Source organism: Oryza brachyantha, chromosome 8, assembly GCF_000231095.2.
Source record: "Oryza brachyantha chromosome 8, ObraRS2, whole genome shotgun sequence".
Classification (NCBI taxonomy): domain Eukaryota; kingdom Viridiplantae; phylum Streptophyta; class Magnoliopsida; order Poales; family Poaceae; genus Oryza; species Oryza brachyantha.
Window position 1 is genome coordinate 16737654 of NC_023170.2, and position 139075 is coordinate 16876728.

Genomic DNA, 139075 nt, shown 5'->3' on the forward strand with positions numbered 1-139075 from the left:
TTATTTGCATCGATAAATGATTGTCTGATTTTAAATAATTACTCCTCCAATACCATAAATATGGAATTAAATGCTCTAAATTTGAAAATTCAAAGACGAGTTAATGATAAAGTATATCATTTAATAATTTAAAAATGTGGTTGTGGTTATAAAAACCGATAAACAACCTGATAAAAGAGCGTAGTATGAGTCACGCAATTATTGAGTCATCGTGTCAGTGTGTGGTCCAATAGTAGCACTGGAGGTATGCATATGGCCTGGAGTACGTATGTACGTGTTTTTAGGCTGTAATCCAAAATCGATCTGCGTCATCTCTTGTGATGGATGGTGGTGTCGTTTTTCGTTCCATGCATGCATGTTCACATGCTAGATTAATTATATTTTCTTGACAGAGAAAATTAATTTTGACGATTTGTTTGCCTATTTTTTCGTAGATTCTAATAATCACCGGCCGGTTGTAATTAGGGCATTCCTAACCCATAACACTAGATATAGGTTCCATAAACTCTCCATCATCAAAAAACTAGTACTAGACACTACTCTTCCAATGCAAACACCATTATTTCATACTTCAATTTAATGCTACTTATCTCACATGATATTTTGGATGTTGTGTAGAAATCATGTCTCATGCAGGACATGATTTCATTCTCTTTACTCATTTATTCACTTGCCACATTTTCATCCTAGACGACAACTTATTTAATGTTATGGACACCGTCCTAGTCATTGGTTGGAAATGCCCTTAGTACGTACTGTTTTTAAAGTAATACCAACTCTTCTTCAAAATATAAAAATATAAGACACATTGTAATTCCGTTAGGATAATATTTCATGATTACTCTATTAGACGATTTTTTACTTAAAATTATCTTTATACGATGCCAAATAAATGTGATGTGATTTATATTAATTAAAAATAGTTATCGTCATGTTTCTATAAAAACATTATTTTTAAATCTTTTTTATTTTTAATGGATGGAGCATCTAGCAGGAGGAAACTTGCATATAATTTCAATCCAACCACTACAGAGACCATATAACTTGTAAATTTATTAGGTCTTTTACCATTACCATACCCTAACGTGTGGTAATCGAAGGCAATGAAATCTTATCACGCATGTCCAAAGATTAATTGTCCTTTAGTTTTCCCCCTTGAATTCTCCGTATGTCAGAAAAGCTAGAGGAACAGTAGTAGTTATCTTTTTTTTTTCAAGTCAAGGGACACAACTGAAAATGTACTATCTAGTGCGTGGCAAACAGGATCCATCAATTCTGCTAGCTAGCACTGTTGCCTTTCTCCCTCAATGGGACATCAACGAGATAATGATATACTCTCTCCTTCCCTACATAATTATTAATTATTTTTATATCATTTTATTTATTGATAAATATACTTTTATGCATATATATATAGCTTTATATATTTGATAAAAAATTTGAATAAGATGAATAGTCAAATGTTTATAAAAAAGTTAACGGCGTTAAACATTTAGAAACGGAGGTGGAGGTAGTACTTAATTAGCCATTAATTCATCGTAACCAGAATTATTCTCTCTATTCCGTATTATAAGACTTTATATGTTTTACCAGATTTGTATGTGTACTAATGAATTAATCTAGACACATATACAAAATATATATATTAATTAATATATGGATGAATATAAGTAAACACAGAAAATCTTATAATATAAAACTTCACCTAGCTAGTACCTTATTTCAACCAATTATAACCATATATATCTTATGTACGTAATTGGTCTACCCACTATCTCATTTTAACAAATAATCACACCCCATGCATCATCCATTTAATTTCATCTTTCATCTTAATTCATGTGAAAAAAAAATCGTTGCAACAAGCCTAAAACCTAAAGTTGTATCGGAACGACAAGTAATCACGTGTCGCTAGTGTTAGAGATGGATCTAGAAATATATTATAACGGGGCTGAACAAACTAGACCATAAGTCAAAACATTTCTCGATGCATCTATTCATGGTAGATTTTTTTTTCAGAGGCTTAGAAGGGTCTCCATGGTCCAAGGATGGATGGATTGTTGGGGCTCAAGAACCCATAGCCTCTCATATAAATCCATCGCTACAATAATGTGTTTTACCACAGCTAATCACCTGTCCGTTTTAATTCATCCATTCTGCGCAATCATTGCGTCGACCATGATCATAGGGCCGTAGCGATCTAGTGATTGAATTCTAGCAGGGTCGACGTCATCAGTTTGTCGTATTGGAAAGACGAATCAATATAGTCGCAAACAAAATACAACTTGTAAATAAATTTTTTTTACGTGTTCTTATCAATATAAAAACAAATGCTGAAAAAAAACAATGATGAAAAAAAACTAAAATAAAGTCTAATTTAAGATTGAAAATTTAGGTTTTAGCTTATAAAATAAGAAAAAAAGCGAAAAGATTATGACATAGTACTAGCTATATGACGATTAAATTCCTATTATATATGCGATTCACGCCGGGGCCTCCAATTCCTAGCTAGGGCCCTGGACGGAGTGTAGCTAGCTCTAGCCTCTAGCTAGCTAGAAGTATTTATTTTCGTTATCCATAACCCAAGTTAATTAAGTACATAATGTAATTAACACGCACACCACTAATGAACACCCCCTCGATCGGTCCCTCCTCTCTATAATTTGTTGGCATTCGACATGGATCGATCTCGACCCATCACATTAATTAATGGAAGCTTGGGCAGTACCCCTCCGTTTCGTAACGTAAGATGTTTGATCTTTTTACTTGCAATGTTTAGTTATTTGTTTTATTCAAAAAATTATGAAAGTATCATTTATTTTGTTTGTGACTTACTTTCTTCTTATCAAAAGAACTTTAAACACGACTTGTTATTTTTTATATTTTACTAAAGTTTTGAATAAGATAAATGATCAAACATTATAAAAAATCAAATATATTATATTATAAAACGGAACGGAGGTAGCAGGATAGCAGCAAATGGGGCTAGCTTGTGCATACGCCGTTCTGGGAGTGAGGTGAGTACACTGTACACTAGTCTCGAAAGCGACCGAGTGAAGCATCGTTTTCCCGGCACAGTAGCCCTACCATGCTAGCCCCCTCGCCTAGCTCTATCCCTCGTCGATCCGTCCAGCGATATCGATCGAGATCGATCGGTCCATCGATCCATGGAGGCGGGCACGCAACAGGAACAGTGGGGCAGTTAATGGCGACGACAGCGATCGACAACGGCGGCTGGTGGTGGCCGTGGTGCATGCACGAGCTAGCCAGTACAGTACAGCAGCAGTGGTGGTACGAGAGCTTTTGCTGATCGATCGATTGCATGCCTGGGATCGAGAGGATCGAGTATTCATCAGTCGCATTAAAGCTCTCTGTCGATCGAGAGATCGATCGGATTGTAGATTAATTCTGCGTGTAATGATCGGCCGGTCAGAGATCGTATTAGATCGATCGACGACGCTCCAGAGCGGCGGCGGCACGGGTATATATATATATATATATATATATATTTACTCGTCTTCTCCGGCGACGGCGACACCCGGTTCTGTCTGAGCCGACGGCGGCGACGGCTGGCTAGCTAGCTTCTATAAACCGGTTTATAGTAGATAGATTATGTTAATTAGAAGCCGTGTGTAGATGTAATCATCGTGTTGATATCTCGGCTTTCACTCATCGAATCCCCGGCCGGCTGGCTCAATGAAACAGTAGCTAGCTAGTAGGTAGGTATAGCTCTTGTCGTGGTCCACGCATCGTCATTGATGAGCGAGCAGCAGCAAAGCGAAGGAAATCGTCGCGCGATCTCCCGCGGCCGGGGGCGCGCAGAGCCATCAAAGCCGCCGCCGTCGATCGATCAGATTGCTTTATCCGCGATCTCATCTGATGCATATGCCGGCCGGCGCGGCCCACTTCCGTGTTGAATAGTCGCCGCCGCGCGCCGCCGTGATAGAGAGAGAGAGAGAGAGATCGGTTGGGTGGGGCATGTGCTGGCCGCCATGTATCAACGTCGTAAGAGATATATAGATCTATCGCCGTCGTCGTCGTCGACGACCACCTTGTGGTGTTCTTGTGGGGATGCGTCGATCCAAACGTTCGCCGGCCACCACCACCGCCGCCGCGCAAGGCGACACGCGCCGGCCGGGCTTTCATATACGCGATGGATGGCTTGCTCACCTGTCGCTCTGTCAGGTAGCTGAGCTAGCTAGAAGCTAGCTACAAGACAAGCTGATCGACTGTCCCTTTTCAGAAAGATTCATCTCTCTTCCGTTTCCCAATTTCTGGTCACTCATTATTAGTGTTTGGCGTGTAACTTTTAGTTATGCGTTCGTATTATTTACTTGTTTTGTAAATATGTAAAACTATAAGTTATTTTGAAAGACCTTTAAAAATAAAATAAATAATAATTAAGTAATTATTTCAAATAAAATCAACAAATAATAAAATAAATAATAATTAAGTAATTATTTCAAATAAGATTGATAAATAATAGTCAACTTAGCGGTAAAAATCAATGGCACCCAGTATGATAAAGTGATGTAAACGGCAATAAGAATTTATCCCTAAGATTTATGCCTACATAGAGGAAGGAGGGTAAGTGGGAGAAGTAAAAAGTATGCAACAAATTTTGTACAAACAGGGCACGCCATGTATTAATATTGTAGCGTGAATCTATACTTTAATTATTATATAAAACGATTAGTTCTGGATATGTCAATTTTAAAGTTAAAAAGTTGACTTGTACTATTCACCTTACTGCAAAGACATCGAGTGCACTACTGGGTAGCGAGCTAGCTAGCGTGTTTGTCGTACTCATGGATGCATGAGTGAGTGACTGAACCTTTTTCCATCTCCTCTTGTTGGGTTGTTGTGGTTAATTGACCTGACACGAATGCATGAATGCAGGCATCTTCCATCAGCAATTGTTGGATCATTCATTCATGCATATATGCAGTTATAGCTAGATCCTAACTTCCTAAGCACTAGTGAATAGTGACCATGGTTTGATGCATGGTCTCTAGCTACTTAGTGTGTAGCTCATTATCTAAAGAGAAAACCTAGTTAGTAGTAGCTGGGATCTCTGATCACTACGGAGTAGTAATAGTACGTACTAGCTTATTGGCATCTCTTGCGCATGAATGGCCGGACGATAGCTGCATGCAGGACAAATTAATTAATTAAGTGCACAGACGAGCAAATGCGTAGTAATTACATGCATATGCATGGATTGTCCTCAGCGAATTAAAAACTAGGTTAATAAGAGATTGAGTGATTATTATTAGTACGTACTGATCAGTTACTCGATTCTCCTGTAGCATGCAATTAGTACGTAATAGTGTACTATTCTGTTGGCTCAGAGATCACATATAATGCTCAATTGCACTCAGCTTACTTAATTAATTAGCTAGCACACCAAACGAATTGAACTCTGTTTGATTTTTTGCCTGCAGCCGGCCGGCCTAGCTAGCTTGTCACGGTTTTAATTTCTGGAATCTCTCCCTCTCCAAAACAGGCTAGATTTTTCGGATTATAAGAAAGTTTAGATTTCAGGTTATAAGATATACTTATAGTATATAGAAAATGGAATAGAAGTCAAAAGCTTAAAAGCTTAAGTTTTCTGGATTCCAAGTAGATGGTTTCTAACCTGCTGCTTTTTATAGAATTTTAAACTCCCCAACAAGACCCTAAAAAGGTAGATTAATTCTCATCTCAGACATAATTCGTTAACTAGAGGCTAATTAAACAACTGTACATATAAAATACCTTTTTAATCGATGGCTAAGATAATTAATTCTATTGTTAGTATTAAACTAACAGTAGAATGCACCAGAGAGACTTTTTAACTATGTTGAACTTTCTTTTTCTACCGCAACCTTTTACAGTACTGTTGGGGTAGTAATAATCACTGATACGTGGCTAAGGCTTGGATCCATGTATTAGCGTCAGTTAATGCATCATCAGTATTGCGGACAATATCCGTTGAAATATGTACGGAGGTAGCTGCTGCTTGCCCTACCAGCATGAAGCAATGCAGTGGTATGTAGGAGCGGTGTACATACAACGGCAAAATAGATGGTGTGCCTACACTTGTGGTGTGCCACTCAGCTGGTTTTTTTGGAGAAAAAAAAGCTAGACAACTGATTTGTAAATAAAAGATAATTGTAAATAAAACTTTTATATATGTGTTTTTAGCGATATAAAAATCAAAACTAGAAAATAAACTATAAAAAACAGAATCAACCCTATATTTAAGGTTGAAAATTTAAATTTTAGCTTATAAACATAAACATAAGCGAAAGACGAGGACGTATCTCTCTCTAGACACTCTTCTCCTATCTCATATCTCTATGGATCTTGGGCGGTTGCGGTGGCAAAGGAAAGAGTAGCGGTAGGGAAAAGCTAGATCCTGTGGTGGATCAACGAGAGGACGACCTTTAGAGATGGTGGATTGATGGAAACATCGACCCTTGCAGGTGGTGCTGGATCCGGTATTATAATAGCTATTTAATGTTGCAAAAATAGAATTAGTTACGTACAAAATTAAAATTCTATTTTAGAAAGATAATATAACAAACTACTATTTAGAACTTTTTTTATAAAAGATGTACCGTTTAGGAGTTCGGGAAACATACGCATAAAAGCCGAGAAAAAGACTAAGAATAATTAGGGAAAAAGAACACAAACGTACTAGCGTAAAGAAACATTCATTATACTTCTTGGTTGGGCTAATTAAATAGCCGTACATAAAACGAGATGTAAGTTATTAGTATATAATTAAGTAATTATTATAAACTTAAAAATATATTTATTTTTTAAACAAATGCTACATAGAAGGAATTTATTGAAAATATGGTAAGCGTTGTAAAAAAAAAAAAGGGCGTACTAGAAATCCAAAATGTACATGAACACGGCCTAAGGCTTCATTTTTATACGTGACAACGTTCCTACCTATGTTGAGCTCCTACAAGACGTTAACCTTTTATTTTCAACTGTGACCTTTTACCGTACTGCTGTAGTTAGTAGTACTTAACAATCACTAATCTATAAGACTAGGTTTGTATCATCGTCGACTGCTAATACGTCAGCAGTACTGCGGACCATCTCCGTCGAAACACGTACGTACGTACGTACGTACTTAGGGTACGTTGCTGCATGCAGCTACCCTAGCTACCATCAGCCATCTTTTGATTTTTTTTCTTCCATAAAAACAACATATATGTTCAAAAAATAATTTATAAATAAAACTTTTATAAACTAGAGGTAAAAAAAATAAACTAGGATAAGAAAACTTTAAAAATCAACTATAAATTTAAATATTAAAAATTCAAAATCTTATTTTATTGTTATAAGTATAAGCGAAAAAAATAAGAGTGTCGCAGGAGCGTAGAGTATGTAGGAGTGGTGTACATAGAACAGCAAAATAGCTGGTGTGCCTGCACTTTGGTGTACCGCACACACGTACACTCTCCCTCCCGCCTTGGACACTTTTTAACGTACGTGCGTACGACGTCCTAGCTGGTCGATGATGTGCAAGATCCAAAGCAGCAGCAGCAGCTGAGAGCTAGCTACTTCTGTCCCATAATAATTTTATTTTTCGTTTTGCTGTGTCTAATGTTTAATCATTCGTCTTATTTGAAAAATTTATAAAAACCTAAAAAATTTGTCACGCATAAAATATTATTCGTGTAAATATTAATGACAAAAATTTTTTAAATAAAATAAAGAGTCAAAATATTGTATCAAAAAACTAAAAAATAATTTTATTTCGGAGCGAAGGTAGTAGCTACTAAACGTGCACGGAAGTTGACGAAATAACCTTGTCGTCGTTGGATCGATCGATCGATCGAAAGCAAGAAAAAAGCTATGGCGACTGGACCAACAAGGCCAGCAGCATTCAGACAACGATACGCAACAGTGTTACTACACTACCCTGGCTAGCTAGTAATATGGACTATATAGCTCTTTTTTTTCTTTTTTTCTTTTCTCGGTTTTACCTCAGATTTTCTCTCGCGGTTTTTACTGTTACAATTCCTGCGAAAGGCTAAATGATATGTGGATATATACGCACGCTTTTTTAGATAGATTTTTAACTACATATTAGCTAATTCGATTGAATTTATAATTAAATAGCTATCAAAAAGATTATTGCATACAAGGTAGCTTGTCACTCACTCTCTCTTTGTTCTAATGTGCTATCGCTGTCAAAAAACGTGTATTTTTTTATTGTTTAGGTTGACCGTCGTTTTATTTAAAAAATTATATGATTAATATTTTTAATATTATTATATGATAAAATTTGAATAACGTTTTATATATGGCTATTTTTTAATCTTTCATAATTTTTTAAAATAAAATAAACAGTAAATCCACGTATTGAGACGAAAGTAGTTTGCAGGAATTGAAATTGGCGTGGCCGTGGATGGCAGGATCGACGGCTGGGATGTGACGGGATCCGCACGGCGCTCATCGCGGTGGGGGTGGGGGGCCCCACCTCTCCCGTTTTGGCGCGACGCGCGGGGGGCGACGGATGGATGCGCCGTGGATGACGTCACCCGGTTACGTGTACGGGAGCTCTCCGCCGTGCGTGCTGACGGGTGGTGGCTGTCACCGGAGACAGAGCTCCTGCTCCGCGACGGCCGGCCGCCGGTGACGCCACGCGGGGGGACACACGTACGTGCGTGCACGGTACCACCGCCTCCGTGGGGGTGACGTCATGCTGACACGCACCCATGCCATCCTCCTACCCGTACGTCGCACAAGTACTAAACTACTAATCCTGTTGTATAGTACTCGGAGTATATAGCACAGGAGGACGTCGCACATACATCTTTTTTTTTATCCGAGACTTTTTAACGTTTAGTCTTGAAAAACATTATATAATTTTTAATGATTTTGTTTTTTTGGATTTTTTATTATATAATAAAAATACTCTAAGCATGGTTATAGTTTAATATGTTTTCATAAAATTTTTGAATAGGTCAATTGGTCAAATATGGACAAAGAAAATCAACCATGCCTAATAAAAATGTTGGAGGAAGTATTAGGTATTGTGGTGTGTGTGGTGTCTTGCACTCTTGCTTGGACGATAGTGTCTTGTTGCAGTGAGGATCTATTGGTGATCCATCACTCGGTGATCCTGGATGGTAACCTGGACTCATCCATTGGAAGGTTCATGCTAAAATAGAACTTTTATATAAAATTTAGCTCTAGTTAATTTTGTCAATTATATAGAATTTTTTTTGAATCTGTATAGTAAGTCTGTAACTAGACTCAAAGTGCATGTCATATAAAATATTTATAGATAATAGTGATGGTTGTGAGTGGTGAATTTGTCACCATCTCATTATCACGTTCTAGAGTTGTTAACCATGATCATCCATACATGCTAACATTAAGTGGTGCTTATTTGTATAGGAGTGTAAACTTGATAAGAAAAGCATCTAATTAACTCGTAATTCAAACTAGGTGCCTTCGTTGCAATGTGTCAATATGAATTTTTAGTTCCCTACTAACAACGGGCACGCAGTAGTTCGAGCGCAAACACCAGTTTTAGTGAGGCTGCATGCCCCATCGATCTCAAGCAAATTGACTTCTTAATTTCCCTATATATGTGTGTTTTTGTCCGAAACAATTCAATATTTTCCATTAAAGTATGCTCCAATCATCAAATTGTTACTGGATTTTGCCCAATTGTTCTAATTAATACCACTGGACTCAAGTTTGCGAATTACAAAATGCCACTACGTTGTTATAATTATCGCTCAGCAAATTAGAGGCGTGCTAAAAGATGTCTAAATCACCGGTTATCTTTTCTCTCTCTCCTCTCTAGATTTCATTTTCATATATCGTTATAGCGGGGCGTAGATAAACAACGAAATCACAAAACAAATGATTGGACTTCTAGGGCTTAATTCCTATAGCAACCGATCATTCGGATGTATAAATGAAGTATGAAAAACTAAAATTAATTTTCCTACAAGTTGCAACGAGAAAACAACAATGAAAAATTAATTTCCATCCACTCAAACTTTTTTTTAAAATATCCTATAAATTAATATGGACATGCATTCTTATTCATCCACTTTTCTATTTCTATAGTTTTAAATTCCTCTAAACCAAATAGGCACTTAGACTTGTAGAAAAGTTACTTTTTTTCTATTTATTTTTTTAATATTTTTGAGAGGGTACGGTCATAGAAACTCCATCGAGCCATCAGTGTTAGGGGAAACTAACGATATAGTGGCATTTCAATAGCTTCAAGTGAAAACTAATTCCATATCTGCAATTAGCAAAAAATACGAAAGGGTAAATATAGTGCAAATCCTAGAGACAACTATGTAATTAGCCATACCTCAGTCCCATAATATAAAAGATTTTTTTAAAAGGAAAACTATTAATTGGTCTCCCAAGGTCCAAAGATTTAATTTACTTCATTCGTCTTAAATTATAACTAACTTTAGTTATAAATCTCAACATTTTTTAGGACGAAGCTAGTAACCGGTAAAAAAATATATTACCAGTGAAAAGCATAAAGAACATTCGGTTTTTACCAAGAGTATTTTCTTGATAGCTGGGGAAAGTTGGAGAGCAGCATGCAAGCAAATCCAAAGAGAAAAAATAAAGGAGCCTAGCAGCAGGAAAGACGAACTTCACATGGCCAATCATCCTCGCATGACTGACTGACTGATGACTGTTTGTAAATCACAGGCCAGTGCAATGTCAGCCATTATCGCCTAGTATTCTGAAATATGAGAAAAAAAAAGCTGCAAGGAGGCCTAAAAAGAGCAAACAAACAACCCCCATGTCACTCAAAGGTCTTGTTTCCTGCCTCCCATCCAAACCACCACAACCTCTCCGGCCCCTCAGCACCCCCTTCTCCTCTAACTTACGTTATCGTGGCTGAAATGAGGGCCCATGAATAACAGGGTCTACTGTCAGTCACCTACGTCCCGCACCCCCTTCTCCTCTAACTTACGTCATCGTGGCTGAAATGAGGGCCCATGAATAACGGGGTCTACTGTCAGTCACCTACGTCCCTTTGAGTAAGTCGAGGAGACGCGTCTCTCTGCCCCACCCCAAACTAAATCAAACTCATCAATCATTCTTTCTTTCGCCCTTTTTAAATATTTATAAACCAAAATTTATTTGATTGGTAAGTTTAGTTATAATTTATTTTACATGATTTTCTTTTAAATAGGTATGGAATTGTATATAAACCCACTTTCTCTCCCTCACACGAAACCGCATCTTTCGTTTACGATAATAAGCCAAATTTAATTTTATGTTTTTTTATTGTAACTTACTTAGAGTGTTTACTTTTAAATTGTTATGCAACTGTATGTGAAGATTTTACTTATAAATTATTTTTATTAATAAAAAATGTATAAATAAGCATAATCATAAGAGACATGAAGGGACTGGTTGTAACATCCTCAAATTAGTTCCTCTTGTTTTAAGTGAATTTTCTATCTTTTTTTCTCTGTTTAGAATAACTGAAAGTACTAACAGTCTATGTTCATATCTATAAGTTATAAGTTGTAGTAAACAACAACGATAATTTAAAGTTTAGAACCTTGGCTTTAATTTGGACCAATAAGAATAAAAGTACAAAAGCTTGCCTAAAAATATTTTTTAATTACCTTCTTGGTTTATAAAACGAAGCTCATTCAATAACTTTTGGGGTAAACCGAATTCATGTAACTCATCCTACTTGAAGAATATATGACTAAGGCTGCATACTTTTAGTGCAGATTATTTATCGGCTTTTACACGTATGTTTTCCAAATAGTTAAATGATACATTTTTTAAAAAAAGTCTATATAGAAATTGATCATCTTATATTTTTAGAGTAGATTTTTAACTTTATAGTAGTTAATTCCATTATTCATACCACAAAATAGTTATCAACAAAATAAGATAATCTTTTAACTTTTATTTTCATCTAATAAAAAATACAGCCTAACTCAATATCAGCTTTTGCCCTGTGAAGATCTATTTTACCCGGCTGCAAAAAAAAGAAAAAAAAACGATTTCTTAGTCGCCACCTTCCAACTCATAGTTTAAGCAAAGAAAAAACTCACTAGCTAGACTAGGAGCAAGTCTTTTGTATATCTTTTAGTGTCCTTTTCGGATAATGGGTGCAAGTGCAAACGTTTCTATATTGGACTTGGAAAAAAATAATGGGTGCAAGTGCAAAGGCAAGTTTAGCAATTAAGAAAGCTGATATTTTTTAATTAGAGGGAGGCAGAAGGTGTGGTTCAGGCATGACCAAACTTGGAAACAATCTGTCGGCTTTGATTTGCTTTAGTTGATGTGTGGATTATTTTAAGCTTTCTCAGGCAGAAAGGTGGTTAGGCTGCTGAGTTAACAACAACAACTGATGTTTGGTGATAATTAAACCTGTTCTGTTCATACAACACTCACAAACAGCTTCCTACACATCTATATCCACCCAACAGATACGAAAGGGCCTATAGCCCAGTGGTTACATAAAGTCTTAGTAACACCTTAGCTCTTGGGTATAAGGTTCTGGGTTCGACTTCTCGTTAGAGCGAATATTTTAGGATTCTAACAGCTCTGTGCGGTGCTCATAGGGGGTTTACGCGAGTGTGTTCTTAGGGGAGTAAAAAACAAGGATAAAAATAGTCTCCTACCACTATTCATACAAGTAATAAAGAGGAGTAAAATTATTGATAATGGAATGGATGGCATTGCCTTGAGCTTTAAAAACACAACCTTTCACCTCAATAATTGTAGCACAAAGCACCACACAACACCCCTTCCATGGCAGTGCAAAAAGATCAGCCAGCAGCCATGCCATGCCATGCATGGTCCCTCCCAGCAGGGCCCGGCCACAGGCCTCCTTTTCTTCACCATTTACTTACTGCTCATCCTTCAAAAATGCCTGTCAGGGATTGAATGGCTGCAAGGTAACCCCAGCAAATAATAGCACTGTACAATACATGCATACTACATACACTGATGATACACACAGTTGCACACACTCACTCTATCTATCTATCCTTCACTTCAGCCACCAGTCTCCCCAGTACTGTGTACTGACTACACCCCCCCCCCCCCCAGTTCCTTGCCTCCTGGGATAGCAATTTCTTGGTTTTTGTTGCTCCAAGATCTTTGCCACCACTGCTACTACTTAGAGATGCATGTATGCTTCTTTTCTCACTCTACATAATTTTTCTTTCTCTAGAGTCCACTAATCATGTATGGATAGATAGATCCATCTTTGACAAGCCTAAACACGGTTTTAAAAGTCAAACGCTCTATTTCGAGAATTTATAATAATAGCTATATACTACTCATAAAATCTTCATCTTGTTCGAGTAGTCCTAAATTTTAATCTCGGTTAGTGGCAACAGAATTCATAAACAGGATACTAATTAGATATCGGGTTACCTGACCTCTCTAAAATCTCACTAACTCGATACTCACCAGTTACTTGTCAGAATCAACCATTGCCAAATAAGGACTAATAATTGTGTGATTAGGGCAGGGTGGGGTGGCAATTAAGCCGTAGAGAGAGGCAGCAAGTGTACTAGGCAGGTGGTGATCTGCTTGCAAAAGAGACACCCGCGGAATGAGAGGGACAGCGAGAGGGAGAGGGAGAGGGAGAGGGGAGAGGAGGCAAGACGGACGCGTTAGCCCAGAAAAAAAGCGACACGAGGGAGTGAAGAGCTGAGGCAAGTGGGAGCAACTAGCTAGCTAGCCACCTACGCGGGAGCTAGCTAGGCAGGCAGGCTAAGCTACAGCGGCGCGCGGCGGCCATGGAGTGGGATCTCAAGATGCCGCCGGCGAGCTGGGAGCTGGCTGACGAGCTGGAGAACGGCGCGGGGGCGGCCGAGACGGGGGCGGCCGTCGTGGCGGGAGGTGGCGACGGGACGGCGGCGGCGGCGTCGTCGTCGTCCGCGGTGGTGCCTGGTGGTGGTGGCGTCAATGCGGGCGGTGGTGGTGGTAGGCAGGAGTGCTCGGTCGACCTCAAGCTCGGCGGGCTGGGGGAGTTCGGCGGCGGCGGTGGCGCGCAGACGCGGGTGGTGGCTGGGGCGGGCTGTGGCGGCGGCGGCAGCAGGGGTGTGGAGGCCAAGGGGAAGGGCCCTGCGGCGGCCTCGGCGCCGGCGAAGCGGGCGCGCGCGTCGGGCGGTGGCGGCGGCGCCGGGCAGCAGCAGCAGCAGCAGTGCCCGTCGTGCGCGGTGGACGGGTGCAAGGAGGACCTGAGCAAGCACCGCGACTACCACCGCCGGCACAAGGTGTGCGAGGGCCACTCCAAGACCCCCCTCGTCGTCGTCGCCGGCCGCGAGATGCGCTTCTGCCAGCAGTGCAGCAGGTAAACCACCCTCTCTCCTTCCTCTCCCCACCGCGCGCGCCCACCTCCAAACCCGCCAAATTCATCTCCCGCCAAACACCGACAAAAAAATCGCTGCCAAACACCGCAATTCGCATCAACAACCGATCAATTTCCCAGTTCTTTTCAACGTCACAGCCTGGTCATTCTCTTTGCTGAAGAAAAGAAACTATCGTTTCTTTTCTTCTTCCTCATCATCTTTTGCTGTGCCCAATCGGCTGCTTCCATTTGCATCTGACCATTGTGCCATTGATGCATCATCGATCAGTATCAACACTGTTTCGGATCAGAATTCAGTACAAGCAGCAGCGTTCATCTCTTCCATTTCCATCGGGAGCATACCATCTGGCTGTCTCGTTTCAGGGACGCACAACCTTTGCCTTTAATGGCATGCCTTTTCAGCCTTTTTCTCCTCATCCTCCTCCTGTTATCCTTTAGCTCGGCAACTCGTATTTACCCAAATTATTGCATCTTCGCCTTTAATCTCTTTTCTACTGCTACTTCACTACTAGCTGCACTGTTTTTGCACTGCTCAAGAGCAAAGCAGCTGCTGTGGTGTTCAGAGTTTGTTGCTTGGGTAACAAATGAAAAAAAAATAAAGTGACAGAGACAGGAAAAAAAACAAGAAAATGCAGAACTGACGACTGCATCCCATCAGGCAGAGATCACATTAGGCAACTACCATTCGATCAGAGACTGTTATGATATTATTTTCAGTGTCCCTCCTGTCTGAATATGACCGTCTGTTTCCTCTCACATGAACAATTAATCAGTAACTTTCCTAACTGAATAATTGTATCACTGTGATTAGTAGAGCCTGCTAATGATAGGTTCTTGCGCTTTTCCCTGTTGATGTTTTTTTTCTTTCTTTTTTTGGGTGGGCCTGTCGATTGATTGATTCCTCAAAGATGGCGTCGAAACTGAAAGAACATATGCAGACTGGGACACACACCCCTCCTGCATCTGGCTTTCTGAATTCTGATTTCTCCTCAAGGCAACATGCACCTGGCCTACCACATATACCTGAATCCTGAGCTGTGTTAGCCTCTGGCCATGAGAGCTAGTAGCTAGTAGCTGCTACTCCTACTTGCTACGCCGTCTGTTTTGGAAGGGAAAGGCAGATGTGGATGCCCAAACCTAGAAAGATGGCTGTACCACTGAAAGAGAGTTTGTGGATGTGATCTGCACTAAAGCACTCTGTAGGAGTCGTTGCCCTGTGCAGGGAAAGGACCATGTAGCCCTACTACAAGTTCACAATTACACCTCTGTTCCTAAGGTTGGGCCACATATATATGTAGCTTTCAATGTCTCAGTTTCTTGGAAAGGTTTGCATTACAAGCCAGCACAGTGGATACAGTCATACTAGTGCTGGGTGCTGTGCTCTGTTGGAGGAAAAAAAAAAGTGGAGTCTTGGACACCCAGATTGAATCTCACTATTGCATGAAAAATTGATGAGAGAGTTTATTGTCATATGTTTTTTCAAGATGTTATTTTTTTTCTAACATCTCCGGGAGCCTTAGCTAGTTACTTTTATTTGTTATATACCGTTTTCAGACTCGCTGACACTAAGTTCTGTGAGATCTATTTCTTTTTACATCATTTGAGCATCATAGTGTGATTCAGTACCCCTTGACCCTGTTTTCAGAGATATGAACTTCTAACATCACTTCTGTCTTTTGATCTAGCCTTCTAGCCCTGCTTACCATGCCCTGGCAGTCAAATGCTGTTCTCTGAACAGATTTTTAATACTCAAGATTGGTTATAGATGGAGCTATCCTCTGAACAGAACTAATATAGTAGTGCCAAATTAGTCAAACATGCTCTTTTCAAATTAAATTACCTCGGAGACTGTTGCACCTCCATGAACTAGTACCATAGTATGTTATTGTACGTCTTACAGCCTTTCAACTTGAGAATTTCCTAATTATCTGTTAGTTATGTTGTGAGACATAACTTACATATTTTCAGAGGGATTGCATATCTTATTTCAATTTGCACAAGTTTCTAAGTAATATATGGCACAACACCAGGCTCTTCTCTTCTTTTATTTTGCTGAGACATAGCAACAGCTAACTTTTATTGTGTTGCTCCTTTGCACAATACGACTTAATAGGATGCTTATGTGATTGCCTCATCAATTATTCTCTTTATCTTTTAAAAGAGAATGATACAAATACTCTCTTTATCTGGGAATACATTACCCAGTGGGGACAATTTTCAATGATTGACTACTTCGTCAGTGTTTGTAAACTTAGGAAGATCATTATGCTGCTGCATGCAGACTTTATAAATTAAGTGATCTTCAGAGTCAGAACAAGATGTAAGCTTTCTATACCTATGGATCCACATCCACTGTATTGTGGTCCAAGTACTAGTGGGGCTACAAATTTTTTTTTTCTGTCATTGACAGAACTTCAGTATTTAAGATGAAGTATCCAAGCACGGAAAGAGTTAACTAACTGATGAAAATCAAGTGGTCCCTTGAGTTGGTATATGAGTATTCTAAGACTATGGACACAGTATATTAAAATATTCTGAGAATACTTATCTTGATGTTTTTTAGTGAGGGCTGTGGTTGCATCTCTATAAAACTTCAGATCATATCTCAGGAGTATTTTATAATGCAAGAATTAAAAAAAGTCAACTCAGCAGTATTTTATCACTTAGGAATTTAAAAGGCAAGTATGTCCTAGGTACAGTCATTTCTTAAGGTCTCGTGGTACTGATGGATTAAGTTACTTCTTCTGGATTGAGTTTCAATCATCATTTGAGTAATCTTATGCAGTTAGGTAATCATAAGCTTTTGTTTCTTCAGGTTTCACTTGCTTGCAGAGTTTGATGAGACGAAGCGCAGCTGTAGAAAGCGCCTAGACGGGCACAACCGTCGCCGCAGGAAGCCACAGCCAGACCCCATGAGTAATGCAGGCTATATTGCAAGTCCACAAGGTTTTTTTTTTCCTTGTTTACCTCTGCTCTATAATATGATTAATTGGGATATTTAGTCAGGCTTTCTAACTTTTGTTATACAATGAAAAAACTATATGAAACAATCTGATTGGAAACATAAGCCATGGTGACATTTGTAATATGTAATGCATTCTACATGTAATAATCTTATTATAATATGTAGTGAATTCTACATTTGTAACTTAATACAAATTTATAAAACCTAATATGCTTATGATATTAGGATAGTGTTTTTCAAGGAGAATCTATGTAATAATTAATTGTCGGAGTTTTATAAATTTGACCAAATCTTATCCTAAACGATAAATATTTTTGACCGAAGAGAGTATGCCCACTAATTTGTGCTTCTAAATCAAACATTGCATCAAAATTCAGGGGCAAGATTCTCACCATTTGTGACGCCGAGACCGGAGGCGAGCTGGACAGGGATGATGAAAACCGAGGAGAGCCCATACTACACACACCACCACCAGATCCCTCTTGGCATCAGCAGCAGCAGGCAGCAGCATTTCGTCGGCTCCACCTCGGATGGCGGCCGGCGCTTCCCTTTCCTCCAGGAAGGCGAGATCAGCTTCGGCGCCGGCGCCGGCTGCGTGCCGATGGATGCTGCTGCCGCCGCCTCGGTGTGCCAGCCACTCCTGAAGACGGTGGCTCCTCCTCCTCCTCATCATCATCATCAGCAGCATCACGACGGTGGCAGAAGCAGCAGCAGCGGCGCCAGCAAGATGTTCTCCGATGGGCTGACTCAGGTGCTCGACTCCGATTGTGCTCTCTCTCTTCTGTCAGCTCCGGCGAACTCCTCGGCCATCGACGTCGGCGGCCGGATGGTCGTCCAGCCGACCGAACACATCCCCATGGCACAGCCTCTCATCTCCGGCCTGCAGTTCGGCGGCGGCGGCGGCGGCTCGGTCTGGTTCGCGCAGCCGCATCAGGCGGCCACCGCCGGCGGCGGCGCCGTCGTCGTCTCGACGGCCGGCTTCTCCTGCCCGGTGGTGGAGAGTGAGCAGCTGAACACCGTGCTGAGCTCGAACGACAATGAGATGAACTACAATGGGATGTTTCACGTCGGCGGCGAAGGCTCCTCCGACGGCACCTCGTCGTCTCAGCCTTTCTCATGGCAGTAGTTTACACTTTTCAGTAATTGTTGCTGCTGCATGCATAGTTTCAGTAGAGCTGTTCTTTCTCTCCAGCGATCAACCATTGTTTCGGTCGGTTCTTCCGGCGATGTTCCATTTTTCTTTCCTTCATTTGAGTTACAACATTTGTGAGAACAAATTCGACATAAATTAATCAGTTCCTCTCGAGATCATCGATCTCAAAATGATGGTGCCGGTTGCCAATGGTGCAGTTTTCAGGTTTGCAGAATTGCAGTATTGTGCAGAGAGATTCAGTTTCTGGACGAGATCTTGGGCCTCATTTGGAACAAGAAAAATTTAAAGGATTTAAGAATGATTTTAATTGAGTATGGAGTGCAAGTATAAAAAAACATGAATAGAAAAAACACGTGATTGAGATTTCATGGTTTACCAAAGAAATAAACGCCGCCCATGATAATAGGAAAAATGAAGAACGTGGCAAAAACTTGGGCTCCCATCATTTTAATTTTTAGAACAAAAGGCCAACAACTTATTGGCAAATGAAAAATACTTTATTGGTAAAACTTATAGGTGTTCGTATCAACTTAAAAGCAAAACAATACGAGAAAAAAAATCACAAAATCAGCTTCAAAATTTAGTTGTAAAATTCAAATTTAGCTTGTAAGCAAATGAAAAGGCGGAACAATAACCTTGGAGTCTAGCAGGAGCCAAAAACTTACAGGGTTCATACCAGGTGAACTTTTTCTTTTCTATCCATTTATGCAAAGAAATTTTATAAATAGACCCCTTAAAAACATTATTAAAAAATAAACCCGTTTCACGTATGACGCCGAGATATAACTGCTCGGTGCCACGAAGCGTGGCTGAGGTAGAATTGATTGGGATCAAGTATGCACCAAGGTGGGATTGACATGGAGTTAGACCAGTCAACCCTAACTTGGTGCCATGTACATGGCACCGTAAAACGGGTCTATTTTTAGATAATGTTTCTACAAAGATATATTTGTAATTTTTTTTTGTGAAAATGGGTGAAAGATGGGGTAAAGTTGTAGCCTTTCGTTCTTATTCCACTTCCTGTTGTGGGCCTTGTTGCCGTCCGTCAGTGAGGCCCCGGGATCGTGGGCCTACGATTTTGGGCCGAGAAAACGCGCCCAAACAAACTTCCAGCCCAGACCACGCGAGCCGACGCCATACGGCCCATCCATCCCGGCCCAAAATCTCACAACGCGCAAGCTGGTCTCCGAATTCCGAGCAAGGAACCAGATACAGCCCAGCCCAAACACACGCGTTCGGGCTGGGCCCCGACGCCGGCCCACGAGGCGGAGGTCAGGGGAGGAGGTGGTCGACGACGACGACGACGATGACGACGACGCACAGGGCGGAGGCATGTCACATGGTGCCTGGTGGCGCTGCCATTGTGGAGGCCACCTAGGGGCTAGGGTAGCGTAGGGTTGGGTAGGGTTGGGCAGCGAGAGCGAAAAAGCGGAGTCGGGGATGGGATGGGCGAGACGACGACGCGACCCATCCTGGCTTCCCGAAACGCGCTACGGTGCTGGGCGTCTAGGGTTTCCCACCCCGTACGACCTTGCCCGAAATGGCTACCACCGGTTCTTGATTCCTCCCCCCTTCCCACTCCTCACCATCTCGTCGTCTCCATCCTTTTAATCCCCACCCACCCACCCACCTCGCTTTGCTTGCTTTGCTTTGGTTTGCTAGGAGTTGTGGTGGTGGTGGTGGTGAGATCTAGGTGGGCGGCCGGCGAGGAGGTTGGGAGATGGGGAGGGGGAGGGTGGAGCTGAAGAGGATCGAGAACAAGATCAACCGGCAGGTGACGTTCGCGAAGCGCCGGAATGGGCTGCTCAAGAAGGCCTACGAGCTCTCCGTCCTCTGCGACGCCGAGGTCGCCCTCATCATCTTCTCCAACCGCGGCAAGCTCTACGAGTTCTGCAGCACCCAGAGGTATGAACCGCGCGCGCCCATCGATCACATCGCTCAAATCGATCGATCTGCCTCCCCCAGATCTGCGCGTCAAAAGCTGCACACAATCCCGCGATTTCCTGAGCTACCACCAGCTATTGCATCAAGCTCGCTAGCTAGGAGCAGCTACGATTTCTTGACAAGCCCGCGACGCGATCTGCGGCGTTCAAGCGCACGCAACGCTACCTAGGTTGCTCGATCGATCTCCCCGTGGATGCTCGAGCCGGGATCTGGGCGGTATCCTCGTGGTTTAGGGTTTTGTTTTCTGGTCCGCAAGGTGCTAGATCGATCGATGCATGCGCATGCCCATCTTTAATTACTTTGCGTGGGTTCGTTCTTCGATCTGTCGGTCTTACGATCACATCGTGCAATTTCATGATGTGTCGTCTCGGAACTCGAAAAGGAACCCGGAGAAGATGGCTTATTTGCAGCTGTTTCTTCTGGATCTGCAAGGTCCTCTCACTTACCTTGAAAGTATTAGTCCAATATTTCCATCATCTTGCAAAATAAATTACAAACCGACAATGCAATGGAATCCTGTTCGAACGGATTAAATTAGAAACTACCGGTTGATATCAATTAACTGGTATCATCACCACGAGTTAGCACGAAGGATGTGAGAGTGTGGAGGAGAGCGTGAGTGGCAAAGGAGCATAGCGTAGCGACGCTGCACATGTGGAGAAGCAGTGTTGGAGCCGGCATAAAAAGACTCTCATCTAGGATGGGAGTCCGTTGTGTAGTTTTTTAAAATAAATTATGGCCTAGGTCTCTCAAACCAAAATTAATTAAAAAAAAGCGCAAGGAAATTTTGTAGACACGAGCTACAAAATGAGAATAATTTGATCAAATATGATGTGATAAATCATTAGTTGTCCATATAGAGAATAGCTTCATTTTATTTTCAACCTATGGAACAAAGAAAATTAATTTTTTTTTTGGGGGGGGGGGGGGGCTAGCTTTCAAGAATCTTTCATTTCTGCATGTACTGTGTAAGAGCTAAGACACAAAAAGGGCATTATACCATTGTATATATTAATCATTATTAATCTCTCCTTGTCCCACTTATTTTAATATCTCATGTCTTTAACTTTGTAGCATGACTAAAACACTTGAGAAGTATCAGAAATGCAGTTACGCAGGGCCCGAAACAACTCTACAAAATAGAGAAAGCGAGGTAATGAGAATTGTGTTCTTTACCCATTATCTGGAAATTAGTTTTGAGTTGACCACATCCATGTAATCACTGTTTTCTTTCCTACTAGAATCATATATAGCATGTGTATTTTGTTTCTTTCAGCAATTGAAGGCTAGCCGCAATGAATACCTTAAACTGAAGGCACGGGTTGAAAATTTACAACGGACTCAAAGGCAAGTTATCATGCGTTATCACTGATAAACTTCGCGCTTGATGATACTCTTAATTAGATTTTTTTCCTTTGGAAAATTTGATACAAGAGCTATTTTGTAACAAGAATTATGATTTCACTTTTGCTATTAATCAATCGTTTGATTTTTTTCTTCTGTTAAATACGCGCGCAATAAATGGGGGTTGGAGAGGGTATGTATGGGTTTTTTGACTTACATGCACGTCTTCAAATTATCATCCAAGATTGATGAAATTAAAATTTTTAAATATTTGATCACTAGGCAGACCCTTATGATTTTGTATGTCATATCAGAAAGATCGGATGCGATCAACAATTAATCTATACATCTTTTTGTAACAATATTTATACAACAAAAGAACAAATTAACAATAACTTAAAAGTTGATTCCAACTAATTATTGGACGTTATCAGACTAGAAAACCTAAATGCCATATTTAAAAAATCAATAAAAGAGAGAAATCCTTCTAGCACGACTACTATTTAACAAGTAGGGCGCGCGCTCGGGGGCTACATATGCTTCTTTTATCAGCGCAAAGCACAAATGAAATATACAAGATAAAACACAAGCTCAGAATAAATCAATCCAACTAGTAAAACGCACACTATTACGTACTCTGGAATCTACTTTTTCCTTCAAAATATTAGTTGTAGACATATACAAACACAGTGTGTTAATATCATCAATATTCCCTAGTACTTAAAGACTGCTGGTAAGAGATTTATATAGAACATGATGTATACATGTCATTACTAAAAAAAGATATATTTTAGATTTAAATATTGGGTCAAATGTAATCATTTCTATCACTATACACAATACACACATTAATCACTTCCTATTTATTTTTTTTCTCATTTATCCATACCTACACTCACCTATTTTTTTCATTTATTATAGTTTTTCTTCTTAACTTTAATCTAAGCTAAACAATATATAGATACTAATATTCTAAAACGAGTGTAGCAGCTAGTAGTTGTTTAGACATGTAATAATACACCATTTAGAACACACGCTATAACTTTAATTAGTTTTTATCATGAACACATAATCAACCAGTTTAACGTCATGTTTACTTCATTGTACTACTTTTTAATAAGTAATTATTAAAACTGCTAGTCTAACTTAATCTGTGCGTACCTACTTTTGTGCCCTTTGTGGACCATTAAAGGAATTTGCTCGGTGAAGATCTTGATTCATTAGGCATAAAAGACCTCGAGGGCCTTGAGAAGCAGCTTGATTCGTCCTTGAAGCACGTCAGAACTACAAGGGTACTGAATTTTTTTTATATTAGATCATGAAAACAATTGCTGTATATATATAGTTTCCTTTTTAAGTAAGGGGCAATTTACTCAGTGATGAATCTAAAATAGAAATTACCGGGGATCCAATACATACTAATTATCTAATTTTTATACTTATACACTAATTAATATGATATAATTTAGTAGGAATCGGATAATTTACCCGGGGTCAGAGAACTCAGACCTTGGAATAATGACTATAGGTTTGCCCCTGAGTGTACTCGGACATACGTAGACCGTATAGTAGGTTGCATGCATGCATGGTCTGCATCAGAAGGCATTTGACTTAAATGCATGGCGCTGCACGCCAGTCCTTCCTGTTAACTACATGCAGTCATTAACTTTCTGCGTCAAAATTTGTAGGAACCTATGCATGCATGCATGGCGTGCTTATATATTTAATTTCTATATTTTTTTCTTGATAATGTTTTGTATCCTGCATGTTGTAGACAAAGCTTATGTTTGATCAACTGACGGAACTTCAGAGAAAGGTAATCCTTTTTGAGAACTCGTAAACACGAAATTTGATTGATCACATTTCCTTCATTAATTATTAAACGACCCTTTCTCTCTATTCAACTTGCAGGAACAAATGGTTTCTGAGGCAAACAGGTGCCTTAGGAGAAAAGTAAGTTATATAGAACTTCTCCATCATGATGAAAATACTTTCCCTTCCATCATATCTTAAAAAAAATGGTTCACTCTCTCTATCCCAATATATTGCCATATAGTATTGGATGTGATATCACTTGGTACTAGTAATCTTGATAGATTAGATTCATTTTACAAGTTTATGTCCCATCCAATAATAGGTAACTATATTTGGGAACAGTGGGAGTAGTAACATATTTTTGAAAAAATCTAAAAAATACCATTGACAAACGTCTAAGTCTAAGAAATGCCACTGACGAATACGAGTTCTAATAAATACTATCGTACAAACGAATTTGTTTAAGAAATGTCAGTGCCATTAGGTTTCCATCTATTTTTTGTCGTTAAATACACTGTTCATACTATAGCACTTAAAAGAAAAAGTTGACGGAACCCTAACGGCGATAACATTTTTTAGACAAATTCGTTTGTATGATGGTATTTTGTAGAACTCACGTTCGTCGATGACATTTCTCAAAATTAAGTGTTTGCCAATGACATTTGTTAGATTTTCTCCGTATTTTTCATACATGACTATACTGACCTCCAACTAAACCGTACTCTCTCCTAGCTGCTGGTAGCTGGTAGTTAGTTTCTTGTAGTTCATGTTATGGTGCTACTTTAACGTTTGTGTATTCTCATGATCAATGCATATATATATATAGCATCATGTCCCTGATTAGAGTACGTAGTGAATGAGGCAGAGAAAATATAACTGAGATTTTTATTCTATAACTGTAGCTAGAGGAAAGCAACCAGATTCGCGGGCAGCAAGCGTGGGAGCAGGGCTGTAACTTAATTGGTTATGAACGGCAGCCCGAAGTGCAGGCTCCTCTGCACGGCGGCAATGGCTTCTTCCACCCTCTCGATGCTGCTGGTGAACCAACTCTTCAGATAGGGTACGTCCTATGCTGCTGATAGATGCATGATCTCCTCATATATACACTTGAAACTAATTTGACATATCTGATCTAGGACAATTCTTTGTGCAATGTTTTCAAACTCCAAGTCTCCAATGCACTAGCTAGCTAGGTAGAAGTAGTTTCTAGATGCACACTGCTATACTATGGATTATTAGTATTATCCCTGTCCAATAATAACTGTAGCCTGCATTTTAAAATTAAACTATATGACTGTAGATAATATGAGACGAAGGTAATATATTTTTTTCTAATGCCTCTGGATGTGATGTGATATATATCTGTTTTAATTGCAGATACCCTGCAGATCACGAGACGATGAATGTCCCGTGCATGAACACCTACATGCCACCATGGCTACCATGATGACGACGATGACAGTTAATGAATTCTGAACTAATAAGATTGCATGCGTGCATGCATATGTACCGTTGCTACTTGGAGTGATCGATGGGTTTGAGCTAGTTTAAGATTGTTAGTACGTGTGCTTTGCGTGTAACTTGTGTGAGAACCTTAAAACTGCCTGTCTCTGTTTGACATATTCTGTGATATCAAACTTTAAGCTATCATTTTCATTCACTAATCACTATACATATATGCTGTTGCATGTATCTTTCCATCCATCCTATTTAGTTTGTTCTCATTCTGGACATCGCTCTCAGGTATTAACATCATTGTTTCTGTAGAGAATATTGAGAGCATCTCCAAAAACTACGACATATACTGGCATACATCTCTGAACTAGAATTTTTTTAAATTTTGAATTTTATTTATTAAATAATTTACAAATTTAATTTTGTATTTCAAAAAATCACAAAACTAACTTCCTCCCGCCCTCTAGGAGGGCAAAAAGGTGATGTGGCAAACGGCCACACGGTCCCGAGGGACGGCCGGAAATGGTGGCTCGACAAATTTTACATTTAGAACCTTTCCGCCCTCTGTAAGGGCGGCAAGGGCCTAAATACAAAATTTGCCATGCCGCCTGAAAATTTTACGATTTAACCATGGTTCGATAGAGATATGTATAATGTATGAAATTGTTTAACGAATAGTATTATTTGGCTTAGTGGTCACCATCCCTCTCTTCTATCTAAAAGACCGAAAGTCGAATCTCTGGAAACCGTGGATCAAACAAAAAAAATTCTCGGTTCGGCACGGCGAAATTGCATTTAGGCCCTTTCCGCCCTTTGTAAGGGCGGAAAGGGCCAAAATGCAAATTTTGCCGTGCGCCGTTTCGAGCCGTCACTCCCAACCGACTGGCTGTTTGCCACGTCACCTTTCCGCCCTCCTAGAGGGCGGGAGGAGGTTAGTTTTATGATTTTTTGAAATACAAAATTAAATTTGTAAATCATTTAATAAATAAAATTAAAAATTCATAAAATTCTTCTGAAATAAATAGCAGAAAGAAAGACACGACGGATTGGGGACGGCCCACGGCCCGTTTCGGCCCATGGAATCCATGCAGGGGGATTCTCCTTAATAATTCGGGCGTCGTAGCGCGTAGGCCGGCCCACCCTCCTTGGAGGCCAGAGTCACTTGCACACAATGAATTCCTGTGCTCCATCTTCATGCATTTTATTCCAATATTTTTTTTCCGCTAAAGCATGGGACTTGTACATTAGAGATATATTTTTTTTGGAAAAAGGACATGCGTACTATTATTTTTCTTATTAAATTTTTGTTAGAAACAGTGATGTGAGTATATTTAGACTCTATGTAACTTATATCTAGGTTAGATTAAGTGGTTGAGATCATCGTTAATAAGTGTTTGATAGAAAACAAATTAGTACGTGCAGCAATATTCTTTTCTTTTACTGATTTGTTCTTTTACCTTATTTTCTCTTCCGCTTGGATTAATTGATTAAAGATGCACGTACACACACATAAGAGTACGCTGCACGCGTTTTGTTTAAGACTGAGTACAATACAATGATATAGTACACAAAGGCTGCATTCTTTTGCTAAATTTTTCTCGGAATTTTTCTCGACTTTCACATCCACGCTTTTCAAACAGTTAAACGATATGTTTTTTCAAAGTTTCTATATAAAAGTTTATCATCTCATCTTTTTAGGTAGATTTTTAATTTTTTTGGTGATTAATTTTATCCTTTAAACAACTAAATAGCTATCACAAAAATCAGATAATCTTTCAATAACAAAAGAACACAAACAAGAGATACGAGAGCATTCCTAACAACTTATCTATTCCATACTCTATCCTAGAAATAACATATGTGGTAAAAAAAGGGCTTCAACGAATACTCTATCCCAAAAATATTATATCATCTATATTACAGAGAGAAACACCAAATATAACGTATATCTCTCGTCACGCCATATTCCAACAGCTGACGCTCCCTCCCATTATGTATATTCTGTATTAGATCGAGTGAATCTAGTGTGTTGTTCATGTTCCTCATCGTTATTGTCGAGTGCAAAAGAGATATCGAGGGGAGATTTTTTTATGGTCATCCATGTGGTCATATGGAGGCAGCTGAGAATACTCTAATTATCATATTAGATGTTGTGTATATTAGATATGGAATACATATTAACAATGTAGTATATATCCACGTATGACTATTATATCGGTATGCTAGATTGGTTTTAGATGATATGTTAATTTTTAAGCTATTAGTTAACTATATTAGTAAACTTGTTGTAAGTATGCTATATAAATTATCATATCAGATATATGCTTAGCCGAAGAATAGAAAAGAGTACAAAAATAAGCAATACATGTGTTCTAGCTAGGTGTAACATAGACTCTAACTAACAAATCCTATGAGAAGTATTAATGAGAAATTATATATCTATAGCTGATTTTCATAAGAACAGACTATAATTAGATTAGCTCTAGACAATATGTTAATTTTTAGAGTCCGTATTTGGTTATTAGTATTGATCGCGTTCTTAACAAAATCACAAGATAAATATACTTACCTCATTAGTTAAAATCCTATGAAAAGCTCACTAACACACGAGTGACTGTATGCAAATAAAGAAGTTTTTTTCCCCTCATAATTCTCCAGGTGAGATGGTGGCAAAAGTGACCCCTCCTAGGTGTGTTTGTTTCTAGGGGCTAAACTTTAGTTTCTAGTCATATCGGATATTTAAACACTTATTATAAATAGTAAACGTAGTTTATAAATAAAACCCATGTATAATCTTGGACTAATTTACGAGACGAATCTAATGAGCCTAATTAATCTATGATTAGCTTATGTAATGCTACATTAAACATTTGCTAATTATGAATTAATTAGACTCAAAAAAATTGTCTCACGGATTAGCTCTCATTTATGAAATTAGTTTTTTGATTAGTCTATATTTAATACTTCAAATTAATGTCCACATATCCGATGTGACATGGGGCTAAAAACTTTACCCCATCTAAGTTATCCAGTAGCAGTAGTAGTACTTCTTGTCCAGCAGCAGCAGGCGCTGTTATTTGGTTGGTTAAGTAACACATAAAAAGGTAATAATAAGTTAATATATAATTAATTACATAAAAGTATAAAAGTGGATTGGTTTGATTTTTAAAATTTACTATATTATATAAAATTTTAGTAAAAATATATAGTTTAGTATTTTGAAAAACGTATGTGTGATGAGAGAATCCGAAAGAACTCGACCGTGGTTTACTAGTGGTGCACGAAAAGGATGAAAATCAGATGCAGCATGTCAAGCATGCTGCGTTATTTTGTACTGCTTATGTTTGTATTATTTTTCAGTTTTTATACGTATATTTTTGAATGATTAAAGATTTATTTTATATAATTTTTTTCTATATAAAAGTTTATTATCTTATAATTTTGAAGTAGGTTTTTAATTTTATAATAGTTAGTTCTATTGCTTATATCATTAAATAGATTTAAAAAAATCTAGTACTTTTTTGTTACGGGGTCACATCGGCGTGTACGGTAACACATTTAAAGTATTAAACATGGTATAATTATAAAACAAATTTCAGATTCCACCAATCTTTTGAGTCCAATGGATCTGTCATTAGCATATGTTGGTTACTGTAGCACTTATGGCTAATCATGTACTGATTAGACTTAAAAGATTTGTCTCAAGATTTTCTCCATAACTATGTAATTAGTTTTAATTTTCACTGATATTTAATGCTTCGTTTAAATGTTTAAATATTTGATGTGATATTTTTGAGAAATGATTTTAGCAACTAAAGCGGGCCTACTATACCCCTCATAATTCTCCTGGTGAGATGGTGGCAGGAGTGATAGCTCTTCCTTATCCAGTAGTACTACTCTAGCATGCAAAAGGCTGATAATATGAAACATGGACCATGTGAAACATCAGCATAGCAGGGTTGCTTTCTTTAACGTTGATTTTTTTCAGTTTTTTTCTCATAATTGGATGGACCATGTGAAACACCAGCATAGCAGGGTTGCTTTCTTTAACGTTGTTTCTTTTTCTTTACACGCACATTTTTTGAACTACGTGCTAAATAATGTATTTATTTTTTAAAAATTATATATATTATTTACCTTAATAAATAGATAGCATAACAAGAAAACAACTCAGCCCAATGAAACAGCCAGTGCGTGTACTGCCAGCGACACGATGGTAAGCTTTAGGTGCGGTGTCGTGCTCCAGTCCCAAAATAAGTTTAGTTTATTTATTTCTAATAACTAAGAAATTTAATATCTTTATTTTATAAACGTCTAGTAATTTTATTATAATTTATTTGCAATATATTTTACATGCTCCAATACAACAGTTGGTTCGTAAACTCCAATGCAATAAGTAATTAAAGATAAATTTACTTTAAAATAAACAAAGGGGTTGTTTAGTTTCAAAATTTTCACCCAAAAACATCAGATCGAATCTTTGGACACATAAATAGCGTATTAGACATAGATAAAATAAAAAACTAATTGCACAGTTACGTGAGAAATCGTGAGACGAGTCTTTTGAGCATAATTAGTATGTGATTAGCCATAAGTACTATAGTAACTCACATGTGCTAATGATGGATTAATTGGCTCAAAAGATTCGTCTCGCGGTTTACAGGCCAGGCGTGAAATTCGTTTTTTTCATTCGTATCCGAAAACTTTTAACATCCGGTCAAAAGTCTAATATGACATGCAAAAATTTTCATTTCACCAATTAAACACCCCCTAAGAGGATAATTGCTTCTTTGGAACAAAAGGGTTTTGAAGGATTAAATTCCTATAAAAATCTTATATGGTACGTCATTGACTTTTTCTAATGTATGTTTGACCATTTGTTTTTATTCAAAAAATTTACATAATTATTAATTATTTTTATATCATTTATTTATTGTTAAGTATATTTTTATGCATATATAGCTTTACATATTTTATAAAAAAATAAATAAGACGAAGGACTAAATGTATATAAAAATGTAAATGACGTTAATCATTTAGGTACGGAGGAGAGAGTACTTCGGGACAAATGAGGCCTGGTTAGTTATCAATTTTTTTTCTAAAAACATCACATCGAATTTTTGGACACCTAAATAAAGCATTAAATATAGATGAAATAAAAAACTAATTGCACAGTTACGGAAGAAATCTTGAGATGAATCTTTTGAGCCTAATTAGTCCATGATTAACCATAAGTATTACAGTAACCAACATGTGCTAATGACGGATTAATTAGGCTCAAAAGATTCGTTTCGCAGTTTCCAGGCTAGCCGTGAAATTTATTTTTTCATTCGTATCTAAAAGCCCATTTCAACATCCGATCAAACATTTAACGTGACATCTCTCTTAAAAAATTTTATCAATCTAAACACCGAAAACACCGCCGTCTGAAAGGAGGAGAGGATGCAACGAAGAAGCACACGTCAGCCCAGCCTCGCGAGTCTTCCGGGCCCAGGCAAAGGGCGCATCCAATCGGAGCCGCGGCACGTGCTCTCAAACGCAAAATAAAAAACAATATCTTTCGCGCATTCAATCCAAATCCAACTCCAAGACGGACGGGAAGGATAGAGAGCATGGACGTCGTCGTCCTCGCCGGCCGGCCTGTCCCCCACGCACGCAGCTGCCGCTTGCACGGAGAGATGGAGATGGAGATGGAGACGATGGAGTGAAGACCCCCTCCTCCACACCTTTCCTTTGCCAAGAATGGGTGCCCTCACCACCACATTTTCTTCCCCCTTTTAATCATCAATCCACCCCCACCCCACCTCTCCACCACTGCTAGGGGGAGGAGACGAGGACGTTGCTGTCGTCGCCGGCGGCGGGGGAGGGGGGAGCGGGAGGAGTGAGGAGGAAGAAGAAGCGGGGGCGGGTGGAGCTGCGGCGGATAGAGGACCGGACGAGCCGGCAGGTGCGCTTCTCCAAGCGCCGGAGCGGCCTCTTCAAGAAGGCCCACGAGCTCGCCGTGCTCTGCGACGCCGAGGTCGCGCTCGTCGTCTTCTCCCCCGCCGGCCGCCTCTACGAGTTCGCCTCCTCCGCCTCCAGGTAAAACTCCCACTGCACCGCACCCGCTCTAGCTACTCCTACTGCTGCAGTTTCGTCTTGAGCACTATTTTTTTTTCTCGCCTCAAATATCTGGTGGTACTCGAGCTTGCCGTGCAGCGATGAACTGATGATCCAGTGCTAGCTACTACCTTCTGCTCAGCTTTTGTTTGCTGTTTTGCTTGCCTCCGTCTAGCTACTTTTCTTTGGCGTTTCTCGATCTAGCTAGATTGTACACTGATGCAGAATGGACTGGAAATTTCTTCTTCTATGCTTACACTGGTTAGTAAAAAAGACTTCATTTTTTTAGTCTACCTATACAAAGCTAAACAGCCTAAACTCTTTATTTTTTTCAAAGCCAAATTATTGTCCATTATTTTTTTAATGTTAATACATTTATCTATTTTTAAAATATAATACAGTAATTATTAAAAATAAAAGCTTTTATGGGACGAGCAAGAGTAGATAAAAACGAGACCTTTGAGTAGTATTTGTTGGGCTAACTGAAAACACGATAAATCGCTGCTGGTACTACTAATTTTATGTCGCATTTCAAGATTTTCATTTTGGGGGTTTCTCACTTGCACAATCTTTCATGCATCCAGTTTCTGCACGTTTGCACCCCCCTCGCTTCTCACCCGAGGATTTTTCTTTTTACACCCCGAGGATTTTTCTTTTTACACCCTAAAATCTGTGATATGAATGTGCATGCATTCGTGTGAAACCGTTGTGGCGTGAGTTCGTGTGTATCCGAGTTATACTCTTAAAAAAATATAATACTGTAATGCACGTGGGTGCCGAGTAAAGCGCAATTTTAACGTGCATATCCTCGTCACTAGCACATTATTTATTTATATTTTGGAACTTGTACTTTCAGTAACCATATAAGTAAGATATTTGTATCATTATCTGGAGACGTACTGAAAGTCTAGCGTCAAAAGATGATCGCACAAGTCTGCAGCTGCGCTTGTGACGATCTACCAATAATATATGCGAACTAATTATGACATGACATCAATGCATGTGTGCATGCCAAGCTCATTTATATTATCTTTGTTACACGTTATAGAGTGTTTTAGTTTTGTCTTAAATCAATTTTTCATTTAAGTTTATAAAAACACGCAAACATATCAACACCAAATTAGCACCATAAAATATGTATTGATAATGCATTTATTATATGCTAGGTTTTAAATAAAACGTTCAAGGCTTTTCACATAGGACAAAACTACAACTTCTTAAATATGGAACAAAGAAGGTATTGGTTCAAATACTTGCATAAAATATCCTAATATGAATTTGCAAAACAAGACCTTCAAAATCTGTTTTTTTTTGTTATTCAAACACATAGAAGCGAAAATTACATCATATCTATATGTACCTTTTGTTGGTTAATTCATTTCTAGAAAGCACCAGCTGACTATCTATCTCTCTCATACTACTCCGTCCCAAAAAAAAAAAAAGATTTCTGAGTTTTGTGTACGGAGTGTTTGACCATCCGTCTTATTTAAAAAAAATTATTAAAAAATTGAAAAAAATTAGTCACATGTAAAGTACTATTCATAATTTATCGTATAATAACAATAAAAACACTAATCGTAAAAAAATTTAAATAAGACGAATAGTCAAAAATTTTATCCAAAAACTCTAAAATTCGTTTATTTTGGGACAAAGGTTGCACTTTCTTAAAGCACAAAAGTCAAAAGATAGTACACTGTCATATCTACTCATATCTAGTAGCTTGTACTCCCTCCGTCTTAGAATAAGACAGCTTTTCGGTTCCTGTGTCCAGTGTTTGATTATTCGTTTTATTTAAAAAATTTTCAAGAAATTTAAAAAAAATTAGTCACACATAAAGTAGTATTCATGATTAATCATCCAATAAAAACAAAAATATTAATCAGTTTTTTAAATAAGATGAAAAGTTAAAAAATATAGGTAAAAGTGAAAGATTGATTTATTTTGGGACGGAGGGAGTATTAGCTTGCAATAGCTAGTAAATATTAGAATATTCAGTGTATCATGAATCTTCCTCCCATGTCGGTTTGACAGCCTATGGCCTCGTTCGAAACCAACCAACCAGCGACACTTTTCTCTTTTTTTCCGCGCGCACGCTTCCCAAGCGGTTAAATGGTGTATTATTTGGAAAAAAGTTTTATATGAAAGTTGTTTAAAAAACTTAGATTAATCCATTTTTTAAGTTTACAAAAACTAATATTCAATTAATCATGTGTTAATGACTTTCTTCGTTTTACGTGCGCTGCGCTGATCAACCACGCTGACTTAGTCAACTTCGAACGCTGCCTATAAATAGGCAAGTTGTGCATGTGTATGAGCGTGTGAGGTGAAGAAAGCTGATGCAACCAAGCCCTGTAAAGTGAAGCAACAAAGAAGCAAAGATAGCTGCACATTGCAAGTATACTCACGAGCTCCCTCTATCTCTTTCACAACACATCTAGTCCCTTACTCCACAAATAATAAAAGACCAACACCTTTTGGTCCAAAGCATCCAAATATTTATTTGGTTAAATAGTGTGAATAATTAATTGATGTCTCGGAGAAACAAACACTTTCACTAATCTTTCAAAACTAATCATTTTGTAATGACAGGTATATTAGTATGTAAGCCATTACAACCCTGTAACCACAATCTTGCCATCTTACCGCTTTCGGTTTAACTTGCTGATTTGAAATTCTTTCGTGCAGCATTGAGGAAATTTTTGGTCGATATTGGGACCTTCTGGACAGATCAATTGATCTCAATACTGAAGCACGAGACTCTCAAGTTGATTGCGCTATACAGGTTTAGCACACAATCGTCGAGTTAATTATAGTAATGCAGCATTTTTTTACTTATGACCATGATAATAAATCTTCTATTTAAGTTCACATATCTAGAGTGTTGTTCCTAATTTGGCATCTTGTTTAGTTGTGCTAAAATTGAACATCAATGTTAGTATCCATTTATCAAATCCTTAAATGTTAGTATCTAATGTTAGGCTATGTTTGATTCAACTTGAGATTATTACCATCTGGCTTATTAGGAGTAAGTTAAAACAAAGAGATAGATTATTCTAACAGATTATTTTAATCTAAAGCCTAGATTACTATAATATGATATGCCCACCCAAAGGTGTCTTTTTTTTATTATTGCATGGTTAAAGACCACTATCATCGGATACTTTAAAATAGTTACACATATTTGCTATTTATTTCCACTTAAGCTTATAATAATCTAGTTTACAGTAATCTGACTCCATAATCCAGATTACAATAATCCCTAGCTGAAACAAACAAGACCTTAGTATCCTGATGTAGCTCATCGAGAGCCTGTTCCGTTGAAAAACTACTTCTAAGGGCGGTGATACACCAAAACTGTGTTGATTTGTCAAGAATATATTACAAAGATCCCAAGGCGTAACTATTTGTACCCTCGGGTTGATACAAGTCCATATCAGACATGAGATAAAACTATCCTAACAGAAAAAGGATCCTGCCTAATTACAAAGAATAACACTATCATGCCGTGGTCTTCACAATTCATCCTTGAATTCGTCCTTTCCATATATCGATTGACTTCTTTTTTAACTAAATCTACTAAATGCCGTACCAAATTTTAGTGTTAAAATATGCATATATGGCCCACCTCATCTTGTCGAGCAGAGTAATATGGATTTTGTAGGCAGTGTGTTTCACTACCACTACACTAACACAGAAGAAAACAACTAAGCTCATCGTGCAGAGTGGACTAATCAAATTTTAGAGGCAAGGTGTTACACTATCACTACACTAACACAGAGGGAAAACAACTATGATTAAATGACATCCACGATTTCACCTAATTTTGGTTAGCACAACAACAAATTTTGCATAGATCAAGAAACAATGATCATGTTTAGGCTAGGCTTCAGATAGATCATGTAACTCATAGACAGACCTCTCGTCAATATTTCTCCTCATACATTACTTATCAATTATTATCATTAACTAGTCCAGATTTTATGTTTACTCAGCCTTTGCAAGTAACTAGCACAACTCCACCTTAAACAACCCTGGAGCTAAAGCGGCCACATATATACTAGATTCTTATTTTTAAGCCTAGAATATACCTAATTGACACCAATGGTATTTCTAAAATTTTTCAGTGTGACATGTTCCATCTTATCTACCAGGAATCAATGTAATCATTCCTACTTTAATGATTGAATAGTTTATATATACAAACTGGTAAGGGAACATTTCCCTACACTTGCCATAGAGATCTTTCATCAAACTTCACCCTCGTGAAACATATGTGGAAGCAACGACCAAAATCTAAATCCATTTATAGAAAGTACTGGTCGAATAATGACATGTACAACATTTGAATCACATTCCAACACTTTTGAGCATGCAACCCTAATTTCTTCAAATATGAAGTATGCATCATGGAGAATTGAGGTTGACTACCATTGGAGCTGTTGTTAAGCTTGATCCCCACATGGGTCATCCTTAATCTTACTGCTTGCACATCCTTGAGACTTGCGATGCCAATGGTGACGAGGAGCTTCGCATTAAGGGGAGGCGGGTGGTGGCATTGTAGATATGACAACCTGGTTAGGGGTGATGGATGTGTAGTCCCCATGGAGCATGATGTCGTTGCTGGGGAGTACAAGGAAGTATGTGTGATGACGACCTATAATAGGCCCATGCAATTGGGTATTAATTATTTTAAACTTGAGAATGGATTTATATGATTTTTTAAAGAAACTTTTTATATTTTTTTTAAAAAAAACATAACGTTTAGTAGTTCGAGAAGCATGCTCACAGTTGACGAAGGAGTAGCCTAATCGAAACGCTGGTTCAAATTTAGCCCAAAGGTGCTTCCTCAATAGCTAGATTTTATGTTTTTTTTCCCTCTCCACTTGTATATTCAATCCATTCACACATCTAGGCATATATATTGAAAACAATTTTATATATTGTCAATTTGGGTTATAGCTGAATATTCTTGACATTTTCAGGATTAAGTATTTATATATATATATATATATATATATTGATATGAGCCTGAGTGATCGACACTACAAAACAGTATGCATTTAAAATATGTAACTGGATTATTTCGGTTCCTGCAGTTTATGCTAATCACATTTACCTTCTTTTTCTTGACCTTCCAATCTTCTTTAATTGAACAGCTTGGCCAGAAAGAGCATTCAGTTCTAGATTCCGTGCCTAAGATAAATGACGTTACTGAATGGTAATGAAAATATTACTGATGATCAAGTGAGAAACCATTGTTTTTCTATTGAGGATGCTATTGCTATGTTTGATGTTGCTGTCTGATTGTCCAAGTAACTTTCAGTTTTTTGGAACCAAAGATCAACGAGCTCAGCATAGCTGAGCTTAGAGGTTTGGAGGAAGCTCTGAGTAACGCTTTGACAGATATTAAGGTCATACATTAACAACTTGTCTCCATCACATTCTAGCATGCGTACAGCTACTGCATTTCACTGCAACTGTTCATTTAAAGATATTTCATTGTAACTGTTAAACGTAATATACACGACAAGTTTGAGAGCAGCTTAATTTTGTTTCCATGCAGAACAAGCTGATGATGAAGGTGGTTGATGTGCTGCCCAAAAGCGAGGTTAGTTAACAGAAATTAGCTAAGCTCAGCTGAATTTTGAATCTTCCCAGTTACACAGTTCTATGTGCCGCTATATGAAGATGACTAAGCAATTGATCCCCTCTAAGATGAATTAAAAATTAATCAGTAAGTACTGAGAGAGAAAATAATTTCATGAGCAAATACTCATAAAGGCATATGATACGTGTAGAGCTTCATGGTGTTTAAACTGGCTAATATCCTTATGCTGTCTTTCTGCTCTTGCCTAAACTACAGAAATGCCAACTGAGGAAGAACTGCTGGATTTCAGAGCCGGAGGAGTGATCTCATCTTAAATTAAACTGAAGACGGAGGCTACACCTTTTTGCAGGCTTGCAGCAGTAAACCCTGCAAGTTCTGGCAAACGTTCATAAATTCAGTTTGCGGTGTTTACTTGCTTGATCACCCTAACTTTCTGCCCTGCTTGTGTATGAAAAAATCCTGACAAATTATGGCACAGTACATGGCCGACCGTTTCAGGAGTTACCGTGTAATTTACTAGAAGTTCCTTTGGAGCATGTGGAACAGTAATTCCTCTGGATTACTGTCGGAAATGAACAGCTAGCTAGCTGAAAAATTCATGTGATGTTCTTGTATTGCAAAAAGAGAAGACATTCAAGTCTGATTTTTTTTTTTTTGAATTGTGAAGTCTGATTCTTGCATGATTGTATCCTTCTCAGGTTCAGTTTCAACCTGATCCCAGCAGATCAGATCATCAGATCAGCATTGCACAACACTGACCACACAAACACACCGATCGAGTAGGATGGCTCGCCGGAGAACTTAACGGCGGGTGGCTAAGATGCCGCCGGCGGCGAGGCGGAGCAACCAACAGCAGCGTTCATGGCGGCTGCGACAGTCATAGGGAGCCTGGACCAACGGATGGTGGGCCGGGCCGCGTCGGTGGTCTGATAGGTGCTCTGCGAAGGCCCAATTAGAGTTCGATCTGGACTTGATTAATAATATCAAATAAGTCAAGGGACCATAGCGAAAAATGTACCTGACGTAGCAAACTCAGTATCGGCCGCAGATCTCACATCGAACGTCTGACGACGATCCAAAACGGGTTTCCCAACTACGGTGGCTGCAGGGCCTCGTCGGTTGGCCTAAAACGCCATAGTCCGTTCTCAAAATTTAAATTTCAAATTTACTTTTTTTTTATCGTAGTCCTTTTATTATTGACGTTTAGATCCCTATGAATATAAATATAAGAGTTTGAACTATATTATCTTATTACTAATATGTCGTTTGATGTTTTCTTTTAACTTGGGCAAACCGATGGAACGCTCCGGTAACTTGAGATGTTTTTGGGTCATCGACGGTTGAATGTAAAAATATTAGAGCAAGTTTAATGATAAATCTAATTATTGGCTATAAGATTGTATTAGAGCTAATGTGTGCAATAGGTTAATAGCAAGGTTGGCTCTAATATTCTGTTTCTGCCTTTTTCTTTCACTTATATAGTTAATACATCCATCTTCTAGCATGTGTAGATCTAGCTCTTATATAAGAGTCAATAACCATCAATTTTTTTTCTCCTTCACGTAAGACTAGACCAAGTTTAATGGTACTACATTTCAACAACAGATGAAAGTTCATCCATGGGAATCCTTCCTGATTCTTGTCGGGAAAACTAATGAGCTGAACATGTCAAATTCGTGCGACATTCCTGCATTACGAATTAAAGATCATCTCTACGGTGCTAGTAGCTGTAAAATCCATAAGAACTAAAAGGCATAGCATGATATGCAACACTGACCATACAACGATCGAATAGGATGGCTCGCCGGAGAACATACCGGTGGGTAGACGCCGGCGACCATGCATGGCGGCGGACGGGCAGACAGACCAGCTGATGGGCCAGGCCGGGCCGGGCCGGGCCGCCCTGGTGGTCAGGTAAGTGCTCTGCAGAGGCCCAATTAAATTGTAAGATGCGCTTAATTAATAGTAATATCGCATAATGCAAGGGACCGTTGAAACAAACTCAATCTCTGCCGCACATCTTGTACCGGACGTCTCACGATGACCAATTCCGGAACGGGAAACCGGATGACGTGTCTGACATGTGGGGCCCGACCATCAGAGTGATTCTGTGAAGAAGGGAATCAAGACTGCAAATCTGCATCATTTGCTAAAACTGACACAGTGATAAAGACGAACATAGAGCAGAGAGATTTCATCACAGTATGGCACAGCATTTGGCAATTGACAACTGAACTCATTCGAAAAGTAATTTTATTGGCACTGCAAAAACACCATGGATGCTAACTCACAAATATGATGGGTGTGGTGGGGCTACAGGAAATGTACTGCTGCTGCTGCACAACACAGATGTTTTCAGTGGCTCAGAAACTAACAGTGTACAACACAAATGAAAACCGCAAGAGCTTCAGTAGCTTAGCTTCAAGTGTTCAATCCTCTATATCCGGCGAAGAACTTTCTCAGCTGCCTCCACGGTCTTCTCGATGTCCTGCGAGGTGTGTGCCAAGCTGGTAAAGCCTGCTTCAAACTGGGATGGGGCTAGGTATACGCCTTCTTCCAGCATGCCCCGGTGGAACCTCCCAAACTTGGCGGTGTCACTCTTCTTGGCATCAGCAAAGTTGTGAACTGGGCCACCGGTGAAGAAGAACCCGAACATCCCCCTGATGTGTCCTCCACACATCTCGTGTCCGGTTTTCGCACCCGCATCCAATATCCCGTGAACAAGATCGCCGGTGATCTTGTCCAAGTAATCATAGGTGCCAGGCTCCGTCAGACGCTTGAGAGTGTGGATCCCAGCAGTCATAGCTAGAGGGTTTCCACTGAGGGTTCCTGCCTGGTACATTGGCCCTGCGGGAGCAACCGTCTCCATGATGTCCTTGCGTCCACCATAAGCACCAACTGGAAGACCGCCACCGATAATTTTCCCCATGGTTGTCACATCAGGGGTGATCCCAAAGTACTCTTGAGCTCCACCATAAGCTAAACGGAAACCAGTCATCACTTCGTCGAAGACCAAAAGTGCACCATCTTGTTTCGTCAAGTCACGGAGAGCATTCAGAAAACCGGGTTGTGGAGGAATGAAGCCAGCATTGCCAACAACGGGCTCAAGGAAGACAGCAGCAATCTGCCCTTTGTTCTCCTCAAACACTTTCTTTACTGCCTCGACATCATTGTATGGTGCCGTTAGAGTCTCAGATGTGGCTCCCTTGGGAACTCCAGGGGAGTCTGGGAGGCCTAGCGTGGCAACACCACTGCCAGCTTTAACAAGGAATGAATCTGCATGGCCATGGTAACAACCTTCAAACTTGAGAATCTTTTCCCTCCCAGTGAACGCACGCACAAGGCGGAGCGCTCCCATGCAGGCCTCTGTCCCTGAATTGACAAAACGGACCATTTCAACACTTGGTACAGCAGAGATGACCATCTCAGCCAACACATTCTCCAACACGCATGGAGCACCAAAGCTAGTTCCTTTCTTCAGAGTTTCAATCAATGCTGCATTCACCTGAATGAAACAATAAGGTTTCAGTATGGTGGTTTGGATCCAGTTAACACAAAAGTTTAGGTTTGGATTCAGTTAACACAAGGCCATACGGTATCATCTGCATGACCGATGATTGCAGGACCCCAGGAACCAACATAATCAATATATTCATTTCCATCCACATCCCACATACGAGAACCCTTCACAGAATCAAACACTATAGGCGGCCCACCAACTGATTTGAAGGCACGAACTGGTGAATTAACACCACCAGGCATCATCTCCTGCAATGCAGTGGAACGTCAGTCAGTACAAATATCCAAATCTGACTAAGGAAGAATCAAACATCAAACATAAAATGAGTATAAATTTGTTTTTAGTTTGCATAGGCTGCACCATCTCATGGCAGTTGAATATCGAAACATGGATGCTCTAAATTACAATATCAGTTAATATTATTGACCAAACTAAAGATCCAAGATGTAAACCAATTTGCATACCATGCAGTGGAACCAGGGCCTTTTCCCATTCAAAAAAAGAGAGAAAAATACACAACATGAATCGAAGGTATCGTTAAGTGCAAAATAAGGCTAGAAAATTAGAACTTCACATTCTTCAGATTAATTAATTATGAGAACTGTTCTGCTAATGACCATATTCCTGTCCTCGGGGGTAAGACCCTCATCCAAATTGGGGGTAAAAATAAAGGGATTCATCTTTTCACTTTTCTAGAAAAAAGTTAAATGGTATATTTGCAAACGAGATAATTTGTGAATAAAAATTCATCAACTCTAAATTTAAGGTTAAAAATTCAAATTTTAGCACCATAAGATGTGACATGGTACTCTCTCTAGGCACCATGTACCTTGGAACTAGTTTTGCTCTTCACTAATCACCTACATAATTGCAGCAATGTCTATGCTACAGCCTACATGTATGTCTGAATCTAACAACCTGCGGTATTAGCACAGTTGACCTTTCAAAAAGCTCACATTGCCCAATTCCGGCAGCCCCCATTTCCTCATTTCCACCTAATTCACCTCCTCACACCGCATCTTTTCACATGGACGAAGAAATAACGCACAAAATCCCCACAATTCCTACCCAGGCACATCTCCAGCATAGCGCAGGTAAACGTCATCACACAATTGCAATAAAGGAGAAGGGAAAAAAAGAGAAGAAAGCTCGGCGAGCAACCAACCAAACCAACCCCGCGCGCAGAAACCGAAGGGGGGGAGGTAAAAGACGCGTCACCTTGGCGGCGTTGAAGATCTCCTCGGACTTGTGCACCGTGTACGCCTTCTCCCCCTTCTCGACGGAGATGGCGGCCCGCACGACGGAGCGCGCGGCCCGGGCGTGGGAGGGCCTCGGGGCCATCGGCCGGGCCGAGATCCCCGAGGCTACGGCGGCGGCGGCGGCTGCTCCGGCCATGATTCCTTCCTGGCTCCTTCCTTGCGCGCGTGGAGAGGATGAGGGAGGGGATAAGAAAATTCCGGTGGGTTTGGTGCGATTGGGTCTTAAAGGTGCGGTCTGGGCCCACTTGTCAGAGAGTTTTTGATTTCTTTTGGGAGGAAAAGAAAATGATACGGTTGATTTTTAGCCGTACGATCTTCATCTAACGGTTGCAGTGAACACACGGCGTTGCTGGCTTATAGAGAGGCTTGTTGGTATGGTGGGCTTGTTGACAAATATATCCTTCCCTCCGATTTATGAATCTAGCCATAAATTAGACATAAAGTATAATAAATTGTATATGTTCATCGATAAATTTAGATAAAGTTAAAAAGTTTTACAATATGAAATGGATATAATATACTTATATATATATATGTTTAGATTTATCAGTACCATATAAATATAAATATAGTAAATACTACAAAATAACTAATAAGCATGACTAAATTTTCTTAAAAAATTATACATAACTAATAAGTATAACTAAATTTTCTTTAAAAAATTATACATATGTTTTTAATGGCATTATATGGTCTGAGACTTCAAATGTTGAATGTGACATTCCCAAAACTTACATATGTGGTTTTGATATACTAGGTTTACTTTCTTTTTACCAGATTTTTTTCTTGAATTTTATACACACGCTATTCAAATTGTTAAACAGCGTTTTTTTTAAAAAAAATATTTATAGAAGTTTGGTGTGGGTTTTTTTGCAAAACGTTTATGTATAGAAGTTCATCATAATTTCACCATTTATACTACTAAATATAAAAATTTGAGCATTTTTTATCTTTTAGTAACCAAATAACGCATCCATTCACAGTTACGGACTACCGTGAACCTGCAGAAGAGATAGGATCACGTAACGTTGTATGGGCCGTAAACTAAGGATGGGCTAGCAGTGTTGTCACTCCAATTTCAAAATGACTACCGACTCCAATTTCAAAATGACAGAGACATACCGATTTGGCTGGATTCTTTTTAAAAGGTAGAACACTATCTAATTTTTAATAGCTACTTAATAGAACAAATGATAAAATTAACTAATATAAAATTAAAAATCTACGCTAAGGTAATATTATAAACTTATATATATATATACATACACTCCATTTAGCAATCTAGATAGCTTACGAAAATCGAGAAATAATGACACGGCCATTGTGTTGGTCGAGAGATGAGATAAACTGAGATATAAAAAGAAATTTTGATTCACACCGCAATACTTAACGACAGCACAGATTTAAACAGTCGGTCACAAATGTGAAAGGAGCATCAGAGAAAACTGCATGACCGTTTTGAAATTATAAGATGTTCTGAGAATTGAATGATAATAAATTTAGAGACATATAAAACATTTATTGATCCAACCTAGATAGGACCAAAACATCTATAATATGTAACATCCCAATCAACTTGGATTCAACAACGCACGCCAACTCAAAAGGATGGGGCAAATGAGGTATTCTGGCGCCCAAAGATGAAATCCAGAGAGCAAAAACAGGACAAAAATGCAGACATGATAAAATCTTTTAGACTGTCTACACATTCCACATAAATGGTACCTCCAAGAAACCACAGTTCATGGGAGAAACATAGAAGAACAAATCCAGCAAGATGCATAAAGTCTTTAACACCACCATTTCTTGCAATAATTTGCACCAGTCCATAAAAAAAATCAAAAGAGCAACAGCATCTCACAAATTAACATAAAACACTTGAACAAAGTTTGTTGCTGGATGACTTCCTGGTTTTCCTTAACCATAGTTCAGACGGAACATGTCGTTCTGGACATAGAAGTTCCCTCCACCTTGAAGCAACTGGAACATCTGCAGGAACATTGGAAATCGCAAGCTTAGTAGACATGAGGAGTCATACTGGGCATTAATTGAAGATGCATCAAGCAACGAAATCATCAGCAGCATGAGGTTATGTTTCACCAAAGTAAGGGCAAGTATAGCCATAATGCTTCCAGAGATAGCATGTATGAGCATTATGGCACTACTAATTCTGAACTAGTAGTGCGAGGCCATAGAAAAGATGCATTTGACTGTTATTATTCATTTCAACTAAGATTTACCAATCAACTTCTAATATTATGGAAATGGCTTACTAACTATGTATCGGAAGCACTTATATCATACAAATATTGCAGTCAAGGTATCTGTTAAGTTGAATCAAGCAAAACTTGGGATAGAAAACCACTGGCACATTTTCAGTGCACACACCATTACAATGCAAGACTCCCAAAGTTGCCATCAATTTTTTTCCTACGCAAACTAAAAACTGCAACTTTACTTACTGTTGCCTCCGACCAATTGCGTAAAATACTGAAATAACAAAATTATGGAAACTCGGAATCTACACCTAACAAAGGAGGAACAAGAACAGGATCTTGTAAATCAGTTAATAAATTTCACAAAAGGCACCATCATGCCCACAATAATATTAACAATTGTTATAGAAATCTACCCTTAGTATATGTGTTACATAAATCATTCAGCCATTGTTATATATGTACCTCTGGCCTCTGCATCCAATATTGCAATATGCATAGTTGCACAAAGCAAAACCACATCTATATTTGATCCTCTAGCTTAATAATCATGCAAGAGGACATACATGATCAATGGGAAAACCACGAAATCATCATATTAGACATGAACAAGTTGCAAGACAGAAGGGAATTCTGCAATAAATACTAAAGAGGATAAACAATCTTGAAGTCCAAGAAGTTGCTGACGTAGGAACCAACGCTAACATATTGCAGAACAATCTATAATTAGTTGCAATAAAGAAGGAAGAGGTTAAACAGTCCATTAAGTTGCTGGGTTAGGAAACAAACGCTAGAATATTGAAGAACAATCTATAATATATACTAGTAACATGAGGTCAATCATTGTTGAGAAACAGCGCTAGAGCGGAAGCGGCAAAAGGATGGATTTATAGGGAGTGCACCGGTAACTAAGGAGATCCAAACACTCCTACCCACATGTACAAAAATATCTTTACGGATCGTAATCAATCAATCTACGCCTGTCGTGGCCAAACCCACTCATCAGAACAGTAATCACACACGAATCGAACTTGTCTAAGTCAACCTACGAATCACCAGAGCAACCCGCAGATCGGATCAGATCAGAGCAGATCTGCGCGTAGCAGCATCAAACAAGGCGGGCCTCGAGCGAGGAGGGGGGGACGAACGAACACAAACCTGCGAGAACTTGAGGGGGTGGTCCTCGGGGCCGGTGCGGAGGGATCCGGAGACGAAGACGAGCATGCCGCCGGACGGGCCCGACGGCTGGCAGTCGACGGTGTTGATGTCGTGATGGCACTGCGCGAAGGGGAGGGAGCTGAGCTTGCCGGCGATGGCGGCGGGGCCGAGGAACTGCTGCCCCTCGAAGGTGAGCATGGAGCCGTCCTGGTAGAGAGACACCAGCGCCGGGCGGTTGGTGTCGAACGTCCGGTAGTAGTGCTCCACGAACGCCTTCGCCACCGCGTCCGCGTCCATGGCCGCTCTCTCTCGCTCTCGCTCTCGCCTAGGGTTTGGAGCTTCGGGTTCGTCGTCGGAGGAGGAGGAGACGACGGCGTCTCGCGGAGGGGGATTTCAATCGATCGATCGCTCGCTCGCTCGAGGGGTTCGCGTGGGACGGACGCTACGCTGCCCGGGCCCATTCGGCGGAAGCATCTAGAATTCCTGGCCCAAAGGCCCAAACAGATAAAGCCCAGTTCGAATCGAGGCCCATGAGGGGGAAGCCTCGTCATCAAGAGATAAGTATCATTAGTGGGCCCACCGAATGACGGGGAAACGAAACGACAGGGCGGCGCCGGAATTTTTTAGAGATAACATTATTTTAATAAAAAATCGCAAGATTAGAGTTCATCCGTAGACAATCATAATTTTAAAACCATGTCGAACCGTGGATGTTCGATTTGGGCCATGTCGAACTGCTGCTGTTCGATAAGGGACTGTATCAAACACCCACTGTTCGACAGGGCCCACCACCTGGCGTTGAGGGGACCTGTCGAACTGCCAAAAGTTGACAGTCCCTATCGAACTGCCAAAAGTTGACAGTCCCTATCGAACTGTCAAAGGTTGACAGCCCCCTACCGTCTTAGTCGAGCGATGTGGTGGAGCACCACTGGATATCTGGAGGGCCTGTCGAACTGCCCCTGTTTGATAGAGGGTCTATCGAACTATGGCAGTTCGACGGACCCCTAAAATCGGTTTGCGTGCATGCGTTCTCTTGGGAGTGTACGTGTGTTGCGTTGTGAGCGTATGCGTTGTAATGTGTTTAAAAAAATTGCGATTTTTTATGCATGGCCTTTAATCTTACGATTTTTCATTAAAATAACGTTATTTCTTTAAAAAAATTCGCGGCACCGCTTAAAAACGCTCGGAGACGGACGTTTCCTCGGGTCCCATGGACGCCACGTGTCGTTCGTCGGACTGTATGATCCCGCATCGGACGGTGGGCACGCGACCGCGCCGCCGCCAGGCTGGCTTGGGGTGGTCTCTTTCACGGTTTCACCTCCCCGGCGCGGAGGCGGCGACGCCGTCCTGCATCGGTCGCGGGGTGGGCGAGCTGCGCTGCCGCCGAGCTCGTCTCGTCCATAGAAAACGCCATCGATTTTTCGCCGGATTTTCTCCTCCTCCTCCTCCTCCTCCTCTGCCTCCGTGCTTCAAGCAGACCCTGCTCTGCTTGGCCGCACAACAACAGTGACGCTGACGCGGCACGTCCGTAGCGTGGTTACCATCCGCAATCATTGTTGGGATCGCTGCTGCTGTCGTGCCGCGTCGGCGAACCAATCCGCGCGGTGCTGCGCTTCTTCTGCGGCGTCTACAGGTTCGTTTTCTTCTCCTCGCTCTGCCCCCAATTCGGCGTCGCGGGTTGAGATACTGAGTTTTGGTGCTGCGGCAATGGCGGAGGTGGGGGGAAGGGTGCGGGGGTTCCTGCGGAACCGGTGGCTGGTGTTCGTGGCGGCGATGTGGATGCAGGCGTTCGCCGGGGTGGGCTACCTGTTCGGGAGCATCTCGCCGGTGATCAAGAGCTCGCTGGGGTACAACCAGAGACAGTTGGCGAGCCTCGGAGTCGCCAAGGACCTCGGCGACAGCGTCGGCTTCCTCGCCGGTACGCTCTGCGCCGTGCTCCCACTCTGGGCAGCGGTCCTCGTCGGCGCCGCGCAGAACCTCGTCGGCTACGGCTGGGTCTGGCTCGCCGTCGCCCACCGCGCCCCCGTGCCCCCGCTCTGGGCGGTCAGTCAGATCCCTTCCCTCCCCTTTCCGTTTCACATGCTATGTGCTACAGTCTGTGTCATGTTTTCCCAATGCTTATCAGTTAATCGCTAACTTCTCTAACATTTTTTCTCTGCCTGCGACTTTTTTTTTTTTGGGGGGGGGGGGGGGGGGGGGGGGAGGGGGGTTGATTGAAGCGTGCACGTTGGTTAGTCTGGAAATCATATAAGGAAAAATTTACAGACTCGTTTAACAATGTGGGCAGTAGACTAGTGGTTCATGAATTTTTTGTTTACTTCTACTGGGTTTTGTACGGTTGAAGTTTCTAGAATTGGTATTGTGCAGTACACTAGTTTCGTTTAAATAGGGGATTAATGTCCTGTTCAATTCCCCACCAAAAAAAGGAGTTCTGTTCAATTGGAAACAAATGCTGGGTTAATGTTGAAGACTAGTTTGATTTACTGTTAAAATACAGTGCGTCTGTCAGTGAGGATGGAAAGTTGCAGTCGTGCATTTTGACTATATGATGATATAGAGAAAATAACAAACACCTTGTTTGGAGTTGGACTCCAGTACGGTCTTCAATCATGTAAATGAAACTTTGTTAGCCTTAGACGTTCAAAGTTCAAACACTCTAAAAGTGGAAATCTGGTCTTCTAAATATTAAATTTATATTCGGAAATCACTATCAGAATTTCATTGGCTCAAACATTTTTTTCTCCTAATGTACAACATGTGCAAAGAATACTTCAACATATGACATGTTGAGCGCTCGAAGAAGCCTTCTTGCCTGTAGAAAGAGTTAGTGGTCGCTTTCTTGCTTCCCATGTGCCATTAGTTATAGTACCTTCATTGTCTTATCTCATAAATTTTTATTGAGCAATATTCAGCCTAGAACTTTTTCATCAGTCATTAGTATGGCAGCTACACCTGTAACAGTATCACCTAAACCTGTTATGAATAAAGTGAATTCGCATCCTATGATAGTAATTGTTAAGAATGCATTTTATGTCCTAAATGTTAAATCTCCATACACGGGGCAATATTCTGTTACATGTTGCTAATAGCTACTGAATTCAAAAAAGGTTGAAGTTACTAAGATTGGGATCAGGAAATAGTAGCTTTCCATGCCAAATGTAAGTGGACTTAGTATTAGATATATGTCCGTATGGTTAGAAGAATGTACTAGGGCCGTGTTTGGCGTTTAGATAGTTAGCCGGCGCGAAAAACATAGTGATAGATTAGTATATGATTAATTAATTTTAAGGTATAAAAATTTTAAAAATAGATTATTATGATTTTTTAAAACAAATTTTCTATAAAAAAATTTCACAAAAAATACACCGTTTAGCGGTTTAGGAAACATGCGCACGGAAAAAGAGGTAATTTGGCTTCCTAAGGGGCTGTTTGGATCCAAGGACTTTTTTATAGTCCCTTATCACATCGAATGTTTGGACGTTAATTAGGAGTATTAAATATAGACTGATAACAAAACTAATTGCATAAATAAAGGCTATTTCATTAGACAAATTTTTTAAGCCTAATTAATCCATAATTAGCAAATGTTTACTGTAGCATTACATTCGCTAATTATGGACTAATTAGGCTTAATAGATTCGTTCGCGAAATAGTCCAGAGTATGGGGTGAGTTTTATTAATAGTCTATATTTAATACTTCTAGTTAGTGCCTAAACATTTGACGTGACAGTGACTATAAAAAGTTGAGGGTAACCAAACATGCACTAAGCCTGGGGACGAACACGTCCTAGGTAGTATTTTGTAATGTTTTCAAAAAGACAATATTTCCTGTTGAATACTTGAAGACTAAACATGGTCTTTGGTTATCTTCGGAGCTGAAATTCTATCGATCTGAAATACTGATAAGTTCGGTATACACTTGTACTACATGTTACCCAAAAAAAGATATACTAAAACCTGAAATTATATTCACACTTCACAAACCATTCTCTATGTTCATTGTTTTAAAAAGTAGATTTATCGGGGGGAATTTTGGGTCTTCCACTGCATGCATAGGATTTGTTGCTCAAAGCATCACTAAATGTTGGTAAAAAACTTGAAAATTCTTGATTTTTCTCTTAATACATTTTTTAGTCGTATGATGTATTCTAATATTTATTGATATATACCTATGAAGCTTTTGGAATGTTAGTGGCCACATTCGTTTTTTTTGGTGAAAGAAATAGTGTCCACCTCGCTACTTCCCACTCGGTTTGTCTTAAGTCCATGCATTCAGCTTCTAATTCCAATATATCAGGTGCCAAGATGTTGACCCAAATATGCATTTCAAGCTACATTTCACTGTGTATCATTGTTGATCCTTGCAACCTGGTTGGTAACCCAGTGCAGGAATATGGTTTGCACAATTCTTCCATAATACACCTCATTGGCTCAGAGCTGGTTCAGGAAAACGGGAAACAGACTATTAAGTAGCCAGTTTACACTACATTTGGGTGATCTTGAGCGTTTTTAGATTAATTTTGGATTTTGCACTGAACTCAATTGAACAAGTTGGATAGTTTCATCATAAACAAAAAAAAAAGAAATTCAGATTGAGATCAGCAGGCCACCAACTTATAACAAAACTCATGTTCTATCTAAGTTAGGATTCGACTGTGCATCTGAACAATAAACCTAGTGAATCTTTGTTCCATGTCCCCATTTCAGTTAATGGCATTGGTAATCTCACATGATTTCCATATATGATTAAACATATTTTTATTTACCTTTCACATTCCTTCAATTGTATCCTTGTTAATTATTGTGCTGAAAGCTTCTCATCTCTCGGCAGATGTGCATTCTTATCTTTATTGGTACTAATGGTGAGACATACTTCAATACGGCTGCACTCGTCTCATGTGTTCAGAACTTTCCCAAGAGCCGTGGACCGATTGTTGGTATTCTCAAGGGATTTGCTGGTTTGAGTGGTGCAATCCTAACACAAATGTATGCAATGATACATTCACCTGATCATGCAGCATTGATCTTCATGGTTGCTGTTGGTCCAACAATGGTTGTTATCGCTTTAATGTTCATTGTCAGACCAGTTGGAGGACACAGGCAAGTAAGGCCTTCTGATGGTACAAGTTTCATGTTTGTATACAGTGTCTGCGTGCTTTTGGCTGCTTATCTGATGGGTGTGATGATAGTGGGGGACATTGTCGACTTGAGCCACACAGTGATGGTCTTGTTGACCATCATTCTAATCTTCCTCTTGCTGGTTCCAATAGTCATCCCTGTGATACTCAGTTTCTTCTCAGATAACGATGAGAGTGTCTATGCATCACTGGTGCAATCACCTCGCAAAGAAGAAGCAAGCGCGTCAACACCATCTGAAGAGCAAACTGAGGTTATATTCAGTGAGGTGGAAGACGAAAAGCCAAAGGAAGTAGATCTACTTCCAGCCTCAGAGAGGCAAAAGAGGATAGCTGAATTGCAGACAAAGCTATTCCAGGCAGCTGCAGTTGGCGCTGTCAGGGTCAAAAGGAGGAAAGGTCCACGAAGAGGAGAGGATTTCACATTGATGCAGGCATTGATCAAGGCAGATTTTTGGCTACTGTTTTTCTCCCTTCTGTTGGGATCAGGATCAGGTCTTACTGTAATAGATAATCTTGGGCAAATGAGCCAGTCACTGGGCTACGAGGATAGTCACATATTTGTCTCCATGATTAGCATCTGGAATTTCCTTGGACGCATTGGTGGGGGCTACTTTTCAGAGATTATTGTCAAGTAAGAAATCTGCAAAAGCTGTTTGCTGACATTAAATATATCTCTGTTATCCATCTGATGAGTAGTAATGTTTGGTTCATGTAGTACACAGTTATGAATTGCACAATAGTAATTCTTTCAGCAGCACAAACATAGCGTAGTTGATGGTATTTCTTGCTGATCAATGTTTTCCATAAACCATAACTAATCATTTATTCCATTTGTTTTTGTTGAAATGCATTTTTCCCTGACCAAGTAAACAAACATTGTGCCTCCCGGTGCATATGCTTGTAGAGAGGACAAAAACTAAGTGCAAGAAACTAAAATAACAACTAAATACAAGAAACTTTGTAGTTTATCTCTCTGTGTTAATTCTGGTTCTTGTTCCCTTTTTTTTCTGATCCTTTACATGGATGGTTTCCTTATCACCATTATCAGGGACTATGCATATCCAAGGGCCATTGCGTTAGCGACAGCTCAAGTGTTCATGGCAATCGGGCACTTCTTCTTTGCAATGGCTTGGCCAGGCGCAATGTACACTGGCACGCTACTTGTTGGTCTTGGCTATGGTGCCCACTGGGCAATTGTGCCAGCTGCTGCCTCCGAACTGTTTGGCCTGAAAAACTTCGGAGCATTGTACAATTTCCTTACCGTCGCGAATCCAGCAGGCTCCCTTGTATTCTCAGGCATTATAGCCAGTGGCATATATGACTCCGAAGCTGAGGAGCAGGCTCGCCAGCACCAGAACTCCACATTGCTGGCAATGCCTGGGATACTGCTTGGCTTGGTTTCTGATGCTGCCGAGCCATTGAAGTGCGAGGGAGCCGTCTGCTTCTTCCTCTCGTCTCTGATCATGTCAGGGTTCTGTATCGTCGCTGCTGTCTTGAGCTTGATCCTGGTCCACCGGACGAAGATTGTGTACACCAATCTATATGGAAACCCCCGGACATGAATGCCAGTCATCAGTCAACCAGAAGGAACAAAAGATCCATTGTTATCAATGGATATGCCTCGGATTTTTTCCCAGTGCTGCTGATTCTTTTGAGAGCAGAAGGGTGAAAAGTTTTGGGTCTTCCTTCTGTTTCCGAGAGCTATGTTACAGTATGATAAATTATCAGCGGCTACTGAAAGAATGCTACTTGTTCAGTATCTTGAAGCATCGACATGTACGGTGAAAATGTGTTTTTTTGTCTGAACTTCTGCCGTGTTCAGCTATAAAAGTGCATATATATACCATGTATAAATACCGATTCTTTGTTTAAAGAGGAAAACGTTGTTCTTTCTGATCTGTTGAATAATACAGTAAAGTGTTTAGCAAAATGTCACGGATAATGCGAAATGGCATATAATCCAGTGGTTACAAATGTCTTGCAGCACCTGAAGTCCTAGGAGCGAATTTTCTCATGCGTTGTGAGCGTTGTACTGTGTTTTTATTCTTCAGAAAAAATGTCACGGACAATGACATTTTTGACAAAGGGAACACACTACATTATACTTACACCAGTACCCCTGGTCAGTTACATATTATCTGGATATATATATATATATTATTCATTAATATTCATATGAATTTAAAGAGAATCAAACCTATGACTAGTGAGAAAAGTTTGATGACCTGATCTATATGAACTAACAATTTATATGCCAATAGATCTGTCCTAAAATAAATGAGAACTTTGAGACTATAAATAAAAATACACAAATAAAATATGTTAATGCATCATCATGCCACATCTTTTAATGAAACAATAGTAACTAGATAGGAACACAAAATCCACAAATTTATCTAACATTAATCAAACTTGCTACTTTCTTACTCAGGTTTCAAATAATTGACACCAGATACGATTTATCTAGAAGCTTTAACCATTCGTCTTTCTTAAAAATATTGTATATATCAAAAAACATGTTACATTTGTAGTGTATGGCATATGAATATACATCAGTACAACTTCCGGTAATTATCAACTGATCGTTAATTGTTATTAATGGTCAAAATTAAAATAGTGACAAGTAAATAAAGATGGGAGGTATTTTACGACAGAGTAAGGGTGTGTTTGGTTGGTGAGATATGCCTGAATAGGAGATGGCCGTCCAGGTTTTTGATACGTTTGGTTCGTGGGCGAAACTGGATATGGTGGCCTAGAAAGAGAATATTCTGGATGGGTGTATCTGGCCAAATTGGCCGAATTAGCTCATCCACCTTCGTGAACCATGATCATTAGTGATTGTTTAGTGATAATTAGCTTATTTTGACATTAATTAGTAATTACCAAGTTTAAATTAGTGTTAATTAATGATGATAGATATATTTAATTGATAATTTATATTAATTACGATAAAATCTATGATGATTAATTTATATTATTATTTATTAGTAATTCAATATGTCAATCCTATTCATCCTCATCCATCCAACTAAACAAAAATTTGGATTATCCCATCCATCTAACCAAACATAAAACTGGATCACCATATCCCTAAAAATATGATAATCTCTCGTTCCATCTTGACCCCAACCAAACGCACCTAAAGCAGCAACTTTACGCCTTTGCTGAAAACACAAAAAAGGAAATTGCATCGCTTGAATCTGAACGCGCCGCATCTGCAGAAGCATCCAGAAGATTTTTCGTTCCTTCCCTTTCTCCTTTCGTCAGAGAATACGGGGAATTGTTTCAAATCCTCCGAAATTCCGCATTGGCAATCGTAAACTGGTTGGAAACTTGGCAGAAATAAAAATCGCAACGGGACGCTGCCGCCTCGAATCGAATCCCCAATCCAACTTCGTTTCGTTTCTTCCGCCGCAAGCCTCGCCGCCCCACCGGCCTCTCCGCCGCCGCCGCGCGATGGAGTCGAGGTGCCGGTTGTGCGGCGAGGGGGAGGTGGTGGCGGACCCGGACTCCGGCGTGCTCGTCTGCGACTCCTGCGGCTGCATCCACGACTCCGGCGCGGCGGAGTTCGTCCACCAGGCCACCTGCGGAGACGACGGCGCGTACGACCTCCGCGCCTCCTCCTACGTCTACCACCAGGGGCAGGGGCAGTCGCAGTACCGGGAGCAGAAGCTCTCCGCCGCCGCCGTCACCATCACCTCCATCGCCACCAGCCTCGGCCTGTCGCCTACCCAAGCGGAGGAGGCACTCGCCATGGCCAAGTCCGCCACGGACGGCGGCCTCGCCACCCAGGGCTCCGCCTTCCTCCCGGCACTCGCCTCCGCCTGCGCCTTCCTCGTCGCGAGGTCCCACCGCCTCCCGCTCTCCCTCGCCGAGGCCGCCGAGACCGCCTACTGCCCAGCGGCCTCGCTGGCTAACCTCGTCTCCCGCATCGCCTCCCACCTATCCCTCCCTCCGCTCCCGTCCTTCGACTACGCTGCCGCGCTGGAGCGCGCCGTTCGCTCCTCGTCCTCGCTCTACTCCGCCGCCGCCAGTGAGATGACGGAGGTGATTCTCTCCCAAGCCCGGTTCCTCCTCCGTTGCGCCTCCAAGTGGTCGCTCACCACTGGGCGGTACCCTCTCCCCCTCATCGCCGCCCTGGTGACCTTCGCCGCCGAGGTGAACGGGGTCACCTCCGTCACCGTGGAAGACATTGCGCGGGACATCTCGGCGAGGCTGCACACCAGCCTCCGCCGGTACAAGGAGCTCGTCGATGCGCTGGTGCGCGTCGCGCAGGAGCTGCTTCCGTGGGGCGGTGATGTCAATGCGAAGAACCTGCTCCTGAACGCACCTGTGCTGCTTCGGCTCATGGAGATGAGGTCACAGTCCGACCCATCAGAGCAGTTTATCGAGAGCTTTGCTCCCAACATTGCGGGGATTGTGCAGGCCCACTCATCCGTTGATGACGACGAGTTTAAGTACCTTCAGGTTGCTCCCCAATTGGCTGATGATGATTTGGATTCCAATAATTCCGGGCAGGAGGGGAAGGAAACAGATGGTTTGAAGATCTCGGAGGAGTGCCTGTCAGACGCTTACCAAAATGTCTTAAAGAGGCTTGCTCAGCTACAAAGACTTGGGCAGGTTGGTAAAGGTGTTGATAGGAAGAAGCACTGGAGAGGAGGACTAGAGCTGGAGCCATGGATGGATTTGGTAGATGATGGTTGGACCAAGGACATGGTGTTGGAGGATGTAGTGAATATTGACATTGGCTGTGATGTGCCTCCGCCATCATTTACTGCTGGAATTAAGTTGCAAGAGAAAAGGAGAGCGCGGATTGAAGCTGCTAAGTGCCGAATTGATGCAATCAGAAAGGCTCCTGTTAGGAGTGAAAATAATTCTCAGGCTGCTCTGAGAAAGGAAGATGCCTGCCCACCACAAAAACTGGCCAGGAAGAAGCGAGGAAGAAAGAGGATAGCTGGAAGTGATCATGCCGTGAATGGGGAGCTTCCAATAGAGATGCTGGATGATCCAGGTAGTGGGAAGAAGAGACGGAGAGGAGCTCCCTCTGATGGTATTGATTGGGAAGATTGTATCATTGAGCTCCTGCTATTACATGGCGCAAATGAGGAAGAGATCGAACAAGGTCAGTACAGAAGATTGTTGGACCTGCATGTCTTCTGTGCAATAAATGGACGCAGATGAAACCATGTTGATGTAGGTCAAAAGATCTTTGATATAGTTATGACAGATTCACATCCATTCTTTCTGAAATCACTATTATAAACCACAGCAATTTGTTGATAGAGAAATTTTGTGCTGAGTACCACTTTTGTGAAGTTCAATGTAGTAGAGATGGAAAATACATTTCGGCGCCTCAGGGGTTTTATTTTTCCCTTAGGAATGATAGGGTCTCTAGCAATTTTAATTTCTTAGATGACTTGGTTACGTGCCAGTTAATGTACATTGCTGTAATGCTTACGAATGAATTGTAGGTATATACTGTTATTAGTTTCTCATAGCTGAAGTTGGAAAATGAAAAATGCGCCTTGATATATTGTGCTTTCCTGATGAAGTGTGTGTTCTGACGACTAACAATCTGGAACTAGTTCAGCATATATCCTTCTTTTTGGAGACAATGGATATTCTTTGACATTGATTTCACATATATGTGACTCTAATTGCTATTGTAGCATATCTATCATATGGTGAGAAGAGCATTTAGTTTGTAATCATCTGTAATGAGCTGAAGTGCTATTACATGTTTATTCATAGTCTTCATTGTAAAGCAGTTCTTATATCTTGCTAAAGACCTGAAGGACGGACTGCTGGTTTATCAGGTCGTGTGCATTTTTTCCATATGTACTCAATTGAAATATTGTCTTCATTTGCTATTTTTGATCATGCGTTTTATCTAAAGTTTCTAGAGTGGATCTCACATGTTAAACCTATACGAGCTCACATGGTAAACCTATATATACAAATGTAGCAATGATGAGTACCATATATGCTAAAAGAGTAAAAGACAACTTTCTTTGTTTCGGCAGATAACCTAACCGCAATTCTCCTATATTCATCTCTGAATGTGTTTCAGTCTGTATCCTTAGTATGGGATTAGAATTAATATAGTGGTTTCAGTTGCTGCACTGCACTGTTGAACAATTGCTACCAGGAGATCTGTATAACCAATATGTCCATGGCTGCGTTTGTTTATCTAGATTATTCTCAAATTATTTCTTGGTTTTTATGAACATGCTTTTCGAACTACTAAACAAAATATATGGGATGTCTAAAGGAGGAAGTGGCCATTAATCTCTATGTTTGAAGAGGCCACACGACTTTCTTCAGATAAGATTAGAACTGTAAGCAATTGGTGTTGCCATTGTTTCGGCAGGCTCTCCAGACATTTTTCTCATTTGCTCCTTCAGTTTTAAGCTGCAGCTGCTAATTTCAGTGAACCTCTTCAAGTTATCCTAGGCATGGTTGCATGGAGCCTCTTCAGGAGATGCTGGTTTTGAGCGACCTCTGCTGTTACATCTGACTGGCTGAGGGGTTTTTCACTCTCTAGATAGTCATGTGCTTCGAGGTATCAACAGCCAGGACTTTGTAATCTCATATAAATTTAGTGATCCTGATTTCAATTTGTTCAGCTTCAGTTCTGAAGTGAGTGTTTGTTTGTTCAATTGCTATTCAAATTCAGAAGTTGCCTGTGGTATTGAACATTCTAGGTATTTTTCTGGTCAGTGATGAGTAGATTTTTCTGAAGGCTAGCATTTTCAAATTTCCAATAAACCTAGGTATATTATTGTTTACCTTCTGTTTCTTCTTTCTTGCCTTGGGTATACTGAAGTTTTTAGAACCGCCAATGATCCCTGTTCATTCAATTCGGCTTCCTTATAATACAACATGGTTACCTTGCATTTGTACATATAATCATCAAGAGGCACTCTCTTGAAATATTGCCTTCATTTGCTATCATGGATCATGCTTTCTAGCTAACATTTCTAGAGTGTGTAGCTCACATGGTAAACCTAATAAATGCAGGAAGCTATTTTCCTATAATCAGATAATTACCCAGAGATAGCTTTCTTCATCTTAGTAGATAGCCACTTTGTTGATCATCTTAGATAGTCATGGATTCATTTTCTGCTGTATTTCTGTTTGTAACTTCTTCAGTATGGGATTTTAGAATCTGTATAGTGGTTTGAGTTGCTGCACTGCACTGTTGCACAATTGCTTCCAGGAGATGAGAATAAACCATATGGCCATATACTTGTCGGGAATAAGAATAGCATCTATACCTTGTCACTTGGTAGACTGAATTCACCAAATATGAGATGTTCAAAGGAGAAAGAAGGTAATAGACCCCATCGAAGAACAATTGTACGTTCACCTTAAAAGGAATGCAAGTCCCTGATAGTCTCTATGCTTGAAGGAATTACAGCTTCCTTGAGGGAATTTTAGATTTGTGAGCAATTAGTGTTGCAACTGTTTCCATATGCTCTTCAGAAATTTGCTCAGTGCATCTGCTGCTTCCAGTGAATTCCTCAGGTTATCCTAGGAATGGAACCTATTCAGGTTATTATGCTGGTTTTGAGCTCGAGACTCTGACTGCTACATTTGACTTTCTGAGTAGTCCTATGCTCGAAGGAATCGGCAATCAGGAATCTTGGTTAATCATACTAAATTTAATAAATTCATATAAGGTAGTAATCCTGATTTCAATGCAGTTATGAAGTGAGCGTTTCTTGTGATTGTTCAGTTGCTGTAGTACTTGGGCTTATCTTCCATGGTGATGACGGAGCAAACTGGATATTCGAAATTCAATGCTTTTATCGGCAGTTTCTTGTGTTTACCACTGGTCACATTGGCATTATCGCCAGTTTCAGGTCAGTCGTGAGCATTTTTTTCTAAAGGCCAGCAGTTTCAAAATTTTCTATGAATACTTAGGTATATGTTTCCTTGCCTTGGGTGCTCTGAACTTTTCAAATCCGCCCAATCAAACTTTTAATTTCTTGGCCTCTGTTCATTTCATTCGCCCTCCTTGTAGTGCAACATGATCTCCTCAAGCCTAGATGGCAACCTTGCATTTGTACATAGTGAATCATAAGTCAAAATAATCAATTTCCCTTTTATTATCCCTATCCATCTGGTTAATCGTTTCAATTGAGAGTATCCTCAATGTATCCACGGTACGTATTACACTCTTCAGTCTGTACAAAAATGCATTGAAAACCAACATGCAACACAAGAAGAAAGAAAGGAAGAAGACGCTCAAACTTTTTGGAAAACTTTATGCAAAAGAATCAAAACTCATCAGAGCCACATAATCTGAGTTACATTTCGCTGCTGCTGCTGCAGCTGCTGCTGCTTCCATCTAGTGGTTGAATGCAGTGCAGACTCTCCTGACCTCTCCATCCTTGCCGGCCTTGACCCCTAGCCTCCCCAGCTTGACCATGGAGCTCACGAAGGCCTCGAAGAAGGCGGCCTGGTCGGCGGCGAAGTCCTTGACGGTGTCCCTCGTGGAGGCGTCGGCGTAGAGCACCTGGTCGGAGGTGAAGAGGCCGAGGCCATTGACGAGGTTGGTGTAGTAGACGTTGTCGAAGACGATGGGGCTGACGGGGTCCATGTTGACGGCGATGGTCTTGCCGACGTCGCGCGGGCACGCCTCCATGAGCTGCGCCGCGTAGTCCTTGTTCATGGACGGGTCCGTCGGCTCGCCGGCGCTGTGGTTGTACAGCCGGCCGGCGAAGCGGGTGCAGTGCGCGAAGCCGACGGTGTGCGCGCCGGAGAGCGCCACCAGGTCGCGCACGGACAGCCCGTGCCTGTCGAACACGGCGGCGAGCTTATTCACGTGCATGTCCGGCCCAGGCAGCTGGCCATCGACGTCGCTCGCCCTCGACACCAGCCCGTCCAGCCGCCCGAGCTCCACCGGCCACGACGGCCCCGACGCCTGGTTTGGTCGGCGACCAACCACCGTGACGGCCATTGTCAGTGCACAGTGCAAGGTGAATGAATGCTTATGGATTCTGGAAGTGACGACTTAAGGTGTGCAGTGTTGTGCTTACGAGGGAGACGACGTCTCTGGCGGCGAGGGCGAGGATGTCGGCGCAGGAGACGACGCCGGGGCACGCGCTCTCGACGGCGGCCTTGACGCGGTTCACGGTGTCGAAGCCGTCGCCGGCGAGGGACATGTTGTCCGGCGCGTCCTTCTCGGCGTCGTCATGTGGGGACGAAATCAAGGCCGACGCGTCACAGCCCTGTGGTTTTCGGCAGAAAATTAATCTTTTTTACTCAACAGAATTTATTCAGTCGGGGAAAATCCTTCAAAAAAAGAGCTTTTTAAAACGATTTTATTCAGTCGGGGGTATTTTACAAGTTGGAAATTTAAATTGGGCTACTGGGTGGTGGGGCCAATACAGCTGGTGCTCTACGTGCATTCACGCGCTAGCTGCAACATATTCCTATGTGTGGTCAAAACCAAAAAGAAAAATGTTCTTCGAAACATCAAAAGGGAAAAGACGAGATGCCAGCTGCATGATTGCCAGGACGCCACTAAACATCATTAGGCGCGTGACAGAGCCTGACATCTCTTTGATCTTTATTCTTATCTGCACTGAAACTAGTAGGAGTAACAATTTTTTAGAGAGCATTCAACTAATTAATACTCCAACAAAAATGCTGATTTGTACCTCTACCTTGTAAACAAAGAAGCCCTGGGACTAGTTGATGTTCTAAAACTTGAAGATATTCGTATGATAACCGAGCAAAAAGCTGAGACCATAGACTTGTGCAATTCAATAATCTAAATGATAAAATTAACTACTATAAAATTAAAAGTCTATTAAAAATTTACCGGTGCATAAGCTAGGAAAAAGGCTGAGAATAATGCTTAATACTAATATGCCTCTTTTCTCCTTGTTATCTTTCCAGATGAATTAATTGATTGCTGGTTCTGAAGATCCTGGAGCGCCGAAGAGCAAAGGGGGAGAGGACAATGAGATGGATGGATGGATCCGACACGGCCGCAATTTGATAATGCGCATCACTGATGAAAAGTCGCGTCGTCACATGCATCGCTGCCGCAACCGACGACCCACGCGACGCGAGGCAATCGAGTTGTTCTCTTCCCTCTTTCTATTAGCCCAGCTCGACCGACCCAAACAACATCAAGCTGCTCTCTCTTTTTTTTTTCTCGTCTAATTGCAGGCATCTGAACACCTCAGAAAAGAAACTAATTTCAGAGAGAATTGGCCAATGGGGGAAGATGGAGGTGAGTACGGTGGTCTACGGCCCACAGGGCTCCAAAGCTGCCACTGGAAAGCAGCGGCAGCAGCAATTTGCAGGCTTTGCACCGTTGGAAATGGAGCTGAGTGTGGCTTCTGGATTAAGAGAGGACGGCAGGTAAAATGATTCCAAAGCTCCAGCAAGTTGAGCCAATGAAGAACCGGCCATGAGAACTGATTTGATAATAAGAAGCTACTGGGAAGTAGTTAGAACTGGTTCAGAAATCCAGCTAATTAACTCAAAATGTTGCTAACATTTTTCAGATGTGAAGGCGGCTCGAGCAAGAACCAGAGGAGGTCGACGAGGCAGGCAGATCACTGGAAGCTGATGCAAGCTAGCGAGTACCAGAATAGCATGGAAGCCATGGATGGCAGGCAGTCTCCGATGCAGGATGAGGTGCTCACCGTGACGACGCAGTCGTGGAAGAAGAGCCGGAGGACGGCCGGGATGGTGACGACCGTCTCGTTGATCTTCCTCGACACCTCGTACCGCACGATCGACTCCAGCCTCGGGCACGACGCCTTGTAGTAGTCCGGCGACAAGTCCGCCGCCACGCCGGCCGGCATTACGGCGACCATGGCTGCCACCGCCACCGCCGCCGCGACGACGGTGCAGATGCTTCTTCTCCGTCTCTCCATGGCCGAATGAGTAGCTCGAGGGAAGGGGGCAAGGGAGGGACAGCACAAGGGGATGGTGCAGAAGGCTATATGTAATACTGATGACAGTGGTGGTGTGAGAGTAATAAGCAATTAGTTTAGTGTGGATTAGTGGTTGCTAATGCAAAGGTGGTATTTGCCTATCCTGTGTGTAAAGGGGAGTAGGGCTGAGGGGGGAAGGCAGGGCAGAAAAGGTGATGCCTTCCAATGCACCCAAAAGGAAAAGGATACGTAAAGAATAACAAGTAGGAAATGAAAACGGTACGGAATTTTTCAACCTTGCTTGTCATCGTTTACGTTTTGTTTCAATTTAGGCCCGGTTTAGTTTCAAAAATTTTCATATTCACCCTTACATCGAATCTTTGACATATGTATAGAGCATTAAATATAGTTTAAAAAATAACTAATTGCACAGTTTGAAAAGAATTTACAATACGAACCTTTAGAGTCTAATTAATCATAACTGTTACAGAATTTCACATGTTCTAATAACAGATTAATTAGGCTTAAAAATTCATCTCGTGGTTTCCTAACACCCTATATAATTAGTTTTTTTAATTAGTCACTCAAATAGTCTTTCGATATTCGATCAAACATGCGATGTGACACCCAACCCAAAAAATTTCGTAAACTAAACAAGCACTTACTTCCTTGAGTTCCATAATTTTTGCCATTTCGGTCAAGGGCATGGTTGAACTTTTAAAAACTTTAACTATTAATAACTTAGAATATTTAATTTGAAAACACTAGAACAAGATGTGTAGGTAAGTCATAAAAAGTAATTTAATAAAATTAGAATTCTCAAACTGGGGGAGTATATTGTTAGGAAATGATAGGTGGTGTGTGTGACCTTTTTTGTCCAGAAATTATGAAGAAATTACATACTATCAACAGCACAACTGAATAAAAAAAAACTTAACCATACCTTGGTCAGAGCTAGAAGAAATAGAGAGGGATGCCACTTATTTATTTTTTAGTCCTTTAAACCAAGTTTAGACTATTGAGGATGCCTGAATTTAGATTGATGAGATGCATATACCGTGAAAATAGATAAATTTTAGCTAAAAAGTTTTTAAAACCGGATTCATACGAACCCCTCTCAGTACAAGTAGCTCTGCGCATGACCATACTGTTTTTATTGTCAATGATATAATATTCGTTATGACGTATTTAAGTTACTTATGATCAGCACTAATAATTGCATATATAATGTTAATTTATACCATAAACATGCTTGTGATTTGTTGGCCTTTGTAACATGTTTTTCAAGTCTATGTTTTGATGATTTGGCTCTGCTACTTTCATTTCTGAGGGGAAAAGATGACAGCGAAAATGGTTTAAACATTTTTCGACCGTTTTCATTGCTACATAACTATATTTGAAATTTGAAAGCCTCTTAATTAAATTTGAAATTCCTTGAAACACCGTTAACAGAGTGTGCTTTTTGGTACCGTTAACAGTGCGTGTTTTCTTGTGTTAATTTTAAATTCCCGAATCTAGAACTTGAGAGTTGAGACAGCCATCGACCAAGTGCTTTGTTAACCATAATCACTTTCAGGAGTAGTGCTAATCTAATCACTTTTAGAAGTAGCGCTAATATAATTCATGTGCTCCTATTAGTCTATAACATTAAAAAAACCCTGGTACTGCATCTTATCATACTATAGAGGATCATGTCATTCTTTTTTTTTAAAAAAAAACTGTGGTAAAAGAACATGCTCTTGCATACAAAATGATAGATATGGAGGAATAAGGTAGTAAAAAGATGATAATCATATAAAACAAAATAGTACTGTGTAGATTCATACGGATGACATATATACAAACAATATATATCGATCAATACATAAATCTAAGTACATCTAAATATCTTATGATATAAAACTGAAGAAGTATAAAGGTTAATAGTTGGATAACAAATAATTCTCAAAACCAAAAAACCTCTTATTTGTTCGGGAGTACTCGTCTATCCAGGTTGCATTGGGACCCAAGATTGACCCGAGTTTTAGGCTTTCGTTCCCGGGATTGCCGGCCCAACGGGCGCCAGATAGATAGGTCAATCATACTAAGCTTTTAAATCATCTGGCTTGTACCCATTCAAATCAAAGTCATTTGTCTGACCTACAATGCCTGCATCCCTTAATCCAACTGATTGAAGACGCATGATAATTAAGCCTGAAATACAAACCCTTTTTTCAAACAATTAACACAAAGGTTTTCGTGTGAAGCATGAACCATGATCATGACATTGATACATGGAAGATCACAGACAGAAGCTTTGTAAAACTTAGATATTAGAGAATAACCTAATATCAATTAAATAAGTAGAAGTGAGGCTTCGAATCCAGACCGGCTAGCCCACCACCTTGTGGAGCTAGCCGGAAGAACCCTAGACGTTTCTCAGCATTTAAGGGTTGTTGAGAGATTCCTCTGGAGGATACATAGATAACATTACATTGCCAATCAAATTGGAGTTGGAAATGAGATCGGCTGACACGCCATTCGCTTGATTTCATCATTCGAGCCGTTTGCTTTGATTTGTTCTGGTTTGTTCGTTCTTGGCAGGCAAAGATTATCAACACTATGATTGTTCCTTCCATGTGGGCTTCACCAGAAAGTCAATCGATCTGATCCTAGCTAAACTATGTGTTCTTAGGTAATGGCAGATTAGCAAAAACAAAAAGGGAAACAAACAAGAGGAATTCTAGGTTATGGAGTTGGGATGCACATGGGTGGTGGGTTTCCAACTGGTTCAGAAACCAGGCTCTGAATCATTTCAGCATCACCTCGATGATCAATTTTCTTATGTGTCCTGACAGTTAATGCCACATTGGCAGGGCCTACAAATAAACAGATAAGATGTACTGTTCATTGTCTTAAAAAAGATCAATATCTGGGTGTTTTTTTTCTTGTTCGTTGCTGGCACAAAGCATCAGGAGTTGACCAGAGATGATCCTGCCTAAATGCCTAAATGCTAGGCTGATTAAACTCATGCGCGGCACGACATGGATGATGGGGTTGCTTCCCGTCCGTCCCAGTTCAACATCTTTGCGCGTCGCACGCACGATTTCCCGGCTTGATTTCTCAAATCTTGTACTATATATCATCATCTCACTCGGCTCTATGTTCAAGTGGGATTACTCGTACCAATACATGGCATGCCACTAAGGTTCAATTTGGCTAAGAAACTTTTTTTCAATCTTTTACAATAGTATTATAAAAGGTAGCTCGAAAAGACACCACCAACGCCGCTCTAGAGATCGGAAATTCCAATATTAGTCAGAGCAAGAGAAAAGTTTAAACCGTTGGATCCTGGTAAGTCTAGGCTATATAATAGGAGAAAATTCCTTAAGTACACTTGAAAATTTGCTTAATCTCTTCTATACCCATAAATTTCATCTTACATGCCCTTGAGTTTCCGTTAGTTGACCATTAGTTAACCGTTAAATATTTCTAAAATGACTATATTACTCATCTCTCATACTTATGTGCTACCTACTCTATAAATTTTCATGTGAAAAAAATTAACTTATACTAAAATGAAAGGTACAAAATTTTTGATTTTTTTTAAAATTATGGTTAAATCCATACACTAGTTTCACTAGAAAATTGATCAATATGTTATTTAGGTTTAAATATTTGGAAAGTTGTAGTAGATATCGGTTGTATATGAAATTCATTTTCACTTTTAATTCCCTTGTTCAGAAATTTAGAAGTAGAATCTAGAAATAGCATTTGAAAGTTGTATATCAAAATCTAATTTTACTTTATTTATCTAGCTCCATGTAAAATCGAGCAAGACAATTCCCTAGTTTTTTTCTTAAAAAAGAACTAGATGTAGTTGGATTATAGCAAATGTACTGGAGTACTTTCTAATGAAGTTGTATATGGTTTTTTCTGTCAGAGTTTGACTGTTAAAGTTAACAGTGATATTCATCCATTAACGTTTAATTAGAGGCAGTACACGTCTGAGTCACCACTCATTGAGCTGTTACAACGAAAACATTCCAAACTCTGGTGGGCACGACCAGAAAGAACTGATGAGAATAATGAGTATACAAACAAACGGCGAGCATCTCTGATTGTCACTTGGACAACCTGATTAGTAGTTGCAGTGCAATGCAGTCATCAACCACAGCTAGCTCATCAGCATATGAGTCATTACTTATTAGTACCAGCCAGCCCTGGACAGAGACATGAGCAAATGGGGACAGAAGGATCAATCAAAGAAGAAGCATAGATGCTTGTGAAAGCAATCGAGAGGCTAGACATTAGGCTCCAAATGAGAGCTCTTCTCGTCTGAAGAAACTTGCATACTGCAGAACCCCACACAAAGAGGAGCTGATGCCTTCTTTCATCTTGCTTTACATTTCCCAGTGTCATGATGCAAAAGCTTGCAGGTGACTCATGCTGGAAAAATCTTGTTTTGAGCCCCCAACAAAAGGGGATGACTTTACAGAAAACGAGATCGGAAGCTTCATCGATAATTTTCTGAATTCACTCTTCATGTTAACCATTGAGCAACAGTAAATCTTATCTGAAACTTTTATTTTTTTAGGACAAGTGCACATTGACATTACCGGTATCAGTGTTCAGTAATCAGAAAATGGTACATTATTCAGAAAAATGTCTGAAACCCAACAAGCAGCGTATCAGTGTTCTGAATGTCGTAGCTAGGCATCACGCAATACAAGAGAGAAGAAAAAAGAACAAGTCTCAATCTATTTATCAGGGTACAAAACAAGTAGTGGATCAGATCATCAGAAGGAATCTGCGTGTTCCACATGACAACAAAGCAAGCAGAGCATTCGTGCGTGATTCGTTTGAGGAGAAGAGAGGAAGAAGAAAATGGTGGTGCCGCTATAGCTAGTTGAAGTGACTGATCAGAAGATGGAGGAGAAGACGGCAGAAGCCACCGCCGCCGCGACGCCGTAGCTGAGCCCGGCCTGAACCTTGAACCCACCGGCGGTGGCGGCCGCAGCCGGGGTGGTGGTGCTGGTCGACGGCGTAACTGCACGAGAAAAGAGAGAGAGAGAGAAAGACTCAATCACCGTGGTGACACCAATTGCCATTGACAGAGTGGAGTGTTGGACAGAGTTTTCACCCTATCTTTTCAATTCTGCTTATATTTATATACTAAAATTTGAATTTTCAACTTAAATTTAAAGTTGATTTAGAGATTTTTTTTCAATCATAGTTTATTTTTCACCCTTCGCTTGCTAAAAACGTGTATATAAAAGTTTTATTCACATTTTTTTCATTTGCAAAAAGAGAGGATTTGGGGGCAGAAAGACTCACCCTTGGAGGCGTTGGCGAAGAGAGCGTAGTCCGGTGAGCTTGGTGTCAGGTGCAGCAGGTCTAGCACAGGTGAAGACATCAGCAAATTACATTAGAATTTGCAGGACGATATGAAACATTGTCAAACTTTAGTAAGAACCTGGTAATCTAGAGCAGATTAGTCATGAAATAGATGCATCGCAACCTGATTTCAGTCTAACAGGAGGGGAAATTGCAAAGGTTTTAAATCTCCGGATATAGTTGTCGCTATAGCTGTGTTTAAGGTATGGTACAACTATTTTGAGCCTATGTATAATTTAGCTGCTATAGCCTCATTTAGCTTTGCTGTTAGCTGTTTTAAGTCCAGCCGCTAAACCCCTTAGCCAGAGATTTAGAACGCTGGAAAATTAGGAGAAAAAGTAGATTAATTATGAACTGAATCATGCAGACAAGAGCAGAAGCAGCACGGCCCAACACGGCCTGCTTGGCACATCAGTTTTTTTTTTCTTTTTCCTTTTGCAACAAGTGCTTGTGTTGACTGTTGTGTGGCTGGATCTTGAGTTCTGAATTGTAATTATTCATGTTTAAAAAAAATAATTATTCCACCATGTAAAAGCAAGTGGGAAAACCATGAACTAATCTCCTTTTCGGTTTGGAGGATTTTTCACAAGAAAACTAGAGAAATTGAACCATTTCAAGTAAAAATACCGTAAAATTTCTTACTAGAACCTGTGCTGTGAAGGTTCCGTCGATTCACTCGATAAATAAACACAAAACATAAGCTGAGAACATAGTACAAACTAATTGAGTATAAAAGTAGATTTCATAATAAGATAATTAATTATAGAGAGGAAGCATGCATCTTGCTCCTCCAAGACTGAAGAGTCGCATGCAAAAGCAGTAGAGTGAGTGAGTGAGAGAGAGAGAGAGGAGGGTAGCTCACTGATGCAGAGGGAGACGTTGGCGTTGGGGAGCTTGCAGGCGGCGGGCATGGCGAGGAGGCGGTCGAAGCGGAGACCGAGCGACTGCACCTCGTTCCGGCCGCTGTGCACCTGCTGGACGATGTAGCAGAGGCACTCCGGCCGCTGCCGCTGCGTCTCCGACGTGTCGCCGCAGCACGTCGACGACGGCGCGTCCTCGTGCCCGGTCGCGTAGTCCATGCAGTTGGTCAGCTTCGTGAAGTCCTGCTGGCACTTGGTCTGCAGCGCGTCCGGCGCCGCCGCCGGAGCCGCCGCGGCGCCGGTCGCCGCCGCGCACCACGCCACCACCGCGGCCGCGAGCACGCACCACCTCGCCGCCATCATACACACCGTAGAGTAGAGACGACGACGCGCGTTCGCCGGGTTGCTCGAGCTAGCTGTGGGCTGTGGCTGTGCGCGGCGCGGCGGGGTGGGGTGGGGTGGAGGCGGTGGCGGGCGGCGTTGGGTTTATAGGCGAGACGAGACGGCATTGAAGCGGGGTGGTGAGAGTTAGATGTTGCATTTAAGACGGACAGACCGGCCAGCGGTTAATTCGATCACTCCCCATTTCCTCCCTAGTATATGCTCTTCGCGTTCGTGATACTCTCTCCGTTCCGTCCGTGTGCTAACGTAAAATGTTTAATCTTTTTTAATGTTTAACTATTTATCTTATTTAAAGAATTATAAAAATATTATTTATTTTGCTTGTGACTTACTTAATTATTAAAAGAATTTTAAACACAACTTGTCATTTTTTATATTTTACTAAATTTTTAAATAAGACGAATGATTAAACATTGAAAAAAATCAAACGTCTTATATTATAAAACGGAGGTAATATCTTTTTAATCAGCACTCGTGGCTTACATTACGTCCATATGATAGATGATAAACTACTTAGTTTCATAGAGAGAAAAAAATGAATTTTTTTAAAAAACTTTTAATTTTCTTTTCTGTTTTTTTTTCGAAGAGATCGTTTTCGCGTGGCTTAGGGTGGAACCAACCGACGAGTCTTTTTTTTTTAAGTGGTAGAGATGTAATAAAATTTTTTAGATTTTGATTATTAATGGCTTTTAACGTATTTAATTCGGAAAAAGTAGATAAATATTATATACATAAGTCGTAAAGAATTATCACACTTGGGGGATTATTTTTTTCACTCAGTTTTGTGAATCAATGAAAGACTTTTCCTTTTTGCCTGTACGTCTTATTGGTAGATCCGACGATGACCGGAGACCAGAGAGATGTGTCTAACATGGGTTAATAACAATCGAATTTGCATAAGTATAGAGCCTAAGGTGCTGTTTGTTTCTATATAAGTCATAGGACTAAAATTTAGTTATAGGACTAAAACATAAGTCCCTTTTAGTCCTATCCTATTTGTTTGGAGGGACTAAAAAGAACTAAAACCTTATTAAATGACATACTCAATAGTACACAGCATACACACATAGATCTAGAGTAGTAGATTAGGTGTATTATAGGTCTTTAGTTCCTTTTAATTCCTTCACAATCGATTTAGAGACCTAGATAGTTTTAGTCTCTTTTAATCCCTCCTGTTTGATATTTTAGAAACTAAAAAGGCTAAAGTGGAGGATTAGTCCCTCCAAACAAACAGCCCCTAAAAACAGCAAGGACACACGCAGGTGACGCCCAGGACGGTTGGGAGTTCAGAGAAGATTAAACTCCTGTTCACGGAGTCGTCCTCTTCTCCAAGAATATCAGGGATTTGGTTCACTCTCAGTTAATCAATTTCATCGTCGTCCTCCTCGCTTCGCTAAGCTGCCTTTTGAGCTGTATATAAGGTATCTCTCCATTGATGAGCAGCCAGAACGACGATCGATGAGAGCCAATATCGTAGGATGATGTAACCGAATTATAAGAATTGATATTAAATTTGTGTTTAGGTGGAAAAGAGGAGAATATAAACGTATTGTATATTTATAGCCAGCCGTAGTACGAATTTTAACATATTATGTGAAAATAAAATGAGACAGACTATTAAGTTGGCTATAATATGAACAGGCATGGTGGTAGATCAAAATAAAAAATGGTGTCACTCGCTTACTTTACTATACTTTATTAGTCTGCTGCGTATATCTGAGTTTGGAACGAGATGGTACAAATACGATAAAAATAGTTGAACTATAGCTAAAAATATTTCTGAAGTAGGATCTTAGGCACCTCTCATATAGCAATATCCGAGTATAGATAATAGGTCAATTTTTAGAGCGAGGCAGTCAAAACGAAGTTCCGCAAGTGGATCTGTGGATGGAGGCCGGGATGATAATGGTATGCCGCCATGTTTGATCAGTCCATGTGCTGCTTGCTGGGTGGGCATACTCTTCTGCATTGCAGTACTCCATGTGTGCCTACCAGTACCAAATTAACTCCTTTCTGGTTGGTTCAACTGTTGCTTTCACAAATTTATTGTGGCTTGCACCTGTCTGTAATTCTGTATGCTCACACACACAGAAAATGCATTCAACCGGTACAAAATGCAGGGCAGGGTTGCTCTCAGAATGAATTCATCCAGAACTTCTGTGTCACTGATGTTTTCGTTAGTGTGAGTGAGTTGTTTCGCTGCTGCTGCCAATGCCAAGTACACCCAGAGACCATAGATACGTGTTGGGCCAGAAGAATCGATCAGTAACTGATTTCAGGCTGGGGTGGTTGGAGGCTCCAAATGCATGTGGCTCTCAGCTGATATTTTGCGTGACGTCAAACAGCGTCTGGTCTAGCTGGCAATGCTTAAATAGACCAGCCTCACTTGTGCTGTTGTACAAGGTCAGATATCTGTCACTGCCAATGACAATTCTCAGCTGTAAAAGAAACTATTCCAATCGAGCAGAACATTCATGGGACCGCTGCAGCTGTGCAAAGTAAGCTGTAGCATGAAGCTGATGGAAGGGAGTATAGTGGAGTTGGCAGTATAGTTTCAAGGAAACATCTATGGAATCATAATATAATTAAAGGTCTGTGTGACAGGAATCCACACCATGTAACAGCAGATCTAGCAGCCATACAGTTCAGAATTACAGCTTTAGTTGGGATGACGAGTGTAAATTAGGAGGTGATGCTACTTTTGGAGTATTAGACCCTCGATGTCCCCAACTTGCGCTCAAACAGGCGGCGCAATAGATAGACTTGAATGACGCTAGCTGCAATCAGAGCTGCCGACTCCAACAGAGCCTTGTGGACAGCCCTCCTGCTCATGTTTTCGTTCACTGCATGATCCAAGGAAAGATAAGATTAGATTATATCGAACTTGACAAATATAGGCAGCAGTACAGCCAAGAAAATATAAAGAAGGAATGGCTTCTTAGGTAGCAACGCTGAGCTCATACATTTGTAGTTGTAGATACCTCCTATCAAAAAGGATACGGCAAGTAACGGCCAAAGGCAAGCACTCCCAAAAAAAAATATGATTGCTTGTTCTCAGGCTTCCCAGCGAGTATGGTGCCAATAACTGGTCTTATGTCACTAGGTGAAGGGGCAAGAAACATTGCATCCTTTTTTTAGGTCATTAAATGAGCACATAAATATCTACACAACAACTTATAGAGCTTGACAAGCTATAGTTGGTAACTGCTAGTAATTTTAGCTAAAAACAGAACGTATGGCATGGCTATTGATGAGAATCAAATTAAAATAGTAAAAACGACAGGAACAACAGTTAAATTTTTTAAAATAGTATTTATCATGCCATGTGTAACAGAAAAGACTTACATATAGCTTGTCGGTCAGTTTGGGCCTCTAGCCAGTGCTGCTCGAACTGAATGTTGTAAAGGGCTTCATCCAACTTTGCTATTTGTTCAAACAAAGGTGCAAAATGTTCTGCATCCATTACAGAAACAACAAGTCAGAGATGGTAGCTTATGGTTTAGCGAAAGTAGAGAAACTTCAGAAATTCTTACCGTCTTTGGCATGCTGATCGTAGTACGAAAAATGGCCAACATGCACATCAAAATCTATAGTTTCATGGTATGGGGATTTGTTGGTGAAGCAGAAACGATGGACGCCTCTCTTCTGAACTATAAACTCAAACTTATCGCTAGTCTTATCACGAGAATCACGGACTTGAGCACCATTAGGATCCTTAACCTGTGATTTGTCAGGATGGAGCCATGTTATACATAACATCATAATTTATAAGTAGTGCGTAAAATAACAATAGATTGCTAGCAACATGCTTTAATTCACTCAAGATGTCATGTAGATTAATATTGACTGGAAGTACTGTCTTATCCGTGTGGAAGCAACTGCACTCTAAGAGCAAGTACTATGGACCTCTTAATACAAACCCCAAGATGTCATGTAGATTAAATTGTGAGGTGAAGAGAAGAGAGGAGAGAGGGAATGAGCCACCCTCATGCAATGGATAACATTTACACAATCTCCAAGAGAAAAGGAGAAATAGAACGTAAATTGCCTAATCAATGGTTGAAATTAGTGTACTTAAGGTAGTGTAAATGTGATGTGTTGTATGTTTCACCTCTTAATTAATGAATTGCTTACATGAACAAAATTAGAGGTGACATCCACCTCTATTATAAAACTTGCTCTAAGGTTATTCCCAATGCTTCCTCTTCCCTATCGATCCATTTTTCAAGTTTTTAGCTAATACTTAATTAATGATGTGTAAGAAGTCACTCCGTTTTGCGTGCACGGGAAATTAGTTCCCAACCTTTGGAGCTGAACACAGCCTAAGCCCCTCATTTTTTTCGCCTATGTTCATGGTTATAAGCCAAAATTAGAATTTTAAAGCGTAAATTTAGAGTTGATTTGGGGTATTTTCATAGTAGTTTATATTCCGGCCATTGTTTTTAGACCACTAAAAATATATATATAAAAGTTTTACCTACAAATTATTTTTTGATTGCTAATAAGCCATTCGCTTATGCTTAATTTCCGCAAAATAATGACATCCTAAGTCTGTAATATAGTATGTTAGGAGATTTTCTTTACTAGTATTATTAAAATTTTGTTTTAAAGCTCCAAACGCCATGCTTTCAACTAATTGTTGCATTAAACAGGACAGAGATCAAGAAGTTCTCATGTAAGTACCAAGTAGACTTAATTACACAATGCCTATTAGTTTAGCGTACACACAGATGCAGTGGCGTAGCCAGGAATTTTTCGTTAGGTAGTCCTACCACACAAGTTGGTATCACATACAAAACAGGGGACTCCAGAAGTTGGGCAGTGACCGACGGGTAGCCCGCATCCTTAGTCAGCCACGGAGCTAGAGCAAAACAAAGGGTGTCTGACTTACTTTTCCTATAGTTGCATATATAGTTCTAACCAAAATGTACTAAATAAATAGGTATCCGTCGACTATAAATATTACTTCTTCAAATGATGACAATATAAAAAGTGCATAATTTTCAACATGCACAAAGACTGAAGAAATTGCAACAATTATGTTTGTTTAATTAATATGTAGAATTGCAATTTGCTGGCTGTTGGAATAAATGTACATGTGTATTTGCTAAGAAATGAACAAAGGAAAGGAACACTATAAGCATTTACAGGAAAATGAGTCATGGTCACCTAATAAATTCAGAAAATATGGTTTGTCTAAAGTCTTGGCTTTTTGATTCGAACATGGCTTAGCGATTAGTGAAATACTGCAATTTATAATGATTAATCGATTAGTGAAATCTGGGGGTGGTCACGGGCCCACCCGGACCACCCTCTGGCTACGCCACTGCGCAGATGCAAAAGGAGTTAGGTACTTACCACAAGATCCACTCCGTCCTCGCTATAATGCCATGGGGTGTCAGCCTTGATCACCACGAACGATACATGAACCGTATCCCCCTCATACTCCACGTTATGTGAGAAACACTCTTCCCTATCGATCACAAACCGGATAGCCAAAGCTGGGTATAACAATGTCAGAGTGCAGAGAACCAAGAGGCACACCGTTCTCCAACTCAGGACCTCCATCATATCGATGCCGGAGCTAAACACTTATTGCACAGCTTCCTGCAGAGACAAAATTCCAAAGCATCACCAGATCTCTTCCGTATAAACTCTAAACAAACAGGCAAGCACTGGTCACACTGAGGGACGTGCCCTGGGGTTTCGTAGCATCAGGGAACCTCAAAATCGATCTTAATATTTTTTTTCTCCTTTTACGCTAACATCAGCAGTAAGGGGATCTAAAGTGGGTCATGGCCTCATCGGGGTTCAGCTGAATCCCCAAATCTAATGCAAATCAAGCGCAATCACTACCCCTCCATAGCCTAGCAAACGAATCCGCCGCAATCTACCCGCCTAATTGTAGAAACAGGTAGGTTTGGATCTAATCAAGCTACAGTTCAACTGCAAGGGAGTGGGAAAAACCCCCCGAAAAGCAAACCAATCCAAATCCGGATGGATCTCCGGTCTACGCCGGGTCACCAGCGCGGAAGAGGAGGAGACGGGAGTACCTCGCGGGGAGCCGAGCCGAGGCGTGGCGAGGTCTCGCTTCGGCGAGAGACGAGATCGACGGGGAGAGGGAGAAGGCAGCCGCCGCAGCTGATCGAGACGACGACGGAGGAAGAAGAAAGGCACGGAAGGACAGCTTCGTGTGCGCTCATGAGGATTGAGGAGGCCATGGTTTCGTTCGTGGGCCGGACAAGACGGCCCACGCAGTGTTCGGCCCAATATGCTTTTCGGCCCAATCACGCGCGAGGCCCGTGAACATCTGCAGCTGTGGATCGCAGGGCTAGGGCCCCTCGGCCCAAATAGGACTGGCCTTACTTGGCTTGGGCCGCGTTTCGTCACGGCCCGGTCATCAAATGTCAAGGCCCACTTGTTGCACGCACAACGGCAAAGCTCAACGTGTTGGGACCGCCTCCTATCCATCACCCGACAGATTTTTACACAAATATAACACGAATACAACTGCTACATCGTTCTATAATATAATTATTATCAGGGCATTTAGTATAGACTAAGGATAATGAAAATATTCCCTTTCAGTCATTTCGGTGGTTAATTTTTAAATTTTGAATTGATTGGATTCTCTTTCTAAACAGATGATTGACTCTCAATAATTGAAATGATAGAAATAATGTGAATCACAATCAGTACAAAATGCTTATATTTATATTTTGATATAAAATTTAAATTTTAGATTTGCTTGTATTTTGAAACGAAGGTCGGTACGATATGGATATAGTATAGTAAGCATATGTAATTAGCGTATAAGTTTTTTAAAAAAACATGAAACAGTGCAGCAATTGTCCACATGTGGCGCGACCGAGGTCACGAGATCTAATTTTTGCCTGACCTATAATATACAGTAGAAAAATTATCATCATAAAAAGGTGTATGTTTAAACATTATACGCTTAAAAAATATGTGTATAAAGTTTTTATATCAAACAATTATATAGAAAATTACATTCGCACGGGCGCACGGGCATGCGGTGCGCAGGTATTCACCCGTTTTCCTTTTCTAAGTTTGTCCACGCGTGCCACGGCCTAGAGGTTGTATATCAGATTGCCTTGCCCTGCACATATCTATTCGGAGGAATTTACCATTTGGTCACTAAACCGGATGGTTTTACTAAAATAGACACAAAACCGTGAGCTTCTCTAAAATAACTTTGTATCTGGTGCTATCCTTTTAAAATGATCTTTTCTATTTTCTTTATTTAGTATTGAATATTTTTTAACCGGTCAATGAAATAAGAGATGACTAGACGAAATAACATAGAATGGACACACCCTTTGTCGAAGGCGTTCAGGTCTCGCGTCTACCTCTCCTTTCTCAAGCGCTTGGCTCGTGCGTCCATGGCCGGCGGTGACAGTGCGTTGCCGGCAGCCACCTCCCGGTCGAAGAGTTCCATAAGTCCGACACCCATCTCACGACCGGGAGGGCTCACCCCCAGCGATCTACAGACCGGCCAGGCGCCTACTGCTGGTGGCACCAAATCCGGCGACCGCACATGTGGCGACCAGCCACCCCGGCCCATCGCCCGTAGTCCTTGGGCAGACTCGTGAATGCCCAGCCCGAACGCCGACGGCGCTCGGTCCGGTGGCCTCCCAACGCTAGGTCCGACGGTCTTCCCTATTTTTCCTCTGCCTCTCAGGGGCATTTTCGTTCCTTATTTCATTGACCAGTTAAAAAAATTAATACTGAATAAAGAAAGTAGAAAAGCTAATCTAACGGTCCAAAATTGCATAGATCTTCTACTGCTATGAAAATAGAAAAGCTGATCTCCCAGGGGCATGAGCCGACAACGAGATCGGCCGTCACCGCACGTAGATGACACGTCCGGGCCTCGCGCGCGGTCGACGAGCGGAGCGGAGCGGCGCGCACGTCCGTCGCCCCGCCACATCGTCGTCGTCGTCGCCGACGCCGACGCCGCCACCGCTGCCGCGCACATGCACGCGTCTCGCAGCAGCCACCGTTAACGACAAACCCAACCCCCGCTCGATCGCCAACCGCGGATCGCGCAGTGATTCGCGCTGCCGCATGCGCCATTACGCGCGGCCAATGGCCATGGCGTGGCGTCGGCGCGAACCCCGACGGGATCAAGCTAGCTCAGGGAGCAGGAGATTTCATCAGCAGCATGCAGGCCGGCCGGAATCTCCAATAATCCTCTGCATCTATCTGTCTATCTATCTGCACATACAGACATGTTTACTCCTCACCTAGCTGCTGTCTTAGCTACCTATTAACCTCTTGTTTAAGTGTTTAACCCTGCAAGTTTTAACTGCACGACGCAAGCACAGTGCTACATTTACTACTAATTACTTGCATCCACCATGTGGCCAATAGGGTTGGCAACCAATCTATTAATCGATCTCTGAACCGCTGCCCTTGGCTGCTTCCTTCCTCTCATCGTGCTGTTTATAATCAATCCACTGCGCCTGCTGTTATAATCTACTTGCCCTACTCAGATGCTGGTTGGTCTATTGCAGCAGGGAATATTTGTCACCAAAGGACAACTTGATTAGTTGATTAACTGGCTGATGCCAATGGCACAAGTGCCCGGTCTTGCAGTCCTTTGACCGGCCGGCAGTGTAGCAGCAGCTCTCAGATGGTCGGACTTACGGTTAGAGCTAACAGAGTTTAATAAAAACTCTAGAGATAAAGAAAAAATCCTAGAGAGATGATAAAATATTTATCTTGTACTCTAAGTTTGTATTTCCAATATACGATATAAATATATCCACGAGAGTCAATAGAATACACAAAAGATCGTCAGGTTCCTCTCCTGTTCAGTATTTCTACACCTCTTGCTCTGTTCCATGTTTGGCTGCTTTGCGCTTTTGGTTCATTGTTCAGTACATCAGGCAGCAACTAGATGACAGTTTTAGTTTGCTCATGTGTGTCTAGCTACCTTGAGCTGCAGTTTGTTCTGTTAATTGCAACCATAGGTAAGCTAATGTAGACTAGTACGTTTTTTAGCAGTTTGCATGCCTCAAGAGAAGCCTGAAAAAGGTGCTCTTTATAGAATTGCAACTTGAGCCCTATCCTTAATTTTTAACCAATGGTTCGTACGAGATTCGACTCCGATCAGTTAAATTCAAATGCAGTCTTCGGTGACTCGAGGTGAAGATACATTGACACCAACATCAACGGCTTAGAGAGTCAGTGATCCATGCACCGATCCAACGGCCAAGAACACGAGAGCCCAGGGGAGCTGCACTACGTACACTGCTGCTACTAGACACTCCAAAACAAATTTTACAAAAGGTGATAAATATAAGAGATTTGCTCCAGTCCAACAAAAAATATCTCGAAGTATCGGTACTTCAAGGTACCAAATTGTTTTTCACCATTAGATACCAACGATTAGAAACGATTTGTCCCTTTGGTAGACTGAAGCAAACATCTAAATATAATGCAACACGGCAAAGATGGCAGTACAACTACACATGTTTGGTTTCAAAGTACAGGCAAGCTCTCCATGGAAAGCAAAAGCAGGTTAGCATGTACTACGAGCAGCAGCAAGCAGCAGGTAGAGGCAGGCTAGCATAGCATGCAGTGCATTGCATTGCAACTCCTAAAAGGAAGTGAGGCCTTTGTTTTCTTGCATGCGCCGGGGGGACAGCCAAGAACTGCAGGAGGTTTGCACGGCGCCGGTCACCGGCCGGCCGGCGATCGAGAGAGTCGGCGAGTTCTGCGGCCATGGCTCGCAGCCGGGGGCAACTGTTCTGCACTTCTGCTCTGATCTGTTCCTCGTTTATAGTCCTGTGGTACAGTAACTTACAGTAGCAGTAGAGATTAGCTTACAAAAAGGTAAACAAATTAATCTCGATGAAATTTTACATGAAACTGTCCAACAAAAATCTAGAATTTTTTAAGGTACCATTCAATGATGGTGAGTCATGCCCGTTAATTTGGATCCAACAAATCTAATTTTCTTATACTACCCGGTAGTATATATAATAGAAATTTTATAGCGGTAAAATTAAAACTAAAATATATAACATTGCGATAAATTTATGTGTAATATATCATATTAAAATAGATGGATTGGCAAATATATTTTACCGAAGTTTTAAATAAAATATTAAATATACTTATATAAATATATAATATAAATATATAGTTAAATCTAAATTTTGCTACAGTATCACCCTTATACTGGTATAAGGTACCAAAATCTAGCCACGTATTTGTAGCGGCAGAGTGGATTGTAAACTACTAAGGCCTTGTTCGGTTAATCTTACCACAGGAGAATTCAAGGGGATTGGGAAGAGATTTATTCCACACCTATTGTGGTATGAAATTATTCTCCCTCAATCCTCCCCAATCCCTCTCTTATCTTGGGGAATAACCGAAAAAGGCCTAAGGGGATACCGGAGACGTGGAATGGCAACACATTCATCGTCCACGGAAGGCTTGCAACCTTTCAAAAGTAGCATTCCGTGTTCCTCGAGTTTCTTATTTCCATCGTTAACTCGCTGCATATGCAGGCTCCATCTGGCGAAGAGACACTGAAGAAAACGGAGCACTTGGCCGTGCACCTCTGCTGGCCTGCTACTCCATGTGTTCTGCTTATGTTCAGAGTTTCAGACAAGTGTACAAAGCCAGGATGCCATCAGGAAGAAGCCCTCTGCCAACTGCCACCACTGCAGCATCATACTCCATTTGATACATCTCCAAAATAAATATCTGAAGAATAAAATCCATTGCATTGACAATGATCATCCTTAACCATCAAACCCTATCGATTCTCATCATGCACACAATCTGTCTGCATAATTAAACTAAGCAACCAATGGAGAGGTGCAAAAGTCACAGTTGGCCCACAAAAAGGGAAAGGAGGATTCTACTCAAGATAACCTAATCAAATCCCAGAAAGGTGAACAACTAAGTAGGATGCAACTAATTTGTGAATTGGAAATGCTAGAATGGGCAAAAGAGGAAAGAGATGAGAGAGTGAGAAATTCAGGGAGGAAGAGACAGATAGGAGCAGCAGCAGCAGTAGTGTAGTGCCCCCATTTGCAAGATCTGCTCATCACCAAACAGGGGTGAAATGAGGGGACCATCTGCTAGCTGCCACCCTCAAAATCTCAGCGTTTTTGCCACGAGCTGATGCTGAATCTCTGATCCTGTTTGAGATGTGTGGAGCAAATAGTGTTTTTCGTGCAGTCCGTTAAATTGACCCGAAATCAGATCGCGTTGTCTGGATGGATGGATGAGAATGGAGGTAACTTTCGACAAGATAAACTATGGTAGATCTCATGTGTTTCTTGGTTTTTTTCTCTGAGTTATAGGATACTAAAACAACTAAATTGTAATTGAAATCTTGATAGTTGTAACAGCCTCCACATTTCAAGCCGCTGACTTGTTTCCCACAGCTTTGCTTTTGTAGCATTCCTTGTGTTAGTTGTTCAATTATCATATGACAGTAATGGTAGTAAAGTGGTACACTCTATTATATTTGTTAGGGGATTAGAGTGACAAAATGAACACACTCCATGGTCATTTTTATATATAGGTTGCACAAGAACAAGTTCTCTATGAGTGAAGGCAAAGAAAAGAAACCAAGTCAACGTTGACCTTTTGCAGAGCTTGGTCATTATACCATGGGCATCCTAACCTTTGTTTTTCTCAATACAGATTTAATTAGGCATGAACAATGTTGTAATGCCACATCACGTTAGGCGCCCAATTTCGCCCAATACAAATGCTTGCCGCCATAAATCTCAGTTAAGTAGAGTATCCAGGAGTGCAAGTGCCGTGCAGCTACAGCTGCTTCTGCAGTTTTCTAATACATCTGTGGCCATCTATCTATCTTCATTAGCAGATAAACATGTACAACGTGGGCAAATACAACAGACAAGTCGGATAAATCTTGCATATTTTTGAGATTTTTGAAGAAGACTGATGTATATATCTTCAGTTTGAAACCGTAAATTCAGAGCATATCTCTGAGAATTGATGCCCTGATCAAAACTGGGAGGCAAGAATTTGATGCAAAACCGGAAAGAGCAGGTTTTGAATACCCAGAGGAGCATCTCAGGATCTGTACAACTTCAACAAAGATCCACCATAGTGGCCAATCACACAGAGACTGAAAACATGCATGTTGCATACAGCCGATGGAACAGTAGATGTACAGTAAATGATGCTACTAGACACATATGTGTGATGCAATGAAATCAACTACTATGATCAAAATGAGGTTGGGGGCCACCATGGGATCAGTATATACTATATAGTAACAAGCAACCATCTCCAATATGGACAGGAGGCCACACACAACTACACAACAACACAATCAGAGAGAGAGAAAGATAGATAGAGAGAGAGAGAGGGAGAAATAGAGATAGGGGAAGCACATCATCACACACACAAATCCACAAGTAAACATCCATCCATCCATATCCTCCTCACTCACCCATAAGCAAATATATATACTAGTGACTAGTTGAGAGGAGCTGCAGCTTCAGACATTCAGAGTGAAGAGCACAGCAGCAGCCAGCCAGCTAGGGTGGAGAGGAGAGCTCACCACTACGCCACCACAACCCACAAAGAAAGTAGTACCACTATACACTTAGATTTGGGAGGAGCAAAGGGGAAGTATCCCTTTTGCCTCTCTATAGCTCCTCTTCTCTTTCTTCTCTCTTCTTCACCTTGTTGCAAGCAAGAGAACAAAGGAGGCCGGCTCAGTTCAGTCCTTGGAACAATGATGGCCTGTGGGTCTCCCCGCACTGAGGTGGTCGATGAGTTCGAGAAGCTTGTCATTAGAATGAACCCTCCAAGGTATGTTAGTCCTTTCTATTCTTTTTCCATCTCTTCTTCTTCTTCTTCTTCTTCCTCCTTCTTGGTGTTTCTTGCTGCCCTTTGACCTTGTTAACTGTGCTGAGTTCTTCCTTCTTGGCCTTTGGGGATTGACTTCTTGCAGGGTCACCGTGGATAATACCTCAGACATGACTGCCACCTTGGTGAAGGCAAGCAAACCCTTCTCTGTTCTTGGTTCTTGCTAATTCTTGCAGGTTAATTCAGAGCATTTCTTGGCAGAATTTTTTCCCCTATTTTTCAGACAGGAGAGGTTCTCTTTTCTCTCTGCAGGTGGACAGTGCAAACAAGTATGGGACCTTGCTGGAGGTGGTTCAGGTGCTGACTGATCTGAAGCTGACCATAAAAAGGGCCTACATTTCCTCTGATGGAGAGTGGTTCATGGATGGTGGGTGCTTTGCAAACCTCCCCTTTCTTAGAAAGATTAAGGATTGGAAGGAAAGCATGCGCCTTTTTCTGATCTAGCTCTTGTAGGTGGCTGCAATCTTGCCGTCCTTTTGATGTTGTGCTTTGTGTCTTTGCCTTTGTGCAGTATTCCATGTCGTGGATCAGGAAGGGAACAAACTTTATGATTGCCAAGTCATTGACAGAATTGAGCTGGTAAAGTACAAAAGAATCAATTCCTCCTACTTGTGTTTCCTCAGACTTGTCAAAGATTTGTTCAGCTCAGTTCCAAGAACAGAGAAGCTGCAGAGCAAGTCAGCGAGCAATGCACATTTGTGTTGATTTTGGTGGTGTTTGGTTTGGTTTTATCAGTCGCTGGGAGCTGGGTCGCTGAGCTTCCGGGCGCCGGAGAGGTCGGTGGGGGTGGAGGCGGAGGCGGAGGCGGCGCAGACGGCCATCGAGCTGATCGGCAAGGACCGGCCGGGCCTCCTGTCGGAGGTGTTCGCCGTGCTCACCGACCTCAAGTGCAACATCGTGGCGTCGGAGGTGTGGACGCACGACGCGCGCATGGCGGCGCTGGTGTACGTGACGGACGCCGACACGCTCGGCGCCATCGACGACCCGGACCGCCTCGACTCGGTGAAGCGGCTGCTCCGCCACCTCCTGCGCGGCGGGAGCGGCGGCGGCGGAAGCGGCCCGCGGGACAGGAAGGCCGCCGCCCGCGCCGCCATCCCGTCGCGCGTCGCCGCCGCCGCGCACGCCCCGCGCCGGCTCCACCAGATGATGCACGACGACCGCGCCCGGTGCGGCGACGCCGCCGGCTCCGACGACGTCGAGGGCGGCCGCGGCCGCCCCGTCGTCGAGGTCGTCGACTGCGCCGAGCGCGACTACACCCTGGTGAACGTGCGGTGCCGCGACCGGCCGAAGCTGCTGTTCGACACCGTGTGCACCCTCACCGACATGCAGTACGTCGTCTTCCACGGCACCGTCATCGCCGAGGGCTCCGAGGCGTACCAGGTAAAGCGTACCACACCTCGCCCTTGCGACTGTTCCATCGCTGCCATGGCATTGCACTTCACTCTGCACCTACCTAGCTAGCTGCCTAGCTGCTCTAGCTCTAGCTAGCCACCATTCCACTGTGCCATGCCTCGGTTTCCGTGCTCACATTTGACCAGTACGTACTAGAGACACCACAGCTGCTGCTGCTGCTACATAGATACTGCTAGATCTCGGCATGTGACCGGAGAAGAGATCCTTAGTTTTGTGTGTGTGTGTGTGACGATGTGAGCTCGCTCGAATGAACAACCTGCACCGCATGTACGATCAGTTTTGCTTGTCAGTAGAAAGAGAAACGCACGCGTACGTGCTGATACACCGTCGTCGTCTTGCTCGCCGGCGAAATCTTTTGCAGGAGTACTACATCCGCCACCTCGACGACAGCCCGGTCACCTCCGGCGTCGAACGGGAGCACCTCCGCCGCTGCCTCGAGGCCGCCATCCAACGCCGCAACACCGATGTACACACACCGCCGCATCTTCGAATCATCGTTTTATCATGGCATCACGTCGAGATTGATCATGGTGGTGTGGCAGGGGGTGAGGCTGGAGCTGTGCTGCGAGGACAGGGTCGGGCTGCTATCCGACGTGACGAGGATATTCCGGGAGCACGGGCTGTCGGTGACGCACGCGGAGGTGGCGACAAGGGCGGCGCGGGCGGCGAACGTGTTCTACGTGGTGGACGCGTCGGGGGAGGCGGTGCAGGCGCAGGCCGTCGAGGCGGTGCGCGCGGAGATCGGCGAGCAGGTCCTGTTCGTCCGGGAGGACGCCGCCGGCGCCGGCGCCGCCGGCGGGCCCAGGTCGCCGCCCGGCCGCGACCGCCGCTCCCTCGGCAACATGATCAGGTCACGGTCGGAGAAGTTCCTCTACAACCTCGGCCTCATCAGATCCTGCTCCTAGATGATCGCCATCGCCATTAACACTAAGCTAGTTCAGAGCAGTGTAGCTTCTCTAGCTAATCAAGCTAAGCTTTAAGACAGGTTCTCTGTCAACGTCGTGTTCGTTGATCCATGCCAAAATCTTGGATGAAAATGGGCATCATCAGCAGTGTAAATATTCCTGATTTCCTCCATTGCTGCTTGTGATCTGCTCAATTGTTCATCTACCAATTAATCATCAGCAGCTGGTAAATTAAGCAGCACGAATTACGAGAACCCCCAATATGCAGCTAGGGAATCCATGGTTGACCAGAAATGACAGTCGCCGCGACTAAATTGTAATCGAGGTCAAGATGGAAGAGAAAACTATTGAGCAAATCGGAAGTAAGACTAAATTAGAAATCGAGTTCCTTCTGCAAGATCGAAGCAAGAGGGGTTAATTAGTTACTTGAAACCAAACTGTGCTACGGCATAGGTGTAGTCAAACAATTGCTAAACAATCACGATGAGGTTCTTGCATGTTGTTGTTATTCAACTGCAGAACATGTACGGCAGTTTTCTGCTCATTCAACATTGTCCTGTGCCGCCGGTTTGAGATCGACGGATTAGAGAATTGCCTGATTTTTCATACTTATTTTGTAGGTGTAAACAAATGAATTAACTACTCTCAAGTTTAAAATTTATTCTAGAAAATCATAGAGAGAATTATCGTATAAGATTCATTTGCACGAAACATATCATTTGGAAATTTGGAAAACATATACGTGAAATTGAAAATCCATGGCTCAACTCTCGTAATCTCACCATTATATAGGTCATATTTGTTTCTACTTAGATTATCGTAATCTATATGATTGAGTTAAATTATTATAGGCTGATCCAAGTAATAGATGGTAGTATGAGTAATTACTTTAAAATACCCAAGAACAATGGGTATTTAGTCACCTAATAACCTAAAAATGCATCTATGGAAGATCTTGTAATACAGACTCTAGATTATTGTAATTTGTACGCTAGATTATAATAATTTGTTACCAAAATATTTGTGTGCTTCATATTATTTACAATAATTTATATTACAATATGTGAAACAAACAATACCTATTCAACTCAGGATCGTATTTTAGTGTAGTAATATATTGAACAGTTCTATCACACCGCCACTAGTCCCAACCAATCCGTTAAAAAAAAGGTCAAGAAACAAATCGAAACCCTAACACTAGTACAATTTTTATTAAAAAGAAAACTAGTACTATAACAGCAGGTTTTTACCGCTGTGTAGAGCCATGCAGGGATTCATCCATGTATGCATGCCCTGCAGTTGCTACAGTCATATCCAGCCATGGCAGATAGATGCAGAAGTTGCTGCAATTTCCATTGGGTTGAGGCCATCGTCTCGTCTGCAACCCTACACGATGCAAAAATTGTTAAACACACCAACGAGAAAAAGAATTCATGTGAGGCGTGCATTGGCCGTTGCAGGACCTACAGGGTGGCACAGTAGCATGGCAACGAAAGAAGATATTCCATCCATCTCAGAATAAAATACACTGTAGCTACCTATCGTTTGTTCTTTTGTTCTAAAAAAATATACATACCTATTATTTCTCTAGCTACTCTCAAATCTCAATCCATTTCAGTTTTGATTTATTCGCATACTTTTTATCGTAATTGACTATAATCATTTATATGTCTGTTTTGTGTATCTCATTAATTTTGACCAAATTTCTTTTTTAAATACCTATATTTTAGAACAGATGAAATATATTATACCATATAATTACTTTCCCGTTTTATTTTATAAGACTTTTTTAGTTTATTTAGATATATTTATATATTAATTATATATCTGATATATATATCTATTTATTAACATACATGTGAATCTACTCGATGCTAGAAAGTCTTATAACAGAAAATAATAAAATCCAAGATGAGGTACAAGAATTCGAGTTAATCTACAGGGGAACAGGAGATGCATGCAGTTACGGACAGAGAGTATTCAGGGCCAGAAAACCAGAGCAGCGTGTACAGGAAGGCCATGTGATTCATATTAAGAAAACACGTAATCGCCGGAAACAGTTTGCTCCTGTGCTACCCAGTGGCTAAACCCCAGACCCCAACCACACGACAAAAACCTGCCTGCAACTGCGATCTTGCATGCGACGGGCTCGATCCATCCATCGGATGCAAGCGACCACGGTTTTTTTTAAAGCAAAAAAAAATATCGTCATTTCGCTTATGCCTATTACTGTTTTTATTTTTTATTTTAAAATATTTTAGGGTTAATTAAGAGTTACTGTTGTGTAAACTATAACGATTTATCTGCTAAAACAATTGTTTATGATAAAACTTTATGCATGCGTTTTAGTGAGATTGTAAAACAGATGCTCATAATAATAAAGTATGATTAAAAATTATATAATCATACGTAGAAATAAATTTAAATTTTTGAAGCAACCTATAAGTTTGAAGTGTAAACGGTGTGCCCGATTTTAGTGAAGAGAAAACACCCAAGAGGTCAGGCGACACAAAGGTACATCTCGTTGCTGTCCCTTTTGGTGGCATGCATGCATTCCAACTTTTGCGTCGCCATCACGCCTTGATTAACCTCATCGTCCCTGTGCCCCCCTATCAATCTCTCAAAATCCAAGGTGATCCAATGCTGATCTTTCAATCTCATTGATGGATGATTGTTAGGACAAATTATGAATAAAACTTTCGTACATGTATACTTACCGATATAAAAAGCAAATGCTGATAAATAAATTATAATAAAAACACTCTAAAATCAACCCTAAATTTAAGTTAGAAAAATTTAAATTAGGCTTATACGCATAAACAGAAGCAACATGACGAGGGTGTTAGCATAAAAAAAGTATATCAAAGATGCTGTGAGATTAACCTTTTTACTGATGACATATTGACATGCACGTATGGTGGCAAGCTTGCTTGTCAGATGTTTTTTTTTAGGCAAAACTGGTCAGATGGTTTTTAGTAGAGTAGTTTGGCATGGTTGCAGAGGATTAATATTTTTTAATGTTTCCACTTTCCATGGCAATCTGAGTAAGCTGGATGCTTCCTTGGTTAATTATTGTGGGCATCAATGATCTAGCAGCACTTTTGCACGTTTACATCGTTAAGTAAAGGCGTAAAGCAAAGCTGTTACGCTGATAAAAACTTTCCACAACAAAAGGCACAGGATAGTTAGCTATGCTGGCTGCTTGCACGATTTTTTGTTGGTACAGTCGATATGATTAATTAACTGCTAATAATATATGGTGTGAAGGTAAAATAATCTTACCCCCTGTACGCAGGTAGATTTATTCTAATGAGCTATCAGATTAGTAATTTAGAACTGCTTTGAGAATTTAACGGTTCATCCCAAGTCCAGGCCCTAAGTCCAGACCAGATCGGGCTTTGAGAATGGTTCTTTTGGGCCAGAAATTGATATCTGGCTTAGCTCAACAGGTCATATATTTACTGCTATTTTTTTTCATTTCTGATTATACCTAATAGCCAAATTTTGAATTTTCAACATTAAATTTAAAGGTGATTTTAGGGTTTTTTTTCACCGAAGTTTATCTTTGAGCTCTTGTCCCCCCCCCCCTGAATTTGAACCAAATTTGGCTCTAGTTCATACCATGGTTCTTCAAATTTGAACAAGCGACTTGCACAAGGTATTTTGGTAGCTCTTGTTCATACCGTAGTACTATTTGGCTCCAGTAGTGATATTCAAAAACTTTAATCATTAGGGCCTATTTGGTTAGTTTGGAATAGATATACTCTTTCTTATGAAAATAATGTAAAATCATATATTCGGATGGAGCACTTAATGCTTACAAAAATCCAAATTACCCCTTGAACTTTTGCAATAGTCCGAGCAACCCCCTGCCCCCCTCAACTTTAACGCTAGATATTTAGCACACCAAACTCTTTAAGTAGGACGAATTACCGCTTCCTCTGGGCCGTTCTAGTCATCCCTGGCTCCATTGCCAACGGTAGGTACCACGTAGAACTAAAACCACCTTCACTTTAACTGAGGAAGACTGAGATGGTAATCTGTCTGATTTGACAAAAAAGGTTTGAGGTGTAAAAATGTATGGTATTAAAGTTAAGATGGGTATATCAAAATATTGCAAAAGTTTAGGAGGGTAATTAGCACTTTTCCTTAACCTGTTCCATCGTAACAATTACAAATGTTTTAAAGTATGGTGTGTGCTACATATCATCGTACAACTTCCCCTCATGGTAGTCTAACAGATTCATTACCGTCCAACTTTACAAAGTTGAAGCGATACCAATCCACGGTGACAATCGGGTAGAACCAACCAGGGGCGGAGTCAAGTATAGGGCGGCTAGGGCTTTAGCTCTATGCTTAGCTCTATAATCCCATTTATATCTTGTTAATTTACCATATAAATTCTAAAAATAATTAAATACATGTTAATTTAGCCCTACACATGATTAGTTTTTAGTTCCGACACTGGAACCAACAACCTAGGCCGCATAAAGCAAAATACAAGTAGGGTATACTAGGCAGTGCAGGTAGCACAGCAAAAGGATGCAGCATTGCGCTTTCCCGTTGACAAGGTGAGGGACAAATTAAAAGACGGCTTCCCCCCGAATCAAGGGTGGTGGGAGGGATGTCGCCGGCGACAGGACCCGTCAATGGCGAGGGAGCAGTAGTACTGTGCAAAGGCCCCGAAATAAGATTAATTTTTATTTTGCAGATACAATGCTCTTCGTCTTATTTAAATTTTTTTATGATTAATATTTTTTATTATTACTAGATAATAAAACATAAATAGTACTTTATGTGTGACTATTTTTTAAAAGTTTTTTTTATAAAATTTTCAAATAAGACAAATGATCAAACTTTAAACACAGAAATTGAAAAATAAAGTTACTATGGGGCAGGACAGTAGCAAGCAGCAGCATGGTGACGCTGTTATTGAGGCATGACCTGCATTGCAAACAATATTTGTAGTAGGTTAGTTGCCAGTGATTTCGTGGCCACACAAGGCCATGCAAATTGCAACGGAATCAATGGGGGCTTTTGTTGCCAGCCTTTGTCGCTGTGCGTGTGTCCTCCTCCTGCTACTACTCCCAAAAACAAGAAAATCCACCCAATCTAGGCCTCCTGTTGGCTCGCACGCAAAAGCCGCAGCAGCTCGAGGGAGTGAGAGATGTGAAAAAGACCGGACACGGCGGGCAGTGGGTGACCGTCCATTTCAACCTAGTATATGGGTGGATAGAGAGCTTGCACTTAGCTGGAGCTTCTTTAGAATCTTTAGAGGTCATAGGTTCTTTCAAACAACAGTCAACTTTTAAGAATTCAGAGATATAGAATCTAGAAAATAAGCAAAGCTGAGAAACTCATCTCTTTCCGATTCTGAGAAGTTGGCTTCTTACAGGCTGTTTTTCAGAATCTTAAGCTCCATGCGAACATGCTCTATGTTGGCGTGTGTGGTAAGGCCATTCACACTGCATACCGGTGGCAAATGGCTTCATCCATCCACGTAGGAGAAAAGCTGATCTGGAGGAGAGAAGGAGTGAGAGCCGGTGCTTCTGCAAGCTTCCCGCGTCCTGGGCAAGATCCGAGCGCCTCGTCAGAACATTGGTCAGAAACCACGACAAAGACATGCACTGGATGAAACTGTTGCCTCACCTCGCACTCCATCCGCTGGACGTCCGGAGATCGCAGCGTCGAGCCGAGCAGACACGAGCGCCACTACCGCCTAGCGCGCCGCCTCGACCCCTACCGCCTAGCGTGCCGCCGGCTGCCGCGGCCTTGAGGTTGGCCGCCGTCGCGCAGATCCAAGCGCCGCCGCCGACCCACGCCGCTGGCCCCGACCCCCGTCGTCCCGCGCGTCACCGGTCGCCGCCCAGAGTGTCACAAGAGGTTAGTTCTGTGAATTTTTTTATTATAAAATTAAAATTTTAAATTATTTAATAAATAAAATTCAAAAAATTCCATATTTTTGAGCCCTGGTGGAATAGAGTGAGGGAGAAAGAGACGATGCATGGATGGGGGATCAATGTATGGGTTAGGCCTGCTTCGTATCCCTGACAGATAGATCATCTGAATTCGGCGCCCATCGTCGTGGTACCACCCCTGCAAGCAAATGGCATGCATGGAATCCGAATCCCCCGGCCGCGCGCGTATCTTCCTAGAGAATCGCCGCCCGAATTGAAGCAAGCTAGCGCGCGGCCGGTGTGCGTGTTCCGGTTGGTCCCCGGCCCGCCGCTTCCTCTCACCCTCGCCGCTTTTCTTGCTGTCTCTTTCTTCACGGCCGGCGCCATTGGGGTTGCACGCCGGCGCCCTAGCAAGCACAGGGTCCAGCCGGCCCTCCCATGCTTTATGCTTCGTCTCTCCGTACTACTCCTTCTGCATGCGTGCGTCTTGCATTGCACTTTTCTGCAAATTTGCATCCTACACCTACTGTTGCCGGCCGGAGCACGCACGAGTACTTGGTCCCGTTTAGTTCGTAAAAAGAAAATTTTTGGGTCTCATGTGCTATGTCTAGCTGAATGTCAAAGGGGTTTTTAAAAATATATGAAAAAACAAATTTTATAGCTTGCATGAAAACTGGCAAATCACGAGACGAATCTTTTTAGCCTTATTAATCTGTCGTTACCATATGTTTATGTTGGTTATTATAGTATTTATGATTAATTATGGATTAATTAGATTTAAAATATTCATCTTACGATTTCTCCCTAACTGTATAATTAGTTTTTATCTATATTTAACAGAAAAACTATAGAACAGCGTGCCGTTCGAACGGGAGAGTTAAATGAAGCTTTTGCCGTGTTCGAGCGGGAGATCTAAACGGAGTTTTTGCCACATGCGTGATTAGCCGACGGCATACGCGCCCATGACACGTGACCTCAATTAATTTGCATCGATCAACAGCCAGCTGATCGAGAGCGCGCGCGCACATACATACATACATACATACATATATATATATATATATATATATATATATATATATATATATATATATATATATATATATATATATATGTATGTATGTATGTATGTATGTATGTATGTATGTATGTATGTATGTATGTATGTATGTATGTATTTGCATGCATGCATGGCTAGCTGCTGCATGCGCACCTACACACCCGTCCCCTCCGATATCACAGCCGCTAGATAGCTTAGCTACTAGCCATCCGATCTCCTTTTCGCTTTCCTCTCCCCGCACGTGTGGCTACTGGACGACGGTGGGTTCGTCGAAGGAGTCCGTAGCCATCCGATCGTGCGCCATGAAGTAGAGGCTGGCTGCCACCGTCACCATCTGATACACATATTGATACCTTCGGATATCATGTGATACATATTGATACCTTCTGATACCATACGATACCACTTAGAATCCAGTGGATTGATACATGTTGATACCTTCTAACATCTTTTTGGTATCATCTGACCATGTTGATACTAATCAGTATCATCCAGGTTTTTATATGGAAATTAACCGATACCTATTGATACTTATTGATACTTGTTGATATATCCTGACATCATATGATACCACTTAGAATCATATGGTTCCGCTTCGTACCACCTAGTACCATGTGATAGTTGCATCTTTTTAAGCTTCCCTTGTCACGCGACGCTATGATACCAGATGATACCAATTGGTGTCATACCAGTGGTATTATCTGGTACCAACTACGTGCTGGAACGTGAGGCGCATCTGAGCGTGAAGGCGGTGGAGGCATGCGACACGCGGCAGCGAGAGCGTGGCGTGGTGGCGCACAACACAACGTCGGTGGAGGCGGGCGGACGATGGCGGCAGCATGCGGCGATGGTGGGCGGGCGGACGTGAGTGACGGTGGAAACAGACAGACGTGTAGAGGTGTAGAGGCACGCTGGTACGTGCGGACGTGCGAAGGCAAACCTCTAAATAGAAACTCTACCGTATGACGTGGTTTGCTTTTATGTTTTATTTTTAAGTATCCCGTCCGACGGCATGCCGTGCGCTAGCAATCCTCATATTTAATGATTTATTTAAATGTCCAAAGATTCGATATAATAATTTTTAGAACTAAACAGGCCCTTACACTATGGTCTTTTATCATATGGAAGATTATCATATTTTTATAATATCTATTTTATAGTATAACCAGCGAAACTAGCTGCTATTAAGTTGGACATTTATCTTAAAAGTATGAGATTATCCACTTCAGTATAAACATTTTTTTTAAAAAAAATATAGCGTTTAATTTAGCAGTTTGACAAGTTAACGCGCATGCATCCTCGTCATAGATCCTCACCTGAACCACAACCACTGTGCGCTTGGATGCTACCTGCACTGTTTACTGCCTGCTGCTGTTCTTTTGACTGGTCCAAGGCAGCCACCGGAATTTCTCTACCTATTTTATTTTATTTGCATCGTCTGTCTTCGATCTTGTGGCCGTATTCAATCTTATATATAGGCCAGTGTTCGGTCACCCCTTTTAGATATCTAACCTTCTCTTTGTTCATGTGCATGTTTCTCGAACTGCTAAACGGTGTATTTTTTATAAAAATTTTCTATAGGAAAGTTGTTTTTAAAAATCATATCAATCTATTTTATATTTTTTAAATAATTAACAATTAATTAATTATATACTAATCTATTACTACGTTTTTCAGGCCTGATAACTAACCCACCTTCCCCTCCAAATGATCCCAGCCATAGTAGTACGTTTTAATTATTATGATATCGTTGCAGTGCTGGCCTGGCATGTTGTTACATATTACACCTTAATTGCATTACAAACCTGCGGCCAAGGATGCGTACATGTGCGTTGGGAGGTTATACTGGCCGGCCGGTCGGCCGTCTCATATAATATGATCGGATCGGCGAAGCAAAGCTGACGAGGAGGTGAGGTGGCTACTTCTTTTTCGGGTGAAAGATCATGTGATTTCTTAATAGCTATCTAATCTAATAATATAAATAGTGAAATTAATTATTATAAAGTTAAAAATGTATTTTAAAAAGATGACGGTTAACTTCTATAGAGAAACTTTGGTGGCTAGTTTTTTTTCACATGAAATATTATCTTGTTTTTAATACTATTTAACGATATAAACGTTAAAATTAGCTATTGCGCAGTTAAAAACATACTTTAAAAATTAAAATTATGAGATGAGCTTTTAACCGTTCTTGAAGCACGTAAAACAAATGAGCAAAAGAACGTACTAACCCCACGTGCCTTGCACATGATACCTTCTCCACCTTTGCATCCATGTTCCACCACTGCACTAGTACGCCATTTTTCTGTCAAAAGCAGTAACAAAATCACGCACATGACTGCATGCCCATTCACATTCAAACACTAACAAAGAAAAAAAATAAAATAAAAGAGTTGCTATTACTACGCAGTGTCGCTGCAATTCTCAGTGCATAGATAGTATCAAAAACACCATGAAGTTGAACAATGAACAAACGAACGATCGAGTTGCTGCTGCTGCATGCTGCAACGACGTCCGTCTGAAATCATGCCGTCAGAAATTCAGGCCACCACCAATCGGCAAAAAAAAAATAATAATAAAGAGGCTGTCAAAAAGAAACAAAAGAAACTGATCTCGAGAAAAACAACTAGAAACAAAGAACAGTTCCCGACGAAGGCTGTGCTGCTGCTGCAGTCACAGATCGGAACAAAAACGCAACACACTGCTCAAGGGGAGGAGGAGAGCCAGGCCGTTAACCTAACATTTACCCCCAACCGATTGGCTATTTTTATTTTTATTTTTTTTAAAAAATACTACCGGAATTCATCCTTATCCCTGCTCTAAAGTAGATATTATAGCGGATTATTGTAGAGATTTTAAGACGAGATAATTGCGAGTTATAAAATTATAGCTTAATTGAAAACAAGACTAGAACAGATATTTTCACCAATGACTCCTAGCAAATTTTTAGGTGTATAGAAAGAGGGGTTGGAGCTGTGTCTGAAGGTTAGTTAAAGATGATTTTTCAGCCTCCATTATTATTTCACATTGATATTTCTTTGATTTTTTTTTCTCCCATAGGCCTACAAGTTATAATTGGATTTTGTCTTTTCTCGAGCCAAGAAAATGTAACCTCCAAAATCTTCTTTCCTTCCTGGATATGTCAAACAAATTATATTTTATATTTTTGGGGATTGTGTCCGCAACCGATGCATGCAAAAAAAATGCAATGGTCCATCGTCGCCAAGTTGCTTGCTGGCCTGCTGCTACTTACCCGGCCATGTGATTTTGCTATGAGCCTATGACGGCCATATCCTGAAAGCTGATACACACTGATGCTGATTACAAGTTGAGACAGAAAGAGAGACCTTTCTTTCTCAATCAACGACGAGCTACGCCCATTGGTTATCATCTCTCACATGTCTAAGGTCATCTTTTGTTTTTTTCCATTAAAAAAACTAAATAACGTATTTGTAAATAAAAAATAATTTCTGAATACAACTTTGATAAATGTGCTCTTATCAACCTAAAAACCAACGCGGAAAAATAAACTATGGTGAAAAAAACTCTAAAATCGACTTCAAATTTTAGGTTAAAAATTTATAATTTGGCTTATAAACATAAGCAAAAAAGATGATTTGAATCATATTCTCATCAAGCAATTCATCTTAGTGTTTTTACAACAAGCATCTATCAATCTGTCTATCTTTGTTTCTTTCTTTTTTCTTTAAAACGGATGGTACGCAGGAGGTTTAGCTTTGGATCCTACTTACAAAGTGGTCTGACACTAGTTCATCCACAATTTTGTAGGGCAATTTTTTTTGCTGGTTTCTATTCTACTACTTGCTCCCTACTTTTGGGAGGCTCACATTTCTGGGCCAACATGGGCCAGGCCCTTCTCGTCCTTTGGCGAACACGTCGCGTCACGCTGGGTGGGCCTAGAGTGGCCCACTTGGCCCACGGATCCGAAGAAACAGATAATTCTGTAGGCCCCGTGCTAGATTTGGAATACCCTACCTTGCTCTCTCTCTCTCTCACACACACACACATGCAATTTGCTTGTTGTTTTGAGTACAAAAATGGAAGAGTGGAAATGTATCTACAGTTCATGTTATGTGGGTGCATATACCATGTCAAATTTCATGGAATAATACATACTTTCTTTTTATATCGTAAAATTTTTCATCTTATCTAGATTTATTCATGGATCAATATATATGGTTTGTATATGTGTCTATATGAATCAAGACAAATTTAAAATATCTTACATTATAAGACGAGGTTATATCTATCCTTATCCGCAAATTATACTTGTAAGAAATGAAAGCTACAAGAACACGATATTACTACCTCTAACTTGTTTATTACACATGGTTGACTTTTAGATCTATGTTAGACCACTCGTCTTATTAAAAATTACATAATTATTAATTATTTTGTTATGAATTATTTTACTATTAAATGTACCATAAGCATGATTTATTTTTTAAATAAAAAAATATAAATAACATGAATGGACAAATATATACATAAATTAACGATATCGAGTAAAAGTATAGAGAGAGTAGAACAACGAGGGGTAAATTAAAGGAAGGTCGTGTCTTGACTTGTGTCACGACAGATCATGGAAAGCACCCAACACGCAACCTTTGGCGGATCATGAAGAATACAACCATGAACCATCGTAAATGTGTAGATCTTGTGTTGCAAACGGCTCGTGTCCTTCTACTGTAAATTATACATGTAAATGCAGAAACTATGAGAATACTATGGCAGAATCATGAGGGGGCAAATGAATTAGGCTGTGTCCGTCTTCACTTTGTGCTAACGATATATGCATAATATGAAGACAAGAGGATTTTGGATGGTACACGTGGCAAAGCCAAAACGTACGGCGATGGATGAGCATATATGAGCTAGCAAAAGGCGACGGAGAGAGAGAGATCTCGAGCACAGGGAGGCGTGACAAAGATCTCGCCCAAGTATTATCGGATTCGTCCGGCTCGTTGCCTGCGTTTTGTTCGCATCTGCGGCAACTTGTCATCGCACCACTTTGCCACCTGACAAAAACGTGGTAAGAAAACGATCGAACGGGATGCACGAGTTGCTCTGCACGTAGCAGGGCCTGCTAATGGGTTGGATGGAAATGAGTTAAATGGATTGATTTTAATTTAGATTGTGTTTGGTTGGGTGCAAATGGATGGTTACTTCAAATGATTTGATTGGATTGGGTTATAAAGACAAATGGATTGGTATGGACTGGATTTGGTTAACTGATTTTAGGTTCTAAATGGATTTAACCCGTGGAGGGTAAATAGATCCTTTAATTGGGTAGCTAATGGATAAGAGAATAGACATATATGGGACCCACATGTAGAAATCGATTAAAACTTACACAAAGTTGCTTTTATACATAATAAATCATCTCACCAAATTTTAGTCAAATTTGATAAATTTTTATAGTGTGAACACGAGTTTTAAAATTTTAGGTCCGAGTTTATACATATCAAATGGTGCATCCATCCTATAAGAGTGGATTGAATCAATTTTACAAAATTGGTTTGGAGCAGGTTGGTATAAAATCAAAGTTGATTGGATTGGATTGGATCTTAATAAAAAATAATTGGTACGGGTTAGTTTGGTAGATTAATTAGCAAAAAAATGGATCGGAATGGATTTGGAGTGGATTGCAATCCATTACACGTAGCTGCGTCCGTGCTACATGTGATGGAAAAGAAACTAGGCCCGGCCCGAATGTAGTATGGTTTCATGGGCCGGGCTGGGCTTCGGCCCTTCCCATTCCTGAAAACACAGCTTCGAATCAAGCAACTCATCAGGAGCAAAACAATTATTGCACGCTTGGCACGACATTTCTTTTTCTCCTCCTTTGGAACACATGATTGAGAAAACGAAAGATAGACGAGCACAAATTTTCGAAAGGAATGTAAATGTAAAACAATGAATTGCAAAACAGAAAAAACAATATAAAGGTATGTCTATTTGGATAGACCAAAAAGACATATAATTCAGAAGATATACATAGACTCAAAGGAAATTTTGAGGAGTTGATTGAATCATGCCATTATAAATTCTTCGGTTTTAAAATATGTCATTATAATTCAAGTGATGTCATTATAAAGTTACAAGTTTCTAAGATTTGCCACTACTTACCTATTTAATGCATATACCAAATTTGTTGATCAAATTGCCCGTATCATTTTTCCTTTTCCCTATTCTTCCTTCCTCTATGTCCTTTTTTTATGTCTCCTTCACGCTATGTCCGATTGCCATTGGTGGTGGTCAGGGGTGCAAGGAATGAAAGTTACAAATGAACAGTTGCATTATTACAAATATGTGAATAGTAATGATATACTTCAAAACCTAAAAAAATGTAGTGGCATGGATCTAACTAGCATTTTCAAGTAAGTTAAAACTATCGCTAACTTTTCTCTAAAATATACATGCATTGATACGTTCCTTAGAAATTTCATATGATTTGAAAAGCTCTACTCATTTGTTTGAAAGAGCTGAATAGAAAAAAAAGGTTCTATAGAATTTAAATCCTACTCCATGGTTTATCCATTTCAAAGGGCCTTAAAGCATCACCAACAAACTTGGTGAATAAATCGTAATCCTAAAAGTAGGGGATTTTTTTTATGAAAAATCAAATCCTACATGATTTCTATTCTCGGTCCCTATAGTTGAAAATCTCAAACTCTGTGTTATCGGTCATCACTTGTAGCGTCTAAAAATTTTATCTTTTTACTTCTGCTTATGCTTATAAGTTAAAATTTAAATTTTCAACTTCTTGTTTTTCAGCCTTGTTATTTGGTTTTTATTAAATTATTTTTTATTTATAAATATGTTATTTGGTTTTTCTTGAAAAGCAAGAAACAGTCAGCCCTAAAATGGTGGGTATGTGTCCGACGGTGGCATGCATGACATATGATGCGACTTCAGCATGATGCAATCTTGGTAGGAAGAAAAAAAAAATCCACGCACACACAATGCAAGCAAGGTGGTCGTGCAGTGATACGATGCAGAACGATAGAAATCTGGGCGGATGTTATGGCGTTGTTTAGTTTCTAAAAAGTTTTTCTAAAGACATCATATCGAATTTTTGACACATAAATAAAGCATTAAATATAGATGAATTAAAAAACTAATTGCACAGTTATAGAAGAAATCTTGAGACAAATCTTTTGAGCCTAATTAGCCCATGATTAGCCATAAGTGCTACAGTAATCAACATGTATTAATGACGGATTAATTAGACTCAAAAGATCCGTCTCGCGGTTTCTAGGTTAGCCGTGAAATTCGTTTTTCATTCGTGCCAAAAACCCCTTCCGACATCCGATCAAACATTTGACGTGACACTTTTCCTAAAAATTTTCTCAATCTAAGCACCGCATATATATATATATATATATATATATATATATATATATATATATATATGTTTTGTCGTCGCACTCGCACTGCACTGCCCCTGCGTGCTGCACGCCTCCACTCGCTCCAAGCCGCAGCCGCGTGCGTGCGTCGGCGCCGTGCACTCGTCAAACTCACGTACACTGCTGTCACGTCCACGTCGTCCAATTTGTGGACCCTAAACCCTAGCATCGTATTAGTCTATATCTATATATATCAGCAATTTTACGGTGCGTTTAGGTCACGAAAAGAAAATTTTTGGGTGTCACGTCAAACGTTTGAAAGAGGTTTTAGGACACGGAAGAAAAAATAAATTTCATAGCTTGCCTAGGAACCGTGAGATGAATATTTTGAACCTAATTAATCTGTGTGGGTTAGTATAGCACTTATGGCTAATTATACACTAATTAGGCTGAAAATATTCGTCTCGCGATTTCTGGCCTAACTGTGTAATGATTTTTTTATTTTATTTATGTTTAATGCTCCATTTAGGTGTCTAAAGATTCAATGAGATGTTTTTGGAAAAAAATTAGAGAACTAAACAGGGCCGCATCTTTATTATTTTTAGTTACAAAATTATAAATGACAAATTGATTTGAAAGTTTTGATAATGAAGTTGAAAGTTTCAAATAATTGCAAGTGAAAGTTTTGAGTATTTTCAAATTCGAAGTGACAATCTCAAAATTTCAATTTAAAATTAAAAGTTTCGAAGCTGAGTTTAAAAGTTTTAAACTGGACGAGTTTTTTTGAATGGGGTTAAAAGTTTTCGATTTTTAAAAGTGTGAGGAGGAGGAGGTTAAAAGTTAAGTGCGCGTTAGATCAAGAGAAATCACACGTTGACAGCCTCAAAAAAATACGCCCCATTAGTCAGAGCGATATAACAGTTAAATCTACATGAAGAAAATATTTGATTTGTGGAATGTCGTATTGTTCGAGATTTATATAGAGAGAAGGAAAACTTTCTTTGCACACCTCTGTAAGGATGAGGCCGAACCTATGACCTTAGATAGATAGAAGTACACCCTAATTATACTATTTGAAAAGTGTTTACCTAAAAGCATTTCGAGTATTGTATCGATGATCCCAACCAATTAAGCAGCTTCATCTTTCGACCAGAATCAATCTGAGTTCAGGTTCCGATTATCACAAATATTAGCCATATGTGGCGCATTTTTAATTGGATTTCATACGAGCATGGATTTGCGGCATTTGCCACTAATCTCTATCTATTATGAGCATGCGGATTGATTTGAGTATATATTATGCAGTGGTGTGTGTACATATTTGTCTTTTGTGTAATCTAAAAATATTATTTCTTTCCCGTTAATCCCTTCCATGTCTTCAGGCAAACACGATAATGTGCATTCAACCTTATAATTAACAGACAAATGGATTGCAGTAGTATTTGTTTAGATTGCAAGGACGTGACATAATCACGAGACAATGACGCCTGAGAGATTTCAGGAAATAAGCAATTTCTTTCTGTCAGACATGTAATATCTGGTGTCGTCAGGCCAGAGAAATTCCATTACCTCAGCTTTCAATCAGCAAAAGATTATGAACAAGGGACAATTAATCCGGTTAACCATTCTCGTCTTTTTTGCTTTTATTTATGTTTATAAACTAAACGTTAAAATTTTAAGTTTAAATTTATAATTAATTGTAAGGTTCTCTTGTTGTACTTTATTCACAGTTTTGTTTTTAGATCGCTAAGAACATATATATAAAAGCTTTTTTTATTTATAAATTATCTTTTGTAAATATGATGTTTGACCTTTTAAATTCACCCCAATATTTCCGATCAAGAGGATAAAAATCGAACATCATCACGTCGCACACGATTCGATCAGCACAAGCATAAACATCTGCATTCAGTGTGCAGATCCTGGCACAAAAACAAGCGGTAATGGGCATTGTTGGGCCACAGCGCAAGGAAATTTTTTTATTAAATAAATCATTTTAACAAGTATTACTAAATCATCGGGCAAAATTTTTAAAACTAAACCTTTTGGCCATGCCAGTATTAGTGGTGTGGCAAGACAATGCTGCCACGCCACCGGCAATGGTGTGGCAAGTCGTTTCGCCACGCCAATGTTGGTGGCTCTGGTCAAAATGTTCATACGGTTTGTCCGGAGGTTTAGTAATAAAATATTTATTAAAAATTTTAAAAAATAAAAAAATTTCCAGGGCAAGATCGAGGATTCTCCCATGAAAACATGATAATGATCTACAGTAGCAATCTACTTGCACTGAGAGAGAGAGAAAAAAATGCTCATCTGTTTCTGCTGCTAGCTTTGATTAATTCCTACAAACAGTTCTGAATTTCGGTTCTCCTTCGTGTGTCGATAATCAGCCTTCAGTAGTGGGTTAGCATCTGCGAGAGTTGCAGGCTTTTTGCTGCTTGTTGATAATGCTTCAGCATCATGCATGAGTTGGGCATTTTAGGGGTTGTTTGGATGGGGCTAAACTTTTTAGCTCCATGACATATATGATGTTTGGACACTAATTTAAAACATTAAATATAGACTAATCAAAAAACTAATTTTATGAATGAGAGCTAATCCGCGAGACGAATTTTTTAATCCTAATTAATTCATAATTAGCAAATGTTTACTGTAGCATCACATAGACTAATCATGAATTAATTAGGCTCATTAGATTCGTCTAGTAAATTAGTCCAAGATTATGCATGAGTTTTATTTATAGACTATATTTACTATTTATAATAAATGTCCAAACATCCGATATGATTAGGGGCTAAAGTTTAGTCTATAGAAACAAACACCCCCTTGTGCCTATGATATGATCCCCAATCTTGGCAGCTGCATTGGGTGCTACATGATTCTGTTCTAGCTGTCCTGCATCATGTATATCATGGACAGGATTGCTGCCACCATCTGAATTGTGAAAGCTCACGCGGACGTGAAAATTTCCGACCGTTTCCGATTATAGCCACACATGTAATTCGACTTTTTCTTAATGCTTTTAGCGTCGCATTGCACTCATCACTAAATAGTTAACTCATAAATATAGTTGATTCCTAATCAGAGTTGTCCTTTTTAGGACATGCTATTGTTTTCACCCCTGCAGCTTTTAATTTGAGTAAAATACATGGTCGATTATCAAACTTGAACCCATGTGCTATCTAGGTACATAAACTTAGAAAATACATATTAGCATTCTCAATCTTGGTTTAATATATTTTCTAAGGTCTAAAATGTAAGTGATGTAGCTTGGTTACTTATGTGTTCATCCATCAGGAGGAGAAAATCTTATATTAAAGTCCCTCCCTACAATATGCCCTTAAATCAACTACTATTGCTCTTAAACCAATGTGGTAGATTTGATATCATTTTACAAGTTGACGTAATTAGATGACACCTTGGTTCAAGTTTAAAGATGTCGCGTATTTTACTCTTTTGATTCAGTTGCTCAGTAAAGCTAGGACTACCTACCTATTCTGAAAATTAACTGTTGTTACAATCTCGACTACATTTTGTTTTCGATAAATTTGAACTCGACGTTTCAAATAGTTTGTGCCTTTGTGGTCCGTGAGTAAGATCTGTCGATGGCCTGTACGCAAGAAAAGTGCTGGAATTGAAATCAATGTCCTTCTCACCAAAGATCTTTGGATCTGAAAATTATGAAGATATTCGGGACATATTGCTTGCTATCAGCAGGAACAGGCCTGGTCCACGAGCCATGATGCTAGCTAAATGCAGTGCAAGTCCAACGTACGAGTTGGAGTCACAGTCTCTTTCTCAAAATTCTCTAGGATACGTGTGGCTATGTAGGAAAATGGAACAAATGGCCAATTTAGTTTAAGGCTAAAATTGACTTTACTAAATTGTTCCTATGTCAAAGTTTATCATTAAGTATTAGGTAAAGTAGTTATTATTATTATTTAGAAACAGGTTTAGAGCCCAGCTTTCATTGCAAGCAGAAGGTCACGCTGGGTTTACCAGCTACAAAGGTATATGATCACAACGGCAGTGCCATATCCCAACTAGCTAATAACAGCAATAGATGAACTCCCAAACGGTATATTTAAAAATTAAAAATAATTTGCGAATAAAACTTTTACACATGTATTCTTTGCAATCTAAAAGTCAAGACCGAAAAATAAATTTAGGTGATGTGGTTCAAGCCATACATGGGCTAAGGAGGTGACGTGGCCGAGCCCCGCACCTTTTGTGACATTTATGAATTCTGAGGGCATATTTAATGGTAGAGTCTATTATGTACTCTATCTTAAGTCACGTAGTAGAAAAAACTTCTCGTACAAAGAACGGTATTTCAAGCTGACTCTAGACTAATTAATTTCGCGTTTGCATTCCATCTGGTCAGCGTCTCTAATTATAGTCAGCACACATACAAAGCAGATTTTATAGTTGTCTCCTTGTTTTATGCGTCAAGAGTCGATGTTTTACTACTTCATGCAAAACAACTAATTTTCTCTCTCCTATCGTCTTTCTCTTCCACGTCAGCGAGTATACAGCGATAAAGACGATAATTAGAGTCCATTGTACGTGCCGTGATGGAAGTGTGACGTGGTCGTTTGCCCCCGCCAAGCTGCCTTATCCACAAGACAAGTCAGCAGCAGCTGAGTCTGCAGGATCTTGCTGAACTCGACCGGCGAAATGGATCTAGCGATAGGTCACCGGTCGGTTGGTTGGCTACTGCCACGCGAGAATAATTTGAATTATTATCTTTATATTTAAAGTTAATTTTATAACTTTTTATTATACTTTATTTCGTAACATATGTGTTTAGATGGTCAAGAACACGTATCGTCTCCTGGGTTGGCAGATGACGACATGACATCCAGTAAAGCTGGCTTCTTCCGGATAGCGGAGCATGGGGATTTATTACCAACCTGTGAGTTGCATGGGTCATTATTACAAAATTCTAGCATTATGTTAAATGTGTTGGTTACTTTTGAAACTATGATGGTCCACATAAGTTTCAGCTAGCTAAATATCTAAATATTAATTTAAAAGTTTAAGCTAAATAAATACTAAAAGAAAAGTCCATGCTTAGTTCCAAATGCATGACTTGTTTTACACAAATCCTCGAACAATCTAAGGCCACGATAATACAATCTATCAACGAATATCTGGTGGCTAGTGTTTTCATAGTACCCAATTAATAATAGTATAGGTATGTATAGAATGACAAATATATAGTTTACATTGTAACCCTATTAAATTTGAATTTTGCTAGATTACACCAAAACAAAGTCATCTTGTTCGAAAACAACCGTTTCAAACATTCCAACGCACTGACGAAGCCATTCAAATAATGTTACCGCGTGTCTATGTATATTATCCGTCTCTGGAGACTTATCACGGTTGACCATCTTGACTTTCATTGCTAATACTATTAAAACAGTTAGACTATGATAAACATAAACTTAAGGCTTATGTTAGGATGTGGCACACTATAATAATATGGTCTCCTTTAATTATTTACACAACTTTCACAAAATTTTAAATATAAACAGTGTTTGGTATAAGTACTCCAGTCAGTAAATCAGGAACAAAACTTTTCCACCCTATCTTTTTCACTTATGCTTATATTTATAAACCAATATTTGAATTTTTAACCTTAAATTTGGAATAGATTTAGAGTTTTTTTTTCAATTGTTGTTTATTGCCAGCCTTGGTTTTTATCGCTAACAATATGTATATAAAAATTTTATTCACAAACTATTTTTCGTTTGCAAGTATTTCATTCGTTTTTCCATAGAAAACCAAACAGTCACCCGTACAGCTTGTATTATACTACATACATATAATCTACTCCCTCCATTTCATAATGCTCCGTTTCATAATGTAAGATGTTTGACTTTTTTGTTTGTAATGTTTGATCATTTATCTTATTTAAAAAATTATAGAAATATCATTTATTTTGCTTGTGACTTACTTTATTATCAAAAAAAAACTTTAAGCACGACTTGTCATTTTTTTTATATTTGTACTAAATTTTTGAATAAGATGAATGGTCAAACGTTGCAAAAAAAAGTTAAACATTTTATATTATAAAACGGAGTTACTACGATATAACACACTACTATTATACTGTAGGTATCCGTTACAATTATTTTGGAGAGATTTTCTACCGAATGTTGTGTAGATCTTTTCTTGAAGCAGGCAGAGAAAGAGAGCGAAAATTCAGAATATCTTGGGTTCACAGTGCATCAGACACCGACAATTCAGAGGAAGCAAGCAAAAGAGGAGGAGAAGAGAAGCGAAGGCGCGATCGGCGGGCGGCAGGCTGCCATAACTCCGCCTCGCGGTGACCTCGCACCCGCGATGTTAATGGAAACGCCGCGCCCTTTCCTTCTCCCCCTCCCCACTCCTTCCCATCACCCCTCTTCCTCTTCCTCTTCCTCCTCCTCAGCGATGGCGATGCTCTTCTCTTCTTTCCGCTGCAGATAGCTAGCTAGACTAGAGATAGCGGCTGCGCTTGTGCTTGTTTGCGTGTTCTTGCGGTTGATCTTGTGGCCGTCAGCCATGGCGAGGTGCGGCGAGCTGGTGGAGGAGGAGGACGACGACGAGTACGCCAAGTTGGTCAGGAGGATGAACCCGCCCAGGTAATATCTATCATTCGCACGCGCTCCCAATTCCGTTGCTCCCTATCGATTTGTTTTCTCTTCTTCTTTTTGTTTCAATTTTGTTTGGATTTTGGATCAACGTTCGTCTTTTGTTTTGTTTTTATATTTCTTGCAAATTCGTAGCAAAGTGGTACTAGGAGATGCAGAGATCGATGGACAGTTTCTTCTTCTTATTTTATTTTATTTTGAAAAAAAAAAGTATTGGTGTATTATCCTTCCTATAGTCTTGATGATAATATAGCAGAGCAGTTAATGGCTGCGTCATTTTGGCCTGGATTTTCGCGCTTGAACATCTCCCGCAATGTTCATGGCATCCACTACTATGAATCAGAACAAATCCTGTGGATTAAAATAGGCCCAGACTCCTGGATGCTCTGCCTGTTCTTCATTTCTTTTCTTCACTTCCAAAATGCCAGCTTTTCTAGAGGATTTTCAGAAATTAAGTTGTCAGCAACAACATAAACATCTCCAGAAGTTCACTCCCCCCCAAAAAATCTCTCCTTTTAATCATCTCTGCCAGATGTCAGGGATAAAATCTCATTCTGTTTTGATGAGCTTGGCCATGTTGATCTTTTATTCTGTGCCTTATTGCTGCTACCTGAGTGAGTGAGAGTCATGTTGTCCAAAGCTGAAACTGTCCTTGCTGGATTCCCTTGCCCTCACCTTTTGGCAAAAGGGAATGAAATGAGCTTATCTGGAATCTGTGATTCTTATGCTGCAACCCTAGCAGTAAAGAGGCTTTACAAATCCAACTCTCCCTCTAACCAACTTCCAAATAGACTGTTTGCCAATAATTATGAATTCCAAATTAGACTGATCTAGTATTTGCATTATACTATATGAGTTGTTGCTAATTCATTGCCACCATATATGAATATGCCGTGTGAGTCGCTATTATAGCACGAGCTTGATTATGTGGATATTTCACCTAAACCAAACCTAATTAAAGGTTTTTAGCATCTCGTTGATATTCCATATGATTGGGACATTCAATTCTCCCCCGCATAAAAAAAGGTAGTGCCTCTGAATTGGACAAACACTCAAAAGATTTATCCGGGGAAAAGGGCGATAGATTTATACAAAATTAGCTTCTTTTTGAGATTTTTGATACACAAGATTAGTTCTATGAAAATTTGATATGTCAAGGCATCTTTTCAGGACCATAAAAAGGCTCATAGTATAACTGGTGACTGAATTTTTCTTGCAGTGTTGTGATAGACAATGACTCGTGCGACAGTGCAACTGTCATCCGGGTGAGATTGTGCTTCCTTTTCAGGCTGGACCATACACTAATTAAATATCTAACTAACCTCTCTACCTCTGTACCAGCATAGTAATTAGTGGCCTTGACAAAGCTTGGACTTTTCTTTCCTTGCCCAGGTTGATAGGGTCAAGAAGCATGGCATTTTACTGGAGGCTGTTCAAGTACTTGTGGACCTGAACCTCGTCATCACCAAGGCCTACATTTCTTCAGATGGCAACTGGTTCATGGACGGTATTGTAATTAATTACCCCTCTTAATCTCTTGGTTTAATCTGACTTGTTCTAGGAAAAAAAACATGTAGGATTAAGGAACAGCATGCAATTAAGTTCCTTTGCAGTAATTCAGAAAAGTTGCTTGACTTTGGTAATACTGAGTTTTCTCATGTCATGTTCAGTGTTCAATGTGACCGATCAGGACGGTAACAAGCTGCAGAACACGGAGGTCACTGACTGCATCAAGAAAGTAATTATAGTTAATTAATTGCGTGCTTAATTACTACTAGTGATAGTGATAGCTCTTGTTTGCTAAGCTGATCAGCTACTTGGCGAGGTCACTTACCTCTGGCAGTGTGCTGTGCTACAGTGCTTGGAGTCGGAGGATTACCTGGTGCCGCCGGCGAGCGGGCTGGACGGTGGCGCTGCGCCGTCGGAGGAGACCACCTGTGTTGAGCTGACCGGCACCGACCGGCCGGGGCTTCTCTCCGAGGTGTGCGCCGTGCTGGCCTCGCTGAGCTGCAACATTGTGAATGCCGAGGTGTGGACGCACGACAGGCGCGCCGCCGCCGTCATCCAGATCACTGACGAGGCCACCGGGCTCCCCGTCCGCGACGGCCGGCGGCTGTCCCAGCTGCAGGAGCTTCTCGGCAACGTCATGCAGGGGGACAGCGACGGCGGCGGTGACAGGAAGGGCAGCACCGCCGTGTCCCTGGGCGCGGCGCACGCCGAGAGGCGCCTGCACAGGCTCATGCTCGACGATGCCGACGGCGACGCCGGCGGTGAGGAGAGGAGCGGTGGCGTGGCGGTCAAGCCGAAGGCGAAGGTGGTGGTGATGGACTGCACGGAGCGGCGGTACACGGTGGTGATCCTCCGGTGCAGGGACCGGCCGCGGCTGCTGTTCGACACGCTGTGCGCGCTCACCGACCTGCACTACGTCGTCTTCCATGGCACCGTCGACGCCGAGGGCGGCAGCAGCAAGGAGGCCTACCAAGTACGTACGCCATTACAAAATCGTATCCACCTCACATCGCTCAGATGCTCACCACCCCATGGCCGGGGACTGTGGCTGCAGGAGTACTACGTCCGGCACGTCGACGGCCACCCCGTGCGCTGCGACGCCGAGCGGCTCCGCCTCGTCCGCTGCCTCGTGGCCGCCGTCGAGCGCCGCGCCTCCGACGTACGTGCAGTGCACGCCTCCCCCACCTTCACGGCATCGCCGTTGCCACCGTCACTCATCACCGGCAAGGTGTTCGTCTTGCAGGGGCTGGAGCTGGAGGTGAAGACGGAGGACAGGGCGGGGCTCCTGTCGGAGATCACGCGCGTGTTCCGGGAGAACAGCCTGTCGATCATCCGGGCGGTGATCACCACCAAGGACGGCGAGGCCGACGACACCTTCTACGTCTCCGACGCCTACGGCAACCCCGTCAACGGAAAGGCCATGGAGACGCTCGGCGAGCAGCTCGGCCACGCCGTGCTGCGTGTCAAGAGCAACAGCCGCGCCGCCATCAAGCGCGCCGAGGACGGCGGCGGCGGCGCGGCGTCCATCATTGGCAACCTGCTCAAGGGCTCGTTCCAGGGGTTCAGGCTCATCCGATCCTACTCCTGAAAACAAAAAAAAATGTTCCTTTCTTCACACTCAGAAGGATCAGAACACGATCTTGTTCATACAGAATCATCATCAAGAACCTGACGGCTTAGCTTAGGGAATAATTGAGGATGGAGTGCTGTAAATAGTCTTGTGGATATTTGAAAACGCCATTGCTCCTCAACATCATAAGCATAGGTTAACATGCATTGTACATATAATTTCTACAGTGTTTTTTGTGGGTTAAAGGATTAAAACTCTGTCTGACTGTCTTGAGTGGAGAATCCATGTCTGAGATGGGTCTAAATGGGCTGGACCTGAATTGGTGATAGCCTTTAGGCCTCATCACACACTGCTTTTCTAGTCAAATTTTTTACTGCTACTAAGCTGTTTTTTTATAAGGATGATTACATGATGTTTTTTAGCTATTTATGATATAAACAGTTCAATTAATTACTATAAAGTTAAAAATCTATTTTATAATATTTTTAGAAATTAAGGTGATGAGACCTTTTTTTAAAAAAAATCATTATACATTAGGAGTGCCTATCTTTGGTCTTATTGAGAGAATAAGCTAAAGAAACATATTTGCAAACGAAAAATAATATGTGGATATTTTTTTATATATGTGTTCTTAGTAATTTAAAACATAATTTAAAAAATAAAGTATGATGAGAAAATCTCAAAATCAACTTCAAATTTAAGATTAAAAATATAAAATTTGTTTATAAACATATGTGAAAAGATGAGGCGAAGAATACGTTGCAAAAGTAAAAAAGTAAGAATAAATCGAAGAGAAAAACACTAGCTCAAGGTGAACAAATTTTCCCAAATCTTTTCACTTTTGCTTATAAACCAAAATTTATTTTTTTAACCTTAAATTTGAATTTGGTTTTAAGGTTTTTCTTTACTATGATAGCATAGTGCCTGTGCTTTACCACGGGGATAAAAGTAACTATTTTATTTATAATTTTATTAAATTACACGACATATATATGTTATAGTGATAGACAGCTGAGTTTTTTAAAAACATATACTGCCTATCTATTTTAATAAATAATAATGTTAACTTTTTGATAGATCATTCGTCTTATTAAAAAAACTTACATAACTATCATTTATTTATTTTTTATAAGTAGATTTATTACTAAATATATATTAATTATAACTAACATTTTTTTTCATATTTGCACAAAAATTTTAGATGATTAAACTCACATCAAACAGTCAACGACCTATTAAAATACAATGGAGTATTAACCATCCCTAAAAAAATATCAAAAAGCAAAAAATCACACCTTTTCTCAATATTTTGCTGGATGGCTGTGGCCAGGCCAGCAAGCGAGCGCTTCGCGCAAGTGGTCCGTGAGGCTGCCGCACGCACATGGGCCGTGCTAGGCCACACGCTCTGCACGTCCTAGGCAGCGGATAGGTTGGCGATCGCGAGTGGGCCGCCAGGCCGCGAGCAAGCTGGGGAGTGCGCTGTGAGGGCGACGCGCGAGTGGGCCACGAGCCTGGCGCAAAAGCAGCCCATAGCCGCTGACGGACGAAAATCTGGCAGAATCACTACCACTTTTTTATAATAGTATAGATATAGATATAGATTTATTTTCTAGTCTTGTTTTATAAATCACCAAAAATATGTATAAAATTTTTATTTGTACAAAATATGTATAAAATTTTTATTTGTAAATATGTACGAATGATGCCTCTCACATGGACTGCCACGGCCCACGGGTCGCCGGCATCCATGGCCATGGGCTTTGACACTCTCACAGCTCCGCCGCCACGCATGGCATGTGACGGTGTGAGCTAGGTCGGCGACCATTACTCAGGTGCAGTCAATGCGAAAGCCGACACGGCGGTCGCCGGCGTCCAAACGGAAACGGCCACCGTTGCGTTGCCTCCCCTCATTTCCTCCGCCGCCGGCGCCGGAGTAGATTGGAGCAGTGAATGAGCTCACGCCGGCATGGGGGCCCACACGCTCCCATCTCAGCGGCTGACATGTGGGCCATGCCTGAGAGGGTAGAGGCGTCGTTCTCGCGGTGGACTCGGGCCACCAAACCCGCAACCGCCGCAGGCCCAATCAATCACTCCCCGGATTTTCCCTTTTTTTAAAATTTTTTTAAAAAATGGAGAGCCGGCACTCCTAAAAGAACGCCAATCAGATGGAATGGAATTGCTTAATTATTGCCGAATTATTATGGAATCCTATGGGTTTTATTTGCGTGCAGCCCCTCTGTAAACTTCGTTTTGCTGCGTAACCACGCTTGTTTGCTCTGGTTGGTTATGTGCGAAATTGTGATCAGCAAAAGCCAAAAGTGCGTTGGGCTATTTTAAACCACTCCTGCCGTTCTGCGCGGCATAGATATTGTGCTTACCCCATTTAAAAATATAAACACAATAGGTTATTTTAGTTCATTTTATTTATGTCAAACATCTTTAAATTAAACTAAAAGGATAATATTTTAAAATCAATAAAAGAGCATAACACATGTCAACCTACTTAGGGATGGCAATTGTACCCATGGGTCTAAGACCTCAACGGGTTTTATACTCAATGGATGCGGGTATGGGTGAAGATTTGTACCCATGAGTTCGTGGGATAGGTGCCCGTGAAGCTATGGGTTAGGTATGGGTTTAGATTTAACCCGCAGGTGCTTATTGGGGCCCTAAAAATCTAGCAACGCCTTGAAATATTTGACATGAAACATGTTTATTGTACAGTTTTATAAGTCGGGAGCATGAGAATATTGTTGATGCATGATTAGCCATTTGTGTCGATATGATTAGATGATTGAACGTTAGAATTCGTCGAGCTTAGTTTTACTTGCTTACTATTTTACCTTTTTGATTTTCTTGGTGCTATATTAATCAATCGACTATGTTTATTTGCTTATTCCTGTATTTAAATGTTGAAAAATCTTAATATACTTCTGGAGATGTCTCGATTAAGATCTTTTTTGTTTGACGTGGTTTCACCCATGGATACCTATTGGGTTTTGGATACCCGGCGGGTATAGGTATGGGTTTAGTTTTGCACCTATAAAGATTGATGGGTATGGGTTTACATTACAGTCATGGGTTTTGTGACGGGTGGATTTTTATAAAAACCCGCCCCAAACTCAACCCATTGCCATCCCTGAAGCGTCTCTAATTAGAGTCAGCACACATAGAAAGCAGATTTTATGGTTGTCTTCTCGTTTTATGTGCTAACAGTTGATGTTTTGCTGACTCCATACAAAACAACCGATTTTTCTCTCCTATCGTATCTCTCCTCCACATCAGCGAGCATGCAGCGTTAGAGATGTCAATTAAAGCCCTTTGTACGTGCCCTAATATCTCATTTGCTCATTCAATCCTATTTATATGAAATATGCCAGAAGCATAACCTGCATAATCTTAGTTTGTACTTCTCTTCTACCTAAATTTTTATTATTACTAAAAGTGGCTAAATCCTTTATAAACATATTTGTGAAATGAGGAAGAATGAATAACACACCGCACACATAAGTACATAACAAATCACATTAAACCCATAATAATAATATCCTCCCCACTCTCTGTACCCTCTTGATTAGCACCCCAACCCTCCTCGAATCTTCTTCCTCCTCTCACACACTCTCTCTCTCTCGTTCGCACTCACCCCAGATCTCCGGCGGCAAGGCTCCTCCCGCGCTGGGCGGCGGAACCTCGGTAGGCAGCTTGCCGGTGGCGGCTCGAGCTCCGGCAGCGCCGGCGACGGCCCCACTGCCTGGTAACGAGAGGTTTGGAATTGGTGGAGCAGATGCTGATTTGTCCTGCTTTCTTTTTTTTTGGGTCGCCTCTGTTGATCTTCCATAGGAAACGGAAAATTTCCTCCGACATGGGAGTTCCCCCCAATTTCCTAGGTTCCAAATGGTGATACCCAGATTTGTCAGGGACCTGGATGGAATTTTGGCAGGGGCCGAGTCGGTATAACTCGCCGCACCGCGGCCCCCCTCGCCGGAGACGGCATCAGCATCAGCTTCCCGCCGCGGAGTAGTGTGTGTGTGTGCGGGGGTGGCCGGATTTGGAGGAGATCAAGCCGCCAGCTCGGTGCTTCCTTGGTTTCCCCTAGTTGAGGTATTGATTCCGAGGTGGATGCCGGTAGAACATGGCGTTCCCTGCTTCCCACGGGCTTCGTGCTGCTTCGGGTTGTTGGTGTTGACTGTAGCGAGTTGCTGACCCAGTTCGTCGTAGATTCTGCTGCGGTCGTACTCGTGCATGATGATTGGGCTCTCTTTTACTCTATTTCATGATTGCTCAGAAGAAATGAGCAGTCGTTCGCTTTATTTGCTTTGGAGTGTGATTATTAGGGCTAGTTTAATTATTGTGGTACACTTTTGTGGATGGATTGCAGAGCCATGTACCTAGGGGAATGTGGAGTAAGGAGGGCTTACAAATCCCACATTGTGGTGGATGGGGGTTTATTTGGGACTTCCTGTGAGCAATTTGATGTCTGACTATCTGATGAATGTTAATTTAGTGGAAAAAAAAATCTAAGTTGCAGCTTTTGTTGCTCCTGGTATTTACATTGCTGGTATTGTATTGTTTATGTGGAGTGGTAGGATACGGCTGGACAATATTTCAATGGAAAAATCTCCAAATAGTTCTGAGAGTCTCAGAGATGCTTCACTATATTTGTATGAAACTTTTGGAGAGGCCCAGTTTGTACATGGTCTTATTTTCTTTTCTACAATTCCTCTGCACAGGTACAAATATGTCAGACAGTGTGTTGAAAGATCTGAATCTAGCTCAATCAGCAGAGCTGGAGAAACCCAAGGACAGCTCGGCGAAGTCTTGCATCACCAAGCCTGTCTTGAATGAAAATGCTCCACCTGCATGCCCTGATGCTGTGACTAATGGGTGTGAAGCTGGAAATGCTGATGTTGAGTATATTGATTCTGAGAATCTGACAGATCTCCCAGATGCTGGCGCAACCCTTGGTGTATGCTACTAGATATTTATATTCATAACCTTTTTTTGTGTGTGCGCTTAGTATTTTTCAGATTTTGGAAGCCCTAACATTTGTCATTTTCTACTGTTTGATAGACTTTAGTTGCAAGGTTGGATTCAAAAGACTGGGTTATGACTTGTGAAGCTCTTAATAATGTACGTCAGTTGGCAATATATCACAAGGATAGATTGCAGGAACTTCTGTAAGTTTCTTACCTTGTTATTTACTACTTTGTTTTTGTACATATCTTTTGATAGCATTACTTACTAGTACTTACTATAGGGCTGAAGCTATAAAATTACATCACTTTATATCTGCTAAGTGTTGGATTTGAATTATAGGGAACCTCTAGTTCCTCTTATTGTGAAATCTGTCAAGAATCCAAGGAGCGCTGTCTGTAAAACTGCACTCATGACCTGTGCTGATATTTTCAAGGCATATGGTGACCTAATGGTTGACTCAATTGATCCACTGGTACGTTTTTCAGTTCTCAAACTTTCTTTTAACAATTTCACAAGTTTTGTGCTGTACTACTCTATTTCTCAAAACATCCTTTCTGTCGTATTTGTTCTCAGTTAGTGCAGCTATTTCTAAAATCGTCACAAGATAAGCGTTTTGTCTGTGAAGCTGCTGAGGCAGCTCTGATATCGATGACAAGCTGGATTGCTCCTTCTGCTTTGTTACCGAAAGTGCAGCCCTACCTTAAGAACAGGAATCCACGAATTCGAGCAAAAGCATCAATGTGTTTCAGCAAGAGCGTACCACACTTTGTAAGTGAAAGTACCACCTTGAAATTTATTTTAAAATCACAGCTTCCTTTTTGCCTCAATTATTATCTGATTATCTCCTTTTGGACCTAAGGGAGTTCAAAGGGAAACTCAATATAGAACTTAGCTCTGTTTTTTCATGCTACAAACATTCAACTTTTAGAGTTAACATTGAATTTGGAGCCTTTTTTTTATGCCGGGCCGGCCAAATTTTCTTAAGATTGAAGAGTAGGGAATTTACAGATTTTTTTTTCTGGAGCCTTTTAGTCTATTTAGATATGTAGATGTGGTTTAGAGCTTACTATAAGGCAGAGCTGGAGCTTGTCCATAACATTGAGCTAGTGTGTGTGGTAGAGATTTTTACCTGTAGTTCTTACTTCAAAGAGCTTCATGCCCTGACCTACACTGCCTGGCCATTTTTAATACTGTGGCACTTCCTGAATTTTTCTTTATTGGGTATTGGCTTTTATGTAGTGTGGATATCACTCTTAGTTATTTGCTTAGATTGACCTATGTTCTTTCCAGGTTGTGGAGGGAATTAAAGAATATGGAATGGATAAGCTTGTTCAGATTGCAGCAACTCAGCTTAGTGACCAGCTTCCTGAATCAAGGGAGGCTGCTCGCAAGCTTGCCTTGGAGCTACAAGCGTTCTATGAGAAGTCACAAGCGTCGAGTTCTGGTGAAGTTGATGATGACACACCTGCCACCTCACCTGATGCTGAATCATGGGAAGCATTCTGCCAATCAAAACTTTCCGCATTGAGTGCACAAGCAATCCTTCGTGTCACCTCTACAACGAGAGAGGGTGTAGCTGTGGGTGTCACCTCTACCACTACGAAAGAAGGTGTAACTGTTGGTTGCTAGCATCAGGAGGGTAGTGGATGCAATGAGGTTGTGGTTTTCCAGCCAATTCACCTTTTTTCTGTACATGGTTATGGTTGTTCTTTCTCCACATCCAATCTGGTATTTGTTGAGCATCGGTTCGAGTCTCCGAGAGTTCACGTGTGACATCCGGTGTTAATATTGGTGCGAGATTATGATCTTTTTTCCCCACTGCATGTATTGATTGGTCAGGCGAATGTAGAATTTCTCCACTATTCAATATTATAACACAGTAATTTTTTTCCAAATCGTGGCCTTTTCTCTTTTGTGATATTTGCTGGTGTTAGCCCTTGTTTCCATTTCTTTACCTCGCTACTGCAATTATTCAGTCGTGATGTGATCCTTCTGTTTTTTCAATGTTTGATATCGTTGATTTTTAGACTTGCTTTGATCATTCGTATAATTATTAAATTGTGATTTGTTTTATCATCGAAATAACTTTAAGCCATGCATTATTTTTTACATATTTGCAAAAAAAATTGATTAAAATAAATTGTCAAATACTACCTTTGTTTTTTTTATAATGTAATCTTTGTTTTATAATGTAAGATGTTTGACTTTTTTTTAAGTGTTTGACCATTTATCTTATTTAAAAATTTAGTACAAATATAAAAAATGATAAGTCGTGTTTAAAGTTCTTTGATAATAAAGTAATTCACAAGCAAAATAAATAATATTTTTCATAATTTTTTGAATAAGATAAATGATTAAATATTTAAAAAAATTAAACATCATATATTATAAAATAGAGAGAGTATATATCTAAAAGCTGGCGAATTCAAAACTAAAAAATCGGAGTGACCGCTGTAGTACAGTTGAGCCGAACACCACGTCCTGATAAGCTTCCTGAATCGATTCTCACCGTTCATTTGTTTAACTGATTTCTTGTTTTACTGAAATTTTTTACGCTGATTGTATATTTGTATGTGCAACGAAGAACTGGCTGAAACTTACGAGTTTGATCCATTTACAGTTGTACTACATAATATGTTACAGTACATGTAAACATCAGATAATCACAGGTGCAAGAAGACACGATACGAGCAAAGACGATCATGCATGCATGTGGATGCGTCGCCAGCAACACATTCTGTGCGCAGAAAAAAAGTTTGACAAGAACATGCGTCGAAAGCCGGCGATCGCCGCCGGCCGGCCGGGCTACCGGAGCCGCTACCATCAGGCGTTCAGAGCGACGAGCCCGCCATCAGCCGGCAATCATTGGCGGCGGCCTCGCCGGAGCCGCCGCCAGCATGAGGTGCGCCGCCGGGTGGAGCCTGACCACCAGGCCGCCGCACTTGACCGTCCTCTCCTCCGCCATCTCCCGCTCGATCCTCTCCAGCACGGCGACGAACTCGCCGGCGTCGCAGGGGAGCTCCAGCGGGCCGTCCGCCACGTACCCGTACTCCTCCTCGGCCTCCTCCAGCAGCGCCCTGAACAGCGGGTGGTTCACGCACTCCGTCCTCACCACGAACCTCTCCCTCCCGCCGCCGCCGCCGCCACCGACGTACACCGCGAAGCTCCCCTCCGGCGGCGGCTCCGGCCGGCCGCCGCCACCCCTGTGCTTGGACAGGCACCTGTCCAGGGTCTTCATGATCAATCCCTGCTTATTCATCCTCACACCCCTCTCCTTCATCAACACAAGAAGAAGCAGATTAAGCTCTACCTAGCTAATTACTACTCCCACTCAGCTCACTTAGCTGTGCTGCTGATTAGTGAAGGTTGGTTGCATTAATGAGCTGATCAACTCAAGTGTTGCTGTGTGGCCTTATCCTTAAGTGACATCAGATCAAGATGAGATGGTTAATTTGTCAAGTTTTGGGGTCAGCTAAGACCTGGCCTGAAGAGTGTTGCACTTGCACCCCTCTCCCTCATATATACACTGCACTGTGTGGGGCCTGTGTTGTTTTTCTTATTATTGTGTGTGTGTGACAATTTTAAGTAAGATTACATTAGGTGTAGATGACGTGATTCTGTGGCCTTCTCTACCAATCATTAGATATTTACCGCATGGTTTGGTGGTATTTATATCCGGGGTGATTGGTTGGTTTTTTAATGAAAAATACCAAATAATATATTTATAAATAAATAAATAAATTATATATGTATTTTTAGTGATATAAAAGCCAAGGCCGGAAAATAAGCCTCTGTGAAAGAACTCCCAAAATCAATTTCAGATTTAAGGTTGAAATTTAAATTTTGGCTTATAACCAGAAATAAAAGCGAAAGGTGAGATTGATTTAAAAAAGTAAAACAACATATTTACAAATAAAACTTATATATGTGTGTTTTTGACGATCTAAATGCCAAAACTAAAAAAATAAACTATAAAGTTTTTAAAATCAATTCTAAATTTAAGGTTAAAAATCTAAATTTCAACTTGTAAGTATAAAGTATAAGTATAAGCAAAAATATGACGTTGCATGAGTGCTTGTGTTGTTTTCATCTTACACAAGGGACTTGTTCTTGGTAGAGTTGTTTTGGCACCATGTTTTCTGAAACCAGAGTATATTGCAAGGGCATGACTGTAATTGCAGGTCACGGCTGCGACCTTGTGTGCTTGATCTTGAGTTCTTGACATTGGTTCAAGCTGAGGGCAAAACTGACAAAGCTGAAAATTGTTTAGTGTGAGCTAATGGCTGATGGGAAACCAGAAGTTTTACATGGACAGAATCACAGGAGTCCATCATCTCATTGTCAACCCATTTAATCAATGGCATTAGGGCAATAATGCACACTCGCTATGGGATTTTCAAAAAAGAATTGTCACTTTATTGGTTGCGAGTTGACTTGGAGCTCTCTGCATCGGTCAGCAAGTTTAAGTGAAACTCTCCAACCATGACTTGTTTAATTATTAATTACTCTACTGGTTTTATCAGAATCTGCTTTTCACTTCTGTCAGCTTGCATTGAGAGCCGTCTGAAAGATTCAGAGAACGGCACATCGACATCCTAGTCTGCCCAAGGGTTTAACACCTGGATCTGTGCATGTCTTAATCCTGTGAGACTAGTTTAGAATTCTTGTCTTTGATTTAATGGTGCTCTAATGACACCTTGACCCGACAATGAGCACCACTTGTCTTGATTTTTGTGGTGCAAATTGCAAAAGAAGAAGCAATGGTAAAGCAACACTGATTTGAAGGCGGGGTAAATGATTGTGAAACAAAGACATTGTTTGGATTAGATAAAATATAATTCAGTGTGGCATTTAGTTTGATAGTCTACTCTGCTTTCCATCATCCAATGGTACTTGTTCAACGGTGAAAATTTTTTTATCGCCCAAACCGCAGATTATTACCGCGGAATTGCGTATTCTGCTCTTATTTTTTTTGTCAATCGCCTCCACGACAATCTGCTTGTTAATTCATCTGGTAATGCTGCCTTTTATTTTGGATGGTTGGACCTGGAACCCGATAGCAATGGTGCAGATTTACCTGCGTGCTGACTTTGTGCTCTCTAATTAATGGTGGATTGGGATAGCGATTTGCACCATTTTGTGCGAAGAACTTACCAGAATTAGATGGATGAAAACCTTGAGCTGTCAGATGCTGGAGAGGCTCGCAACGACCATCTGCAAACACAACTCCATGAACTCTCTGGACATTGAGTATGTCAGTCACTGGTAAGAGTACAAAATTGGTAATTACTACCTCTACCCTAAAACAAAATTATTTTTAGTTTATTTAATGAGCATTGAGATTAAGAAGAAAAAAATAGGATAGACTGTAACAAATGAGAAACAAATTAGGACAGTAGGATATAAAATAGTAGGGAGTTTTATAGAAAATGATTGGTGTGACATCTGTGTTGTGAATAGTGCCTAATACTTATATTCTGGTATATATTTAAATCTAAAAATACTTATATTTTGGAACGGGGAGCAGAAGAAAGTGTAGTAATCAACGTGCATAATTGAAAAGCTTTCAAGAAATATCGCACTGAGCTTAGCTCAAATCAAGTCAATTCAAATGGGCCGTAATTCGCAATCCCGTTGTTGGGCCGTCAAACAAGTAATAATATGCCGCGCGTAAATCCAAGTCCCGTTATTGGGCCACACAAAATCAAAATCTCCTTACGGCCTAATTATCACGGGCTACACGTAAATCGAAGTTCTATTTCAGCCTAATATAGGCTTGAGTCGCACTAAATTGAGATCCACATCGAGGAAATAGGTGGGACGAGAAAATTAACAATATGTCACTCAATAAAGATGACTTTCACAAAATGTCACCATTTATAATGCTGTATAAAAATGTCACTTTTCATCCGCTTCTCAATAAAATGCCACTTTACAATATTTGCTACTATATTTCTATTTCTTTTCCATCTATCAAATATGTGAAATGTCAAAACTACCATTGCTCTATTTAGAACACGCTCTATAGCCAAACTTTAGACATATAAATTTTATACATACACATTTTAGACATACAAACTTAAATATATACATATATTATATTTATACATATAAACTTTCTATATACATAATTATATACTCCCTCCGGTCATGTTTTTGACGTTTTGGACAAGTCTTTGCAATTTGTTTGTCCTAAACGTCAATTAATTCTATCCGGAGAGAGTATATACAAAATATTATAGACATAAATTTAATATATAGAATTTTTTATACATACGTAAAGTAAAAAAAATACAATTTTATATGTATAAAGTGAAAATAGTTGTTTTTCGAAGTGTTCACGCGCCCTTCCTCCGCGCGGGCGCGCGCTAAATAGTATTTTCCTCTCTCCACGGCTGACGCCGCATCTCGGCCACCTCCCCCGTCCTCCGCCCCCCCCACCCCCCCCCCCCCCTCTCTCTCTCTCTCTCTCTCTCGTTCTCTTGTCTCCTGGCGGTTGGCGGCTGGGGCGCTCGGCAGAGGGGCAGACTGCGGCAAGCTGCGGCGCGCGGGACCGCGGAAGGAGAGGCGGGTGCGGCGGCAGCGGGTAGCGGCGGCCTTCGCTCAGTTCCCGGCGCGGCGGTGGGGCAGCGCCGGCCGGCGGCCGCCCGGCTGGAGGGCTGGGGGACAGGGGCAGCCCGCGAGGCCGAGGCGGAGCCGCGGAGGGGCGCGGCGGCCGGCTCTAGGACGTAGGGCGGAGGGGGCGCGCCGGCTCGGCCGCGCGGGGAGGGGTCGCAGTGCTCGCCGGCGGTGGCGCCGCCGCCAGGCCGCCACCGGAGTCCGGACTCACAGCCGCAGAGCAGACGGTTGAACTTGGAAGGCTTGAAGGCTGAAGCAGTGAAGCCTGAAGGTAATTTTCTCTATTCTCAATTTTTACCCTTTTCCTTTCTTAGTTTCTTAGCAATTGGTCAATTAGAAATTTGTTTTGATTTAATAGATGAAGAGGAGCAGAACTATAAAATCATTTTTATCAAGCCCAGTCCTCAAGTGATTCCACCCCAACCCCAGAAACAGCAGGAACGGATGAATCCACCCCAACCCCAGATAATGTAACAGTAGGAACCGGGGCTAGTAATAATTTGCAAGATAACATAGTGCTTAATCCAAATGTGATTGTTGCTGACCCTGGCCTTCGCACACCAATTGAACAATTGGATGTAAACATTAGGGATGCTGCTTTGTTTTATAATTTAATAAATAATTCAGTTCTCATAATTTTCATCACTTACATAAATATAATTTTGTAGGTTCGGGTTCAAGTTCTCTCCCTACTGTTAACGAAGAGTGAAAATCACGAAGACTTGGAGCTACATCTCACTAGGTATGCTAATAAAATTTAGCTTAGTCTTGTTTTTTTTTTTACCGTCACTGTCCTTAGTTGAATAAATTTTCATGGATAGTTCTTGCCTTTACTTTGTGCCCTATGCGTCTGGAAATCCTGGTTCCGCCACTGCCCTGCTCTGATTGTAGTGATTAGTTAGTGAATTACTATAATTTTAGTTAGTGGACAGCGAAATCAAACCTAGTTTGTGGCTTCATACATGATAGTATATGTATCCAAATTGCTGGTTATTAGTGTTGGAGATTGATTAGGTGATGTGTATTTGTTAGTTGAGATGGAGATATATTTTGTTGGTTATGAACTGATATTTATTATGTGATGATGAATGCTTGGGATTGATTTTTATTGGTTGGAGATTTTTTTTCCTGAGTTATGTATGTGTTTGTGTGCTCATTTTGAGTGCATGCAGCCCTGGCCGCTGCCTGCCTGGGTGCTCTGTCCGGCTGGTGCTGAGCAGTTGTGTGCTCTCACCGACCGAGTGCCCTTTCAGGCTGGAGAGGCTGCTGTTCTATTTAAATGAGCAGGGCATTCCAGTCCTTGCATATATCTGTTTGGATGCAAAAATAATAGAATACAGCTTCAAATACCTCATAATGGCATTTTATTGAGAAATGTAGATGAGAAGTGGTATTTTTATAACAACATAGTAAAGGGTGGCATTTTGTGGAAGCCATCTCTATTGAGTGGCATATTGTTAATTTTCTGGCGTCCGACGGCCGATGCGACCGGCGGTGAGCCGGTGACCTACTCTGCCAGAAGTCAGCCGTCCACCCGCGCTGCAGCGTGACCCCTATTGCTTCCGTGGCGGGGAGCAAGATCAGGCGGGCCTCCGTGGCGGGGATCGATGGGATCTTGTCCTATCCGTGGTCGCGTGCCTCTATTGCTTCTGGTTGTTGATGCCCCTGCGCGTGTCAACGAACCACCGGTAATTCCTCACCGGAGCCATTTCTCTTCTGGTCAAGCGGGTGCTCGTCAATGTCGGGAGGTCGAAAGTTTCTCAAATCGCTCTAGTGATGCTATTGTCTGCTACTCTGCTTTCCCTCCCTCTCCCTCCCATACAGATGGGGGATTTGAGGGGTGTGGTTATGCTGTACAGATGTGCTAATATTATCTGTTAGTTTGATAACATTGGTGGTGTTAGAAGAGAATAATTTCGTGTTCATCTGATGTTGTGTTTGCTGGGATGTTGCATAATGGTGTGTCTTTTTTTTTGTACTGCTTCTGTAGGTTTTCGTCATATTAATCATGTCGCTTAGCAAGGTTGAAGTGAACTTGATAAGGCTGCTTCAAGCTGCTCCTCAGCAGCAGAACCAGGCTAAGCTTGTCCATGTAAGTGGAGCTCATACAATTTTTCTTGGATAGGATATTTTTCAACATGCTTTGTTTGTGTTAGTAGGCTGATTGTATACTTTCAGTTAAGAGAAGAAAGAATTGCTCAAGTGAGTAGTTTTGTGTGTTGAAAGTGAGAAGGAAATATCTCTGGATTACCTTGTGTGTTTAATTGTAGCTTTTAGTAGCTAATACATATTCTCTTCAATCTTCTTTATCATTTCGAATTGAATCTGTGGTAGCATTGACATTCTCCAACCATCTGCAGTATGTAACCACAGCCAGGGAATTGTTGGAGCAGCTAGGAACAGAAACTACTCCAGAAGGGATATCAAGGTGTTCGTGTGTTATTTGTTCTCTATAGCAATGCACTGTTTTTTTTTGTGAATATCGACCTTCAGTCTGTGACCCAGCTATATTCTATTGAGCATCCATACTTAAAAAGTACTCCAATTAGCACTATATGACAACGCAAAAACTATCAAATCCCTGATCATATATAAAACAGTGATAGGTGAACCTGATCTCTAGATCCTATTTCATGACACTAATATGACCAACAAATTGTCAATCCTTGATATTTCAGTGCATTCAGTTTTTTGTTAAAAGACTTCTGGATCCTAGTTTGCCTTGGTGGATGGTGTGCTTATACTTTCAACTTCTATACATGAATGAATCAGGCACAATCTACTCTAATACTTTCAGTGAGTGCAAAAATATGATGCACTGACTACTTTGAGCTGTTTTACACATGCATCAGTGGAGCAGAGCAACCATTTACCTAAATTGAGTTTCTGTGTCACTTTCTTACGTACTCCCTCCATTCCATAATACTTGTCGTTTTAGACAAGGCTAAGGTCAAATTTTAGAACTTTAATTATTAGTAACTTTTAAAATATTTACTGTAGAAGCATGGAGACTATACATATAGATTAATCTTGAAATGTACTTCAATAAATCATATGTTTGAATAGTTTTTATTATGTTGTTATAGAAAATTGTGTTAAAGTTGTTTTTTAGAGATTGTGTCCTTGTCCAAAACAACAAGTATTATCGAACCGAAGGGAGTATTATAATAATTTTCTCCATGATCAAACGATGTTCATTCATGAATTTCTTCTTGGTTCAGTGTATCAAAGGCTAAATTAAGTGAGTATTCAGAAAAGATCGAAGCGTTAGCTGCACGGCTTGCTGCTTCGGAGGTATGCTTTTGCCATGCTGATTAACTTACTTTTTCAGAACAGTGCAGCCATAATTACTCGTATAGATTATACTTCTCTTTGATTTTTATTTGTTCAGCCAGAAAATGAAATGCCCATTGATGAGAATAGAGAGGAAGAAAGCTCTTATGAAGGAGAAAAGCCAGGAAGTCCAGTATCATTATCATCAGGATTGCGTAGGAGACCAATGTAAGTGTTGAATTTGGTATGTGTTTCTATTTTTTAATTGTTATTACATTTAATGGATGTAAATTGAACAGAGCTCACATGGATGTTGGACCTAGCAGTCATGAGAAAAAAGATAGAGACATTGGGGCACCCATTAAGTTGGATGCAGAAGCGCAGGCTCACATTGAGAAGCATAGGTAGGCTACAACTATAGAACAAAGTCATTGATGATTTAAAGTTTTAACTGAGTGAAGCATTGAAATATATGAGACATGTGAACTTTAACAGTTACTTTCTGATTTTTTCGAGACCTAAGATTGAGAATTTTGGTGAAATAGAAAAACGACAGTTGTTTTCTAACCTTGGTGGATCTTCTAACCGTGCAGGAAGCTGCAAGAGGATCTGACTGACGAAATGGTTGAGTTAGCACGCCAACTGAAAGAAAGCAGTCTCACGATGCACCAATCTGTCCAAGAAACGGAGAAGGTAGCATGCTTGTTTCGTTTATCCCTTTTCCAGCAACTCAGTTGTGCTCACATTGGCAATTGTTTGTGCAGATCCTTGATTCCACGGAGAGAGCCGTCGAGCATAGCTTGGCAAGCACGGGGCGTGCAACCACGAGAGCAGCAGAGGTGTACTCGCTGGCTTCCAAGACAACATGCTTCCAGTGGCTGCTCATCTTGCTGATGACCTGCATGTTCATTATGGTGGTTCTGCTCATCCGGGTCACCTGAGTTTGACTGCCTCCACTGAAAATATTGTGACCAATTCTGTTCGTTCGAGATGGACTTTTGTATTCAGTTCTGACGAAGAAAATGTTTGTTATATGAGTGGATCTCTGCTCTGTTGGTGCCATGAAATCTCTCCAGTTTTCACATGTGAGTATTACAGTATATGAAGATTAGCAAATTGGATTATGCACTATTGGACTGTACTCTTTTGGCCATTTGCCGCTGGGATGTTGTGAAGATGAATGCAGCGCCGTCCTCCGTTGCATATTTGTGCACTCGCTATGACACTGACACCATTGCAGGTTTACATGGATGGGCTGAGAAGGCCCATCGAAACTAGAGTACGGCCCATTAAAATTGGAGTACGGCCCATGTAAAGCAGCATCAAGTCCATCTTTCTCGGTTGGCTTCGTGAGCCGAAAGTCTAATCCGCGCGCACCGCGCGCGCACTGCCGGCCCACGGCCCATCTGCACTGCTGTTAGCCCAACTTGGCTGCACGTGCATTTTTTTTTATTTTTTTTACTTTTTTGTTATGGTTTTAACTTTTTATATATATAAAGTTTACATGTATAAATTTATATGTATATATATATATATATATATATATATATATATATATATATATGATATTTGTATCTATGTAGATTTTTCTATGGAGAGTGTATATACATATATGTATAAAGTTTATATGTATAAAGTTTACGTGTATAAATTTATATATACAAATATTTTTCCATATATATATAAACTTTACAAATATGAGTTATAAAGTTTACATGTGTAAATTTATATGTATAAATTTTATACAGAGAGTTTATATGTATAAAATTTGTATATCTAAATTTTATGTGTATAAAGTTTATATGTCTACAGTAAGCAAGTATATATATATATACACACACACGTACGTATACGAATAGTGTACGTACTACTAATACTACTGGAACCGTGAAAAGTGTGAACGCACTTTTCTTTTTTCTTTTTCTTTCTTTCTTTCTTTTTTTTTTTGCCTGGCAATAACGTGGGTGGAGCGGAGCCCCCAACCTATGGGCCATTGGGCCCGCCAACTTGGGAGAAGAGGCCCAGCACGCGCTCGGCCGAAATAGGATGGATCATTGCGTGCGATTTCACGGCCCATCAGAGCCTACTGCGGCGAAAATCCAACTGATACTACTGGAACCGATCGCTCTCGGGAAGCCACCAGTAGATTTGCATCCTTTCTAATATCATTTTTATATTTACTCTTACATATATGCCATCGAAGAGAAGTTAGAACTTAATTTTATGCCCTTTTTTCTTGAACTGGCACTCCATATCAGCATGTCAACATAGAGATAGCACATGAAATTACCATTCTACCCTGTGAACAAATGAATAACTCTGCTTTTGGCCCAACAAGACAAATATTTATGCAGATTCATAACAATTAAACATAAAAATAAAATAACATAGACAAAACACTAGGTTAAAACACATGTTAGATACTATCTCATTATCAACTCCACACGCATGCAAAAAAAATTAAGCATAATTGACTAATTGGACATCCAACGGCTTCATCGCTGGAAAATCTCCATAAATAACTTACCAAAACAGGAATATCAACCAGTTCCCAAATCCCAAAGCTACAAAGAGAAAAAAAAAAAGCTACTAAAAATAAAAATGAGAATGGGAGAAGAAGAAGAAGAGATAAAGGAGATGGATTGCTTACAGTGAGGGAGGCAGGGCGGCAGGCCGGTGGACGTAGAGGCTGGCCGGGTCTCCGCCGACGCGCGGATGGGCGGCCGGACGGCAGGCGGCGATGCGCGGCTTCGGTGCTGCTTCGTGGGCGGCCAGGCGGCAGGCAGCTTCGGCGGCGATGCACGGCAACGCACGACTTCCGGCTTCAGCGGCGATGCGCGTTCTCGTCGCTCTCTCGCGCCGGCGGCGACCAGACTGAGAGGGATGAGATCGATTTTAGGCAGGGTTTAGCTGCTCTCACAGTGATAGATTGGTCTTTTCGCGTGTGCTAGCCACGCTGCGCTGAGGTGGTACGTCAGTTCAGCAAAAGTGGCATAAAATGAGTTAATTTCTCTCCTATAATATATCTGTAAGTGCAAACGTAAAAGTGGCATAAAATGAGTTAATTTCTCTCCTGTAACGTAAGTGCAAAAGTAAAAGTGGCAATCAGACAAATATAACAATATAACAGTGGCAAATAATTAAATTTCCCATCGCCCTCCCCTTCTTGAGCGGAGAAGCTGCGCCCCGCCGTCCCGAGCTCCCACGACGCCCCGCGCGGGCGCGGCCTCCGACCACCGCGTCTCACACCGTCGAGCTCCCAGATCGCGGGGAAGACGAAGACGCCTCCTCCCCCGGTCTGATGGCCGCCGCCGTAGCTCCAGGGTCGTCCTCCGCCTGGGACTTCACCTGGTGATTCCTCTCCCCCCACCCCATCTCCCTCCCTCTCCCGTCGGTGACGATTTGCGAGCGTTTTCTTTTTTTGGGGTTCGTTTCTATGCTTCCCTGTTTGTTGCTAAGCAAATTCTGTGATGACCCTTGCTTGCCCTACGGAGCGCATGCTGCCGTGGTGCTTTGCTACCCCGTGTAACCCTCACCCGCGTTCATGGTGTTCGACGAATTGCCCAAAAGAAGGATTTGCTACTGTAATGTTTTTTTTTTCTTTTGGGATAGCCGGTGATTTCATTTCAGTCTCGCCATCTGTCAGAAGTGTTATGCATACTTCCGCCTATCTTTTTCCACCCAAATGCATGCAAATTCGAGATTAGGAGCACCTAATGATATATATGTTAGATTTAGTACTCCTGGTCTGGTTGTGGAGTATCCTGTCATGTAGCTGGTAAAGCTATGGATTGTGCCATTGTCGGCCTTTCGTTTGTCCTATTAAACAAACGACTTCTGCTTGTGACAATTTAATTTGTTAGGAGTTGAGGCGGGAGCTAAAAATTCTGTACTAATTCGTCGTAATATGCTAAGACAGCACAGAAGAAATAAGAGTGTGCACCACCGGTCCCTTCTGACTTACAACCAAATTTTCTGGGTTATGGAAATATGAGCAAAGTAGTAGTTTTATCGTTTGACCAGGTAGTGTCACGAAACAGTGTATTTTCATGAATGAATAGTTAATTTCAAAAACTGCTGAAAACTTCTGTTCGTGGTTCTAAACTGACAAGACCAACCTTGCAGAAAAATCTTGGAGCTAGTGGTAATTAGCTTGATATATGTTGCTTTTATATGGTTACTGGACCACCTTGCTCCTCAGTTGCTTTTTATACATAGCATTGCATGGACTATGCTGATAAAGTTTTGATGGGACTGATACCCTTCTTGCTCTTATGCAATTTTGCTTCTGCTAATGATTCCTTTGGAAATGTTATCTTGGCAGTGACTTGGAAATTGATTATGGATCTGAGGAACATGCATCCATTGTGTACAAAACGCTAGCTGTTGACAAGGAGGTAAAGAAGTTATAGTAATACTCTTTAACAGACTTCCTTCATGGCATACTTCATTGAAAAACTTGAATTTTGTGTCATTTGTGTTGCAGTTGCAGCCTGACAAGGTCAAGAGGGAAATGACTGTTTTGGGTGGCAAGCTTGTTGTGTTAGTAACTCCAATCTTGACAATTGCTATCAACTGTGTTTCCTTTGATTCATGATGTGTAGTGACACGAAATTTCAAACTTAATTCAGGCACTTTGAAGCAGTAGAGGCTCGGTTCCTGCGAGCATCATTCAGCGCGTTTGTCGATCTTACAGTACTGGTGACCAAGCTTGTCGAAGAATATGGCATCGGCAAGGAGGGAGTAGGCAATATCTAGATAGGTTTACTTCCAGTGAACATTTTTTAAAATGGTTTTACTCCACTTGTGAGCATCCGGACCTTATTCTGTATCCTTTTACATGTTCTTAGTTTCTTACGCCAAAATTTTACTAGATAGAAGCAGCTGTTTGTATTCTTGATTACTCGAATCTTGGTAAGGGCTTTGCCAGCGTCATGCAAAAATGCGAGCAAGTTGGAAGCATCTTATGTGTTCTGGTAATCCTAGGCTGAAGATGAACACTAGTACTAGCAATAGAAGTGTTATACAATTGTGCAATTTTCATCATGTGCATGATTCCTATTTCCTACAATTCCTTTTATTTATGTTTAGATTGTTTCAGTGCAGCAAACCGACGCCACTGATCTTGTTTATAACATGTGCTTATTTGATGACTTTCTGAAATTTAATGCAATGTTTAGCACTACGAATATATATGTGATATAGGAACATGAGCTTTTCTTAGTGAATTTATGATGATAATAGCAGGTCAAGCCAAATTGATGCGCGGACATCGTCCAGTTTATGGCCCACAACAATCCATAATGTACTCTCTATCTACCGAATTGATCATCATATATTATATGAGCATCAAGACCAAAAATCTATTTAATCCGTATATTGAAAGAGTTGGAGGGTAACAAATCACCACGAATCGTACCTTGAAATTTTTTTATTAAACTTTTTAGCAAATAATTTTATTACTAAACAATCGAGCAATTTTTTTTTAAAATTAAACATTTTGGCCACGCCAATGTTGGTGGCGTGACAAGGCAACGCTGTTACGCAGCCTAGTCGGCGTGTTATGGCCTTGCAAGCTGTTTCGTCACGTTGGTGTGACCAAAAGATTCATACGGTGAAAATATTTTTCTCCTAAATTTAGTAATAAAATTATTTATTAAAAATGTTTAAAAAATAAAAAAAATTCTCGTACCTTATCTTCTAGTTTCCGTGGTCTTCTCTTCCTTCCTCCTTTGTTGCTACTGCACTTCTCCCATTCTCCTCCTGGGCCGCGTTCACCGTTCTCTCTAAGTTAACTTATCTCCCTCGTTTTCCACGTGTATGTTTTTCGAACTACTAAATGGTGTATTTTTTACAAAAAAGCTTTCTATAGAAAAGTTATTTTTTAAAATCATATTAATCTATTTCATATTTTTTAATAGTTAATAATTATAATCATATACTACTAATCTATTACCATGTTTTCTATACCGGGATAAGTTAACTTACCGCCTCAAACGAACGTGGCCCTGGTCGTGTGAACAAATATGGTGGTGGTGGTGGGAAAATTAACTATTTATCACTTTTACGTATAAGTGGTAACAGATTTACCACTCTCTTCTCAGAAGTGTTGTGAGAGGCCTGGGATATTTCATCGCACTTTGGTGTGATCGTGTTACGTATCGTCGTTGCCTCTAACTCTCTAAGCATACACGACGACACGGTCCAGCATGCGTGCTGGGCCGGCCCAACTTGCGCACCTTCACCTCTCCCCCAGTTCCGGCCCAAGTACGTAGTAGCCTGCATGCGCGAGCTCATCTTTGAGTTTTTTGAATTTATAATTTTATTTATTAAATAATTTACAAATTTAATTTTGTATTTTAAAAAATCACAAAACTAACCTCCTGCCGTCCTCTAGGAGGACGGAAAGGTGACGTGGCAAACGGCCACTAGGTCGCGACGAACGGCCCGAAACGGCGGCACAGTGTAAGGACGGAAATATCCTAAATGTAAAATTTGCCGTACTGCCCGGGAATTTTTTTGATTGAAACGAGAATTTTTTGATTAAACCGTGGTTAGATACATATATGTATAACATATGTAATTATTTAATCACAATTACTACCATGGCTTAGTGGTTATCATCCCACATTTCTATCCAAGAGACCAAAGGTCAAGTTGTGGTAGCAGCATATTTTTTTAGTAGGAAGAAAAGTTTTGTGATTCTTTTAAATGCAAATTAAATTTATAAATTATTTAATAAATAAAATTAAAAATTCAAAAAAATCGCTCATCTTTCCCTCGTCTTCCACGGCGATGGCGCGGTACCGGCGGCGGCGGCGGCAGCAAGAAAGCACATCACACTACTCCACTGCAGCGTCATACTGCCACCCATCGCATCCGCATCCGCATCGCATCGGAGAAGAAGAGATCGATCGATGGAGATGAGCCGGCCGGGCGGGCCTACCCCTCCACTCCTCCTCCGGTCTCCAACACCATGCATGCAGCTGCAGCATCCATCTATGGATCCACCGCTCTCTCTGGCCCGCCCAATCAGCGCACGAAAGGTCACTCTCCATCCAATCCAATCGATCTGCAGCAGCCAAGTTAGTAGCCCAAGCAATCAACGTCGTCGTCATCATTCACAACCGATCATGTTATGCTAGCCATGGCTGGCTATCTATCTCAGCTTCTGCATGCTGCTGCTCCTTCTATCCCCTGCAACAGACAGACACATTGTCACTAGCTGCTCTGGAGTGCCGCTCTGCCCACGTCACTGCCACCTCGCTATCATGTATTCAAGTGCCTCGAGATATTAAGAATTTTATTATAAATTTTTAGTATCTCAGAGTACAATGTACTTCAAGGTACCACACTTTTTACACAAAAAAATAATACAAGTTACTTTTTCAAAGAACATTCATAGCCTCAAATATCATTGGCCTAGCTTATTCAACCACTCCAATAATAGGGGGTGAGTGTTAAACAACGTATTTGTAAACAAAAATTAATTTATGAATAAAATTGTTATATATGTATTATTAGCGATCTAAAAGTGCGCTCGGTGAAAAAAAACCCCAAATCAACTCCAAATTTATGGTTAAAATTCAAATCGTGGCTTATAAGCAAAAAACAAAAGGATAGGGTAATAGATTAACACAATTTTTTTAAGAAGCTTATATTATAAAAATTCTACGTAACATATTTCGTTTAGTACTTTAGAAAACGTGCTCAGAATACACCTAGACAAAAAAAAATATTCCTATACTGAAGATCGATGGATTCTTGTGAATATTAATGATTAAAAGAAGTAGCCAGTGTCAGTGTAACTAACAATGCCCTGTCACAATCTTCCATTGATTCTGAGTTTAAGTACAAAGAGATGACCAGAGATGATCAGAGAGATTGCGACGTACCAAGGCACACACATGAGTAGAAGTACTACTACTAGAGTAGACTGATCACTACTACCTCATCCTTTTCTTATTATTGACTCAAACCCATGCTGCAAACTACGTCGAGATGATCGATCACCACTCGACCTGACACGATCAACACGGTAATTTTTAAGTAAGTAAGTAACTAGCTAATGACACACGCTTACCACAGTAATAATCCAATAATTAACCAACTAATTAAAGATCGATATGATAATCCACACTGCTAGCTTAATTCCAGCCATCGTTCGTCTGCGTCGTCGGTAGAGAGAGATCGATTCTGTGTTCGTCGTCGATGAGAGGGATGGCTGTGGATCACACGGCGGCGGCGATCTCGATCACCTCCGGCTTGTTCTGCAGCAGCTGGAGGTCCTTGTCGGCGGCGGCGGCGGCGGCGTCGGGCTGCTCGGCGGCCACCACCTCGACCTTGTGCACGCCGAGGATCGGGACGGGGCTGACGGACAGGATGGTGAAGGCGTGCGTGCCGGCGGGGAGCTCGATGATCCTCTGGGTGGCGGCGGCGGCGGGGATGGTGACCGGGGACATGGCGTCGGAGGTGGTCGGCAGCACGGCGGTGTTGGCGGGCTTGCGGTACCAGAAGTAGAGCCCCATCTGGACGCAGCTGAAGAAGAAGCCGCCCACGTTCGGGTACTGCAAAGATTGCCACACGCTCGTCAGATTGAAGCAGGAGGCAGCTCGCTACCATGGCATGGCAATGGCGGCTCACGTACCATGACGTAGGGGTCCTTGGTGAAGAGGCCGTAGCAGAACCAGGCGACGGCGCTGAGCGTGAGGCAGACGGACAGGCCGATGGGCATGAACTCCACGCTCTTGGTCTTGATCACCTTGAACTGCATACGATCGAATCGAACACACATGGTTGAGATCGAAACGAACATGCAATGATGGATGGATCGGAGAGTGCGGGTGGCTAGCTTACGATGATGGAGAGGGGGGCGACGAAGACGGCCATGGAGAAGGCGAGGCAGACGCTGCCGAGGAACTTGACCTGGTGGGGCTTGGGGATGAGGTAGAGGGTGACGGCGACGATGAGGGCGAAGGCGGCGACGTCGAGGAGGAGGAAGAAGGCGAGGGTGCGGAGCCTGGCCCGGCGCGGCGCGTACGTCAGGTAGAGGATGATGTACGCCGCCTCCACGCCGCAGCCGAACGCGTTGATCGTCAGCAGCGGCCTCGAGTTCGTCTTCACCAGCGCGTAGAATATCCACAGCACCGAGCTGAACAGCGCCACCACGTACGGCACCGAGCTGAACCCTCCCGTCGACTTCTTCCTGTACACCTGCACGAACGTCGCCCTGCAACCAACCATGCACACATCACCTCACCTTCTTAATTTATTTATTTCCTGATCAACGTTAATTTATCAATCGATTTAATTACTACTGCCACTTACACTGGTGCAAGGAACACCAGGAAGGAGATGATGTTTCCTGCACAAATCAAACACAGAAATGAATGACGCTGTTAATTACTAGTATAACTGTATTCATTTGCAGTGTAACATGTAATTCTTTCAGAGTTTCAGCTAGCTAGCTGCATGCCCAGCATTAACTAATTAGGCTGCTGGTTCTTCACACGCATGCAGATTGATTAGTTATTATTTTTGTTTTAGTGATGGCAAAACTGATCTATTGGTTTCCAAATAGTAGAGGCTAATCTAGCTAGTGATCTGCTGCTGCTGCTGCGGTGTGGCGTGTCTGCTTTTGTTTACTGACAGCGACGAAGAGGTGCAGATGCACGCCTCCCTCACTGCTCAACCAATCTCCATTCCAAGAAAAGCTGGGATTAAATTAGCAGCAAGCTAATCTGGGAGCTGGGTAGAGTGCATATGCTTGTTGAGAAGTTGGCAATATATTTATTAATGAGCCACTATATATGTGCAATTTCTAGCTGATGAAATCCTGCTTAATTAAATTTCCAGGCATCATGCAATGCAATTATGCAGCTAGTGTGTGTGGCCAGAAACTGGGCATGTGTTCAGGCAAAAAGGTGAAAAAAGTAGTGCTAGGTCTTTTGAATCGAGCTTCCTGCTCCATGCATGAGCTGAGCTCTGCCTACAAACACTATTGAGTGTGACTTGTGCCCATGTCACTGGTAAACATGAAAAAAAAGGCAGATCAATGGAGACAGAAAACTCAAGAACAGATGAGATTTTTTTTTTTTAAAAAAAGAGAAGATTATTTTTAGGCATTGCCTGCTGCACTGTGTGAGCTGCTCAACTGTATGCATGCCTAGAAACATCAAAAGCGTGTGTGCGCTGTGCCCAAATGCAATGGTGCAGAGGAACACAAACAATTAGCATGAATTTGATCATCAGCATAATAAATCAAAAGGAGAGAGTGCATGATCTTGAGTTGCATCTGTCCATGGAAGATCATGCATGGCATAGCAGTAGGCGGCGATGATGATGAAAAGTTTCAGCATTACGCATTGTTTGCTCAGTTAGTTTACCTGCAATACCGGAGAGGGTGACCGCCGGGTTAGCCAGAGACAAGAACCCTCCTGCCATTGCTACAGACTAGACCAGACTACTTAAAACTAATTAAGGTGTTAATTAATCTCAGTGAGGAGTTTAGGAAGAGGAAGAGGAGAGACCAGCTAGAAGAAACTAGCCAGAAAACCTCTTCCAACCTCCTGACACAAGAGATGCTAGCTTGAGAGGGAAGGCTAGTGCTACTACAACTGCATGTGTGGTTTGGCCATGGCACTGGCCTCAGTTTATATAGTTGGAGAGGGCCTCCACTTTTGGTGCTGTACAGTAGGGGAGATGCATATCTAACCTATGCTTTTTTTTCTCTCTCTCTCTTGTGCTTGATGTTTCTTTTTCACCCCTGATATATGAAAATTCTGTTATACCTCAACTCTCTCTCTCTCTCTATCTCTGTCTCTCTCTCTGTCCACTCAGAATATGTATGTGGTCATATGGATGCATAAATGAGGGCAGTAGGACACGTATGACCACAAAGTATGTTTGCTGCATTTGGAAGCTGGATCTCTCATAGAGTTTTTTTTTTAAAAAAGTTTTTTTTTTCAGCAGTAGAAATGTTGTCACAAAGTAGTTTCCTTTGTGTAGTTTATTTGTAGAAATGTGTATAACAATGGAGAATGATACAACCAACTGATGTATTGAGTGATCGATGAATTGACTTCTTGTCTGTAGTATTGTCGTAACAAAATTACTATCACTGTTCTTATAAGGATGGCAGTGCTAGAATGTGCATAGTCAAGTCTTGAACTCTTAAAAATCATTAATAAATGAAGAATTATTAGGACTTCATGAATAATATTTTCATATGGCTATATTTTTAGTAAATTTTGTACATATATATTTAGGAAAGGTAACGATAGGAATGCACATTAGAGAACGTGTCAATGTTCAAAAAGACAAATAAAAATGAATGGAGGTAATAATCACAGAGACAGAGTAGTTCGTGTACAATCAGCTGACTGAGCACAAATCAAACAAAGAATTGATTCACACTCTGTTCAAGAATGCAATCTTTGAGTGCAATCAGGGTGATCGTTTAGTTTTTTCCAAAAAAACAAATAACATATTTACAAATAAAAAATAACTTGTGAATAAAAATTTTATATAAGTGTTTGTAACGATCTAAATTCAAATTCTGAAAAATAAAACTACGATGAAAAAAACCAAAAATTAACTCTAAATTTAAGATAAAAAATTAACTTTTTGTTTATAAGTATAAACAGAAGCGAAAAGACGAGGCCCAACTAATGATGGCACTACCACTAGCACGTATCAAAGAACATGATAATAACATAACAGAGGGAAGTCATCAATGAAACCCATGAAAAGAACAGAGGAGGAAGAACAGAGTGTAGTCCTTTTCACCATGGACAAGGAAAAGCCTTGGTGTTCAGAGAGAACAAAAACGAGCTTCTAACAATTGCAGCATTAATTTCTTGGTATCAACATTTGTTCTCCTGCTAATAATGCCAACATCCAAGATTTTTGCATCAACAAACAATTTTTCCATTCTTAAGAAGGTAAGAAGATAAGAGGTAACACTGTTTTCTATATAAAATTTGATACCTTCTTTTTCATAGAAAACAATGGTATCTACTTAAGAATGGGAAAATGCTCTTTTTGCATGGTTCACTCTCCAGGCTTTGAAACCTAGCAGAAGTGGTGGGATCTTCATTAAAAACCTTGACTGGTTTGTTGTCTAGCTAAATCATAATATGACTATTATTAGAGAGAAAGTTAACTTGAAGAAAGGGATATGTCAGTTTTGTTGCTGCAGCATTAACTGCTTGTTAGATCGATCTTAGGTTACTGACCTGAAGCATCCACCTTTTTCCTGAAGTTAGGGAATGCAGTGATGAAAGGAATTAATTCCAAAAGCTAACCATGTTACTCCCTTCGGTTTCATAATTCTTGTTGTGTGTGGTCAAACTTTTAAAACTTTGACTATTAATAATTTTTAAAATATTTAATTTGAAAACACTAAGACAACATGTATAGATAAGCTATAAATAGTATTTTAATAAAAGTAAAAAAATATTTATTTACTATATATATATTAATAGAAAATTATAGTCAGAGATAGATTTAGAAGACCATGTTGTTTTTCAAAACAACAAAAAAATGTCAAATTAGATAAAGTACTCTGTATTTGTTTCGTCAGAAGGCAGTTGTGTTCTCTCTTTTAACTCTCTCCTTTACATCAGTTAACAAATATTATCTAATTGGCATTGTTTTTATAGGTAATTGGCATTGTTAAGGGACTTGAATTTTTTTGAAATGGGATAAGACCCGCTTCTATATACACCGAATATACACGGCTACTGGGACACCTGGGTTTTATGATCACTTATGATTAAACTGGGCAGGCAATGTGCATGATGGCTACGCTAAGACTTGCATATTAGGACTGTTGTACATGGCCTACGAAAATATTTGCCAAAAGGCTAAGCAAATCCAAATAGTTGCTGAAAAAGGGCATGCAAAAAAATCTATAATATGACTTTTTACTCCAATTGACTAATCATTTCATATTCCCAATTATTTAGGCCACGCCTGTCTGTAACACAGAGTTTCACAAGATTTAGTACAATTTCTACAGTATTCCTACCTCACTATAAACTATTACAGGCCAAAAACTTCATCTCCAACTCAGTCTAATCATTTCATATTCTCAATTATTTAGGCCATGCAATATCTGTAACATAAAAATTTCACAAGATTCAGTACAAATTTTACAGTATTACTACTGACCCCACTATAGCTATAACAAAGAAAAATCAAATTCCCATTTTGCATCTTTATTTTGGGGCTGAGAATATCATTCCTCGTATCCTAAAAAGATGCATGTTATTCGCAAGGAAGATCTTTGATGCAAAAAAGAAAATCGATACAGTGAAAAGTGTAAAGAAAAGGTGCCATATATATGTGTTCTAAGTATGAACAGTTTAGCCGACAAGAGCAACACATATGTGTGTATTGACTACTGGTGGGGTGAACTAGAACACAGAATACATCAGCTCCTTCCATGAACACTGAAAAGTGCTTGATCAAAAACAGTACTGCACATTCTGTCCTCCACTAAGTGACCATTCTTGCTATGACCAGAGCTCTGATTGGAGGAGGAAATATACATAGTGGAATAGTACATAAGTACAAATTATCTGTTGAAACCGTGTAAATTAGTAGTATCAATTAGCTAGATAGTATTACTTGTACTCAACAGTTAGACACTTCTCCTTTCAAAAACAGTTGGACACTATGTTTGCAGACCATTCTGTTACTTGCATTAGTATAGAGTGCTTCTTGTTTGAAGAATGCAGCTGCAATGATTGCAAACTATTCAGTGTGTTTATTCACAGGCATTTGGTGCTTAATTCCAACAAGATACTAGATCTGCTTACTATTTGCATTAATAGGGATTTTACCTTGTATAGAGAGAACATCAGACCACATTCATTGAAAAAAAAAGACTGTCCTGAAGGCCTCTCCATTTGATTACAAACCAATGCTGGAGAAGTAGGTGTTTTGAAAATTCAGAGGTTGTTATCTTTCAGAAACAAATTATACATATAAAAAAGAAGCTTTCAGAAATTCAGAGGTTGCTCTGCAAGCCTTCACATCGATCATTTGTTTCTGACCCCAGCAGAGATTTCATGCCAAGAGACAAGCAACTTTTTCACAAAAGAAAAAAGGGGGCCAAGAAATAAGTTATTGTGTCTTGCTCTTTTCTTCCCAAGGGACTTGGAATGCAGCGTTTGGGTCCCTTGAGGAATCAGGGCTTCAGGTTCATACCACCAGCAAAAGCGCGTCGCATTATTGTCATGCTTTTTAGTCTTTCTTGGCATAGATGCTGCATTCTTTCTGGGTGTATCAACCTTAATTCATGTCTTGTTGCATATATTGCATTATAGGTCATGCAAGATGGAAGTTGTATAAATGTTGAGAAAATGCAGATGAACTAAGCAGGGATGTATGTATTGTCCCACTTCAAAAAGAAAAGCAAGGAAAACAGCTAAATTGCATGCAATTTTACACATAGTTTTCTTGCACACAACATGCTTGCTAAAATTACAAGTGAATGACAATCTTAGCACCTTGGACTTGTTCAACTAGGACAGTTTATGCTCACAAAAGTGCAGACTACACTAGTACTGCACTAGTACCAGTACTAGTACAACTACTATGTATGTTCCATAAAACCAGCTAGCCAAAGAGAATAGATTTGCTCAAAAGAGTTAATGTGGATATGTAGCTGGCCTCCAATTTACCTGTTTCCAAAACTTGGTATATGAACACAACACTTATTAATATATTTAATGACACCTCAATATTCTTCATCAATAAACAAAACAATGCAAGGATTTAAGCAGAACACAAGCAAGAGAAATTCAGGCATCCTATATATTCATACTGCCTACCATAAACTCCGGAGATTATTTTCATTGCATTGTTCTGGGAGAATCTGCCTGATGATGAGTACTAATACTAACTTTTGAAGCTGTATTGTCTATAGCAGCATAGCTAACATCCAGTTACAGAAAATGATTGTGAAAGTTGATGTTTGCTTGTAACACTATAGTTCGTCAGTTTGTTATGTTCCATATCAAAATTAGCCAAGGTGGGAGCAGTTAGTTCTTATCATGCCAATATTAACTACCAGTTGTTCACAAGGCATGCATGCTGATGTGCATAAAAATGTGTTTCCATGCTAATAAGACAGCTCCAAAGATGCTAAGCTGTTATCTTACCCTGCCTAAAACTGCACAAGGAGAGCTTGAGCTGGAGATTCTTCACAACAACTAGTTTTGACTTTAGTGCAGATGTGCTGTAAAAAACAAACTCTTAGGCAGCTCCAGCTCCAGCTCCCATTTGTGTCTGAAACTACTAAAAGGTAATTGTGCTTCTCTGAACCTTTCTTCTCCAGTTTGCTGTACTCAAGGTGGTTAAATACTATCTTGCTTAAAGTAAGTAAGGAAGAAAAGAAGATGGTGACTGATTTTCTAGGCCTCTAAACCACCAAGAATTAATAGCACATGGAATTTCAGTTGGAGAACCTGTTAATCTGCTCCCTTTCACTATCTCTCTGATGCAACTAACATCATGAACCGTTAGACTGAAAGGTGCGGTGCATAGTTGCCCAGTACATGCTACTACCAATGAGCAGAGGCTGAGAATTGAAGTGAGAAGCGCACAGAGGTAGAGAAGAGTTGCCCACTAACTCTGGTCAATGAGACAAAAGTGAATTTGCATATCTCAAAACTGAAAAAAGAAAAGAAACGAGAGGATTCTCCTGATTATTTTGCCAATGTGCAAACAAAAAGTTGCAAACTTCAACCGAATTAACCCTTCTCCAAGTTTCTGAGCCTCAATTATCCCTTTCAGATCTTGCCTTGTTCAGTTCCCTGTTGGAGGAAATCTGGAAATGACACCGGTTATCGCCGTGTCTCCCCCATTGTCATTTTCTTGCGTCCAGGAGTCTCTCTCAATGGCCTCCATGTCGCAATGGCAGAAGGAGAGGATCAGAGGATCACCATGTCGCAATCCCGTAATCTCCTCCTCGCTGCTAGGAGGCATGTGACATGCCTGAATCTTCAGGTACACTGACTGATCGATTAACTGGATGATCTCGTGGCTAAACAAAATCTTTCGAATATATTAATTATCATGCGTGGTTGAGGAAGAACTGATCTGACCATGCATCTTGCCATGTCTCTTCGAAAATGACCAGAAGGGAGACGATGAACTGACCGGGTGGACTGCTCATGCACCTCCTCGCAACCATGCCCATACAGGCTGATTTGGCACTGACAGGCCAGTGCATGCATGGGCGCCACTGCTGCTGCTGCTCGCTCGATCCGGCTCTTGACCACCTCTCGATCGCCGTTGCCGACCGCTCTCACTCACTCGAGCTGCTGCTGCTCGCCACTTGGCAGCTGCTACATGTGAAAGGTCCAGAAGGAAACGCTGGTAGCTGCTACCAGGATCCTGGCTAGGATCTTCTGCCCATGAACAAACCAACAGTTCCTTGATTGTGTGAAAATAACTTAGTTTTCAATTAATCTTGAAAGAACTTGTGTGTGTATATATATATATAGAAAAAAGAACAATTTTACAGTCCTATAGTAGATATAGAGAGGTACCAAAATTTACATAGAAAAAAGATACATCCTAGTACCTTCTCCAGCACCGTAAAATTGCTAATAGAAAAATGGCAGTATCTACTACTGTTGGTACTAGTATTTTACTACATGTAGATTTTAATTTTAGATTTATAAATATACCATCAACAAAAAAAAACTGTAAAACACTTCAAAATATAATGTTGAAAACTTGCGTATGTACTTCAGCTGTTGTGTAGTCTTTGTATAGCATTGTGAATCTACAGTTATTAGTTAAGACATGATTATGTACAGTACAGATGTACAGTATTGTTTTTGTCACAGTAGTAATTTTCAGTTAGCTTTTTTGTGCTCGATTCTGTTTCTTGTAAATATCTGTATGTGTGGTTGTCAAGTAAAGAGAGGAGAGTTCAGAGACGCTTTATACACACGTTTGGATGCTAGTTGACCAGAAAAGTTCAATCAAAGTACATAGAGTATATATTAGCCTGTGGAGAGAATCCCAACCACTACTAAACACCTCCACAAACAAAGACAGAAACTTTTGTAGCCAATGGAAATGTCAAGGGCCCCAGCTGAACAATCTCAGAACAAAACAGCCGCACGATTACCAGCTAATTAATTGGTTAGCTTAAACTGATCGGTGGAGATAGCATGCCTGTCACTTCTTGGTCCCTTGATGATGATATCGTCTGGTTTTTGAGCATTTTCTTCTGTCTTGTAGACGAGATCCTCTTTTTGACTGACAGTAGCAACTAGCAAGCTAGTGATCAGTGAGTTATTCAAAAAAAAAACAACTTTTAGTGGTAATACAGATATAGTTAAGAGTGTCTTTTTTCTTTAT

At 40.9% G+C, this 139075-nt stretch overlaps 17 protein-coding genes across 21 annotated transcripts; 10 read left to right on the forward strand and 7 right to left on the reverse strand.

Annotated features, from left to right (window-relative positions):
* The first annotated feature begins 13578 nt into the window (after positions 1-13578).
* On the forward strand, positions 13579-18780 carry LOC102710723 (squamosa promoter-binding-like protein 16). The gene is made up of 3 exons (XM_040526949.1): positions 13579-14332; positions 17166-17296; positions 17693-18780. Exons 1-3 carry the CDS (start codon positions 13776-13778, stop codon positions 18439-18441), a joined length of 1437 nt encoding a protein of 478 aa, XP_040382883.1. The 5' UTR covers positions 13579-13775; the 3' UTR covers positions 18442-18780.
* A 1298-nt stretch (positions 18781-20078) lies between these two features.
* On the forward strand, positions 20079-25219 carry LOC102700919 (MADS-box transcription factor 7). Its single transcript, XM_006659559.3, has 8 exons — positions 20079-20373; positions 21487-21565; positions 21689-21759; positions 22949-23048; positions 23531-23572; positions 23668-23709; positions 24474-24631; positions 24949-25219. The coding sequence occupies exons 1-8, from the start codon at positions 20189-20191 to the stop codon at positions 25016-25018; spliced, it is 747 nt and encodes a 248-aa protein (XP_006659622.1). The 5' UTR covers positions 20079-20188; the 3' UTR covers positions 25019-25219.
* A 5419-nt stretch (positions 25220-30638) lies between these two features.
* Positions 30639-37245, forward strand: LOC102711009 (MADS-box transcription factor 51-like). The gene is made up of 7 exons (XM_006660262.2): positions 30639-30668; positions 30848-31107; positions 33811-33907; positions 36282-36343; positions 36449-36536; positions 36689-36733; positions 36989-37245. Exons 1-7 carry the CDS (start codon positions 30639-30641, stop codon positions 37034-37036), a joined length of 630 nt encoding a protein of 209 aa, XP_006660325.1. The 3' UTR covers positions 37037-37245.
* Positions 37246-38964: 1719 nt separating this feature from the next.
* LOC102701195 (glutamate-1-semialdehyde 2,1-aminomutase, chloroplastic) lies at positions 38965-42049 on the reverse strand. The gene is made up of 3 exons (XM_006659560.3): positions 41472-42049; positions 40328-40501; positions 38965-40238 (listed from the first exon to the last, which is right to left on the reverse strand). Exons 1-3 carry the CDS (start codon positions 41646-41648, stop codon positions 39171-39173), a joined length of 1419 nt encoding a protein of 472 aa, XP_006659623.2. The 5' UTR covers positions 41649-42049; the 3' UTR covers positions 38965-39170.
* Positions 42050-43184: 1135 nt separating this feature from the next.
* LOC102711287 (nuclear transport factor 2) lies at positions 43185-45272 on the reverse strand. The gene is made up of 2 exons (XM_015840454.2): positions 44887-45272; positions 43185-43501 (listed from the first exon to the last, which is right to left on the reverse strand). Exons 1-2 carry the CDS (start codon positions 45181-45183, stop codon positions 43430-43432), a joined length of 369 nt encoding a protein of 122 aa, XP_015695940.1. The 5' UTR covers positions 45184-45272; the 3' UTR covers positions 43185-43429.
* Positions 45273-46247: 975 nt separating this feature from the next.
* On the forward strand, positions 46248-51905 carry LOC102701471 (protein NUCLEAR FUSION DEFECTIVE 4). The gene is made up of 3 exons (XM_006659561.3): positions 46248-46929; positions 49718-50655; positions 51073-51905. The coding sequence occupies exons 1-3, from the start codon at positions 46594-46596 to the stop codon at positions 51584-51586; spliced, it is 1788 nt and encodes a 595-aa protein (XP_006659624.1). The 5' UTR covers positions 46248-46593; the 3' UTR covers positions 51587-51905.
* A 1455-nt stretch (positions 51906-53360) lies between these two features.
* Positions 53361-55597, forward strand: LOC102711557 (plant-specific TFIIB-related protein PTF2). Its single transcript, XM_015840352.2, has one exon. The coding sequence runs from the start codon at positions 53481-53483 to the stop codon at positions 55203-55205; it is 1725 nt and encodes a 574-aa protein (XP_015695838.1). The 5' UTR covers positions 53361-53480; the 3' UTR covers positions 55206-55597.
* Positions 55598-58108: 2511 nt separating this feature from the next.
* Positions 58109-61039, reverse strand: LOC102701748 (peroxidase 16-like). Its single transcript, XM_006659562.3, has 3 exons — positions 60692-61039; positions 59069-59260; positions 58109-58953 (listed from the first exon to the last, which is right to left on the reverse strand). The coding sequence occupies exons 1-3, from the start codon at positions 60923-60925 to the stop codon at positions 58378-58380; spliced, it is 1002 nt and encodes a 333-aa protein (XP_006659625.1). The 5' UTR covers positions 60926-61039; the 3' UTR covers positions 58109-58377.
* A 4424-nt stretch (positions 61040-65463) lies between these two features.
* On the reverse strand, positions 65464-67634 carry LOC102711827 (non-specific lipid transfer protein GPI-anchored 1). 2 transcript variants are annotated; one of them, XM_040526569.1, is made up of 4 exons: positions 67474-67633; positions 67164-67437; positions 66242-66301; positions 65467-65954 (listed from the first exon to the last, which is right to left on the reverse strand). In XM_040526569.1, exons 1-4 carry the CDS (start codon positions 67522-67524, stop codon positions 65827-65829), a joined length of 513 nt encoding a protein of 170 aa, XP_040382503.1. In that variant the 5' UTR covers positions 67525-67633; the 3' UTR covers positions 65467-65826. The 2 variants fall into 2 exon arrangements, with proteins under 2 accessions (XP_006660326.2, XP_040382503.1); XM_006660263.3 differs by having other exon boundaries at positions 65464-65954; positions 67164-67634.
* A 2380-nt stretch (positions 67635-70014) lies between these two features.
* LOC102702031 (transmembrane emp24 domain-containing protein p24beta2-like) lies at positions 70015-73722 on the reverse strand. The gene is made up of 5 exons (XM_006659563.2): positions 73617-73722; positions 72922-73170; positions 71097-71283; positions 70909-71016; positions 70015-70406 (listed from the first exon to the last, which is right to left on the reverse strand). Exons 2-5 carry the CDS (start codon positions 73132-73134, stop codon positions 70273-70275), a joined length of 642 nt encoding a protein of 213 aa, XP_006659626.1. The 5' UTR covers positions 73135-73170; positions 73617-73722; the 3' UTR covers positions 70015-70272.
* A 6373-nt stretch (positions 73723-80095) lies between these two features.
* On the forward strand, positions 80096-83050 carry LOC102712105 (ACT domain-containing protein ACR4-like). Its single transcript, XM_040527045.1, has 7 exons — positions 80096-80400; positions 80543-80588; positions 80710-80824; positions 80969-81036; positions 81193-81837; positions 82232-82335; positions 82409-83050. The coding sequence occupies exons 1-7, from the start codon at positions 80324-80326 to the stop codon at positions 82773-82775; spliced, it is 1422 nt and encodes a 473-aa protein (XP_040382979.1). The 5' UTR covers positions 80096-80323; the 3' UTR covers positions 82776-83050.
* A 20259-nt stretch (positions 83051-103309) lies between these two features.
* On the forward strand, positions 103310-107193 carry LOC102702309 (ACT domain-containing protein ACR6-like). Its single transcript, XM_015840306.2, has 7 exons — positions 103310-103734; positions 104963-105008; positions 105136-105250; positions 105414-105481; positions 105602-106225; positions 106307-106411; positions 106496-107193. The coding sequence occupies exons 1-7, from the start codon at positions 103655-103657 to the stop codon at positions 106838-106840; spliced, it is 1383 nt and encodes a 460-aa protein (XP_015695792.2). The 5' UTR covers positions 103310-103654; the 3' UTR covers positions 106841-107193.
* Positions 107194-110362: 3169 nt separating this feature from the next.
* On the forward strand, positions 110363-113617 carry LOC102702588. Of its 4 annotated transcripts, none has more exons than XM_015840505.2 (6): positions 110363-110923; positions 111553-111788; positions 111893-111999; positions 112139-112271; positions 112373-112567; positions 113090-113617. In XM_015840505.2, the coding sequence occupies exons 2-6, from the start codon at positions 111561-111563 to the stop codon at positions 113426-113428; spliced, it is 1002 nt and encodes a 333-aa protein (XP_015695991.1). In that variant the 5' UTR covers positions 110363-110923; positions 111553-111560; the 3' UTR covers positions 113429-113617. The 4 variants fall into 4 exon arrangements, with proteins under 4 accessions (XP_015695991.1, XP_015695992.1, XP_015695990.1 ...); XM_015840506.2 differs by having other exon boundaries at positions 110363-110586; XM_015840504.2 differs by having other exon boundaries at positions 110363-110576.
* Positions 113618-114650: 1033 nt separating this feature from the next.
* LOC102702872 (auxin-responsive protein SAUR50-like) lies at positions 114651-115139 on the reverse strand. Its single transcript, XM_006659565.2, has one exon. The coding sequence runs from the start codon at positions 115077-115079 to the stop codon at positions 114651-114653; it is 429 nt and encodes a 142-aa protein (XP_006659628.2). The 5' UTR covers positions 115080-115139.
* Positions 115140-120009: 4870 nt separating this feature from the next.
* LOC102703145 lies at positions 120010-122959 on the forward strand. Its single transcript, XM_015840507.2, has 8 exons — positions 120010-120105; positions 120408-120509; positions 120778-120845; positions 121639-121711; positions 121809-121918; positions 121990-122094; positions 122284-122383; positions 122455-122959. Exons 1-8 carry the CDS (start codon positions 120025-120027, stop codon positions 122629-122631), a joined length of 816 nt encoding a protein of 271 aa, XP_015695993.1. The 5' UTR covers positions 120010-120024; the 3' UTR covers positions 122632-122959.
* A 1376-nt stretch (positions 122960-124335) lies between these two features.
* Positions 124336-126736, forward strand: LOC102703605. Its single transcript, XM_006659568.3, has 4 exons — positions 124336-125041; positions 126015-126087; positions 126177-126232; positions 126322-126736. The coding sequence occupies exons 1-4, from the start codon at positions 124992-124994 to the stop codon at positions 126446-126448; spliced, it is 306 nt and encodes a 101-aa protein (XP_006659631.1). The 5' UTR covers positions 124336-124991; the 3' UTR covers positions 126449-126736.
* A 2898-nt stretch (positions 126737-129634) lies between these two features.
* LOC102703889 (bidirectional sugar transporter SWEET11) lies at positions 129635-132317 on the reverse strand. The gene is made up of 5 exons (XM_040526825.1): positions 132076-132317; positions 131018-131054; positions 130547-130919; positions 130338-130457; positions 129635-130257 (listed from the first exon to the last, which is right to left on the reverse strand). Exons 1-5 carry the CDS (start codon positions 132131-132133, stop codon positions 129922-129924), a joined length of 924 nt encoding a protein of 307 aa, XP_040382759.1. The 5' UTR covers positions 132134-132317; the 3' UTR covers positions 129635-129921.
* Between the last annotated feature and the right edge of the window lie 6758 nt (positions 132318-139075).

Bases quoted from the DNA above. Each gene is read 5' to 3' on its own strand.
- LOC102710723 (XM_040526949.1), top strand. From the start codon at position 13,776: ATGGAGTGGGATCTCAAGATGCCGCCGGCGAGCTGGGAGCTGGCTGAC. The intron at 14,333-17,165 runs GTAAACCACCCT...TTGTTTCTTCAG, and splicing joins TTCTGCCAGCAGTGCAGCAG to GTTTCACTTGCTTGCAGAGT. The intron at 17,297-17,692 runs GTTTTTTTTTTC...ATCAAAATTCAG, and splicing joins CTATATTGCAAGTCCACAAG to GGGCAAGATTCTCACCATTT.
- LOC102700919 (XM_006659559.3), top strand. From the start codon at position 20,189: ATGGGGAGGGGGAGGGTGGAGCTGAAGAGGATCGAGAACAAGATCAAC. The intron at 23,573-23,667 runs GTAATCCTTTTT...TTCAACTTGCAG, and splicing joins TGACGGAACTTCAGAGAAAG to GAACAAATGGTTTCTGAGGC. The intron at 23,710-24,473 runs GTAAGTTATATA...CTATAACTGTAG, and splicing joins ACAGGTGCCTTAGGAGAAAA to CTAGAGGAAAGCAACCAGAT.
- LOC102711009 (XM_006660262.2), top strand. From the start codon at position 30,639: ATGGACGTCGTCGTCCTCGCCGGCCGGCCT. The intron at 31,108-33,810 runs GTAAAACTCCCA...TCTTTCGTGCAG, and splicing joins TTCGCCTCCTCCGCCTCCAG to CATTGAGGAAATTTTTGGTC. The intron at 33,908-36,281 runs GTTTAGCACACA...TTAATTGAACAG, and splicing joins AAGTTGATTGCGCTATACAG to CTTGGCCAGAAAGAGCATTC.
- LOC102701195 (XM_006659560.3), bottom strand. From the start codon at position 41,648: ATGGCCGGAGCAGCCGCCGCCGCCGCCGTAGCCTCGGGGATCTCGGCC. The intron at 40,502-41,471 runs GTGACGCGTCTT...ACTGCATTGCAG, and splicing joins AGATCTTCAACGCCGCCAAG to GAGATGATGCCTGGTGGTGT. The intron at 40,239-40,327 runs GTATGGCCTTGT...TGTTTCATTCAG, and splicing joins TCGGTCATGCAGATGATACC to GTGAATGCAGCATTGATTGA.
- LOC102711287 (XM_015840454.2), bottom strand. From the start codon at position 45,183: ATGGACGCGGACGCGGTGGCGAAGGCGTTCGTGGAGCACTACTACCGG. The intron at 43,502-44,886 runs GTTTGTGTTCGT...ATGTTCCTGCAG, and splicing joins ACCCCCTCAAGTTCTCGCAG to ATGTTCCAGTTGCTTCAAGG.
- LOC102701471 (XM_006659561.3), top strand. From the start codon at position 46,594: ATGGCGGAGGTGGGGGGAAGGGTGCGGGGGTTCCTGCGGAACCGGTGG. The intron at 46,930-49,717 runs GTCAGTCAGATC...ATCTCTCGGCAG, and splicing joins CCGTGCCCCCGCTCTGGGCG to ATGTGCATTCTTATCTTTAT. The intron at 50,656-51,072 runs GTAAGAAATCTG...CACCATTATCAG, and splicing joins TTTTCAGAGATTATTGTCAA to GGACTATGCATATCCAAGGG.
- LOC102711557 (XM_015840352.2), top strand. From the start codon at position 53,481: ATGGAGTCGAGGTGCCGGTTGTGCGGCGAGGGGGAGGTGGTGGCGGAC.
- LOC102701748 (XM_006659562.3), bottom strand. From the start codon at position 60,925: ATGGAGAGACGGAGAAGAAGCATCTGCACCGTCGTCGCGGCGGCGGTG. The intron at 59,261-60,691 runs GTGAGCACCTCA...CGAAAACCACAG, and splicing joins TCCACGACTGCGTCGTCACG to GGCTGTGACGCGTCGGCCTT. The intron at 58,954-59,068 runs GTAAGCACAACA...CGACCAAACCAG, and splicing joins CCAGAGACGTCGTCTCCCTC to GCGTCGGGGCCGTCGTGGCC.
- LOC102711827 (XM_006660263.3), bottom strand. From the start codon at position 67,524: ATGATGGCGGCGAGGTGGTGCGTGCTCGCGGCCGCGGTGGTGGCGTGG. The intron at 66,302-67,163 runs GTGAGCTACCCT...CACCTGTGCTAG, and splicing joins CAACGTCTCCCTCTGCATCA to ACCTGCTGCACCTGACACCA. The intron at 65,955-66,241 runs GTGAGTCTTTCT...TTTCTCGTGCAG, and splicing joins CTTCGCCAACGCCTCCAAGG to TTACGCCGTCGACCAGCACC.
- LOC102702031 (XM_006659563.2), bottom strand. From the start codon at position 73,134: ATGATGGAGGTCCTGAGTTGGAGAACGGTGTGCCTCTTGGTTCTCTGC. The intron at 71,284-72,921 runs GTAAGTACCTAA...GACAAATCACAG, and splicing joins AGGACGGAGTGGATCTTGTG to GTTAAGGATCCTAATGGTGC. The intron at 70,407-70,908 runs GTAAGTCTTTTC...TGGATCATGCAG, and splicing joins AACTGACCGACAAGCTATAT to TGAACGAAAACATGAGCAGG.
- LOC102712105 (XM_040527045.1), top strand. From the start codon at position 80,324: ATGATGGCCTGTGGGTCTCCCCGCACTGAGGTGGTCGATGAGTTCGAG. The intron at 80,589-80,709 runs GCAAGCAAACCC...TTCTCTCTGCAG, and splicing joins TGACTGCCACCTTGGTGAAG to GTGGACAGTGCAAACAAGTA. The intron at 80,825-80,968 runs GTGGGTGCTTTG...GCCTTTGTGCAG, and splicing joins TGGAGAGTGGTTCATGGATG to TATTCCATGTCGTGGATCAG.
- LOC102702309 (XM_015840306.2), top strand. From the start codon at position 103,655: ATGGCGAGGTGCGGCGAGCTGGTGGAGGAGGAGGACGACGACGAGTAC. The intron at 105,009-105,135 runs GTGAGATTGTGC...TTCCTTGCCCAG, and splicing joins ACAGTGCAACTGTCATCCGG to GTTGATAGGGTCAAGAAGCA. The intron at 105,251-105,413 runs GTATTGTAATTA...TGTCATGTTCAG, and splicing joins TGGCAACTGGTTCATGGACG to TGTTCAATGTGACCGATCAG.
- LOC102702588 (XM_006659564.3), top strand. From the start codon at position 111,468: ATGCTTCACTATATTTGTATGAAACTTTTGGAGAGGCCCAGTTTGTAC. The intron at 112,272-112,372 runs GTACGTTTTTCA...ATTTGTTCTCAG, and splicing joins TTGACTCAATTGATCCACTG to TTAGTGCAGCTATTTCTAAA. The intron at 112,568-113,089 runs GTAAGTGAAAGT...TGTTCTTTCCAG, and splicing joins GCAAGAGCGTACCACACTTT to GTTGTGGAGGGAATTAAAGA.
- LOC102702872 (XM_006659565.2), bottom strand. From the start codon at position 115,079: ATGAAGGAGAGGGGTGTGAGGATGAATAAGCAGGGATTGATCATGAAG.
- LOC102703145 (XM_015840507.2), top strand. From the start codon at position 120,025: ATGGGATCTTGTCCTATCCGTGGTCGCGTGCCTCTATTGCTTCTGGTT. The intron at 120,106-120,407 runs GTAATTCCTCAC...CTGCTTCTGTAG, and splicing joins CGCGTGTCAACGAACCACCG to GTTTTCGTCATATTAATCAT. The intron at 121,712-121,808 runs GTATGCTTTTGC...TTATTTGTTCAG, and splicing joins CACGGCTTGCTGCTTCGGAG to CCAGAAAATGAAATGCCCAT.
- LOC102703605 (XM_006659568.3), top strand. From the start codon at position 124,992: ATGGCCGCCGCCGTAGCTCCAGGGTCGTCCTCCGCCTGGGACTTCACC. The intron at 126,088-126,176 runs GTAAAGAAGTTA...TTTGTGTTGCAG, and splicing joins CGCTAGCTGTTGACAAGGAG to TTGCAGCCTGACAAGGTCAA. The intron at 126,233-126,321 runs GTTAGTAACTCC...AACTTAATTCAG, and splicing joins TTGGGTGGCAAGCTTGTTGT to GCACTTTGAAGCAGTAGAGG.
- LOC102703889 (XM_040526825.1), bottom strand. From the start codon at position 132,133: ATGGCAGGAGGGTTCTTGTCTCTGGCTAACCCGGCGGTCACCCTCTCC. The intron at 130,920-131,017 runs GTAAGTGGCAGT...GGTTGGTTGCAG, and splicing joins CTGGTGTTCCTTGCACCAGT to GGCGACGTTCGTGCAGGTGT. The intron at 130,458-130,546 runs GTAAGCTAGCCA...GATCGTATGCAG, and splicing joins TCGCCCCCCTCTCCATCATC to TTCAAGGTGATCAAGACCAA.